General features: G+C 42.4%; 8 protein-coding genes across 15 annotated transcripts in view; 4 read left to right on the top strand and 4 right to left on the bottom strand.

Annotated features, from left to right (window-relative positions):
- The window catches only part of flnba (filamin B a), a 56,920-nt gene extending 46,165 nt beyond the window's left edge, over positions 1-10,755 (bottom strand). For both annotated transcript variants that reach the window (XM_080792885.1, XM_080792886.1), the window contains exon 1: positions 10,229-10,755. In XM_080792885.1, the coding sequence (XP_080649011.1) occupies positions 10,229-10,520 (292 nt within the window). In that variant the 5' untranslated portion in view covers positions 10,521-10,755. The remainder of the gene's footprint in view (positions 1-10,228) is intronic.
- A 4,238-nt stretch (positions 10,756-14,993) lies between these two features.
- Positions 14,994-53,161, bottom strand: slmapa (sarcolemma associated protein a). 3 transcript variants are annotated; one of them, XM_080792233.1, is made up of 26 exons: positions 53,042-53,161; positions 51,406-52,802; positions 44,192-44,339; positions 43,935-44,007; positions 38,309-38,345; positions 37,535-37,597; positions 37,055-37,150; positions 36,763-36,834; positions 34,700-34,840; positions 34,392-34,529; positions 33,922-34,090; positions 33,227-33,277; positions 31,311-31,373; positions 29,231-29,290; positions 28,891-28,971; positions 27,594-27,674; positions 27,237-27,296; positions 26,895-27,020; positions 26,589-26,663; positions 26,385-26,485; positions 25,691-25,895; positions 24,529-24,646; positions 22,924-23,095; positions 22,368-22,499; positions 20,138-20,225; positions 14,994-16,999 (listed from the first exon to the last, which is right to left on the bottom strand). In XM_080792233.1, exons 2-25 carry the CDS (start codon positions 51,601-51,603, stop codon positions 20,142-20,144), a joined length of 2,544 nt encoding a protein of 847 aa, XP_080648359.1. In that variant the 5' UTR covers positions 51,604-52,802; positions 53,042-53,161; the 3' UTR covers positions 14,994-16,999; positions 20,138-20,141. The 3 variants fall into 3 exon arrangements, with proteins under 3 accessions (XP_080648359.1, XP_080648358.1, XP_080648360.1); XM_080792232.1 differs by lacking the exon at positions 20,138-20,225; XM_080792234.1 differs by lacking the exons at positions 20,138-20,225; positions 43,935-44,007; positions 44,192-44,339; positions 51,406-52,802; positions 53,042-53,161 and adding an exon at positions 40,898-41,012.
- A 4,953-nt stretch (positions 53,162-58,114) lies between these two features.
- Positions 58,115-72,236, top strand: dennd6a (DENN/MADD domain containing 6A). The gene is made up of 19 exons (XM_080780569.1): positions 58,115-58,540; positions 59,145-59,183; positions 59,488-59,530; positions 62,143-62,255; positions 62,844-62,924; positions 63,065-63,170; positions 63,429-63,508; positions 63,688-63,747; positions 63,942-63,997; positions 64,456-64,578; positions 64,975-65,070; positions 65,234-65,328; positions 65,519-65,584; positions 65,718-65,782; positions 65,991-66,080; positions 67,241-67,404; positions 67,539-67,641; positions 68,289-68,363; positions 68,519-72,236. The coding sequence occupies exons 1-19, from the start codon at positions 58,295-58,297 to the stop codon at positions 68,648-68,650; spliced, it is 1,833 nt and encodes a 610-aa protein (XP_080636695.1). The 5' UTR covers positions 58,115-58,294; the 3' UTR covers positions 68,651-72,236.
- A 1,931-nt stretch (positions 72,237-74,167) lies between these two features.
- LOC308326796 (uncharacterized protein) lies at positions 74,168-78,548 on the top strand. Of its 2 annotated transcripts, none has more exons than XM_080779827.1 (5): positions 74,168-74,367; positions 74,563-74,889; positions 75,157-75,458; positions 75,650-75,780; positions 77,972-78,548. In XM_080779827.1, exons 1-5 carry the CDS (start codon positions 74,289-74,291, stop codon positions 78,249-78,251), a joined length of 1,119 nt encoding a protein of 372 aa, XP_080635953.1. In that variant the 5' UTR covers positions 74,168-74,288; the 3' UTR covers positions 78,252-78,548. The 2 variants fall into 2 exon arrangements, with proteins under 2 accessions (XP_080635953.1, XP_080635952.1); XM_080779826.1 differs by having other exon boundaries at positions 74,168-74,371; positions 74,567-74,889.
- A 9,891-nt stretch (positions 78,549-88,439) lies between these two features.
- Positions 88,440-89,867, top strand: LOC308326604 (E3 ubiquitin-protein ligase TRIM35-like; the record flags this gene model as incomplete). The annotated part of the gene is made up of 1 exon (XM_080779552.1): positions 88,440-89,867. One exon carries the CDS (start codon positions 88,440-88,442, stop codon positions 89,865-89,867), a length of 1,428 nt encoding a protein of 475 aa, XP_080635678.1.
- Positions 89,868-91,090: 1,223 nt separating this feature from the next.
- Positions 91,091-95,652, bottom strand: pde12 (phosphodiesterase 12). 3 transcript variants are annotated; one of them, XM_080782183.1, is made up of 9 exons: positions 95,359-95,652; positions 94,209-94,685; positions 93,364-93,782; positions 93,056-93,161; positions 92,793-92,934; positions 92,606-92,684; positions 92,045-92,167; positions 91,588-91,793; positions 91,091-91,495 (listed from the first exon to the last, which is right to left on the bottom strand). In XM_080782183.1, exons 2-9 carry the CDS (start codon positions 94,682-94,684, stop codon positions 91,376-91,378), a joined length of 1,671 nt encoding a protein of 556 aa, XP_080638309.1. In that variant the 5' UTR covers position 94,685; positions 95,359-95,652; the 3' UTR covers positions 91,091-91,375. The 3 variants fall into 3 exon arrangements, with proteins under 3 accessions (XP_080638309.1, XP_080638307.1, XP_080638308.1); XM_080782181.1 differs by having other exon boundaries at positions 94,209-95,652; XM_080782182.1 differs by having other exon boundaries at positions 92,817-92,934; positions 94,209-95,652.
- Positions 95,653-96,812: 1,160 nt separating this feature from the next.
- Positions 96,813-105,958, top strand: rps23 (ribosomal protein S23). Of its 2 annotated transcripts, XM_080782382.1 has the most exons (5): positions 96,813-96,876; positions 98,016-98,175; positions 98,599-98,719; positions 99,064-99,215; positions 105,946-105,958. In XM_080782382.1, exons 1-4 carry the CDS (start codon positions 96,873-96,875, stop codon positions 99,208-99,210), a joined length of 432 nt encoding a protein of 143 aa, XP_080638508.1. In that variant the 5' UTR covers positions 96,813-96,872; the 3' UTR covers positions 99,211-99,215; positions 105,946-105,958. The 2 variants fall into 2 exon arrangements, with proteins under 2 accessions (XP_080638508.1, XP_080638507.1); XM_080782381.1 differs by lacking the exon at positions 105,946-105,958 and having other exon boundaries at positions 99,064-99,248.
- Positions 105,959-113,452: 7,494 nt separating this feature from the next.
- LOC308328447 (inositol hexakisphosphate kinase 2-like) lies at positions 113,453-120,215 on the bottom strand. The gene is made up of 5 exons (XM_080782262.1): positions 119,546-120,215; positions 117,388-117,619; positions 116,505-116,686; positions 115,871-116,046; positions 113,453-115,339 (listed from the first exon to the last, which is right to left on the bottom strand). The coding sequence occupies exons 1-5, from the start codon at positions 119,796-119,798 to the stop codon at positions 114,746-114,748; spliced, it is 1,437 nt and encodes a 478-aa protein (XP_080638388.1). The 5' UTR covers positions 119,799-120,215; the 3' UTR covers positions 113,453-114,745.
- Between the last annotated feature and the right edge of the window lie 15,231 nt (positions 120,216-135,446).

Raw genomic sequence — 135,446 nt, 5'->3', positions numbered from 1 at the left:
CACACCCACACACACACACACCCCAATATCATCATTGTGCTGAGCTCATTGTGCTCCCCACACCCTGGGTCACACTGTATCACACAGCAGCATTATTCAATTCAATTCCATCAGAAATGGCTTGGATTATAAGTAACGTATTTATTACCATAAGTAACGTATTTATTACCATTAATAATTATTAGTACTCATAATAACAACCAAATTGGTCGTTAAGCCAATGAATAATTATACATTTTTTTAAACAATTTGTTACACTACTTTTTTGTTAATGTAAAAAGTGTTTCTGTATTCTGTGGAATATATGCATACAACACACTAAACCTATACCCCCCCCCCCCAAAAAAAAACACACAAACGCAAGCACAGATACACATTCAAATTCACATCTGTTATGACGTTAACCACTGAGACATGAAAGTGTGTGTGTGTGTGTGTGTGTGTGTGTGTGTGTGTGTGAGAGAGAGAGAGAGAGAGAGAGAGAGAGAGAGAGAGAGAGAGAGTGCGCACACACACACACTCACACACACACACATGGCCTTACATGACCTCACCCTTCTGATTCCCAGGCAATGATGTCATCACACAGCCAACCATGAAGAGAGGACCACTGCAGTGATGTGTGTGTGTGTACACGCGTGTGTGTGTGTGTGTGTGTGTGTACGTGCACGCACCGTATGTGTGGGAGTTGGAGAAGAGAAGAGAAGAATTTGGGCTGTAGGGGGTAAACCACCATCATTATCAATCACACACACTTGTGTGTTAAATTACATATTTGTGAGGTGATGTGAGTCCATGATGACAGGAAAGATGCTGTGTGTGTGTGTGTGTGTGTGTGTGTGTGTGTGTGTGTGTGTGTGTGTGTGTGTGTGTGTGTGGCTTGCAGATGGGGAGGTGAAGAGAGTGAACAGATGAAAGGACAGCCTAGAAAACAGACAGACAGCCTAGATAAAGACACAGTCAGTTTAGGAGACAGACGGACAGACGGACAGACCAGGAGAAAGACAGAAATTACAAGGCAGGCTAGGAGACTAATTGGTGATGAATTCAACCAATGTATGTATAGCCAAGATTTCGCTGGAATATGAAAGATTGGAATCGGACTAATACAGTGATAATGCGATTTTGTAGTTGTAGTGATTTTTTATTAATGCATTTTTATGCAAAGTGAGATTTCTGAGGAAAATAAATGTGAAAATCAAGTTGGGTGGAACTGGGTATGGCCTTTTTGGGGAGTTACATCATGATCCAAGGAATCGAGGGGAACGGTTCAAGAGTTATATGCCATAAAGCGTTCCGTTATGAGACCGATTTGAATTATTTTGAGGAATATTCATGTCTGCTCCATAGATGATGTGATGTCACAGCTCCAGCACGAGATTACGCATTACGTTAAAGACATAAAAACATGGAATAAAAAAGTTAAAAACATCCGTTACATTTGTCCCTTCCAGGCTTCCACTCTAAAACATTTCCATGACAACAGGGGCAACTGAGACAGATGACATAAAAATGACCTTGGCTTAAACCAACAAAAACACTAGAGATACACTGTGTGTGCGCGTGTCTCTCAAGTTACATCAAACAAACAGAACCTCTGTAACTACTCCTCCACACACACACACACACACACACACACACACACACTTTCCCAATAGACAGAGGAGAAAGCAGAGAAAAAAAGAGAAGACAAAAGGAGAGAGAGAGAGAGAGAGAGAGAGAAGAGTGCGCGTGCACACGCTTGTGCATGCAAAAACTGTTTCAGTCAGTAGAAAAATGGTTAACGTTTAATTGGCTGACACAAGGTGTCCAGACAGGAGAGGAAATCAATTGGTCCTGACAGACAGACAGAGACAGACAGACAGACGTAACCTCCGACTCAGCACAGGAAGAAGCACATTCCACTTGTCGCCCTGGCAACCTGAGTAAACAGTTGGTCTGGAAGTGAGTTAGCCAATCAAACTTCCAACATTCATTATTTAAGAAAGACACACTTCAATTATTGAAGTGTTCAAGTGTTATTTTAACCTTTGTATTTATTTATTTGTTTGTTTGTTTATTTATTTATACTATAATTGATTTTTATTCTGTCGTTTTATCTTGGTTTATTTTTGTATTTAAGGGACAATGGATGAAAATTCTATCCATTATTACATTTGGGAGAATTCCACTCCCACATATTGGTGACCAACATGGAGTGCACACCTTTGCTGACATACACAGGAGGACATGCCTCTGTTTCGTCGCCATGATACGTCTTGAGCTCTGCGTCTTCAACCCAGCGTTGTGGGGTCTGTGACTACTGGTCAATCACAGCGCGGCTTTAAATTCCAACACCCAGCTTTTGCAGTTCCCTCACTCAGTGTTGAAAGTGAAAGTGTACAGCCCTTTTCTATATCGCCTCGAATAAGGGAAAGGTAGCCAGCAGCGGACACACAACATTCAAAGGGAAAACAACAACAACAATGATCACTGTGATCACAGCATGGAAAAGTGTATTAGCCAGTGGCCAAAGACACTTCGCTGTCTGCCTTTGTTCCTAACGTAACGCTTTGTGTACTCTTGCTGCGCCTGCACTGACACACGATAGTCACTGCGACACTAGCCTCGACACAGGTCAAAAATAGGCTGGTTGGTTCACCGACCTATATATATATTTACACAGTACACTACTGTACTATACTATACTATGTACAATGCTGTACTGTTACAATATACTGACCATCTCAAATAAACAAATGCAATGAAAAAAAACCTAAAAACACTAGCCTACTGGTGTATACTGGTAGAATAGTGTGACTGTGAGTTTGTACAAAATTGAAAGAGCAGGTGTTTATCTACCCACTGACCAATAGAATGACTGCAGACTAGAGACAGTCGCATGGCAACCATGTGACGTGTGTCACATGGTCACGGACACACACACACACACACACACACACACACACACACACACACACACATGAGCTACGTCAAAAGTTATTTAACAGATGTAAAAATATAGATCTGATGTGGTTAAGTGATGCAGAGCGACTGAGATGGATTTTCGAACAAAATATATTTGCATTAGCAGAATATATAGAGAAAGCTTGGGACATACGGACAAAGAAAACTTATATGTGATGTATTTTATTTTATTTTATGATAATGTTTATTTCTGTTTTTGTTTTGATCAATTGTGTAACTTCTGTGTGGGAAGTGAACGTGAAATTGTTTATTTATGTTGTTGGTGTCTTATAATCCCGTAAGGGATGGGTCTTAAATGACAAGACACGAAAATAAAATTCATTCATTCATTCACACACACACTTCCATATTTAGCTGACTTTCTTTGCAAGTTTGTGAATTTTAAGGGTACAATATATTTCCCTAAATTAGAGTAAGATCCCCAAAGTTAAAATTGCTAAATAAAAGATTCCTGTCAGCTACTGGTATCTAAATAGTAAAACCAAACCCTGTATTTTTCCACTTCCATTTCAATTATTCTGATTACACCATTAGCATTATTCATTATCAGATTAAGTTTCATAACAAGACAGGACAAAAACACACAAACAGGGAGATGAGCAAAGCATTAGAATAAATCCAGCAGAGAACCCAGCCCAGTCAGTGAGCAAGCAGACATGTGCATAGTACACACACAAACCATAATACCATATAAACAAACCAGGCAAACACTTGTGTGTGTGTGTGTGTGTGTGTGTGTGTGTGTGTGTGTGTGTGTGTGTGTGTGTGTGTGTGTGTGCGTGTGTGTGTGCGCGCACACACACACACACACACACACACACACACACACACAAATCCTAGGTGTGTTCATTCAGTCAAACTCACACCCATCCAGCAGGTTTCACAATGTGACAATACTACAATCACACTCAACAGTTACAACATCCTTAGCCGTCGCAATTCCAATTCCGCTACACCTTCCATTTTCAAAACAACTATTTTTTAAACAAATTTGTAATATTCTTGAAACGTACAAATCTTGTATCTTGGGTCCCTGCCTCCTGGCACCAACTATTTTGAGTGTCCGTGGCCAAATACATTGGAGGACCGTCCTGGACATGGAAAGGTTTGAGAACCACTGCTCTATGCTACGGGGCATGACTCAGTGGACGGACCCGCCCACCCATCCGCCAACCCCAGAAATGTGCAGACGCATAAATGGGTCAGTCAGCAGTGCACCATGAGACCAGTGCCTGGCTGCAGTGGCTGCATGGGGGCTCAGCCAGTGCACACAGACAGACAGACTCATCGTTGCTGTGGGGCAGAAACCTAGCATGTCCAAAACCACACAAACCCCCCCAAAAAAGGAAAAAGGATCATGTGTTTAGTTCAGTTTAGTCAGAATCTATTGTTAATACATTTCATTGGTTAAATATCTTGCAATGCTGTCACGTCTCAGCTAGAAGGTCCTGGGTTTGATTCCCGCCGGGGACGCTGTGGGCATGTTCTCTCCTCCACGTCATCAGTGCCCATCCTCTACGCTAGGTGGAGTTGGCGAAAGGACCTTAAGTTCTGTGAGGAGTTTGCATGTTCTTCTCCCCGTGTCCCCCCGGTACCCTCACAAAAACATGCAGTAATACTGGTCTCTATACTCCCCTCTGTTCGGCCTGCTCTCTCCTCATGCATTGAAGGAAGCATGAGCCCAGTTCGGGGTTCTCCCCAGGTGGGCAGAGGGACAGTAGCACCCAGGATTACAGCTTAGGGCAATTGGCACCGGGTGAAAAATGGGTTGCAAAATCGTGGGATAATAATTTAGAAAAAATAAAAAAGTCACTATGACTAAGCCATAAGCATACAGTATAAGGAGTTACTCATACTCATGTTACTATGACTAAGTCATAAGCATAGGGTATAAGGAAGGAGTTACTCATACTCATACTCACACTCATGTTACTATGACTAAGCCATAAGCATAGAGAATAAGGAGTTCCCAATGCAGCTATGCTATATTGACTGTTGTTGTCTAACCTCAATTTGTCGATGTCATGGCATCAGGTACGAATAAATCAGTCAGCTCCATTTGTGGGCAAAAAGGTATATGGCCATATGGGCATATACCGATTACATCAGCTATCTGCAATTACGGCTATTTTTGAAATTCTTTGGACATTTGAGTTTTTCTTTTTATTTACACGTGTTCGGGATTGTGGTGAAAACCGGGACAATTTCTTAATAAATGTTGAAAATGGGACATTTTAGTGTTTTGGAGATATTTGTCGGGACTCAGGACAAATCGGGATGTCTGATCACCGTAGGTTTGATGTGCTGTGATTTGTGCCGTTCGTGGTAGTTTGGTGTGTTGTCATTTAGTGGGTGCTGTGGTTTGGTGCGTTGTTGTGGTTTTGCATGTTATTTGGTTGGTTCATGAAGTATGGTATTGTGTGGAGGAGGAGGTAGTGCATGTTGTTTGGCTGGACTGTTGAAGTATGGTATGTTGCTGTGTGGTGGAGGAGGAGGTAGTGCATGTTGTTTGGCTGGACTGTTGAGGTATGGTATGTTGTTGTGTGCTGGAGGTAGTGCAGAACGTTGGCAGGGTTCAGCAGCGCTCCTCCTTTGTGTAACAGACAAAGAGCAGGGGCCCGGGCAAAGGAGCCTGCATGACAGTTAACAATTAATCAACGCAACAACTTCTTAATAGCCTATATATAATATATATATTAAAGAGATGTGTTAATAACTTACATGCTGTTAAAAGCACACACATACGTCACACGCCTGCTATATGCTCTTTCGTCAGTTTCTTGCTTCTCTGCTCCTCCCTCTCTCGTTCTCCATCATGCAGTTGTGATATGTGACAAATCAACACTATCTGGACAGAAACACAACCTCTCCTCTGTTCTCTCTCTCACCCTGTTCTCGCCTCTGAATGACAGACTGGCTGACTAGCTGGCAGACTGATTACTGGCAGACGGCCTGCTGGGCTCACTGACTGGCAAACTGATTGTTGACCAACCATGTACTGTATTATCTAGTCAACTAGTTTAATGAATGTTAAACTCATTCAACAATATTGAATGTGAACATAATCTCTTCCTAGTCCACTGAGTATTTCTGTGTGTGTGTGTGTGTGTGTGTGTGTGTGTGTGTGTGTGTGTGTGTGTGTGTGTGTGTGTGTGCGTGCATGCGTGCGTGCGTGCGCACACCTATGTAATTTCCTGTTTGCTGTGGAAAACCAAATGTACAGAGTCCTGACATCACTGAGTGTTCCACTCCCAGCCACACCCACTCTCAGCCCCGCCCACATCAAACTGCCCACAAAATCTATTCATAGGGGTGCGCTCGCGCACACGTGGGTGGACACACACACACACACACACACACACACACCTCAGAACAGAACTAGGAAACACTCTTATTAAGATATGAGTTTGAACATAGTGTTTAAAGACACAGAATGAGACAAAGAAAATAACTCATCAATGTTTGTAATCCCCCATCTCTCTCCCCATTTCCTGTCAGCCCTTAATAAAAAATATAAAATAAAGGCGAAAGCCAACAAAAAATGTATTTGCCCGGATGGACCTTTCAGAGCGTCCGGCACAGTCCGGGCCAGTAGATGTCGCCATGCACTGGCCCGGTTAGGCCAGTGGAAATAATGCCCTGAAAATGAAATAATGATAAATAAAGTCTAATCAATCCCCTGTAGTACTGTTTTGTAATGATTTCTGTGAAATCGTCTTCTACATCGACTTCATTTCTGTGAAGTCTACAGTATGTAGAAGACTTCATGGGACTGACTGGCCCCATGAAGTGAACAGTGTTGTCGTAACTGTCGTATTTCAATAGGGACTTTAAGCAACGACTGTTTTCAGGACGGCTCCGCTAGGCAGAAGTACGGGAGCTGTGACACCGTCGCCGTAGCTGTCAAAAGCGTTAAGCAAGCAGCCGTCGGCGTTTAATATGACATATGGTAGTGTTATTTCTTCGTTCAGAGCATGCCAACACATTACACAGCATAAGAGAGGCGATGGAGCAATCGGTGTAAATGTAGGACAGCTATCATTTCAATAAACATGGTTATGACATGGCGTTGTACACTACGTGTAAGTGTAGCTTCTCCCATAGTAGAAAGGGCTGCGACGGAGAGCAGGTTTATGTATCGAGCACTGATCCATTTCCGGTTGCCGTAGCAGACTGCCGTAGCCGTCGTTGCTTAAAGTCGCTAATGGCTTAATGTCTACCCATGCACTTCCTTTCAGTCTGGTGCAATTCCAGACTCCTAAGGATTGATTGCCAGACATCCCCAACCATCACCCTAAACCTTGACGTGTAACCATCTCTAACCTAAACCTAAATATAATCTTTTGATTGGTGGGAAGTGGGAACAGTACACAGGCTGGGAATAAGTGCTGCATGTGAGGCTCAACTCGTCCCTAAGCCCTATTCAGAAACGGTCAAAGGTCTGATAATGTTTTTTGAAACATTTCAGATTTAACACATAATGACATTAAAAGGCCAAATGGCATGCAGGTTGAAAGTAGTTAACAGAGAAGGCTGATCTCCTCAGACCACTTGAGGGTCTAGCAGTCAAACTACCTGCTAAAATCAAACATTAGTGGGTGAGTGGGTGCCATTTGAAAAGCTCAATAACATAAAATTCAAAATAAAGTGTGATAAAGCTGTTCTGCACAATCACAGCTTTTCCATGTGAACTACTGGACATGTATTCATGTAAATATTGACAAGTATTACTCCGTTTAGACAGGACGGAGCACACACACGCACACACGCACCCACACCTGCAGTGGTCTTCTCATCATTTTCCAGAACATCAACTTCCTATCTCTCCTCTTTGATCCAAAACAACAGGAAGGAAGGATGGGTTCAGACCTAGCCCCTCCCACTGAACCTGTCAGTTCACACTTCCTGCGTAGTCAACAGGAATGATGGGATCATGAGTCGTGTGTGTGTGTGACTGTGTGTGTGTGTGTGTGTGTGTGTGTGTGTGTGTGTGTGTGTGTGTGTGTGTGTGTGTGTGTGTGTGTCCACTCATTCTGGATAGGAGGTAAAGGGTCACAATGCATTGGGACGAACAAAGGTTCAATCCCCACAAGAACCAATCAGAATGATCTCCTCTCCTCATTCACCAAACCTTTCTCACATTTTCTACTAGTGTGTTGTTGTTCCTAAGAAAAGAACAATATCTGATTCATGAAACGTGTGCGACAGCAGCCCTGATTTGTGTGTCAAATGATGAATGTCAGTCAGTCAGTCAGTCGAGTTTGAGAATTGGATTCTTAACCCATTTAGAACGTTGTTAAACCTTTAAGCCCAAGCCACACCAAAGGGTTGGGTCGGGACAAAGGTTTTCTGAGGTGAACCACACCAATGCAACTCCTTGCAACTCAATGAGCTATGTTATATAGCAACATCATTTTCTTTTCTTTTTTTAATAGAATTGTTTTCGTTTTTCAGAAAAGTCGCAATGAGTCCTTCAGCAAGGTATGCTAAATGCAATGCAAAGTCTCTAAGGATAATCGTGTAATGACACTGCTAAATCATCTAGCACAAAATCAATACAGCCAGTCAGCCACATTTAACTACAATTACAAGTATCTAAAAATGTTGACCGTCTGTCACTCACTTCATCTGCTTTGTCTGCTTTTTGAGCCCAGCAGAGTCCCAGAAAACTGCAGATATGCTGCCTTGCCTATACAACTCTGTTCTAATTGTATTATCTTCATTTCATTTGAACAAATTCTACTTGTCTTTATGTGTACTCAAATGTCCTTTTATAATGTTTATAAGTCTTACTTAATGCTCTGTGTACAACGCTTAAATGTTTTGTGTAAAGCACTCTGAATTGCCTCATATTTTAGATGTGCTATAGCCTATACAAATAAACTAGCCTTTCCTTAATAACAACCTGTAATAAATCAAACATCTTGAATGAAAAATTATAATTTAATTAAAAACAATCCATACCATTGGCAGGAAGACAAGATTCCTGACTTTGATGCACACACACACACACACACACACACACAGGCACACAAACACACACCTGCGGTTGCCCACCAGCCAAAGTTGAAACATCTGAGAGGTGATGTCACTCTATGCATGCCTATTACTTACCACAGCTACATTTTATATCGATGTGCTTTGTGCGTGTGCTAGTGTGTGTGTGTGTGCGTGTGCTAGTGTGTGTGTGTGCGTGCGGCCACAGCCAGGCGTACTTCGGTGCATGCACAAGGGGAGGGGAGATGCAGGCTGACATGTCTGAGGTGTGTGTTTTATCATAGAGCTGTCTTTAAGTAAAGTTGATTACGTGCAGGCTATATTCATAGGCACATGCACGCACAGTCACACACACACACACACACACACACACACACACACACACACACACACACTTTAGAAGATAACCAATAGGATATGAAAAACATAGCTGCATAGCTATATACGTCCCAGGCAAGTTGTATGTATGGGTTTATCTCTACACACCAGATAGTTAAACGTTAACTTCAGGAAGTCTAAAGAAACCAGGGACAGAAACGGTGCTATACCTGCTCACTGCTGGCAAGGCGGGGGGGGGCATTCTAATCCAATGTATAGGCTAGCCCTAACAATTCATTCATACCAGTACATTGTGAACAATTCTGAGTTCACCATAGTTCGTCATTGGGTTTAAGTAGGCTAATCAACACACTGCCATGGTGTCTGTGTAGTGTGTACTATATAAAGTATGCATACACCGGAACGAAGACACATTTAAAAGCTTTAAAGACGTATAAAGTTCTCTTGTTAATGTTCAACAAAGCATGTTTCAGTTCAGGTGCCTAGGGGTGACCTGGGTGAGGTGACTGGAGCCATTGTTCACTTTCTCTCACATTCTTCTAAGTTCTAACTATAATTAAAGCCCAAAAGCCCAAATCTCAATCCTACTACCTCATTTCAAATGAGCTTTATTGGCATGAGAAAACACACATTTACATTGCCAAAGCAAGTGTCAAAATATAATAAAAACATGAAACATGAAAAGGGGGAATGTATGGGCTAGAAAGTATATACAGTTGGAGGGGGTACCTCAAACACCCCCGAAGGCAGGCAGTCAGTTTAACAATAATTTAACTCATGAGCTCTCAAGAAAGAGATAAAGATATACAAGGTGCTGGTGAAGGGTCCATTTGGTTACCAACCATCATCATTTACCCCCCCCCCCCCCCCCACACACACACACACACACACACACACACACACACACACACACACAAGCACTCACCTATGGACACCAGTTTGATATTCTCCCGGTCCAGGAACTCCAGGGCCACGGACACGTTCTCCAGCCGCATCTGCCTGAAGGTGGGTCGGGCATGGTACTTTCTGTACATGCTCTTCTGGCTCAGCACCTCCAGCAGGGCTATGAGCCGCAGCCCGTCGCTCAGGTCACACTGCAGGTCCGCGATCCGCTTGTTGACGCACTTGAGGTGTTCGTTGCCCCAGCGGGTGAATGTGTTCTGCTGGATCTTCTTCCAGGGCGCGTCATCGGCCAGGTCTTTCTCGGTAGCAGGCATGGTGTGTGACTGACTGTGTGTGTGTGTTTGTAGGTTTTAATAAGTTGAATGGTCAAACTGGCAGGGAAGCCAACGTGAAGGTACGGGAGTGAGAGAGAGTGTGTGTGTGAGCGCGTCGCGGTCTAAGTTGTGAATGCACTCTACTCCCGTTTGGACACTTGGAGAAGGGGAGGAGAAGTTTTGCGCGCCTGCGCGGTAGTCCGTTTTCTTTCACGATTCTTTCTCATTTATGCAAGTCTCTATTTTCCCTCTCTCTCTCTCTCTCCCCCTCCCTATCTCTCTCTCTCCCACCTCCCTCTCTCTCTCTCTCTCTCTCTCTCTCTCTCTCTCCCTCTCTCTCCCCCTCCCTCCCTCTCTCTCTCCCAGTCTCCCCCACCTTCCTCCCTCCCCCCTCTCTCAATCTCCCCCTCTCTCTCTCGCCCCCTCCCTCCCTCCCTCTCTCTCTCTCTCTCCCCCCTCCCTCTCTCTCCCCCCCACCTTCCTCCCCCCCCCCTCTCTCAATCTCTCTCTCTCTCCCTCCCTCCCTCCCTCTCTCTCTCTCTCCCCCCTCCCTCCCTCCCTCTCTCTCTCCCCCCTCCCTCCCCCCCTCTGTCTCTCTCTGTGTCTCTCTCTCTCTCTCTCTCTCTCTCTCTCTCTCTCTCTCTCTCTCTCTCTCTCTCTCTCTCTCTCTCCATCCTCTCAGCTCTTCGTCTGTGCTTCCTTCCACCTCTGCTCTTCCGGTCAGTTCGTTCGAGCCGATCGGTACTGTGTGTGTGTGTGTGTGTGTGTGTGTGTGTGTGTGTGTGTGTGTGTGTGTGACAGTGACTATATGTGCGCGCCCGTGCGTGAGTGGGGACTGGGGACCGTAGTTATGATATCGGTGGACAGGGGACACCTACTTTTTGGTGGTCTAATTTAAATTATGACGTCACCTACAACCCTCCCCCCCTAACTGTGTACATGGTTATGTTCACCAGTACACACACACACACACACCAGAGGCGCAACACTGACCGAACGCTAGGGGGGGATATAGAGCGGCGCCGCGAAGCGGCGCCGCCGAAAAATCCGTCCCCCCCGTCCCCCCCATAGAGTTATTATACAATAGAGAAGACACCCAGAGGAAATCCTGAAGCGCAATGGACATAGTGGCCGAAGAAGGTATTGCAGTTTGGTAAGGTTTTGCCCTCAAACACATGAACGCGCACTAGGCTCCGTCCACTCTGCCGGTCGCTCGCGCGTTCATGTGTTTGAGGGCAAAAATCCAGAATGCACAGGGCTCCTAAACCGGAAGGAGGAGTGGATTCGCCTCATGCGCTTCTGAGCAACTCAATGCAAGTGGACGGGAGGAGAACTTGGGTGTCTTCTCTATTGTATATATACTCTAAGGTCCCCCCCACTACCCTAGGGGAGGGGGGGATGGGGGGGTCGAACCACCAAAACGTGGGGTTATGGTTAGGGTCGGACTACAGAGAGGTTGTTCCAGTGACTCAATCATTGAGTCACTGGAAGCTAAACTATCTGCAATTTCCCCGAAAAATAATTAGCCTATATCTATACAAGCTCCATTAGCAGGCAGCAGCATGTTTTGTCTAAATTGTCTTTGTGACCAACAAATGTAGCTACATTTGCAAACAGTGCTGTTGACCATGTTGTTACATGGTCCATATAACATACCACCAGACCACCAACAGACAATGCCAATATGCTATATTAACATTAGAACGTTTTAAAGACAGATTAATTATTGACGACAATGCAACCTGTGGTTCCAACGTCACTGAAAACTTTCATAATGGCAATTAAATTTACTCACGAGTGCTGATGTGAAATGGAGGATGTAAGAACACACTTTTGTTGTATTAGAGCAGGGTAAATATGAAGTTTTGCGCCAAGGTCTTGTTTATATTCCTCTTTACATAGGCTGTAGGCCTATGTTATTGTCGCAATTTGGTCCGTCTGAGATCTGAGTGAGGGGGCCTTCCTGAGTGAGGGGGTTTCTGACGGCGTCGCTTACTCGCTTCCCCTCTGTCAGAGGTGGAAGCTACGCGCAGCCGTCGGGAACCCCCCCAAACCGACTGTCCCCCCCTCCAGAAAAGAGGTCTTTCTGCTACAGAAACTGTCAGACGAAGACCAAAAACACTAGCGGGGTTCCTATGTTGCGTTATATTTTTCGAAAGAAGCAACAGCTGTACCTATAGTCTCGTACCAGGCCCAAACTCATCTGGGGGGGACCAATGTGACGCTGGCAGGGGACGCGTCCCCCGCGTCCCCTAGGCTATTGCGCCCCTGACACACACACACACACACACACACACACACACACACACACACACACACACACACACACACACACAGAGACAGACAGACAGACAGACAGATAGATCACATGTGTTTTCAGGATACATAGACAAGTAGAGACAAAAGGGCAGTGATATAACTGAATTGAAATCCAACTGAGAGTAGGATGTGTTACCCTGCTTGGACCGTGCTCCGTGTCACTGCATGTGTACAGGACCATTGTACAGACTGTAACCCTCCCTCCCTGGGAGTGATACAAAAAGAGACAGACAGACAAAGTGACGAAAGAAACACTCATCTGTCAGAGTGCCAGCTCTGCATGTTTAGACGAGACCTGCATCTCATAACAATGACATCATAAAGAGTGCTGACTGATTTGACACACCGAGGCCAACAGCAGCAGCCTAAAATGTTAATAAATAATCAAAATAATAAACAAGCCACACAGCAGGAGATAAACAAAAGTTTCACTCTCTCTGTGTGTGTGTGTGTGTGTGTGTGTGTGTGTGTGTGTGTGACTGTGTGTGTGTGTGCGCGCGTGTGCGTGCGTGTGTGTGTGTGTGTGTGTGTGTGTGTGTGTGTGTGTGTGTGTGTGTGTGCGCGCGCGTGTGTGTGTGTGTGTGTGTGCGTGTGCGTGTGTGTGGCTTGTGCACATAATGGTGGTCCATGGGGATATTTAAATGATGTCGACCGTTGCTTCTGTTGTTGGAGGTGGGATGTGAACACGTGTTGTGTTGTGTGAACAGAAGGTCAAATATGTACACAGCAACATGAAGATGTAAACACAGCTCTAACTCTGACCTACAGTATATCTAATGATCTAATCTCCTTTTGAACTCGTGTCATTGTGTGTGCGTGGGGTGGTAATCATTTACGTATAGTCTACACGCCTGTTATAAACCCATTCTGTGAGTGTGTGTGGTTACGTCATATTCGTGTCCAGACAGTGTATACTGTTAAGTAGAGGTCTGTGTTTAGAGCTATTTCACAAATTCTCTATGATCTTCTGATGTTTGGATCTTGAGTGAGTGAGTTTGTATGTGTGTGTGTGATGTGATGTCATGCACATACAGTATACCTGAGTAGAGGTCTGTATTTTAAATTTACTGTCAACAAGTTGTTCTGTCATCAGGCTGTAGCCTTTATTATTATTATTATTATGATGTTACATGACACACACTCACACTTACACACTTCAACTCTCTGAACCTGCCTCGGGGCTAGGTGTATCTGTCTGTGTCTGTCTTATTGGGAGGTGATGAGTAGAACTTCCTGACCATGATGCGTGTGGTGTGTGTGTGTGTGTGTGTGTGTGTGTCAACTATGGATGTTCTTCCAAAAGACGTCCTCGCCCATATTAACCATGGTGATTCAGAGACAGCTCAGTGGGCTGTGGTCCAAACCCCACCCTCTTTCCTTCCCCAGGGTGTCATGACACTTATCCTTCCCTCATCGCTCTCATCTCTTCTTCTCGTCTTTCATTGAGAGGGAGAGAGAGAGAGAGAGAGAGAGAGAGAGACATATTCAACGTATTCATTATGTCCCTCTCAGCCTCTTGGAGGAAACCCTCAACCCTATTTATAGGCATGGGCAGATAAATGTTTCATTAGTTTAAGTGCCTTTCATAGAGGCTGTAGCTAAAGACGTATCCTTATTATCTAACCAACAATACAAGTTATGTTTGGAGTTATTGGTGATTGATCAAGTTATTAGATATGTAATAACATTATTAAGTGTTACATGGCTACCCAGGACTAATGGTTGATGTAATGTTATGCTTGCTGTACCCACTATAGGCCTACATAAAGTTGATGAGAAATGTTCCGTCTTTTGATTAATCTCTGTCCTGGGCGTTGGGCGTAATTATTTAATAGAACGGAGACCTCCGCCTAGGGCGATAAGAGTGTTCATTTTTGTTTCCATTTGTTCACTGCCTCCAAAGAATATCTTCTACCCGAGTTCTTTGCTTTCCCTTTAGACAACAGTTACTAAATGTCCAAACATACTGTAATGTCCCCAACCCATTTACACCCATGTTTGCTTATCGACAGATAAGCAAACAAACAAAGATCGGCTACTGCCATCAGTTAATGTATTTTTTTATGCCGATACCGATATGTGGTACATCGGTGCATAGTTTGTGTGACAATATGTATAAACGTGCAACATAACAAATCCCATTGAGACAAACAGAAGACATGAGTTGTGTTGGTGGGTCAGCTTGCTACAACTTTAATCCAAAACATCTGCATATTCAATACATCATCTTCATAACCTCTATATCTCTCATATCTCAATAACCTTTAACAAAATAAGTCTAGTAAGCACACCATCTGATAACTTTAATCCGTTTTTTTTTATTTTACAATTCTCTCTTTCTCTGTCTGTAGTGTATTTCACTGGAACATCAGGAATAATTTGATCTTTTTTTTTGTGTTAAACACAGAGACAAGACGGATACATTGACAAAGAGGAGGGTGGTGCGAGTGTGTGCGCCTGGTCCGATTCTGACCGACACGCCTCGTCTCACCGGCAGTCTCTCAGACACACACACTCGTAGGACACACACACACACAGAAGTTCACCGACTCGATTCACGGCCAAATAACTTAAGTTTCCAGCAAGGACGCGTCAACGCGTACACGAGTGGCTCTTCCAACAAACCAGGTGTGTGTGTCTGTGTAAACACACACGTGTGTGTGTGAGAGATTGTATATTTTGTCTACACACATACACAAACTGGTGTTAGTTAAAACAGAGGCACTTAAAACCCCTTTTGTGCCCCAAAAAAAAAAGAAAAGGAAAATTATACATGAAATCAAACATTTTTAATTTGGCTTTAATTTCCCCCCCTCCCCAAACACCTTTGAATGAGGATTGCCATGGCAACCATTTAACATGGCAAATTGACAACAGACCCATCTTTAAAACTGGAACAGAAGAGCCCAGGCTTTTGTTTCCCAAAACCACATCTTTAGATGGCAGGTTGTTGACCTAATGGTTGAGAGTCCTGTTCCTGTGCCTGTAAGGTCACAGGTTCACCCACTGACACAGTTAAATGTACATGAAATGTTCTGTCAAAGTGCCCTTGAGCAAGATATGGAAGCAACAATGCCCTTTTCCACCGCTGTCTGTTTGGACTAGACTTCAGTTTGTCTTTGCTCTGTTCGTTTACCTTTGGCCAAAGACGGTGTTCTGAAACAAAACCCATTTTCTTTTTAGATTATGGTTATTATTGAGAAATGGAACAGAACAAAGCTAAGTTTCTCATTATGTTTATATACCAAATGTATTACATTATGGGACATGGTTAAACTTGCTCTAAGTTTGTTTTGGGAAACAAACAATAGAAATTTAGCAAAAAGATCTACTATAAACTTACAGGAATTTGTGAATAACAAAAGTAGTAGGACGCCCATTATAACAAAATCAGTACACGAAATACAATTTATCCCAAAACTAAGTTTAGAGTTAACAAAATCCTGAATAGTGTGGGCCCATGATAGTAATGATTGCTGGAAACACAGAACACAACAGGGATGGTTTTCCAAAACCACATGTACACCTCTTCCAAGTTCCATTCATTGTCAATGATATGTTAATAAGATATGATAAGTCCAAAGATGAGTTTGGGAAACAGATCCCAGAACAGTGTGGTACCCAGCAGAGACAGAACAGAAAACGTCTGGGGAAACTTGGGATCTCCAACCAACACAAAACCGATATAAAACAACAAATCAAGCCCATAGTGCCCCCTGTTGGTACATAATAACAACTGATTCTATAGTAGAAATTATAACTTTTATATCACCCCTCATCTCTCTCTAGAATTATATACAATTACACTTTGTACAATAAAGCAGTGTTGCTCTCCTCACAGCGCAATGTGTGTTTAAGTGCGTGTGTGTGTGTGTGTGTGTGTGTGTGTGTGTGTGCGCGCGTGTGTGTGTGTTGCAGCCAACATGCTGGCAGGATACACTGTCCACTTAGAAACTCACATGGTGTGTGTGTGTGTGTGTGTGTGTGTGTGTGTGTGTGTGTGTGTGTGTGTGTGTGTGTGTGTCTGTATGTGTGAGCGGACGCACACCCATGCGTGAATGTGTTTAAGTGGAGCTGCTCTTGGAGAGGTTCGGGTAGAGGACCGCTGCAGTCACAGCAACCATCACAGCCACCACCGGCATCCAGGGGCTCCAGGCGCTCTGTCAGACAGACGGGAAAAACACACACACACAAACACAGAACACAAAAGAGACGACACCAATTAAAGAGTACGTCCTATTTTCATCTCAAGAGTGACATCTGATAGAGAAGAAAGAGAGAGAAAAATAAACGACCAGTAACAACAAAATTAAAAAGAATAGACGGGATGCAGTCAAGTTGAAGCAATGGATGGACAAGAACAAAAAGGTGAATGACATGAAATGAAGAGTCATCCTGCCAGGGGGAGATAAGAGCTGGATTATGCACAAAAGTATTGAAATCAAGTTAAATTGAAACATTATACAGAGAAGAAGAAATGGGAAGGACAGATTTAAAATAAATCTGTAGTTCAGTCGAACACAACAGAGGTGAATGGAGTTATAGCGGAAGCAGCAGGTTTCTGTGGAGATAGTGAGGACAGCAGGACCAGTACAGAAGATAAAGGGATGGATGCCGTCAGGCATTTTAGAGGGAAACATTTTTCAGTCACACAAACTATGAAATGTTTCACTATAAAAGATTTTTCAGAAACATGGCAGACAAACTTCCGTGTCTCACCATTGTCACCAATGGGTATGGGCACTGATGACGCGGAGGAGAGAACACGCCCCCAGCGCCCACAGCCAGAATGGAACCCAGGACCTTCTAGCTGTGAGGCGACAGTGCTACCGACTGCGTCACCGTGCCCTCATTAGCAATTTCTTAAGTGCAAGTACGTCGTTATGTGAAAAATGTGAAAAGGGTCTTTTCCTTTCAATTCAGCTTGTAGCCGGCGAGCTACCTTAACCCATTCTGGGCGGGAACCCCTTTTGGCGTTTTAACTAAGCATTATGTTATACTTTAGCTATTGAAAAATAGCAGATCTACAAGCTCATAGCGCTCACCGAGTGGCGCGCTTAGTGGAACACCAACATTAATGAGCTGTAAAAACAAAACTAGACTACTACTTCAGCCGAATCTTGGACAGGGCTAGTAGACTTGTGATCTATAATCTGTTCTCTTCTTTTGGCAGGAATAGGAAACAAGAAAGTCATTCTGAATTACAGTGTATTCCTATGGACTGGACTTCACTGCAGCTCCTACCTTTACGCTGCCTCAATTGTAGGTGAAATACCCAGCGTATGTGCCGTGTGTCTATATTACTACATAGAACTAGGAAACTTTGCGGTGGATAGTTACAGGCTGAGAGTAACAGTTTACTGCCCTCAAACTAGAGGCCCTAAAGTCACTGGGAGAGCACATTTCAGTCGGTCAGTTAGACATTATATCATAATGTCAGCTCGCCCCCAGGGTCCAGTAATGTTTAAAAGTCGACTCCAAACTCAAACAGCAGTAATGACTCAAATAGGCCATAACTAGAAAAGGAAAATAAACCCATCATTTATATAATAGCAACAACAGTTTTGTTAGAACAGGAGAAACATTGAAGAAATGACTCTATTTGGACTACCAAGCTAAAAGTACAGCCAGATGATCAGAGTCCCACCTACCGACATGTCTGATGACATTTACATTTAATGTTGTGGCTAAAACTGGACGGAAAAGATTCTGATATTTACTTAGAACCAATTCTAGAACCACTAGTCAGTTACTGTGGCAAGATGGGTGATGGTTCTGAATGACCGTGTAGGTTCGTTAACAGCCATCCTCTCTGCAGCGTTAGCCCGTACGTATTTAATTTAGATGTCACTAGAGGTTTCGGTAGGCAGAGATCATCTAGTGCAGGGGTTCTCAAACTGTGGTGCGTGCACCCCTTGACGGCGCACCAACGCCCTTTAGGGGGTGCGTGACCTGAAAAGGCTAATGGCGGTTCTATGGTGTTATTTAGCACAAAACACTGTTGTAACGAGACGTATAGAGCAGCTGCGGGAGTATACAGCAGCTGCATGTCTCTCAGTGCAGTGAAATTCCGTGATTATTTGCCATAATCATATTAAAAAATGTATCAATTGCGACCAAATACAACGAGACTTAGTGTTGGGGGGGTGATCTAGAGTAATGTGAGACTACTACGGCCTATTCATAGTCTGGATTTTCGGTGGTGAGCTGACCACCACGACCACCGCGAAATAACGTTGAGCGGTGGTGAGTAAAAACAGAGAGAAGGGCTGGAGCGGTGGCGGTGGTGTGCTCTTCACCGCGGCTTGTGACGTCATGTTGTAGTTCGGTGGTCACCTAACCACCGAAAATCCAGACTATGTATGAGCCTTTAGTTAACAGTAATGATGTAATGTTAATTATGATCCCATATCTGCTCCCAGGGTGTGAGTTATATATCAAGGCATCCACAGAGTATCCCTTCAAAGGAAGGTATGGGTGACCATCCTTTTAAGTTCAAGACCAGTGTGTATAAAAAAACAGCAATGACTGGCAGGCAGGCAGGCAGACATACAGGCAGACATGCTTTAGTAGTACTATTTTCACCAGAAGATGAGACAATCAGAGCGAGCATGACAATCAGAGCGAGCATGATGAAGGTGATAATGATGATGATAATGACGAAGTGAACAACATTGTCTCAGCCAATCAGAAGTAACTGCAAGTTGTGTGTTCTTTTAACCCATTTAGGCCCGACGTCAAAATAAAAAAACGTTCGCTCTGAAAGAATATATACCTATTCAAAGATTTGTGCCGCATTTCTACGATCTTTCAAAAATAGCAGACCTACAAGTTATGAGCTTGTAGATCTGTTATTTTTCAATAGCTAAAGTATAACAGAATGCTTGAAACACCAAATGGGGTTCCCGCCCAAAATGGGTTAAATTACCTCGTAGGTTCTTCAAAATGAGATTAAAACAAGGAAAAACGAATATAAAACAGAATTTTAGAACTCTAGTTCTAGACACTGGACACTAGTGGTTACCATGGTAGATCAAGAACACTGGCCCCATATTACGTCAGTGGATCTAGAATGACGATGGTCCCACATATTCACAGTGTTTGATCACCATCTTTAATCGCTGTCTACAATGTTGTCATTCTCTCATCCCACAGACAGACGGACAGATAAGACAGATGGAGACTCAGAGACCAACAGAGAAGGAGAGAAAGACATACTGTGTGGAGAGACCGACAGTCAGTCAGACGACAGACAGACAGAGATAAAGGTGAAGTTGTTCTTTCGGTTGTATAGCTACCTTTCTACCACAACTGACTGTAACAGCAGTACAGCAGAGCCAGGACAAGGCCTATGAATATGGCTTGAACAGGCTGCAGAATGGGTGGCTACAGGGAGGAGAGAGGGGGGAGGGAGGAGGGAAAACAAGATCATCAGCCTACGCAAAATAATCAATGGAAAAACTAAACATGGAGCATGGAGCAGCTACAGCCAGGAAGAGGGCGGGAGAGAGAGAGAGAGAGAAGAGAGAGATTATATTTGTTCTAGATCAATGAAAACATATTTCTTCTAGATCATTATTGTTGTATATAATTACAACATTAATTATAAAATGTATTATCATTACATTATTAAATTGACACTGGGTAAAAAAAATGGGTTTCAAAATCGTGGGATAAAAAAAAGTAATACAAAATTGTTGTATATCAATTCAACTTCAATTCAATCATTTCAATGACATGTAGATCTATTAAAAACTATAATTTCTATAAATGTATTAAACTTATATTGGTTGCAGTACAACTATTAAACCTGTAATTGTTTAAAGTGGTCAGGGGGTTATCAGATCGTTATGGATTTCACATCAGCTGTCATACTAGTGTTTTGATTTTAACACTATACGATTGATCGCCGACAAGGGATCACATACTTCAAGATATTTCACCAGGATGCGATCCAGACCCGATACAATTCACAAAGGAATTATATCCCCTCATACCGGCAACCTATAAAAAATAAAATAAACCCTGGCTGCAACAGAGAATACTCAGTGTCGAGACTGTGCAAATATCTTGCAGTGTGTAGTAGCCCCAAGTGATACTAGGAAAGAGACAGAAAAATACTAACATGGAAATGTTATTTTTCTTTTCTGGTCATGTAACGTTGGATATTTTAAAAGGTATTGTGTAGAACCTGGTTACTATAACTACAGTACACAGCACGTCCACTGTAGGCTAGTAGCTGGAGTAAAGACTGAAGCCCGACACACACCTAACACCTAACGCACACCGGCTCCGTCCGCCGCGCGGAGCCGCGCCGCCCGGCGCGCCGATAGAACACAGTTCTATTTTCCAGGCGGCGCCGCGCAGCAACGCGCCGCGCCGCAGACGGTCGCAGCCGGTGTGTGGTGGGCTTCAGTGAGAAAAGAGAGGAGAGTACAGGATTTTAAAGATGGTGCCGTGATTTTTGTACTTTTTCTGTTTTGTATGGGTATATGAAGTTTATATTACTCGAATAGACCCCCTGTTGTGGTTAGAATATTGAAATATGTCTTCCCTGTGTATTTTGGGTTTCTCAAAGCCCAGGTCAAAAGGCCCTATCGAAATGACAGTGATATAGTTACATCACAATCATCCCCTCTCCTAACCCCTCCCCAACAACAGCTGTGGGTGCATATTCAGTTCAGGTGGATCACCACCCATCAGGCAAACCAGGCATACTTAATGAACTGGTGTGTGGCCACATAAAAACATAATTTTAACATTTTCTGTACACCTTTTTGAACAAAATCTTTCTCCTAGTATAATCATAGTACATGTACATGATGATTCATGTTTTAGGGTGGGGAAAAACCCACGGCAAGAGAAAAGTTAAAGGGAAATAAGAGAAAGGGAGAAGAATAGATGAGAGGATAAGGAAAAAGGCTGATGTTTGGCATTATCACTGTACTGTACATTATCACTGTACTGTACATTATCACTGTACTGTACATTATCACTGTACTGTACATTATCACTGTACTGTCTTGATCAGAAATATCTTACTGGTCAGCTTGTACATCATTATCACTGTACTGTCTTGATCATAAATATCTTACTGGTCAGCTTGTACATCAGCTAGGATGAAAAGTCAGTGGACAATGACAGCATATACAGACCCAGGACTTCATCATGACAAAGTTCATAGTTTTCATTAAGCCGTCTTTTGACTGGCCTTAGAGAAACCAGCTGTGTGTGGAGGTGTAAGAGAGAGAGAGAGCGAGAGGGTATAAGAAAGAAAGGGAATAATGTATATTACGCAAAATTAGGAGATATAAATGATAAATAATGTACAAACAATATAGAACCATTTTGTTCAGAAAGAAACCTTCAAGCTCTCTTCTCCCATCCTCTAAACTAAACTCCCTCCATCTGTAGTCATCTGTCACTCAAACCCTGATGGATGTATCCAGAGGAGAGAAACGGCAGAGTACACACACTTTAAGTTTAGCATCTTACATCAGAGAGAGCGTGTGTGTGTGTGTGTCTTACATTAGTCTTGTCCTGTAGTATCTTCAGGCTGTGTTGACATTGTTGTAGTTCATGGTGAATGTTGTGTTTCTCCTGTTCCGTTTTCTCATAGCGTTGACGCAGGTCTGACAGCTGCACCTGTGTCTCCTCATACTGACACACAAACATGCAAAGATATGTGTTGGACTTTTGTCATTTCAAGTGTGTGTGTGTGTGTGTGTGTGTGTGTGTGTGTGTGTGTGAGAGAGTGTGTTTGACTACAGCCTGCAAGGCTGTAGCAGCTAGCAAGGTACTGCTCAGTATCAGCCATTATTAGGAAGCCGCTCAATTTGGAGGCGGCGTTGGCCTTTCCTTTACCCATGATTTATGTCTGCTGAGTCTGACAAGTATGTCAACTATACTGTATGTAACAATGTTTTGCCTTCTATGCACTTTGTAACTGGCTGTTCTATTTCTAACTGCATTGGCAGTGTTTATGCCCTCTGTACAAGCTATTCCTGTACTTCCAAGTTCTGATTATGCGGACATAAACAAACATTTCAAGTGTGTGTGTGTGTGTGTGTGTGTGTGTGTGTACCTCTTTCTGCAGGCTGTGCGTTCGTTGCGTAGCCTGGTCTAGTTGTGTCCGCAGGTTGGTGGCATCCCGCTCGTGTTTGTTCTCCAGAGAACCCAGTCTGTCCTGCAGAACCCCCTCCCTCCTCTCCAGAACCTCCAGGCTGCTGCTCAGAACCTGACTCTGTTCCCTGGTACTGTGAACAATAACACAACAACACTGGTAAGAACTATAACGCTCAGAACCAGACTCTGTTCCCTGGTACTGGAATAATAACACAACAACACTGGTAAAGTAAAGTACAGACTTAAGAGATTACATACAAAGCACTCAACTACTATCTCATCAAACGCCATGTCCCCACCCGCTCCCTCAGGTAAAGCACTGCCAACCAACTGGAACCCCACAAGTCCAAGTTCGCTTAACTTCACTCCCAGCTCACATCAGAGCTGACCCCACCTTTGCAACATTCAAAGGCACACTCAAAATCTGTTCGATTACCTTTCCTGTAGTCTCTAGTTTTTAACTGCGCTCCCGATGTGGTGATCAACAGCCACAGGGACTGGTGGTTTGATGTCACATGTCTTCAGGAGGGTTTTAATGTGGTCCTTGTACCTCTTTTTTGGTGGCCATAGAGTATCTGTCGGGGTAGACAGTGGGCTGGCATACAGATCACATGCCCGACCCATCCGAGGTGTTTTTGGCCAAGGAGCGCTGTGATGCTGGGCATGTTTGTCTGGTCATAGATTTCAGTATAGGGCACCCTGTCTGCCCAGGTGAGAGCCAGGATCCTTTGGAGGCAGAAGATGTGGAAGGCCTCTAGACTGTTTATGTGCCTCTGAATTTTACTGTGTAAAATACAGTGTTTTACAAATACACCTCTGTGTTAATGCACCAACGTGTACATGACTGTAAATTGAAAATGTCCATTATTGTGTGTCTGACTGGGTTATCTAAAGACCTCTTCCTGGTCTTTATGGGCACCAACATTTGTACTCAAACAGAAAGGGAAGGAAGGTGATGAATGGAGGCTTTAAGACCAAATCCACAAATATAATCTGAGAACTAGTTGAAAGAATTACACCCTCAAACACACAAACACACCTACAACAACAATCCTTTCATCAGCTTCTCTGTCCATCAGCTCTTCTGTCCACCCACTGCTCAGTCTCCTTTTATCATTCAATTGGTGTCAGTCTCCGACCCCGTCAGCTCTTTACCTACATCTGTCCGCCCAGCTGTCCACCTCTCTTTTATCTCTCTCACCCTGTCAGCTCTTCACCTTTCTGCCTCTCTCAGAGTGGTCCGTCCACACATGGTATTATTTATAGAGACGGAGCAGAAAAGTCTAGAGGGATGCAGTGTAGGCGTCTCGGTGTAACTTCAATACAATACCTTGAAATACCTCATTTAGCATTATATATATAGCTGGCCTCATCCATCCCCACCCCAACGCTGAAACAGGGTTATGATTTAAAACCTTTTCCTACCCTTTTCAAAGGGAGAGAGCGTTTGTTCACTAGCGGGCTGCTAGCTGCTGGTTGTGTGTGTGTGTGTGTGTGTGTGTGTGTGTGTGTGTGTGTGTGTGTGTGTGTGTGTGTGTGTGTGTGTGTGTAGTGTGTACTGTACCTGTCTAGCTCGTTCTCCAGGGTTTGGAGTCTGTCCAGCAGTGTTCTCCTCTCTCCTCTCAGACCTTCACAGTCATGCTGCACAGACACACACTGCTTCTGTAGAGACTCACACTCCACTGCACACAGAGAAAAGAAATGAGGACAGTCATTTCATCTTTTTTAATTGTCATTAATCTGATTATTCATTTTCGGTAATGCACTCATACCTTCAAGGGTGACAGAGAGACAGAAGTGCTAAAATGTAATGTAAAATGATCTAAACTCTGAAGTGAGAGGGAGGTACTTATTCATTAATTTATATATATCTGCTTGGGGGATCAGAATATCCTGTTTGAAATAAATGCCGTTATATAAATCTTTACACTTTTTAGCCATGCCAATGTGATTTCCACATGTGAAGTATTTGTACTTAAACATTTTGTTCCGCAACATAATCTCTACATACATTTATTTATTTATTTTGAGTATTAAATACAATCACCAGAAGTGAAAATCTAACATCATGCTATGAACAAACTACACAATGGCCGTAACATATTGAATGCCACCACCATGTGTTCGGCATCATGACGTGTAATGTCACGACAATGTCTGTGGTTTCGTTTAGCCACTTAATTAGCAACTGCTTTTTAAGACCCATAAAAGCTTTCAAATACACGGGTAGGGCATTTACCAACATGTTATGTTGTAAAAAGCCCATGTAAACCACAGACCTTAGTTGAGGCATTTAACCAAAAACCCAATAAAACAAATCCCTTGACTTTGAGAGAGAGAGAGAGAACCAGGAAGTTCAAAAGGCCAACTTGTTTCTTGGTTTTAAGACTACAAACGCGGGCACATTTGAGATTCTATTCTACATGGTGTGAGTAAATATAGTGACCTTAATTTATATACCTGTACTGTGCATTTCTATAAATATTATTAACCCATTTAGGCCTGACCTCGAAATTAAAAAAATGTCTTCTAAATCCTCCAATTTTCTGAAATAGATATTTTCACGATTTTCAAAAAATAGCAGACCTACAAGCTCGTAGCGCACCACTCGGTGGCGCGCTATGAGCTTGTAGATCTGCTATTTTGTGTAATACTATAATGGGTTAATACCACACACAGTCACACACAGTGTCACACACACACACACACACACACACTTTTCTTACCCTGTAGCTGGCTGGCTTTTTGATGGTGTTGCGTGTGTTGTGTGAGTGTGTGTTGCAGTGCGTTGATCTCCTGTTCATATTTATCTGCAGTGCCGTGCCAGCGCTCCAGCTCTGAACGAACGGTTGCCAGGTCTGAGTGCAAGGCCGACATCTCCCTCTCTCTTTCTGCTGTGGCGGCCTCCATGGCATGGCGCAGAACCAGAACCTACATTATTAACACAGTGACATCATCAACGTTAAAGCGGTGACAGTTATTGAATATAAATGATCCACTGTTTTTTCTAATCTTATATCCCTGTCTTAATCTCTATAGAGCGTCGCAGTCCCACCCCCTTTCATGACGACGCCAGGCCCAGGAAATGATTCCCAAAGCATTTTTCCCATAGACATTTCAAAAGGTATTTATTTAAAGACGGTTACGCCGCGGACAAAGCCAACTGGAGTCGTGACAACTCATGACAAACCCTTCAAGGACCCCTGAGAATTCATGCTACTATATCAATTATGAGCAGCAACATTTGTTCCCATGTCTTTGCAAAGAGTTTGCTTTGTTCGCATTGCGCCCGTTCAAGCAACTTCTCGTCTTTGCATTGACTTTGTATGTAATCGCGCCGCTCTAACTATACAGGTATGAACACATCTTTACAGTTTTGGACATACAGTTACACTATGTGTGTGTCTACTGTAAGTGTACCTCTTCCTGTGCAGAGTACAGCTCTTCTCTGGTGTAACTGATGGAGCTCTCTCTCTGCTCCCTGAGAGCCTCCATATCGGCCTGCAGCTTACCTAGCTGGGCTGGAATGAACAAACACACACATATATGAAAATACATACTCAGTTCAATTTGTTACAAAGTGTGTGTGTGTGTGTGTGTGTGTGTGTGCGTGCGTCTACTAACTTTGTAGATAGTTGATCTGTTTAGCTGACTCTTCAGTCTGTTGTCTGTTAGTTCTCCTCTCTTCCTCCAGCAGAGCTGCAAACAAACAGGGAAAACAATCGACACAAATTTAACATTTAATTTATCCTGGAAATCCACAAACACACTCTTTAATTTAGTTATTCAACATTTTTCGAAAGGGAAGCAAATATGAGACCTTACCTGGACAAAAAAGAAAGAAAACGACGCCGAAAGTAAAAAAGCTTAGACCGTTCCGTTTTCTTCCTTAACCCCCCCTCCCATAACCCTTACTAGTAGTACCCTTACCTTGTAGCTCCAGACATTTCTGCTTGCCGGTGTTGGCTAATTCCTGTGCTTCTAGTAGTTCTCTGTGGAGATGGTTGATGACCTGCTCTGTGTCTCCAAGCTCCAGACCGGCCCGACACAACTCATCTATACAGGAACAGGAAGAGAGTCAACAACTCATCTATCGAGGCCGAGGAAGGAATTATGGTGTGTGTGTGTGTGTGTGTGTGTGTGTGTGTGTGTGTGTGTGTGTGTGTTCCACCACACTGGCACGCAAGGTGCAGCAGAATCGAGGAGTAGAAAAGGGCAGTAAAACACAGTAGAGAACAAAATAAATGTGTAGTAAAGAGTTGCCATTGTTACCTTTGAGTAAAGTGACTCTGTTCTGAGGCTCCATGAGCTCCTGATCATCCATGTTGCCATCTGGAACACAAACACTTGACTACATTAGCTACAGTATGGCATCCAATTTGTTGACATGTCAAGACTTAAACTCCATCTATACCAGACTAAGTATAAAACAGAGAACTGGTTAACCTGTGTCTTAATACTGCAAGATTAAACAAAATGAGTGCCATTATAATTATAAGGTAATAGTGAATATAATAGTAACAATAACAGTACAGCTTTTACAAGTATATTGAAATTAAGTGTGTGTGTGTGTGTGTGTGTGTGTGTGTGTGTGTGTGTGTGTGTGTGTGTGTGTAACTGGTTTCCTACCCGAGGTGTCGTCACTGCTGCGGTCTTTACTAGGACTCAGAGTGTCTGACATGTCCGACTCTTTAGACTCCATCAGATTCTCTATAAAGATATTATACACACACAGACAGTGTCATGCACACACACACAAAACAGGAATGTTCACAAGCTCACACACAGGAGAGGGAGATACCATTATCAGTGAACGGAGGGGAATTTGGTATAGGACAATGGTATCGTCACCCGTTTATGGTCCCTTGACACAGCGTGCACAAAAGGCTACCCTAACAAAGGCAGACAGCAGCATCAGCTACTTTCTGTATGGTTTAAAGTTAAAGTGTAATATCTCTGGAAGAGTTTTAAATACAGACTTGAGTTGTCAGAAGGATTATTAATGTGTGGTTCTGTAAGGTAGGCTTGTTTTGAATGGAGCCATTAGCAATGAACTTGGCAATAGTACCATGACTTTCAACTTTGTAACAGTTCCCCATGTATGCATGCATTGTGTGGTGTGTATGGAAGCACGTGGACTGTGTGTGCATGAGTGTGTGTAATTTGAAGAGGGCATTGTTACTTTTAAAGCTGAAGCCAAATTAAAGGTTCTTCCTAACAGACTCAACTTCTCTGGTTTCCAAAACGTTTTAAGCCTGATTGCGCAGCCAATATAATTTAATAGCTAATCTACAAGCTATTGGCACATTGCAACGCATTGTGAGCTTGTAGATCTGCTATTTTCAGCACATGCTTGTCACTCTTGTGTAACAAGCATAAATTAAAGATAACTTCTCATCATGAAAATTAACATGCTCCTGAGTGAGTCTATATATCAAATATTCTGAAAAGCTATGTTTACAAGGGCTTGCCTTTACATATAGTAGAATCATGTCATGATAGAATTTTGGATGTGATCTGAAAATTGGGGGACCAAGAAAATGTATCCGTGATCATCATTACTCGGACCCGGGTCGGTTCCAGTTCCATTATCTCTGAACTCCGTTTGGTTAATTTTGTAGTCTACACGCCCAGAGTTAAATGGTTAATTTTGTAGTCTACACTCCCAGAGTTAAATGCACACTGAGGATCTTGTAGTCTACACTCCCAGAGTTAAATGCACACTGAGGATCTTGTAGTCTACACTCCCAGAGTTAAATGCACACTGACGATCTCGCTGTGCATAAAGTCTGTAACGGGTCTCAAGTTATCAGACTGACAACCACCTGCAGCACTGACCCCTGACCCCTGACCTTTGGGACTCGTGAAGAGCTCTAGTCTGGATCCACAGTTTGTGATGTATGTGAATAAAAGTGGTAAAGTGTACCTCTGAGTCTGTCAGGACTGGCCAAGCTGTTGTCTTCTTCTTCTTCTGTCTGGTTGTTCTGAAGGTGAGCATCAATAACTTCTACACACACCACACACACAGAGCACACAACACACACACCAATTTGATAATAATAAACATAGGTCACATCTCTTTTCAGTACAGATTCCAATAACATTTTCAGTCCGTAAGCACACACACCCAACCTAGCACACTAAATGGGACACCCAACCTACCACACTAAATGACACACCCCCCCCCCCCCCAAAAAAAGGGGTACAATACATTAAAATATACAATGGACAAGTTCTAAGGCTGTCCAGATCAGATCAGCTCTTACCGTCAAAGTTGGTCAGTTTGTGGATTGAAGCTCCTACAGCTGCTTTTAGTTGTTTGACCGCTGGAAGGAAAGATTTCACATTAATACAGGTATATAAAAAGAATCAGCCGTGACCCATTTGACCTGGGTATACTATACATTTGTCTGACTGCAGATTCAACACAGCCAGAGGAACAGGAGTGAAGCTAGAGCATGAATGATGACTAGTTATTTTATCCAACTTGACATTACATCCAAACAAAGAATAAAAGACAAGCCAATGAAAGAGATGACTAGAGAAATGTATGTGGAGTTACTAGGTGTACGAGAAGAGAAAATACACAAAGCAAGTGAAAGACAAACAGAGGACAGCCTCGTTGAGCTGGAGCCAGGATCCAGCAATCTGAACACTTTAAAAAAAAATAAAGCAGCACGCGGAATGCTAACTCTCGACCAATGTAGCAGTTTTTCCCTTTAATATTGTACTTTTATCAGTTTCTTTATTTTTTGCTGCACCAACACATGGGATAGACAAATATAACAGAGACAAAAACATGCAAGAAAAGGGAAGCAGGGTCGGTTGAGTTATTTTTCGTCTGAGACAGAACTCAGCCAAAGACCCACTCTACCACTACTACGCCATTTTACTGGCAAATGTACAATCCCTGGACAATTATACGAAGTATGGAAGCATATCTAATTCCACCAGGAAACCAGGGACAACTGCATAATTGTGTTTCGACTGAGAGACATTGGGCCAGACAGCTGATTCTGCCTGCTATTCTACTGGCAAACTGGCAAAGTCTCGCGATAATTAGGCAAAGTATGTGCCCATATCTAATTCCATCAGGAAATCAGGGACAACTGCGTAATTTACATCATGCAGACATGGATGCCTGAGGGATCCCAGATTCATTGATCGGGCTAAAGCGTTTCTCCGCGTCACGCGCAGACAGATCGATTTTCGCACAGCATTCATGTGTGTAATACTGCTTACAACTCTGTGACTATGGCAGATACTTCATAAACATTGGGTCCACACACTTAATGGCCGATTAGTTGTTGGCAATAAAATGATGGAAATGCATTGGACATTTTTAGGCAATAGACGATACACTGGTGATGAGAAATTGTGAATACAGGATGGAGGTAGTCTTGCGTAGCCAGACGATACGAGATCTCAGCATACCAAAACGCCTGGGTACGTCTAAATTCAGTGTAACAAACGTTGTGCTTCGATAACCAATTCGGATACCGTACGTCCGTACCTAGTCTTACAGTTTCTAGTCTTGTATCAAGCCAGTAGAACCAATAGAGAGGCTATTGGACCATCATGAACATCAAGCTACAACTGTGCAGAAAGCCAGGATATGGGATCGCCAATATAAAACCGCTGCCAGGCAGACAGGCTGTTGGTTCCAGCCTCTATATTGAATTTAGATGTCTCCAGACATTTTGGTAGGTGGAGATCACAGATCATCTGTGAGAGTAGGATGGAGGAACAGAGATGACCCGCCACCATGAATAGACAATGTGAGAGTAGGATGGAGGAACAGAGATGATGACCCGCCACCATGAATAGACAATGTGAGAGTAAAATGGAGGAACAGAGATGATGACCCGCCACCATGAATAGACAATGTGAGAGTAGGATGGAGGAACAGAGATGATGACCCGCCACCATGAATAGACAATGTGAGAGTAGGATGGAGGAACAGAGATGATGACCCGCCACCATGAATAGACAATGTGAGAGTAAAATGGAGGAACAGAGATGATGACCCGCCACCATGAATAGACAATGTGAGAGTAGGATGGAGGAACAGAGATGATGACCCGCCACCATGAATAGACAATGTGAGAGTAGGATGGAGGAACAGAGATGATGACCCGCCACCATGAATAGACAATGTGAGAGTAAAATGGAGGAACAGAGATGATGACCCGCCACCATGAATAGACAATGTGAGAGTAGGATGGAGGAACAGAGATGATGACCCGCCACCATGAATAGACAATGTGAGAGTAGGATGGAGGAACAGAGATGATGACCCGCCACCATGAATAGAAATAAAAAGGTCCTTATTGTGTTTGTACTCACGTTGACAGTCTATAAGTTGTTGTATTCTAGTAGAATCTCCACCACTGTTTACATGACAGTTATCTAACAGAAACACAACTAGATATTACAGACAGATCCATTTGTCAACAAACACACAGCGGTCAAGAGACAGAGCACAGCTTTCACACCCAACAAATCAATGCCATCATGAACATCAGGCAACAACTGTATGAAAGGACAGGACATCGGAACCTAAAATAACATGCAGACAGGCAGGCAGACAGGCAAGCATGCACGTCAGGCAGACAAGCATGCACGTCAGGCAGACAGACAGAAAGAACAGTCATGGCAGCAATGAATGTTTGACAGTCCTCTTTGTGTCCTCCAGGTTTAGTACAATTACGGATTCAATGGTATTATTAATAATAAATACATACAAATTAATCCAATTTTAGCACATGTCCATCAACACTGGATAGACAAGCTGCCATCAGCTTTGTTGCTATTATTATGACAAGTCTGACACAAAAAGAGGTAGACCAACATTCCAGTTGTTAAATTACTGTCATCTGCCATCATTATCATCATTATGAAATGACCACCAGCAGCCCAGTGATCTCATCTAGTCTGATAGTTAGATCTAATCCGAGCGATGATCATAAAAAAAGTCTCACATCCCACATAATAACCAAACAACCATTATATCTGATATCTCCAGATTATGATCAAACCATCATCCATTCAGAATCAGATTAGGTCCCAATAACCATCATCATCATAAGTATTAAATTCTCACTTTAGAGAAATTAAGGAATACGCCCACAAGATTTTCATGTGATTGATTTCATCCCAATTCCTGAACAAACTACCATCCTCACACCATTAGCAGACCACCACCACCTCAACAGACAAAGACCCTTAAAGTGTCCCAGATGATATCACTCTTAAAACTATCTACCATCATCATCATCATCATCATCATCTTCATCACCAGGCCCTTCATCTGTGTCTGAATCTTCCTCCTCTTCCTCCTGGTGTTTGTTCTGGTTCTCTTTGTCCTCTACAGACGGCATAACTACAGACACACACATACACACACAGCTGGCTTGTGACGCTCTCATCCAGAGAGACTTACAGAAGAATCATAATTATGTTCAGATACAGACAGAAATCACATTTATTCACATTATATTCAATTTGTTTGTTAAATTTAGCAATTAGACTGATTGAGAGACAGAGGGAAGTGAGAGTGATTCAAACCCACAAGACAGAGATCCATGTGGTCACCACACCAGTTGTATTCTTCTGAATACATTTGTTAATACTAATTTATATGCTAGTATCTTAATCATCTACAAGCACAGAGGAGAATACCAAGAGATAGATTTGCAACCACACAACCTAGGACCAATTAAGCTCAATTTCAAAACCAAGTCATAGAGTGATCAATCTGTTTGTCTGCTATTAGAGTAATATATTTACTTGATTACCACCTCCACTGCAAAATACAGTAACATTAACATTAAGGACTAAGGAGACAAACTAAACAACACTTCAGATATCCATTGACTACAGTTAGACCCAACTATTATTTTTAGACCTAACTCTAAACAATCACTATAGAAGATGGTAGAAGATGATAATTATTTATCATGATTGTTATTATTTATCAATGACCTTAACACCAGAGGACATGTTAGGACTGTAGTTTAAAGACAAGAAAAAGACATACGATGGAGATACAAAGAACAATCACACTTTCCACAAAACTGTAAGGACGGACGGTCAGAAAATATAATTAACCAAAGTTTAAAAGGGGGAAGAAAAAACAAACAACCTCAGAGCCAGCAATACGAAGTAGTCATGCAGGAAGTGATCGTGCAAAGTTAGTGTATTAAAAGGAGAAGTGTCACCCAGATAGATGGTTATGACATTAGGTCACAGTGTCAACTCACCCAGACTGTTGTTTTCTTTGATACTTTTCTCTTGAATTTGTTCCAACCGAACTGGAAACAACAGCAGTTTCATAAGAGAACGCCAGTAGCGTAAGGAGGTTTATATACTGACCAAACATACTAGAAACAAATCTCTACCGAGCAGGACATCTAAAAAATATCTGGTTAAACGATGTCCAAAACGATGAGAGCACTGAGCACCGATGCCCTGTGAAAGGCTGAGATACATGCGGGAGGCACTTGTTTTGGTTCACTCATCATCCTGCTGATGTGCAAATGCGTGATTTCTTTAAATCACTTAACACGGCAGTGCAGGTGCACAGACAACGGGGCCTTGAAGCGTGCCGAGCAGCCAGTGCCATCCGAGCCGGCAGGCTGTGATGGACGGTTATGCGAACCAAAAGGAGCTCAACTTGCTTGGGAATCACTCGCATGCATCAGTGTGATTCAATGTGATTCAACCCATTTACAATTATTTCACCTGGTTGTACGTTTCCCTCCATTACTGTATAACTTCACCCGTGTTTGGTTTAGTTAAGAGTTATTCAACCCTGCTTTATGACACAATGTCCTCCCAGCATTTTCAAACGAGTTACCTTTTAGCCGGTTGTGAGGAGGATGCACAAATATGCGAAAATAATCACCCGTCTGTGTTCAGTGTTCATTTGTGTATGTGTCAAGAGTGTGTGCGTTACCCTGTAAAGCTGTCAGTCTCTCATTAGTGAAGTCGTTGTCAGCCTGCAGGGCTTCGATACGCGCCTGCAGAGCTTGTTCCTTGTCCTCCATCTCTCCTATCCTCTGTTCCAACTCCTTCTTCTCCATCTCTCCCCTCTGAGACAACTCCTCCTGCTGGCCCTCTGCTACCTGAAGACAGACAGAAGGCAGAGAGACAGAGAGACAAAGTCAGAAAAAAATATGTATACTGTTCCCTAGACACTATAGTCAACATCCTCAAAGGGATGTCACCCCAGTCCGTAGGACGGTAGGAATACGTAGTGGCAAATATCACCCACCCAAAGAAAACGCATTTTTCCTGCACTCCACCTTGGATTACCTAGAATGCAATTTACGGGTCTTTTTTATCCTTTAAACCAATTTGTATCATTTGAATATTGGTTTTAAAATGTTGTTTAAAGTTTCCACATAGTTTCTCTGTGTACAGTACCTTGATTTTGTCGGTGAGTTCTTTGATCTGATTGATGGCAGCATTGTATTTATTGGCCAGTTCTCGGAGCTCTTCCTGAGAACGCTCCGACATCTCTTTAAGGTGAGTACATTCATCTTCTGTATTACTGAGAGACCGCTGCAGACAGAGAGAGACGGAGACAGAGATGCAGAGCGACAGGAGAAGTTTGATGTGGGAACTCTTCCCCATCTGTGGCTATTATAGTACATTTTCATGGCCTCCTCAAAATAGAACGATAGGATTCAAGTTTATGTAAATAGTAGCAGTACAAAACATTATAGTAGTACCTCTACTTCAGAGAGTTTCCGGACCACCTCTATTTTCTCCTGTAGAACTCTTCTGAGTGACTCCTTTGCAGTTGTTTCATAGTTATGTTTGTCTTCCTGTAGAGCCAGCAACTCCTTACGAATACCCTCCTCTGTCTGGGACTGAGAGATGAGGAAAACTTTAACAATTTTTATATATTGCATGCACATGTCTCTGTCTCCTGGACAAATCTTATGATTACCAATCGTAAGAAACACAAAATTAGCAACACACGTCTTCTGTCATCCTTAACGCACAAACACAACAATGGCCATCTTTAACGAGCACAAATGTAATGGAGAATACAGTGGAGAGTGCACTTGGCAGCATCATTTGAACAGTTATACAGTACTGTATATGGATTACACAGGCACTTGTAAATCTGCCACAAATCGTCATGTCACTCCTCCATTGCAGCACATTCTACCTGACTGTAGAAAGTAACAGTACAGTAAAGAATCTAAAACCGAAGAACCTAAACCACCCCCTAAGGTCTTCCACTGCTGGCCTGCTCGCTTTGCCTAAAAAAATGGCAACAAAAAAATACGGGGAAGCAGCTTTTTGCTTGTACGGGCCGACGGCATGGAACAAGCTCCCACTGTACCTTCGTCAGGCAGCCTCTGTAGACATTTTTAAAGCACAGCTCAAGACCCACTTCTACAACATTGCTTTTAATTGTTTTTTTATTTTTTGTTATTCATGTCCTCACTGTATTGCATTACTGCTTGTTTTTTTAATGTCGTTGCCTTGCTTTTCTTTCTCCATTGCTCTGTAGAGCACTTTGAGCTGCATTTCATGTGATGAAAGGTGCTATACAAATAAGGTTTTATTATTATTATGCACACATTCTCACATCTTAACATTTTGGCGATTTCCCTGTGAGTTTTATGAATACAGCACATGCATGAAATATCAGTCAATGATATTGCACCGCTTACTTAGGAGTAGGACTGTTGCCTTAAGAAGTTTCAATTACTTAAATTTAAAACAGACCTCTGCTTATCTGCCGTTTATCAATTCAGCTGCACAACATGTTCTCCTCTGTTTTAGGTCAATAGAATCACAGTTGTAGCTGTACCAGAGCAAGTTAGAATTCAACTGAAGTTGAAATTTAGGTTCCTGGTGCGTTCACTCCATTGAGCAAAACTTGGAGTACAAGAATTTGGGACTGTCTGCAGTATTGCTGTATTGCATGCATGAGACAATAAACCACTTGAGTTAACATAAAATGTCCAGTAAATTAGTTAATGAAAGATTTATTGTTCTTGGCTGCCAGGCTGCCAACAGGTCATTGCATAGCCTCTAAAGGGTACATTTGTAAAAGAAAAAAAGAAAAAAAGAGTCGTATTCTGTGTCTGCGAAAATTGCATATGATGTCATACTCTTTGAATAAAATTTACTTTTTAAAAAAAAAAGGTAAATTTACTCAATATTGGCACATACTCCATGGCTCCATGACTATTAACAAGTGTGATAATTTCCCATCGTTACGGCTTTTACACTGCATATGCTTATGAAAAACGTTATTTATAAAGCACTTATACATAATAATAATAATTTCGAATGTAAAATAATTTATTTTTTTTTAGATTTATTTTGCGGCTTACGCCTTTTATTGTTTTTTTTTTAAGGGACAGACAGTAGGCTGACAGGAAACGGGAGAGAGATGGGGGGATGACATGCAGTAAAGGCCGTGTCGGGCTCGGGAGTCGAACCCGCGGCACACTGCGACTGGATTACCAGTCGGGTTACGCCACCGCCTGGGCCAATAAAATGAATTTTGATCAAAAATGTTTTAAAAAGGCATGTATTGAAATTGCAAGAGTAAGCTCCTCAGTCTTACAGCAATTAACTCCAGCAGGTTCTTGCTTGAGAATCACAGGCTGCCCACAAGCTTGTAACTGTTAATAACTCAAAATTGTAATTAAAGTGCCTTTAAAGTAAATCAGTAAAATCTGTCCTAAAAACAGACAGGAAACCTGTATAGGGAAGTGAAGATATGAGTAAGCATGTATGTAAGCCGTTGACGGAGCATGACTGTCACCTTAGAGTAAGCCTGTAGTTGACTACCCATCACCTCCATTCTGGACAGCAGCCGGTCCTCATCAATCAGAGCCTGACAGACACAGACAGAGGGGTCAGAGTTCATCTGGGGAGGCTATGTGTTAGCTGTATGATACTATGTACTTGTAACCTAGTTGCTATACATGCATTTAGCATGCAGGGTTTAGTAAATAATAGGTACTACCTCTTAGCTCTGCTGCAGCTGAGCTACTAAAGACTCAAGAGCATACAAGGGGGTTTCAAATGTAATAGTATGGTAGTGTGTGTAATACCTGCCAGCTGCTTTCTGAAGCCTCCTGTGTTGTAGCTAAGAGGCGCTGTAGCGTCGCCAACTTCTGCTCCAACATCTGCTCTCTGTGTAAGGCCTCCTAGAGAGAGAGAGAAAAGGTGGACCAAGATGAGAAACGTTTGACACACATTGGGCCTCATTCACAAAGCTGTTTGTAAATGATCTACTATATTTTGGTGTATTGTGACGTAAAAAAAAAGTAAGTAAGTAAAGCCTTTGTGCAATGAAAAGGCGTATAAAGCCTTCATTTGTGCAGATCACAGGTGTATCATATGATGATCATGTGATTTCTTTATTACACTGCACAGTAGGTAGGCACTCAACAATGCACTATAAATGCAGTGTGCTGACACTAGACAGTGTGAACAGTCACCCACTGCCAGTGTTTGTCTCTGTATGATAGAACAGCAGTAGTAAATATAGTGTAGTTGCAGTGAATGACCAGTAGGTGTCAGTGTGTTACCTGTAGATACTGGGAGAGCTGGAATAGTTCCTGAGAATACATACTGGGAGTATTGGCAGCAACCTGGAAGGAAGGAAGGAAGGAAGGACACACACGCTAAATACATATTCATAAACAATTTGGAACTGTATAGTATGATAATAAAGATGTGTGTGTGCGTGTGTGCGCACGCTCTTTAGAACAGTTAACTACATCACAGAAATGGTTCAACTCTAATCACACAACCACACACACCCTCTCCTGGTCTACATTCCTCATAGTAGGTCTATCTGAGACACAAGACACATGACTGATCCGAGTCTGGCTCTCAGAGTCTCATTTCATCCGAGAACAAACTCAACAGTGAGATAGTTATTAAACAATTCAGACCGACTGAGACTGACAGACAACTAGAAAAAGTGTGGTCTCCACCAGGTCAGGTAGGTTATTGTGGCTTCCTGGTGGAGCTATAATAATTGGCCAATGTGAAAGGCATAGAAAGGTAGACAACTCCTTCGGCTCTGGGGCAAAGGAGGCACAGAAGGGGACGTTCGGTAGGCCAATCAAAGGCAATGTAAACGTTTGTTTTCTCATGCCAATAAAGCTTTTTATTCGTCCCTAGTAGGAATGTTTACGTAAATTTACATAAATTGCACACTGGGTTCATGATTTGTACTACAGAGATGTTAGTCAGATAAAAGCAACCCAGTCAGTGTTGTGCACCCAGGTGTATGTGTACGAGTGTCGCAAGAAATTACATATATACACACACACACACACACTGTACTGTCTTACCTTGTCTACAGGTAGTGGTAAAGGAGCCTGGATTACACTGAGAGAGACATGCAGAGACAGACAGACAGACAGACAGGGACAGGATCAGTTACCAACGATGACCATTTTTACAGTCAACACAACAAATAAAAGTGGAGTCAGATACAGTACTGTATATACTGCATACTACAGGCAGTCATCAGCTTTTCCAGCAACAATGGGATTATTGCACGGACAACATGTTTCTTAGCGACGCATCAAATCAGTGTTCTAGACTAACACACAACTTCCCTACGGCTGTCCCTGCCCCTCTACCTCGCTCTGGCTGATCGAGCTCTGGTCTCACACACACACACACACACACACACACACACACACACACACACACCACATCAACTGTTGACGAACAGTGATTCGTGCTGCCGATATTGGGCTCGGGCATGTCAACTATAAGTTACATGAAATAGAGTTTAAATGTAAATTCCGTCAATTAAAACTGACGAAAAATGTTTGTCGACTACCTCTTTTCACTTACGAAAACTAAACGAAAACTGAATGAAAACTAAGCTCTGATGACTAAAACTAAAAGATTAAATATATTAACAATTTCATCAACAAATACAAACTAGACTAAAATGTTAGGGGGGGGATTAGTGTGCAGGTGTCACGCTCCGAAACTAGCCCGATCTATAAGCTCACAATATGTTGCAGCACGATGCGTTGTGAGCTTGTAGATCGTCTATTTTAGGCACAGCCACACAGCTAAGTATAAATCGGGCATTACGACTAAATCAATAACAGGTGAGATGAATAATGAATAGTCTGTCCATAATAATTATCCTAATGTATAAATTATGGATATTAAAGGGTTAAGGACAGATGGGCCTTTTCGGGGAGGGGTCACAATAAATGATGGACTTGGATGGTTCTTCGTCTCAACTGCTGTAGATTTAATCAACTGTAGATTTAGTAGACTAAAATCATATGATATTTAGTCGACTAAAATCATATGATAGTATTTAGTCGACTAAAAGTAGACTAAAACATTTGACATTACTAAAAAAATCAAAATAAATCTAAATGTGCTGTCAAAACACAGATAGAGTGCCATAATTAAACGGCTACAGGGTGTCTTTACTGAAAACAAGTGGAGCTTCTGGCATAAGGGAGGTGCTACTGTGGAATGGCCTTGGGATCACCAAAAAGATCAGTAGTGTTAATGCAATCCTGCAATCTGCCCATTACATCATGAGATACCTTGTGGGCAAAGCTGACATTTTATAGTCTTTGGGGAAAGTCTGCTGGAGTGTTTTCAACCCTCTTTTACATCAAGGCCCATTCTTTATTCTGCATTTGAGCCATGGACCACCATTTCATGAGATTTAGCCTCTCAGACCCAAAACGTAGAATATTTTGTTGTCGTTGGATAAGATTTTGTCCACAATAAGAGACAACAGGCAAACATTGATCGGGGTGCGCACGCTTTTCCGACACACCGAAGATCCGAAGCGGGGGGACATAGATAGATAGATACTTTATTTGTCCTTTCGGAAATTTGTTTTGTGCACAGCAGTCATCAGGATATACATAAAACATGCAAACAAACAGATCACACAGTACATAGACAATAAAGAAACAGTGTCTATGTACTGTGTGATCTGTTTGTTTGCAAACGATGGGATGGGATGCGATGCTATGGGAAAAAGCGATGGTCCGACATGCGCTGCTCCCGTGCTTGCGGTTAGGGTTAGGTTAGGATTGAGGTTTCGGATCAATAGTATGTCGGAACTAAAGCCTACATTCTCAAATTGTGTAGACTTCTTGTAAATTAAGTAATGCAGTTTTTTTTTTAACAATTTAATTCTTGAGCATAAAATGATTCACCATTTTATGCTCTCAAGAGTTAAAGGTCTATAAGGGCTCATTTGGTTGCCAACTCTCCAGCATTTAGCCGGGGACCACCTGGAACCCCTTCAAGGACCACTGGTGGTCCCCGGAACACTGGTTGAAAACCACTGAGCTAGAGGAAAGCTCAAACTAATATTTGGTCATAAAATTATTTTATATCTGATTAAACAACAACTAAACCTCCCCTTGAAGTTTGATCCCAGTAAATAAACACATAAAAACATGGTGCTAAATTGCGTAATTGTGTCATTAAAACATGAACAGTTATGATCCTTAGGAAATAAAGGGTTAATGCAATGTTTTGCTGCTGGCATTAGAATTAAGATAATTCTGTTAATCTGTAACTAGAAATAGAAACAGCGAGAGAGCTAATCAAACTACCATGAGTAGAAGTTTAGGGAGTGAATGAAACAAACTTGGACATATGTATTTCTATATGAAGCACAGCAACTTTCCCGGAAGAGAATAAGTTGCATAGAAATAAAAACCAATGAATACTGCCATAGAATACATACATAAATATATATTTGTATTGTTTTGTATATCTAAAAACACAACACAAAGCATATACATGGACAGAGCAAGATTGCATTCCTAAACACAAATAAATATGAGCACACACCCACAGTCCCACAACCAAACACAGAAGGTCATTTAGCAGACTATACAAATGCTACACGATTTACAACACTGATAATTTACCTGTCAGCTGCCACTGCAGTGTCTCTATCACAGGTTTGAGTCGAGACCTTCTCTATATAACTCAACTCCCTAGGACAAACACCCTTTTATTCGGGTCCTTCTTTTCCTCCTCTCTTTACAACAGCTGATTTTTCTCTTCTTCACTTCCGCAGACTATCTAAAACGCCACCGCTCCCTCCCTACCTCCTGGCATACTTAATGATAAGGAACAAGCCCCTCCTTCCTCATTTCTCTGACCCTCCTCTGCCTGGAAGACATAGATGTTTGTTGGATTAGTAGCCTGGAGAGGAGCGATTGGGTGGAGTTTGTTTTTACATCGTAACTGCCTTTAGCAGGCCAAAAGGTAATATGCCTCGCCCATTTGGGACAAACGGGGTTTGAAAACACATAACTGCATGACCGTGTGACTCTGCAATGGTGAAATAGTTTGTGTGTGTGTGTCAGGTGATAACAGATATGGAGAATACCAGCCTGTTGTAAACAGACACACTATTAAAACTGAAACCACGTGTGACTGTGTGACACACACACACACACACACACACACACACACACACACACACACACACACGAAGATAAACTCTATGCTGTGTTATCACAATGTTTGTGAAGTTAGGTACCAGTCTTAGGAAAGTCTATATCAGGGGTTCCCAAACTTTTCAATGTCAAGGGGGCAATTACTACCAATATTATTCTATTGCGAAACACAGCCTTATTCTGTGAAAAGACATTGTTTTGAAATGTAACTTCCTGAAGTGCGTATAGTTCTTTATTTTTCCCAGCGTTTACTTTTGCACCATAGGTAGCAATCATTAAGCGGTTGTTGCTTTGTAATATGTGACGGCTACTTCCAAAATTAAACAAAATTAAAGCATAATAATAGCAATATTTTAACCGGTTACAAATGTCTTAATTGTTACCGGTTAAAAAGCTAACCATTAATTAACATCCCTCCCTACTAATCATGGATGAAAACCTGGAATGAAGACAGCATGACAGCAGATGGTGCATTAACACAAGTCAATGGATGGATGCACACACACACACCAACATGTATGGTCATCTAGAGCAGCTGACCATAAGCACATAAAGATGGGAAACCACCGGTACAGTAACGACTCCATACTGGGTCAACTGATGGTCCGATATTGACCATATGACTGTCCACAAACTGCAATGCCTATGCGTTTCCCTCCTACACACACCTATTATCACTCATACACACATAACAGGCACTTCCCCCCCAGTCAAACAGCCTGGGTGACCTCAATATAATATATAGACACAATTGGCCAAATATGTTTGGATTTATTTTACTATGGAATATACAATTTTGCATGCCGTAAAACTTTGTCGTATTAAATGTCTGTTTTCAGTTCTTTTACCGTAATTTCCACATTCATGTATTTTAAATATTCAACTGTAGTATCCTTTGTCAGTCCTGGGTTACACACACACACACACACACACACACACACACACACACACACACCTATTCACTGTCCTCCAGTCAAATTACAGACTGGGTGACTTCCGACATCAAGTACACGAACACTAATCACATCACTATACAACAAAAGCGTGCCATGTCTGTATGTGCCTGGGTTTACGAGTGTGGGTGCTTGCAATCATTCTGCCAGCATGCAGAGCTATACTGTAGTAGTCTGATGACTGAATTACTCCCACGGGATCAATAAAGGTGTGTGTGTGAGTGTGTCTTGTCTTGTCTGACTGAAGAGAAGCTTTAGTCAGTACACACACACACACACACACACACACACACACACACACACACACACACAAATCATAAAACTGAACTCTGTTAAGAGTGAGCCACTGAGAATGTTGTATTCTCAATAATACTAAACAATTAGAATCTATATCACTCAAAAGCATAAAAAAAAAAGATTAATCAAATCTTGCTGTCTTAGTGTCTCCCCAATCAGAGAAATTAGAGATTGGGTTCTTTTAGGTAATGAAAACTGTCTTGCACACTTGGATGAAATCTTAGTGACAGGTGCATGTACATATCGTACAATTAAAAATAATGAAATAAAAAGAACGCACGCGGACCATCGTCACTTGCTCAATAAAGAAAGATATTTAATCTTGCAATGCAACGTTTCAGTCAAGGACCTTCAGAATGGATCATTGTGAAACACTAAAGATGATGGTACCGTGTCAGCTTCTGCTGCACATATAATAAAAAGATGATGGTACCGACAGCATAAGATGATATCTAACTGACAAATTAATGCACCAGGCTGTATATCTTGAATAAAATCCATCAATCATCATGGAGAATAATACTATGGTATTTTATCACGTCACCCCAAAATGAGACTGTCAGACACCGCTAGCTCATTCAGAACATAAGACCACAATGATCCTTTTTCTGTTATCCTTTTAGCATTTTTGTATAACTGTACCTCTGTACCTGAAATCTGTAACAAACAGTTAAAGTATTCAATCAATCAACACGGCTACTAGAACAAGGAAAGCTTAACACGTGACACAAATGGAACCGTGTCCTTTGGATATATTGATTTAGGGGCAGCGGTGGCCGAACGGTTTGCGGAGCAGTCTTGATATCGGAAGGTCGCTAGTTCGTATCCCCGGACCGGCACGTTAAAATTACCACCGTTGAAGTGCCCTTGAGCAAGGCATTGAACCCCTACCATGAAATATATATATAAATATAATATGAGCAGGGCCTGGCTGTAAACAAGTTATTGAGCTTAGTCCAGTTACCCTGGGTAAACATGGTAACTTTGCTTACTTTGGATATATGAAATGTAAATGATATGTCAGAACTTCAAGACAGGAGTCTTGACTTGTTAGTCACAAACGTACTTAACAAGATGGTGCCCGAGGGAATTGCCTTGTTAAAATGCTACTTTTGAGTTCTCACCAATACAACAGTTTCACGACATGTAGCACTAGCCAATATCAATGATTCATCTTTTTAGCATGAGGCAATTGGAATACCGGTAATTAACAAATTAGAATTGGCCCAATATGAGATTACAGTACTTACTCAGCTCGTCTGCGTGCCTCTATTCCATCTGGTAGAAAGAGTTTGATAGTCGACACGATACAGCCATGAGTCACTGGATGGAATAGAACATTATTATGATTATCATTATTACTGTCAGCAATCTAAAGCTACAGGTGAATTATAATTCTCATTACCATTTGTATCTCAGTTTATCGCCTCTTGTAACATGTTTGTGTGTGTTGTATATCAGTCATGTCAGAGATAGCATGTTTAACTTTGTTACGTATGTGTCTGACCTTTGCGTGTGTTCTCCGTGACATCAACTCCAAACTGGATGATGTCGCCAGAGAGAACCTCGCACGGCGGGCTCTCCTCCGAACCGCGACTCAAGCGCTGGCTGTTTATAAACGTTCCATTACTGCTCTTTGTGTCCTGCAGGTAGAACTACAGAACAGACACACAACACAGACAGACAGAACACATCAGAATGAGCACAGAACATAGCAGAACCCAGACTTTATAGAATATATAACCTAGACGATTTCAAATCAAGACTCACAACAAGATGAAACTATTTCAGTAGTCTTAATTGCAGAGGTGGTGTAAACTTACTAGATCACCACAGATCATAATTAGCAGAAGTGGTCACCAAGTCTCCGTGCTGAATCAAACCATATTGAATGGAAACTACATTGTTGTACTCGTTGCATTTTGTCTTGTTGTGAATCTTAGATCTGAACACTGCACGTTTTAGAATGTTTACAATAATTAAAATTGATTCTTTTGTAAGGTGTCTCATCTCAATGTAATAAAACAATGAATACAACACAATCTCTCCCCTCATCCCTCTCATATCATCTCAGTCTTCTCAGTTCTCTCATAATCTCTCCCATTCATCCCATCTCTCCTCACCTCATTTCTGCCCTCATCACACCCCTGCCCAGTCCCCATCTCTCTCCAATCATGTCTCATATCATCTCCCCTGATCTTTCTTATATCATCTCCCATTCTCCCCTGATCTTTCTGATATCATCTCTCCTCCCCTCATCTTTTCATATCGTCTCTTTCCTCTCATTCCGATTTGATTCAATCCAGTGATAACTGATAACTCACAAAGCAAATCTGATAGGCTGAATGTAAAATAAACACACACAAGCAAGGATATAGTCACCCGGATCAGCACACAGAGTTAAAACACATACACACACACAGTTGACAGTTCCCTCCTGTCCCCATGGTAACTCAGAAGCAGGGACCTAACTATAGAGCCTTTCACATAGCAACGTGCGGTCACGCACGCACACGAATGTGTGCACAACTGTATACGAACATGCCTACAAGCGATCCAAAAATAATAATAACAGACACAGTAAACATTTCAAAAACAGGCCTGAAAATCCACCTTTCAGTAGGAGAGGAAATATTCACTTCACCTTAGACAGGTCAGGTGCGACTGTAATCTTTTTCCCACACACGTACATAGTGTTTTATATTTTGAGATATTGAATAGTGTTATTTTTCCACGTCATTTTTATGAATTGATTACACAGGACCCGAATGGAAATTGGAAACAAGACCGCAAGGACTTTTTTGTGCTATCCTTTTAGACCAAGTGTTTGACTATACTCTGTTGCCGTTTACACTTTGTCTATTAATAAAGTATTCAAAAAATCAATACATGGCAATGATTATGGCTTTCAGACACTGTAGCTATGTATGAATTATGTATGCGTGCATGGTATGTAAGTGCGTGTGTACTGTCACTATTTAAGACTCAGGATCAGGGAGGGACTGAATTAACATTTAAAACCTCCTGTGATGCACTGGGGTAACAGTCATGTGGCAGTCAATCAAGTCAACCAACTTAAACATAGACTAGGGGTTGACAATGAACAGCGTTTTCTAATGGCTGTCTGGCTCCAGTGAGTGAATTTCCAAATGTACATACAATACATTTCTAACTACAGTATGTTGTTGAGGTGATTTAGGCTCCGGGCCAACTATAGTGGCATACCGTCACCGCCGTTTCCTGTTCCAGTTATTTCCCCACATCTTTCCAGTTCCAATTTGCTAATAAGCTATTCATAACGAAGCTATGGGAAAATGAATTGTAAAATTGATACAATATGTCACCGTCTGAATTGTACCATGGACAAATCAGGCTTAATAGTATGTATGTGTCCATGTGTCATAACCATAGTATGGCTGATGGAATTTTATAGTATTCAAAGACGGAATGATAGTGTGTGTTTAAGTCACAGCAGTGTAATACAGTCAGAGAACGTCCGCTGCCTGGAGACATCCCTAGGGGTGACCAACAGCTGTACAGCGATCATCCGTGCAGATATTATGCAGGCTTGCCGATCACCACGACATCTGCTAAGCTTTCCTAATTCTTACAAAAGAGAAATATTCTAAAGATCAGTGAATCGGCCCGCCTGGACGGCTGGTGTAGACGTCCGGGGCAACTAGGCTGCTAATCCAACCCGACAGCGCGTCACAGCCAGGTTCCAATCCAGACCCAACCTTTGAAAAGTCCCATCCATCTCCCCATCAGTCAGTATACTGTGCTACTGTATAAATAAAAGCCTTTAAAAAAAAAAAAAGCTCAAAGAAATATGTACCATAGATACCAATGAATATCACAACATTCATTGGGTATCGTGATATTAACAATATTGTTACATCATTAATACAAGCACAGACACTGAGGCTCTGCATGTGTACAGGAAAATCTGTCTCCATTTTTGGTGTGTGCTGCACGATGCTGCACGACGTGCATGGGTGTGCGCGCGTGTGTAAATGACAGACATTCTTTCTTCATTTCCTCAGCCAGTATAAACTTTACAAACTGTCTAATCACCTTGCAACAGTCTTTCTTACTCTTCCCCTCTGTCTCTCCCCAATTCAATTCAGCATACTTTATACAGTAGGTGAGACAAAGGCGACATTTGTAATGAAAAATCAGAGATAAACAAATGATCGTGATCATTAAAAAACATACGATGATGAAAACAAATAGACATCTAAAATAGGTTAAGTGTCAAGACATTATTTGTTTATGTTTAGAGATGAAACTAACAGGTCAGGGCAAACCGGTAGTAGCGGGAATCACCCTCACACAACATTTTCAATGAAGGTACAGTGAAGCTTTACTCCTCAGACACATTGTGGCAAAAGCTTCACTGGGTTTGGGTAAAGCTATTACCGCAGTGAGGGCAAAGCTTCCAAAACATTATTGTCTATGAACATTTCTCAATGCCTCCAGCAACAAATGAAAAAGGCTTAGCTGTGGATGATAGAGGAAATACATGAGCATGGAAACAATGAGCTTAAATATTAAATACCTTTTTGGAGAGACATTTTAATTTAAAAAAAGTGTTCATTCATATCTGCATCACTCATAAAAGTATTTGTCTACAATTAAGTATTATTTGTTCCATTGAACCTTTTTTCTCCCACTCTACCCGTCTCTCTTCTCAAAGAATACTACAAAAGGATGGAGCACAAAAAAAGAAGAATCACCCTGCTTTACACCTGTCCTGAACAACTGATGTGACAAAAAAAGCTTCCTAATCAGTTTGTATTACTATTTGAAGGTTTAATATGTCATGAGTGTGGCAACAGAGTATTTGGTTTGGAACAGACCCATCTTGTCTCTTTCTGTCATAGTGACATTGTCCTGCATCAGATCATGTGTCCCTATCCAAATCAGGTTCTCCAATAGCCTCTTCAGTTATTTTGTTTTTAACAGTCATAATAGTAGTTAATAGTTAGCAGACATAATAGTAGTTCATAGTGACATATTGACTTGCAGCTTTCTATGCAATTTTATCAAATATACTTTTTGTGAGAATTATTGTGGAAATAAGGAATATCTATCCGTTTGTGTGGCATAATGACTTAATTTGGAGAAGAATGAAAAGAAAAGCGACACGTGAATTTGCAATGGGTTCCAATTAGGATAGTGCTGATGATTTTTAGGTTCAAACCGGACCGAACCATTAACTGATTTTGACCACTTTTCTGTTGGGTCGGCTCAGGGTAATTCCCTTCTCCGATAGTTGTTTTAACATATTTTTTGTGATTTTGTTTGATGTGTAAAACTATAGCATCCTATTCCACATCCTGCGGTACAACAGTACAGCGTTGTACCACCAACTACACACACACACACACACACACACACACACACCCTCAAGTCACCTACAGAACCATGATCCACGGCGCAGTCCTACATTATGTTGATTCCCAACAAAGCCTGGGGCAACAATGTTAATCACATGCGTCATGAAGAAGATATATATAGAAGTTATTACTAATGCAAAAGAAGTTGGATTTAATGTCATCTAAGTAAATATGATGTCGTTAGCAAGGGTTGCTTTTGTAGGCCATTTATAACTCGCCAGCATGTCTCATAATGACATTTACTGGTTCGATCAGTCCACATAAAATCAAACTGGTTAAAGCTTTTGTTCTAGGGTATTCAATTTATGCTGAAAATAAGAACATCTTGTTGAGCAAAAGGTGTTCTTATTTTATGTTGTGTGGGTGTTGTCATTGTTTGTCAGTGTTTTAATTAAAACTATAAAACACTGGAGCCGAGTGTGGACTTCTTTTTCTTCACTGTATTCAACCTTTTGTCCAGCACCAGCGAGGGACTGGATGTGGGAAACCCACTTGTTTCTAAACTGAGCAAAAGGTCTTATCATAAACCTTTGTTTGCTACAGAGCTCATTTGCTTAATCTGATTACATTTTTGCATTGGGTTTTGGATATATTAAGCCTAATATAGCCTAAACCCAATGCAATGCAAACATTCAATCAGAAAGGTGCAGTCCAGTGGTAACCCAGTGGTAACCCATGGCAGTCGGCAGAGGTAACTTCCAGATGGCCAAGCCAACAAGAAGAGAAGACGTCATCTAGCCCATTCCTAGGAGTGATTTCTGATGCTTGATAAATAATGGACCCTGAACTTGTCTAAGACACACCTTAATCAAACACTGCGTCACCAACACATTCCACGTACCACAGTACACACACTAAATTATACCCCCATCAAAAGGCAAACTAAATCCCACACACAGCCTAAATCGCTTGCACTTTGAATCACACAACTCAAATCACTATAGCGCTGCCCACTAAATCACATAGGCTGCACTGTAGAATTATCAATCAACAGTCCCTAGACACACATTATGCTCAACACTAGTGTTCTGCCTCCACCTGTAGCCTGACTCACTATAGGTAGAGCACGTGTGTGTGTGTGTGTGTGTGTGTGTGTGTGTGTGCACACACAATTTTCAATTAATTGTTCAGCTTCACAACGATCAGATTAAGGTTGGCCAAAATGGTAAATGGTGCATTTATATAGCACCTTTATCCAGGGTGCTATATTACACACACACACACAGAGCAATTAGGGGTTCAGTGTCTTGCTCAAGGACACCAACACTAACTCAAGGGAGGCCAGGTTCGAACATCCAGCCACTCTACCCCTGAGCCGCCACCGCCCCTACAAACATGCATTAATGTTGGTGATCAGATTAAGGTTGGGGAACATGCGTTAAGGTTGGCGAACATGCGCTGTTCCGTGCTTGCGGTTATGTTTATGTTTGGGTTTGAGGTAGGTAGGACAGTGAAGAAATTCATTAACAACAACACTGTGTGTACTATGTAGACACATTCACAAAAGTCACATACACACAGACAAGAACAGAGACATAGATCAGAGTCAGACTGCAATCACCATCACTACACACACACATGCATGCACAGGAAAGCATACAGGCTTAGACTTGCAGCTACTCTGCTACTGTAGCATGTACCTCATGATAACACTGTAACACACAGATATGCACATACTGTGTGTGACACAAGTGTGTCTTGCCTAACATTGGTTTTGAGACATTCTGTTACAACTACTAAGTTCCTTCACAATGTTTAAACCTGCAAAATGCTAACACACACACACACACACACACACACAGGATTAACCACCACCTGTGATTCAGCCACTTAGATGATTCTAACGGTATCTTCTAGTGTTGGTCACACGGTGCTGTCCAGTACAACCAGTCTTCTACTGTAGCTCAATGGGAGCACTCCAGTACAAACAGTCTTCTACTGTAGCTCAATGGGAGCACTCCAGTACAAACAGTCTTCTACTGTAGCTCAATGGGAGCACTCCAGTACAAACAGTCTTCTATTGTTGGTTCATGATGAGAGCGATCAAGTATAAACACTAACAGTCTTCTACTGTTGGTCAATGGGAACTGTCCAAACGAGTACAAAACGGTCTTCTACTGGTGGTTTCTGGAAGACTGCCTGCTATACAGCCAGTACCACCACAGTCTCCTATAGTTGTTGCTTACTGGGAGCTGTCCAGTACAACCATTATAGTCTTGAGTGTGTTTTGAGTGAGAGTGAGTGTGTGGGTGGGTGTGTTTGTTCACCTGTACTGGACAGGAAAGGATGATACTTCAATACATGACCAAGAAACTTCACACACACACACACACACACACACACACACACACACACACACACACACACACACACACACACACACACACCCAACCATACACCCCCCCCCACACACACACACACACACACGCAACCATACACCCCCCCACACACACACACAAATCCAACCATACACCCCCCTCCCCACACACACACAAATCCAACCATACACCCCCCCCACACACACACACACACACACACCCAACCACCCCCCCCCCACACACACACACACACACACAAATCCAACCATACACACCCCCCTCCACCCACCCACACACAAACCCAACCATATCCCCCCCACACACACAAATCCAACCATACACCCCCCCCCACACACACACACACATAACCAAGCAAGCACACACCAATTACCCAATGCAGATACAAAAACAATCACATTAGGTCAAAAAATACTGTACTTGCATGACACACATACAGAAGGTATTTCAGAGAGAGAGAGAGTGAGTGTGTATCACGTGTGCATGCGTGAGAAGAAGGCAATCCCTCTGGTCCCTCCTGTTTGACCTGTTCCACACATACACTCAAAAGTCAAAACACACGAAGATGCATTCACTGGCAACGTACATGTGTCTTGGGGAATGGACAGGGGTATGATGACGATATAAATTAATGTCTGTAGGAGGCTGCTTCAGATGATAGAGCTGAGGGGTACCGTTAAAGGGAGGATGTAGCACCCCACACCCCCCCCCCAACACACACACGTCTGCCAGTGAGTGCCAGTGTTACTATTTGTCGTCCCTTCTGTTTATGCCCAACTTTGCCTGTTCGTTCGTGTCCTGTCTGTGTCTGTGCATCCTGGCACTCTTCTGCAATCTAAGAAGGTATTTCCTACACAGTGAAACTCGTTAAATAAGTTTGAGTCTCACTTTTAGATCAGTCACACTGCATCACATCCAACCCCTGCAACAGACAAAAACAAAACATCACAAAAACTCCCAGTTTGTATATATTCTACATTCCTCACCTTGCCAGTCTTGTGGTCAAACCAGACGAGGGCATGGTTCCGTGACAAAACCTTGCAGTCGAAGGTGGCGTTGTTTTGTGCCGGGCGGCACCGGGCCACAGAGCGGCCGATCTTGACCGGTTCATCCAGGTAGACATGTCTTTCCTGGAATGGGTGTGAGTTAGGCCGACACGCGAAGACGGCCAGGGCAGAAGGCATGGATGATGGCTTCAGAGTCGCGCTACTCCAACCAGAGACGAAGGGCAGGCTTTCCGGATCCAGTGTGGCGGGCTTCGGTTTCCAATAGTCCAAACAAAAATCTACAAAACTCCACAGTAACCGACCTGTATGTGTCGGCTAGTTCTGGAATATTTTATTCCCAGGAATTTATTTAGGCACTAACTACTGTACATCTTAATTCTCCAACTGTGCAGAGCCTGCATTTGCAGTGCTTATCACCTTGGACTCAACAATACTTCTAAACACAATCTAACATGTATAACGAACACATAAAGACATTCTGCTGACTGGCTGTCTATCTGAGCTACATAACGCCATGTTATATGACAGCCGGCTATGTACAGATCAAGATGCCATGTGTCAAGACAGCCATGACTGAGGAGAAGGGCGCTGACAGCCTCCCACGTCCATCAAAACCAGTCCAATGTTGGGAACTCCAGTCAACTCAAGTCATTCGGTTCAGTCAGTGCAATACAGCCCTTTTAGCCCATGAGGATAGCAACTAGGACGAATTGATCTGCCTCAATCACATTGATAAGATTATGTAGAATAATATTTTTGTGATCATCAACCCAGGTCACCAAAGAAGGCAGCAGGAGCAGTCTGCCAAACTATAACTGGTTTGTATTGGCTTTCAGTGAGCTAATAGTAGCCACACACCCTCAATATTTATAACCCACTAGCCGATGGCTAATCTGTCCCCTGTTAATCTACTTGCCATCTCACAACATAATACATTGTCAGTGACCTTGTTGGCTTTGATAAAAGGCAAACCTCAGCCTGCTAACCACCACTCCCTTTACAAAACACACCTACAACCTAACAACCTGGATAACGTTAGCTAGCAAGCTAGGGTCGTTAAACCACTAAATCAACCACGAAGCCGCTGCCTGAGCCATTGAGGACTTTGGGTGTCAGCTATTCACGGTTAAATAACTACCAGGTGGCTTGCTATTAAACACGACTTGGCCTGGCTGAATATGTGGGGATTAACGGACCCTCTTCTGCCAAGCTAACTGGCTACTGTGACGTCGGGTCGTCGGCTAGGCTAATGCTAGGCTAATGAGTGCTGACAAAACTTGTCAACCTGCAGACCCTCACAGATTACTTATTGACCATTCTCATCCAGTTGGCGCAAAAATAATGCAGGTTGAATGTGATCCATCTCTCCTGAAACCCTACGCGGAAAGTGAGAAAATGAGAGAACAGTAGTTAGTGTGTGTGTAGCTGTGTGAGCTAAAAGGACCCGGCTAACTGACAGAAACAGTCGCGGAAAATGAGTAGAGTTTCTCGGCTTGCGGCTTCAACACGCAGCCGCCTGCCTGGTACAAATTATGTCACGATTAAAAGCCTCATATTGACGTCGTGTTGTTGGTGGTGATCTTTAAGTCTTGGTTGTAAAAGATACGCGTTTTACCCGGGTTAGTTTTGGAGTTATACTCAAGTTGTCGCCTTTCCACTGTGTGGTGGTGCTGTTGCTGGAAGGAATTTGGAAGAAGTTATCCTCCTCCGCAAGTCTGGTCCGCCATACTGGAACACACACAGACAGACAGCTGTTACACGCACACTGTTGACCTATCGAATTCCGCGACTCGCGACTTCAGCTTAATTCGAATTCCATTTACAAATAAAGTACAAAATGTCAATAGCATAATGAAGGGAACATGTTAACACTTAACAGGGATTTGAGCATACAGAGAAGAGAATAAAGAAACGAAAAGCAGCATAATTGTGAACTAAATAAATTGTGAAATAACTCAAATAAGACATGGTCATTGAAATGAATAAAGGCTTAGTTAGGATAAGTGACAGTCCTATACAAAAAAATCTAAATCTATCGATTTAACATAAGCGTTACACATTAGCAGTTGTGTAAATGTAGGATTGCAGAGATTGTGGAAGTAGTGGCAGGCGGCAGCCAACACCAATTCCGGACTCCTGGGAGGGCAGCGATGCCCTCTGTGCCCCTTCCTCTCCTCCTATAGCTTTGCCTTGGGTTGGCTCCCCACAGTGTCAGTGAGCTTGCTTGGTGCCTGTCAAAGTGCCCATGCTGCTATGCACTGTCCGGCTGTAGCTGGCTGTGACCCACGGCAGAGCCATAGAGTAAGACAGAGTTACGACAACTCCGTTCACCTCATGGGGCCAGGCTCTTCTACATGGACTTCTATTGGTTTGTCCCTATTTGAAGGCTTCAAATAGGGACAACCGTAAGTTTACGGAATGCATGGAGTCTATGGGCTCGCGCGAGTACATGAACCACGTGACCGGACTGTTTTCTGCCCCCTCAATGTCGTAACTCTGTCTGCATGTACTCTATGCTATGCATAGAGCCCCCCAAGCCCCCTATCGAGGTTCACATTTCTGCTGTGGTCCGCCCATGTGACAAGTAGCCTACCATTCATACCATTCTTACACCATCTAGGATGGTCCTTGTCCTGCTGTGCTGTGAGTGTCCATGTCTTAGCTCATACAGCAGCACTGATTCTACTGTAGCCAAACAGCTATACCTCTTGAGGTTGAGGATACCTCTTGTCAGGTGCCCTCCGGACCTTCGTGATTTCACAGGGTAAATTAAGAAACCTGCTCATTAATCTTGATGCTTTTAGAATCAGAATGAGAAGTCTTTATTGCCATGACATGTAAACATGTTAGAATTTGGTTTGGTGGGACAGCAGAGTACAGTTACAACATTAGGACAGGTGCGAAACAAACAGGACAAGACGGTGCAAAAACAACAGCACAAGTCAGACCCTTGCACTCTAGTGTCGGGCCTTAACAGTCTTTAAAGATTGTGGCCTGGGTGTGCAGGGTCAGCCATGATCTTCCTGGCCCTCCTGAAAGCCCTACTTCTAACCAGAGCCTCAAGGGGGGGGGGGGGGGGGGGGGGGGGGGCAGCCAATCATCACTCTTAATAGTCATTGTGTTCTTGTCTTCTGCCCCTCACTGTATAGTCGACTCTACAGATACAGGCTTTACATTGGTGTAAACAATTGGTGTCTTATTGTGTTATTGGGCTTGATTCACGATGAAAGCGTTCACTGTTGGTTCCACTCCCTGACACCTTCCAGTATCCTCCTCAGAGCCACTATCTTCCCGACTGCTGTGCACTTGGGGCACACAACCCCAACACCAACAGCATAGTATTAGCCTATTTGGAAATGGGGGGGGGGGTAAGGGTAATGTCATGGCCCTGCATACTGTATTGTCAACATGGCCGTTTTGAGAAAATAAGCGCAGTGGGGCTGCATGCTAAGTTAAGTTTATAAGGTGGGTTGCTAGGAGTTCTAGTTATTATGGCTTTGATGTAGAAGTGGGCATAGAAACTACATCCATACTACGTCCATTCACCAAACGCGACATCAGAGAACCCATTGAAACTGGGTTCCCTATTGTGCATTTGGTTATAGGCTATTAGCTCACAACTGCTTTGTGCACGTACACGTACTTCAATTGAATATTGGTTGAAGCACTTCCCAGACCAGGCTGCGAAAGAGGAAATTCATTGCCAACGTCCCTCTAGTCTACAATGTTTTCCAGGTGCTATTTTTTAGTACAGTATAATGTGTGTTTGGTTTTATATCTGCAATTGGGTAATTGGTGTGTGTTTGGTTAATACAATTTTATTAAATTAAATGTATTTAGAAAATGTTTTACAAACATGTTAAACATAAACAACACCTATATTATGTAGGCAGGACCATGCCACGTCACTATGACTCAGACATAACCATAAATAAAGTTGAAACGGCCTATATGTCAATACAACTCCATAAACATTAAAACGAACTATAAGTGTCGACCATCTATTCTACAGTATATGGAATATGGTCTCGTCAGGAGGATATATGACAATCCATACCATATACACCATACACCTTCATATACCAGGTCAAGAAGGGACACTGGAATAGTTATATCATATTTTATTCAAATCCTATTCATATCATGGACATACAAAATATTTAGTTGGGGTCCCTGCTTCACCCAATGAAGAGGTCCTTGGCCTGAAAAACCCCTGCTGTAGATGAATGCTGAGGAAAATAGAACAGAAAAATCACACCTGTGTGAAGTGAGGGGTTGTTATCATCGTACATCATCCATTCATTGTCAATGGGAATTTAAGTAGGACAGAAATAGCCAATTTGCTCGTCCACATATGACATAAATTCTCCATGTATTGTCAATGGGAATCAATGGGTTTGTGTAAGACGAAAATCTCTATAGCCCAGAATATAGAATATATTGGAAGTGAGCTGCGATGAAGAAGTGAGCAAATTATAGCTGAATATAGGCCCACAAAAACCTGACCTAACTAGGAAACTGTTCCTTTTGCCACAAGTCACCCCGTCACAGTGACCTGCATGTAACCTCAAATAGCAGGCAGTGTTCTTATCTCTCAGATAAGCTGCCATTATCTCACATATAGTGCAACATTAAAACAGTGACCTCGTGAAGTCACAGAATTCAATAGGTTTCCAATTTCGGCATAACACTGGACTGGAACACTGCCTCTGCGTTCAGCTGCCTCTTCACCCACACCACATGCCATAATAATAGCAACCAACCGGAATTGTTCAAATAATGATAATAATTATTAATAATGATAAATAATAGTATAATTCAGAATATGATCTCTATTCAGTTAATTGCCTACACACAAAGATCTTTTTCAGGTGTTGTCAACACATGCACTGGCCTTTTTTATTGTATAAAGTTTGCCTTGTACAAATAAATCAATGCCTAATGAGACTGGTAGGGTATAACACTTTATCATAATGGGCAAATGAATACATGTTACAATGATTAACTCATACATGAATTAACCATTACTTGCTTGCTGTTAATTAATGATACAGTCACTACGACTTAATAAAAGTTAATAGTTAAGAGACACGGTGAGCTTGTTGTAGGCTACAATTTACTTTTTATTGTGGCCCAGCCAACCCTAATGGGGGTGGACTGCATATGGCTCACGGGACCCACAGTGAGCCAGTGTGGCAGTGTGGCACGAGGCTCACTGGTCTTAGGGGGACCCCCAGGTGGTCATGGTTAGTTAATTAGTTAATCATTACTTAGGCCTCAATTAATGATTGTCATTCATTAATACATAATTAATTAACATTGAGTTCTTATAAGCCTTAATTTACGTTTTGACCATTAATTGCGACCATAGGTCGCATTTACTATGAAAACCTGCATTTCCGTGTGTCACGTTACACATCCATATTATGTGGTCACGCCTTGTGACATCATGCCTCATGACATCACACCTCCATATATGGTCATGCCTCGTGACATCACGCCTCCATCTCCATATATGGAGCTGACCTGTTCAAACATTCCATTTGCTGATCCCTATTCCCTCCCCACCCATCCTTCCTCATCGATGTCTTTTGACTGATACCTGTCCATTTAAACTCCAGACGAACCCGCCCCAAAGTTATTAGTGCAGCCACGCCCGGCAGCCGGCGAAAACTAGAGTTCTCAACAGGCCCAACTTAAGGCCCGGCCCTACCTGGGCCCTCATCAAACCTTGTACACTCAAGACACTGCCCCCGCTGCCACCCTTAGATCTCCATATATGGAGCTGACCTGTTCTGACATTCCATATGTTGATCTGACCTCATCAAACCCTGTACACGCTCCATATATATGGCCAGTACAGAATTCATTCCATGTTGATCTGACCCCCCATGCCAAAGCGCCAGCTCTCGCCCAGCAGTCTGCTATGTGTCAGCCAGGCGGATATGTTGATCTGACCCCCCATTCCAAAGTGCCAGGCGCCAGCGCTCGCCCAGCAGTCTGATGTCACCCAGGCGGAAATCACAATGAATGCAGTCATCATAAAAGTATGGTTTCCTTTAGCTCTGGTCCGTCCATAGCTATAATGCCTTTTTCTAATGCAAAGGCGTTAGAGCTATCAGCTATGGACCAGAGCTAGGTTTCCATTCATTGTGATTTCCGCCTGGGTGACATCAGACTGCTGGGCGAGCGCTGACGCCTGGCACTTTGGAATGGGGGGTCAGATCAACATATCCGCCTGGGTGACACAGCAAGTGGGTTGTGATCCAGAAATATTTGGTAACCACTGATCTAAATCAAATAATAGTTGTGGACTGATAGACCATTGTGAATTCTGAACAGAAAGTTAAGCAGTAGTTAATAGCAGAAAACTAAACTCTCTTTTCTGCACAAGCTTTTGTCCCAATGTTATTTGTGAATTGTGATGCTATATGCAATTCAAATATATTGCCACATTTTCATTCAAACTAATTTGATGGTGGAAATACTTTCCAACACACACGCACGCAAGCACACACACACACACACACACACACACACACACACACACACACACACACACACACACACACACACACACACACACACGCACACACACACACACACACGCACACACGAGAATCATTACGTCATTACGCCATCATCACGCCTCGTACCGTCACTGCGTATTGCGTAAGGACGTTCTCACTGGCTGCTGTGCTAGCGCAGCTAACCTAAACCTGCTAACCCCAAACAGCGTCTCCACAGCACAGTCCACATAATCTACCTACATTGTTCAAAACACTGGCGTCGAACTACCAATACAACGCCGCGCATTCGGACAGAACGGCTGAAAGTTCTAGTCAAAGGCTGTTTTAGTGGGGTCGCCATGGCTCTGCAGGGCCCAGAGGAACTTGTTGAACAAGTAGAGGAGCCAGAGGACCTAACAGACGAGCAGGACGACGCGGGGAGCAGCAGCATCTCCCCGGCCGAGGAGATAACGTTACCGGGCGGGCCCGGTGGAGGAGACGACGAGCCCGAGGAGCCCGTCTTCTTGCCCTGGGACCGCTTCTCTGCATGGGTACACTGTATCTGTGTGGTCGGCTTCGACCTGGAGCTGGGCCAGGCTGTGGAGGTAACTGTTCCAACCACATAAACTCTGATGCAGCGCTTTTAAATGACACACAAAGCCAGTGTGAACTTACATCTGGGAGAGGTAGAAATAGACCAATGTTACAATACTGAATAACTGGTCTAGTAGTTGTGCACTAGTTTAGAGATATTGTATTGGAGTAGAACAACAGTTTTTCTACTCACAGCTGCTGCTTTCTGTGCTGGTGTGTGTTTTTGTTTTTCATCCACAGCTGGTGCTTGCTACAAAGTACAAACCTGTGGCTGTGACCACCACCGCCTGCTACATTCACTAAGTGAATAGGCAAAAATAGTTATCATTGAAAATGTGTTTTTGTTCACGTTTAATCAAGATGCTTAGTTATCGCAACGTCAAATACAGGTCGAAGCAAAACCGAGGGAATTCTAAACTGATGTTGACGTGTCTCACCACTACTATGGGTGTCATAACACTTTTCTTTGTCTTGTGTTTTGGATGGTCTGGGGTCATTTCAAGTCCTAGTTCCCTATCGATCTGTTGTCATTCCAGAAACTAGCTCAGCTGTAGTTATATTGTAGGCTTGCAGAGTTCCAGTGATAAACATATAGCCTACTGTTGTGTTTTATAGGTTATCTATCCACATCATTCGAAACTGTCAGAGAAAGAGGTGAGTTGACCGACTGGATTCACTGGAACAATGCTACTTTGGTGGCTTATCTGTGTGCAATGCATGTTTGCTTTGCTTCTGACTATGCATTCAATGCTACAAAATAATATATCCAATCCACTTTATTTATAAAGCACTAAAAAAAGCATTTAAAACTGGTTTTGAACCAAAGTCCTGCACTGAGTTATGACGCTGTAATACAATTTGGATAATAGTGCTCAGACAGCTAGGTTATGTTGCATTGTATCTAGATGTGTTGTGTGTTTGTTAAGAATATTGTAACAACTTGTTACTTTCTTTCCAGAAAACGAGTATCTGCTATCTGTCCTTTCCTGACTCTAATTCAGGTGAGTGTCTTATTTAACCTTCACTTTTATATGTGTTACTACTACACCATTGAAGCTCTTTTATTTCTTCATTATTGCATTACAAAGGTCACAAGTTGTAGGGAAGTGTCGATAGACGACCAGGCTTGGCTTTAGACCGAGGTTGGCTAGCAGCAGGCTTGTTGTTGAAAAATACATCAAGCCATAGGCTATTTTTAGCACCATAGTAGCCGTCTGTTGGTGTCGGCTCTCATGTGCATTCAGCAACTTTATTTTCACACCTTCCAACCGACTGATCTCCCGACTTTACTGGACTGCCAGTCTGTACTACTAGTAATCTGTAGTAGTCGTGAACGATGGTAGCCCTTTAGGAGAGTCAGGAGAGAAACTATAGGAAAATTGATAGGGCGATTATTAGTGTAGTAGAAGATGGAGACAGACGCAATGCTGAGAGGGAGACCATGTAGGCCAGGGCAGGGGTGTCCAAACTTGTTTTCAAAGGGGGCCATATTAAAACACCCAACCAACTACATCTCCTTACATAATGTACCTTCGGACTATAACAAAGTCACATACATATGCATTGCAATATACATCGCTTTTAAACAATTCTATTTAACTATCACATCATCAATATTTAATATCGATGGTCTTTTGTCAGGTGTGTTCTGTGAACTAAAAGTGTAACTCAAACTTCTTTTACCAAATGTAACCAGACAAGCAAGGTAAAAAAAAAAAGAAATACAAGGAACACTGACAAAATATACTCTGGGAAATTCCCAGGTTAAAAAACTTGAATGTAAAAATGTCCCATACTGTTGGGTGGGCGATGCAGTATTAACACTGAGAGGCATACAGTGTAGGAGACTCGGACAGTACGAATGCTGACATCACAGGAAAGACACTGTAGGAAACTTAAGCTGAAAGGGAGACAGTGTAGGTCAGGAGCCAGTGTAGGAGACGGATATTAGGAAATCTGATATTGATATTGATTAGCAAAGCAAAGCAAAAGCAAAGTTACTATATTTACCCAGGGTAACTGGACTATGCTCAAGAACTTGTTTACAGCCAGGCCATGCTCATAGAACATTTCATGGTAGGGATTCAATGCCTTGCTCAAGGGCACTTCAGCGGTGGTAATTCAAGGTTCAAAGTAACTAATTAAATCTGCATTGTGAGTACCTCTTCTCATGATGCTCTGGATCCCTTACTAGGGCTGTAAATGAATACTCCATATTTGAATATTAAAAAGAAAAGAATAATCAACTGTAAAAATTAAGATTTTAACAAATATAATCTCCCTTGTGAGTTGTCCTGAGACCATGGGCACAACAGCTGGTCTCGTGAGATCACACAGAGCCATCCGGTGAGAGTCCATGCAAGCTACAGCTTCTTCAAGTTACACTCCTTCATGTAGTTGAACATGCAAACTTGTATCCCGTCACAACACCCAGTGACCAAAGTGAAAGGGATTCAAGTGACTAGAAAGATTAAATATACTTTGTTCTGAGACTCTGGACATACCTTAATAAGAGTGCATATGTATGTTACACAAACTCTCTCTTTCTCTCTATTAGCTGATATGTCACACCCTGTCTGTTTACATCAGTGATACAAGTCAGTTTTGTGAGTGTGAGAATGAGAATGCTGTGAGGTGTTTCTTTATATTCTTATCTTGCTTTCTTCTTGCACACACACACACACACACACACACACACACACACACACACACACACACCTCACTGACACACAAACACAAAAGTCATAAGTACAGCTAGATAGCATACAACGTCTCATAAATATGCACACACTCGCAGACGCATACTGCTACGGTATCACTTTCACCACAACAGGGGGGGGGGGGGGGGGTGTGTGTATAAAGATTAATAGTTTATAGTTAAGGGATGCAATGACGACCTCTGCATCCACGGGATGTACTACTGTACTGTTTTTTTTATTCTAGTTTATTTTGCTAGCTGTAGTTATAATAATCATTTCTTCTTCTATTTTCTACATGAATATAACCAGATTATAACCATATAAAATGAAATGGGAGTTAAATGCTGCAATTTGTAAAAATGGCAAAAAATGACTCATAAAATGTCCCTGGGACTCATCTAAATGACCATTCCTGCATCCCGGGACTCATTCATTACATTGAAAAGCTATTTACATCACTGTGTGTGTATGAGAGACAGAGCATTTGTGTGAATTGTTGTGGAAATGTCCAGGTCACATTGAGGTGAGGGCTGATTGATGAGTGATGACTCAGCCGCTGTTGCCTGTTTCCTCGGCTTCCTCTTCCTGTTTGGACATAGCATTATGTTGAAGGGAACCCTTGATCCAGCCCTCTTGACCTTGTTTACTTACACACACACACACACACACACACACACACACACACACACACACACACACACACACACACACACACACACACACACACAATTGTTAGTATTACATAAGTGTTCATGTGGTAAATAAACTCGCATTACTCTGTTTGTTGTTCACTGTTTTTATGTATCCTATCCATGTTTCCGTGGTGATGGTGTGTTCACTGTGTTTCCGAGGTGATGGTGTGTTCCAGGTTGTATTATGTATCCTTATGTTTCCGTGGTGATGGTGTGTTCCAGGTTGCCTGGGAGACACGCAGTTCTGCTTCCGTTTCCGCCAGGGTTCCAACAGGAAGTCGTCTCTGGGCTGCTTCCTAGAAACAACCGATAGAGACGCACCCGTCTGTCTGAAGGTCAGCACACGGACGCACACAACACACAATGCACACAATGTTACCGCCGCCCATTCACACACCCAGGGGAGGCGGGCACATAGGTTGGTGAACCAATATGGAGCCGGCGTCCGTTTCCAGTGCTAGTTTGATCCACCCCTCTGGCCTCTTTGCCAAGAAAAGCTTGGGTACTTTCAGGCACTACTCCGACAGTAGCATCCATTCAAGGCAACCAACCTGCACATTGGGAGAAATTAAAGTGAAACACCACCCTTTTTGCAAAAATAAATAAATGTTAATGACGTTTAGAAGATTTAGAACATTTTCCTGGGGGTCTTTATGTGTGTAATATGTGGTTTTAGATTTGAGCAGTGAGCCCAGTGTCTCTGATGTCATGGACACTGGGCTCACTTACTTCCTGGACTATATGTTGTCTCAGTAAGACAGCCCTCCCCCTGGCTACAAGTGGTTGCTGTATGGGTTGTGAGAAATGAATGATTTCTGACAAGCTAGCAGGTATATTTACACTGAAAATAGAGAACATAAATGAGCCGGAGTCCTACCCAAGCCTTATTTAAGATAAATTAATCGATTGTGTGTTCGTTCCAGAGAGACCAGGGCCATTACTATGGCTATGTGTATTTTCGTCAAGTGAGAGACAAGACTCTGAAAAGAGGATACTTCCAAAAGGTTTGTATGATGATGTAATACTTGTAATTTACAAACAGCCTTAAACGTTAAATATTATTATGAATAATAATGCTCTGTTGAACCACTGAACCTTATTAACTAGTGTGGTTCCATCTCTCTCCTCTCTCCATCTCTCTTAGTCTCTGGTGTTGATAAGTCGGTTGCCCTATGTGACGTTCTTCCACTGTCTGTTGAAGATCATGGCTCCAGAATACTTTGAGAAGCTCGAACCCTGTCTAGAGGCTGGTCAGTGTCAGTGTGTGTGTGTGTGTGTGTGTGTGTGTGTGTGTGTTTGTGTGTGCGCGCGCATGTGTGTGTGGAAGCCAGTCTGTCTGAATCTCTTATCTACTTCTGCCTTGGTTCTACCTTTCTACCTGTATGTCTGTCTTCCCTTCTGTCTCGTTTCCTGTCTGTCTGTCTAATACATGTAAATCTATTGGTATGTACTATGAATTGGGTGGTTTAGCTTGTTGCTGATTGGTTGTTGTGGCTTTTGATTGACAGCATGTAACGACATTGACCGTTGGCCAACGCCCCATCCTGGTCGTGTCCTAACCCTTCCCATAATGGGCATAGTCATCAAGGTAACAGTCACACTCGCGCCCTCGATCATGCACTCTCACACTTGATATTATCTGAGATACACCGCTGAACCACAAAGAGGGTTACTGTGTGTGCGTAGTAGTAGTAGTAGTAGTAGGGAGTAGTACTTATCGGTGCGTTACTGATGGTTGATGTCAGGTGTTGGCTTTTGTATTCGCAGATTCGAACCCCAACCTGTTACGACAAACCAGGAACTTCACAACTTGTCCAGTCTTCACAGGTGATTACAACACACGTGCATGCATTGCACACATATAAATGTCCATATATACATGTCCATATAAATAAATATTTGACACACACACAATTTACATTTAGCACACACACACACACACACACACACACACACACACACACACACACACACACACAGATATTGTTAAAGTTATTTATCAATGACCTCTCCTCTTCCAGACTGATAGCTTGGTGTCTATCGTCCTTCCTACCATCCATGAGGTTGACCTGTTCAGGTGAGATCTGTTAATTACAACTCTCCAATATGCTGTTTTAATAAATGCTGGCCAGGTTGGACCCTGATCTTTCTCACAAGAGGTGTTTGTTCACCTGACACAAGAGAGTGTTTTATAAAATACAGTTGTAGTAGTAGTAGTAGTAGTAATGACATCTGTAGTGTTGGATTGGATCCATTATAACTTTAGTTGTTTGCTACCCTCTGCAGTCTGACAGTGGTACTGCAATCAGTGCTTCTGTTTACAGCCTGTTGAGGTTGTGACTGCCATGACAACCAAAACTATCTTTGGATTCTAGCACAGTAAAACAACACCAGATGTATAACAATTGTGGATAATGATGTCTTCATTCTAAAATTCCATTCTGTAGTGTCTTATCATTACTGGAAATTCATTCATTTTCATAAAGGTTACCAAGAGACATACATCACATGCTGTCATGTTCCGTTTGTGTGCAGATGTTTTTGTCCAGTCTTCTTCCATATCCAGATGTTGTGGGAGCTCGTGTTGCTAGGGGAAGCACTTGTCGTCATGGCGCCATCACCGGCAGAGTCCTCAGATACTGTGCTGGCATTGGTCAGGTGAGCAGGAGGGGGTGTGGTCAGAACCAGACACAGTTAATCCAGGTTGCACCAGAGATATAAGAAAAAAGAGATGATGTGCTCAGCTCACTCAGAGCAACTTGAGGAAAGGGACAAACCTTCATCAGCAATTGTGAACAAGCAACACAATTCCAGTGCAGGGACAAAGATGGAGATAGTCCAGGTTGGACCAGAGACATATAGACATATATAGCCTAGCTTCAGATGTGACTGTCTGTAATTCTATCCACCAAGCAATACTGTGTGTGTGTGTGTGTGTGTGTGTGTGTGTGTGTGTGTGTGTGTGTGTGTGTGTGTGTGTGTGTGTGTGTGTGTGTGTGTGTGTGTGTGTGTGTCTGTGTGTCTGTGTCTGTGTGTGTGTGTGTGTGTGCACAGCTGTATCTCTCCTCTGAAGTACTGCAGTGATTTCAGACCGTACTTCACCATCCATGATAGTGAGTTTAAAGAATATACAACCAGAACGCAGGCACCGTAAGTAACCCACATACACGCCTTACTTAATCAGATTATAAATTCCATTAGAAATTATGTTTTTGAACAATAAATATACGTGTATATTTCTTCATTTCCTCTCTTGCTCCCTCATTCTCTCCTTTTCTCCTTTGTTCATTCGCTCTCTCTTTCTGTCTGTCAGTCCATCTGTTATTCTAGGAGTGACCAATCCGTTCTTTGCTAAAACCCTCCAGCATTGGCCACACATCATGCGCAATGGAGACATGGCACAAATGGGTAGATTTTTGTTATTATCAGTAATAGTACAGTAGTTGTATTATGTATATAAGTAGTAATAATAATGGTAGTAATACAATAATATTTGTAATATTGTAGAAGTTGTCATTCGTTACTAGTTGGAGTTAAATCTATGTTCTGTCTTCTATCGGTCTGTCTCCCTGTCTATCTGCATCTACCTGTCTGTCAGGAGAGATGACGAAGCAGATGAAAGTCAAGAAACTTAAAAACTTGAAGACTCTCGACTCTAAACCAGGTATCACTCTCAACTGATGGTTTTCTATCTGTCTCTTTCCTTCCTGGTTGCTCTAATAATATATGTCTTTGGCCAGTACCAAATACTGACCCCACAGTTTTCTGTGTGTGTGTGTGTGTGTGTGTGACTCTAGGTGTGTACACTGCGTACAAGCCCTTCCTGAACAAAGATGAGGAAATTATCAAACAGCTTCAGAAGGTACAATTTAACTCTACACTCAAAATACTGGATGGATTTAGGACTAGGTACTGGCTTAACCCAACTTTTCTCACCCTTATTATGTTTCATTGGGCAAAAGTACCTGGTAAATGCTTTTGTATCACCTCTGTTGAGGTTGTATTTGATCATTGTAGTTAATAGTTTTATTTTTACTGTATTTATAAAGTATACATTTTTTATTTCTCAGGGTATGCAGCAGAAGAGGCCCTCAGCAGCCCAGAATGCAATTCTCAGACGTTACTTCCTGGAACTGACTCAAAGCTTCATCATCCCACTGGTAACAACCATTGAAAGATCTCACACAAAGTTTTAACCCCACTTCCCCAGACTTGACCAATAAACTGGCTTCAGATTCTGGGTGTACTGTCCCTGAAGCTGGTATTGGGTAAATGCCATGCTATAAATAAATAATTGGTGAACGATACAGAAGACAAACTGATACCCCTTTCACTCAAATTTACCAACTTTTTATTTTCCTAATCATGAGCTTTTGTGTCCAAAATGTTGATTTTGAACAGAATCATTCATCAGTAATGATCGAATGGGATCATTTTAGGATAACATTTTTAGGGTTCTGTCAAGAAACACTGATTGCAATCATTCCTTTTGTATACAATAAAGAAAAAGTTCAATTATTCATAATAAAATATTGACTATTAAAAATACCTTTCTCAAACAAGTAGGTTACAGGACGTTCTCCATCTCCCAATAGTTGGATGGGTAAATGCAGATAACAAATTCCAGGCATATGTAAATTTACTTTGCAAATATCTCACCAAAAAACATTTAACATCCTGCGGTGTCATTGTGCCATGATGCCATCTTGTGGTGGTAGAACAAAACACTGACCGTTCAACCTGGGCCAAATGAGCAACAGAGAGCGGTTGGACTGAATGGCCCAGAGTTGTATGAGTCAAACCTTTGGGACCATAAAGATTAAAAAATATGAATAATTGCGCATGACATTTCAGGTTTCAATTGGGGCTACCACATTTGTAACAAATAAGCACTGCTACATAGATATATCTACCTTACCAGGCAGTGTTGGCTCGCTATGTTAACCAGGATGATTACTATAAGTAAAGATGTCTATCATTAGTCATTGTTCTTGTCGCTCTCTGCTTGTTCTGACCATAGCCGCAAAGGTGCTGCTATGGTCGTTTTGTAGCTTAGTTGAAGCCAGCTCAACTTGGATTCTAGATTTTATACCAGCTACAAATGTCGTGCATTACTTGGTGTCTTTCTGTCACTGGTTTCGGTTGTAAATAATGGTAACTTTGTAGCGGGGTAGGATGGGTTAAATTAAATGGACAACTTGAGGCTTGATCCTTCCCTGTTAGATTCTCCCTGTGCCTGATAATGCCCCCCTTTCTTCATGGCAAGGCTTGGATTTTCCACTGACTTTGTGTGTGTGTGTGTGTGTGTGTGTGTGTTTAGGAGCGGTATGTAGCCAGTCTGATGCCCCTCCAGAAGAGTATCTGTCCATGGAAGAGTCCTCCTCAAATCAGATCCTTCAGACAGGATGACTTCATAAAGTCTCTGGAGAAAGCTGGACCGCAACTCACATCTAGACTGAAGGGAGACTGGATAGGACTGTACAGGTACACACAAACACTCTACATATGTTTGTGCACATCATACCAAGTAAAAAGATAAACGGTGCTATTTTTGAAGAACAAAAGTATTGTGATCTTATGTTTTGTGTGTGTGCGCGTGTACCTGTGTGCGTGCGCAGGCAGTTCCTGAAGTCTCCTAACTTTGATGGCTGGTTCAGAAACAGACGGAGAGAAATGACTCAAAAATTAGAGGCGTTGCATCTGGAGGCACTCTGTGAAGAGGTGAGGAGAGATGAATGAGACGATGGGGAAGGGATGAGTGGAAGATGGACAGATGAGGAAGAGACAAGACAAGTGACATAGATGATGGGAAGAGAGAGGGGTGAAGGAGAAATGAGAAAAGGGGAGTAAAGAGAGAATCTGATGGAGAGGTAGAGGGAGGGAGGAAGAGTGAGTGGGAGAAGATGGCTGGTGAGGGAGGGATAGAGGAAGAAATAGGAATGATGGAGAAGTGAGGGTTGCAGGAGGAATGGAGGGGAAGAGAGGGATGAGAAGAAGATGGCTCTGGTCCAGAGCAATCGGCAAGTTATTTCTAATGCTCTAACCAGGAACTATGTATTTGCCATATACTGTTAGTAAGTGTGAAGTTTAAAACTGTAGTAACAATTAAGAATATAATTTCTCTACTCACTGAAAGGAAGACAGTTTTATGATGCAATCCTGTTCTCAGCAGTGGGAAACCTCTCAGAACCCCACCCTATAAAACCAGCCAGATGGAGATTATTTTATTTCCTCAAGTGTGACGCATACAGACCAGATCTGTGTGCACATCAGTAAACCCTAATCCTAAGAAGACAGCCGGATTCATGTACAGAGTTTGAATAGTGTGTGTGTGTGTGTGTGTGTGTGTGTGTGTGTGTGTTGTGCAGGACTTACAGCAGAGGGTACAGATACATACAGAAGTAGAGACTGTGGACCTGGTGCTGAAACTCAAAGACAAACTGGTCAGTATGTGTGTCTGCATTATACGCAAAACAGAAACACCAGTAAAACACTGTCAGAAACCCAATGGAGAGTTGGAGACACAACAGAATATAAACAGATCGGGAACCCAATGGAATCAAATGTTAATATGAGTGTTACTGTGTTGTGTCTCCAGAGCCAGGCCGAGAGGGACCAGCTCCCGGTGCAACCAGGGACACTAGTGAAGCTGCAGGCTCACATCCAGGCTGTCATCCAGGCTTTACCTGAGGACCTGCAGGGCATTCTGCACAAACCGCCCACACCCTGACCCCTGAACCCCAGACCCCCTTAATGTAGACCAGCATTCCTTTGATGGTTCATGGGGTCTGAATTTACTGTGTGTCCAGTCCACGCATCATGAGATGAAATGTATTCTCAACAGGCGGCTCAATTTGGCTCCACGTTTTGGTGATGTGTCTCCAAACCGGATCCCGGGATAACCCACAGCGTCACGGTCAGGCTCTCTTCTCCAGTGTGATGTAGACTCGGCGACAGAATGCACTGTTAGGTGGTTGTCATGTGGATGGAGCCTATCGTCGGCTTATCATTAATAACTTTACACCAGGGCTACTGACAGTGGGACATCTGTCTTTGTCAATAATAATCAGGTGACAGATCTGTTGACACGGATATACCATGGCATTTTAATCATGGTTCAAACCAAGGTTTCAAAGGAAAATGGACTGTTTAATCACCTTTTGTATTTTGTCTTTACTGAGACAGACTGAACGAGAGCTGAGAGGGAAACGGTAAGTGAGATACAGTAATAAAGGTGTGTGTGTGAGAGAGAGAGAAGGTGTAGGAGATAAAGACTGGTATCTTACCCTAGACCAGCAGAGGTCCATGTGTCTCCATGGACTACCACATTTTAGTTCCACATTTTAGTTGTTAGCCACCCAAGTAGACCCCTTGGTGCTGACACTTCTTAAGTTTTTCTTATTTTTTTCAATTATTATTTATGTTTTTACGTTGAAATTGACAAGAAGAGGGCAGCTCCAGTCCAGCTCAACTCAACTCAGTGGACCTGGTTTAAATTATTAAGTTTGGTTTTCTTTAATAGGAAGTGCACTTTACCACACCTGCACCTGCACACTACGCGTAAATTGTACGCCGACAACCACCGGCAACATTATTTCAGCTAACTCACACATGAAACTCAAACCTTTTGTTGAATGTCTGGACCAAGAGGTGCTTAATCACCAGTTCTACCTAGTAACCTGGCAATATCACCTTTTCAATTAACGTTCATGACGTATTTTACTCTGTGAGAAGTTTGTAGCTATTCTATTGGCTGATATCCTGCAGCTGTTCTCAGGAGCCAAACAGATCCTGGCATGTAGGTCGGGTGATTACTTACTGTATCCCATCTCAACTGGCAATAACGGAACGGATACGGAAAATGTTGGAAATAATGTCTTGGAAATGTTCAGTTAACTTGTGATTTCCAATAGCTTGTCTTATTTTATTGTCCCAAGACTGACTGCTGATCTACTCTGAGTAGTGTTCAACTATGAATTGACTGCAGTGGCGATATAGTGTACTAATGTAGAATCAATGAATGATGAGGGACCTACACTACAGTGCACAGTAAACTCCTGTAGCCTACCGGTATGTTAATTTATCCTTTTGTAACTCGGAGAGTGTACACATTTAACCAAATGATATGCTGTCTGTACTGTTTTCTATATAACTCCACTTACACAAGATCACTGGTACTATTAAGGAAAAAAAAAGCTAACATACAAAATGTTAGGATTCTTATATAGAATCTTTTATTAACAATATTGATAGCTTCCACCGTTGTGTTTTCATCCATCCTAAAGGGATGAATGTATTTGACCACTGAAAACATCCTTCAAAATCTAAATCATTTATTTGATCATTTGTTTTACTGCAATCTATAAACACTGGCCTACCCCGGGAGTTAATGGTATTGGGCTTTGTTAGCATCGTATTTTATTTTTATTTGGCTTTTCTGATATATGGACTGGTAAAATAAGTTCCCATAATGACGCACTGGTTCTACGAACAGAATTCTTAGAGTAAAGTAGAACAGAATGGAGAGGAGGGGAGGGAGAGTGACTGCTTGATTATACAGAATTCAAATGAGCAGTGCCCTCCCATTAACCCATTCTGACCTGAGATCAGATTCATACGAGGTTTCCACTCGACACACACTGGTCTGATTAACCCATTCTGACCTGAGATCAGATTCTAAAAATGTCAGTCGTTCTTCGAATTTTTCAAAAATAGCAGACCTACAAGCTCGTAGCGCGCCACTCGGTGGCGCGCTATGAGCTTGTAGATCTGCTATTTTTCAATAGCTAAAGCATAACATGATGCCAACACCAAAATGGGTGCCCGGTCAGAATGGGTTAAAAAGATGCTAACGCAGTCCATAGATTATTTTTTTTGTTTTGCCTTCAAGGTAGTCTAACTTACAGCTAGTTAGATGTTTAGAATCAAACTGTGTAAATGTAAACCACCACTTTAACCCTGTCCACCCACCCGCTTCCAATGTTAACCTATAATCACCAGTATGTTCTTATCAAGACCATTCCATTCCGCCAGTATGGACATTTCCACATACTGCCTACCACGAGTACGCCCCTGGGAAATGTCCAAACTGGCTGCATTGAATGGTGTTGATAATGGCTGATGACCGCTGCTGGTCCACCTAATTTTGGGAATGTCACTTTAAAAACATTGTTTTATTAAATGTTTTGCTTTTTACAATTTGAACATTTTTAAATAGATAGTTGAATAGTGGTCAAGTGTGGTTTTGCTTAGAATAAATAGCTGCATATCCTTTGGTCATCCATGTCACACATTTGGTGACCACTGCTGCAGGTAGCACAGAAAGCAATGCATTATTATATTATGATGGGCTGGCTTCATAAGATGGCGGTGCCTTAAGCCTGATTTATACTCTGTTGTCCGGCGGTGTCACATACCGAAAATTGTAGATGTACTTTTTTTGCTGAGTGACATGGAGTATAAATGAAGCATTACAGAGAACACTACAAAAAAAAATCGCAACTCAACCAAAGACTGCAATGCCTTTTCCCTCTTCATGCATAGACTGTGGAGCAAGCATGTTTGTCAATATATGGATTGAGGACCACAAGCTTAAAGGGCGGTATGTGTCATCATCTGGAAAACCTCATGGAACCTTAAACAATGACCATACCCTTGTGCGCCTTTGTGTGATGACACTTGCCTTGAGACAAGAAAGCACAGCAGTTTAATGTCAAATGACAAAAATAATATTGAACTTTTAAAGTCACAGAGCTGGAGTGAAAAAAGAAAAGAAAAAAGAGAAATGTGAACAAACATTACCTCACAAAGACCCACTCAGCAAAACTAGTTTTGGACTCTTATATTACTAAGTACTGAGAGCAATACGTTAATAGTTAAAATACAAAAAAGTACAAGTGACAATTACATTGTAAATTAAATGAAACGTTTATAGCAAAGGTTTCTGGTGTTCTCACCATTTGTTTAATTTACTTCAGAGAAAACATTTTCTGATCATTTCATGGTTGAAACCATCACATTTCAGATTGTTCTGATCTGTCTCATTCATTTGAAAACATTTTGGGGTAAATTCTACCAGTTGTAAAACCTGTTACATTTTCTGGTTGTTGAGCAACCATCTTAAGTTGTATATTTGTAAAAATCCTCCTTATTGTAACAGGTTTGAATTTTATATGGAGGACTATTCTCATATTCCACTCTACTAATACTAATAATGATTTTGTACATAATATTGTGAAATGAAATTGTGGCCCAGATATAATGATGTACTATAATTATTTTACTATGTCAATGGGTGTCGAATTAAAGACAAGATATGTGGAAATGATGTCTTGATTTTACTTTTATTCTTTAAACCATACAGAGTCAACAGTGACTCATCATGGAGTGTGTCATGAGGCGTGACAGGTTTTGCAGGTTTTCATAGTAATCTCCGACCTATGGTCGCAATAACTTGGATACCTATATTATTACAGCTACTATTGTTACTACTGCTATACTACAAGCTGATTTGGAGAGGTGATATTTGTCTAGGCTGGTTAAAAAAGTGGATTTAAGTGTTGAATGCTGCTGTTCCAACAATTATCAGAGACGAGTTACTTACACGTTCGGCATATTGATTGATCTTTAGGCTAGTTGATTATTGTTTAGCGAGCAGAGCATCCAGTGAAGATAATGGGAGCCATCTTCTCACACATCTTCTCTCGTTGGGTGGGAAAGAAGATGATGAGGATTCTGATGGGTGAGTTTACCATACCTTTCCATACACTGACATTTGTTGATTCTGTGCAAAATGTCAATAAAAACAATCACTGCATATATGTCATATATAGCCATGCAGAGCACACATTTCCCTCTCTTCTTCTTTGTAAATTGTAAATTGTAAATTTGTATGTATACCATAATAACCATAGAGTGATAATAACAAACAATGAAATAACAATATCATTCACCTCATCACCACCACCACCACTATTACTAGGCTACTACTACTAATAAACAATACTTTGACATACTTGCTACTCTGGTTATACTTTGTAGCACATATTTTTGTTTTCACGTAGTCTTTTGCACTCTACTTTAGTACTTACTCTGCTGACTGACATTGCACTTTTAGATGCTCTGGTTAAAAGCACTTGCTAAATGCCTAATGTCTAATTTATGTTTTGTCGCAGTGTGTGTCACCAACACACATTTTATTTTCAGCTATTTCCAATGAGCAACTGCAACAACAGCCTACATTCAAGTTACACTGTATAGGCTACTACTACTAATAATAATAAATGCTGTTTATGTTTTTTAGTGGGTTTGGACGCAGCAGGAAAGACGACCATCCTGTACAAACTCAAACTGGGAGAGGTGGTCACCACCATCCCAACTATTGGTATGCACTATACAACATTAATTTGTCTGTCTTCACATGTCAAGTCAACCTCAACAAGCCCACCAGGATGGAGTATCTATCTATCTATCTTTCTATCTATCTATCTATCTATCTATCGATGTGCATGTGCACGAGCATGTGCGTGCGTGCGTGCGTGGGTGGAAGCACGGAAGAACGCCAATGTTGTGTGTGTGTGTGTGTGTGTGTGTGTGTGTGTGTGTGTGTGTGCGCGCGCGCGCATTTCATTTACTTTGTCCCATAGGTTTTAATGTGGAGACTGTAGAATATATAAACATCAGTTTTACTGTGTGGGACGTTGGAGGACAGAGTATCATCAGACCCTTATGGAGACACTACTGCTACAACACACAGGTTGGTAGTATGAATGCACAGGTACCACAATACACATGCAGTACTATCATCATGACTACTACTAGAACTGTTGTGACTGTACTATAGGTTTTATGTCCGCTTGGTTACTTTGTAGTTCATATAAACATTTTAACCATAATTTCACTCTTACCCTGCTGACTGATCTCTGGATAAACTACCTATTAACGTCTACTTTGTGCATCATCACATGACGCTCACCAAAAATAACAGATTTTCAAGAGGAAAAGGCAACACATTTTAATGTTGTGTGATTTTGGGTGAGCAGGGCATTTTATGGAAGCATATAAAGGCCTACAATGCATATTTCCTTGTACTGTACTACCACAATACTACTACCACTACTGTACTTTTAAAATACAAATCAATGACACGAGGCCAAAAGTCAAACAACCAGCATGATCGGGGGGAGGGGTGGAGTGTTAACAGGAAGTGATACCACTGCTGTGAACAGAAACGAAACCTACTGTGATATCTAGTGCAGCTTGTTTTGAAAGACGGCAGACAAGGAGCAGCCTGCACACAGACGGACAGAGAAGTAGGCAGATAAAAACATAATAGAGTGTTTCCTGAAGAGCTCTGCTGGACAGCACTAATGACCATGAGGCCGAACAGACCAGCTGTCCTCTACATTCTCAATATGATACTGATGGTGGAGTCTATGACTACATCTGGTAAGTATAGACAGCTCTGCGCGTGCACGCGTGCACACACACACACACACACACACACACACACACACTCTCACTCTCACACACACACACACACACACACACACACACACACACACACACACACACACACACACACACACACACACACCAGTACACGACACAACTATATTCAATCCTTTTCTTCAATCTATCCAGGTAGTGGTACAAACTTGCAAGGCCGGATGTTTACTCTGTCCAAGGGAGGAGGAGGAGGAGTCTCCCTCTACCCTCCCTCATTCAATCCATCATCCCCGTCTCCCTCACGGACTCCTTATACCACCTCCTACTGGCCATGGCCGACAGCAGCAACCACAGCAGCAACCTCAACACTCCCAGCCACAATGCTCCCACCCTCAACATCCCTAACCTCAACATTCCCACCCTCAACACCCCTAACCTCAACATTCCCACCCTCAACACCCCTAACTCAAACACTCCCAGCCACAACACTCCCACCCTCAACCACAGCGTCTCCTAGAGGAGGTGAGTTTGGTCAGATTAGTGTTCTGTTCTTGTGAATTAGAACAGCCTGTTTAATTTCCTGCTATTTCAGCTTCAGTCATTTAGCGGAAGCTCTTACTGATCTGGTGATCTAAAAGTAATCTAATGGACCAGTAGAGATCACACTAACTAATGTAAACTAATGGACCAGTAGATCACACTAATGTAATCTAATGGACCAGTAGAGATCACTTCACACTAACTAATGTAAACTAATGGACTAATGTGTGATTCTTCTGATGTGTGTAGGTGTGTCTGTGTGCGTGCGTTACATGGTTGAAGTCAACTATGGGTACCCGGATCCCATCTTCACCCTCAGTATGAACTCTAGTATGACCCTGTCAACCGACAGTTTTGGGACCCACCTGCTGACTCTCAGAACTTTAGACAGTTCAGTTTATTCTGAACTGAGCTTCAAAGCTAATAGGCAGCTCTGGCCATACACCAGTGACCTCTGGACCAGCGTGTGTGTCGCTGTGGATAGCAGAAAGGGCGTGGCCCAGGTGTTTAGAGGAGGGGCTATGAGCATCAGGAAGCAACTGCCAACGCAGGTGAGGAGAGGACAAGAGAAGGAGAGACGGAATTACTCTTATACAATATTCAAATAAGCCTTTCTCTCTCCTCTGACTGCCAGGTGGATGAGTGGTATCACTCACTATCACATGTACAGAGTTTGAATATTGTGTGTGTGTGTGTGTGTGTGTGTGTGTGTGTGTGTGTGTGTGTGTGTGTGTGTGTTTAGTACTATGAGTGGACAGGTGCTCCTGTAATTGATCTCAGTAACATTGACGGTCAGCTGACTGATGTCCAGGTGTGGAGTTCCTGTCTGACCACTGATGATGTCTACTCATACATGACCTATGCTTCTAGAGGGTATGGCCCTCATTTATCAACCGTGCGTACGCCAAAATATGGGTGCACGCCGAAATTGCCGACATTTTTGACATTTACCATTTCCGCCAAAGCTTGAAATTGAACGTGACAACGTTGAAAATCCACGGTTGGTCCTCAGCTGGCGTACGCATTTTTTTCTGTCTTCGAGCTGCGGAGCAGCATTGTCTGAACTGCTGACACGCTGTCACAGGCATCTAAACATATGTTTTCTCTCCTAAAATGTTAATATAAAACGGTATGTGTATGTAAAAAAAAAAGGGAGAGATTTCCAACTTTACAAGTAATTAAAATCGCGCAATTAAAAACAATATAACATGTTTACAATGTATTAGTTTGTGCTTAATCAAACAGTGATTTACTGGCCTTGTTATGCAAGCAACTTTTTGGAGCGCATGCGGTGATGCGGCTTATGATTGTGCTTATTTTATTAAAAAAAGGCATAAATGGACTGCACGCCTTTATTTCCAAGTGACAATGACAAGCATACAGCTGCCTATTTGTAGTAAGTAGCCTACTAGCAGGCTATAGGCGTAAGGGACTTAATCATTCACCATTTAAATAAGTGCTTAGACAGGTTTTGACAGTTTTGACAGTTCAGATAAAAGCGAGATCATTTTCGGGGCTCGGGAGGACGGGACCGCGCGGCGTGCGTCGCCAACACATACCAGCACACATGCAAGCGGCAAGCCTTCATCCATATGTTTATGATTCGTTCATCAATGATCAAATCAGAAATCACTACATAAACGTTGATTATGACTGCCTTGACGACATGATAGCCTCTCTCATGCTGCATGTATGTCCATGCGGCATACATGCGGATTTGGGCTGTCTGTGCTGGAATATTTCCATGACGTTGGAAAGTAGCCTATAGTGCAATGCAGCTGCGGAGAGTCCCAACATGCATGGGTAGCCTATATACTGTAATCTACAGCAGGCCAACAGCACTTGTCTTTCTGGAGTTACGGTATATGCAATCTCCTCCTCGTTTAATAAACCTGACGTGTCACTGGAATGTCAAATGTGCCGTGCCAGCCCAGCGCAAGTGCATGGGAACCGCATCGGCGATAGGTATAGGCTAACCCAGCCAGTCAGCCCACCACCACCAGTAGGCTACCATATATTTTGGCTGCACATTAATATAATTGAGTTGACAGTCCTGCAGCCACTGCAGCGACTGCGAGGCAATCTAATTAGACTGTCGAACGTGCATGCAGTTGGTCACGGACGGACCACAGTGATAGAGAGAGACAGACAGACAGGACAGGAGGAGCACCTGCAAAACAGCAGCGTGTCACCGTTCGTGTGTGTGCCTATTTGTTATTTAATTATGGTTCAGGTTCAGGTTTTCGTTCACTAATATATCTTGTTGTATATTAAATTAAAAATACTTTAATAATTTAATATACAACTAACAACACACAGTGAAAGTTGCTTGCAAATTGCGATATGTGCGTGCGTGCGTGCGTGGCGTGCGGGGGTGAGGACCGTGAGGCGGGCAGCAATAAGGGAAGCGAGAGGAGAAACAGACAGGGTAGGCCTACAACTTTATTTAATTCATGCAGGTGTTCGTTTTTTATTTATTTAACAACACACCAGTTAGTTGGGCAGCTTGCAAGTTGCGTGTGCGTGCTGTGCGTCTGTGCGTGTGTATGAGAGAGTGAGGCGCAGCAAGGCACGGGAGAAACCTATTTTTTCATGTTGCCATGGTTTCAGTAAACGTATTGCCGTTTTCAGGTCGCAAAAACGAGGGCGAGGCTTGATTTCATAGGGCGTGCCAGATAGATTTCAGCCGTCACATTTATTAACGTGAGAACGAAATTAAGGAAGGATCAGCTGTTTGCGATCACTTTATAAATGCCGTGGCGACGTGGGTGTACTACGAAACCTGCACTCGAATCTGTGGCAGATTTTACACTCGATTGATAAATGAGGGCCTATGTGCCTGTGTGTGTGTGTGTGTGTGTGTGTGTGTGTGTGTGTGTGTGTGTGTGTGTGTGTGTGTGTGTGTGTGGTTGTGCATTCAGTACATACAACACCCTAAAGCTCTAGTCAAATGCCTCATTGTGTGTGTGTGTGTGTGTGTGTGTGTGTGTGTGTGTGTGTGTGTGTGTGTGTGTGTGTGTGTGTGTGTGTGTGTGTGCGTGTGCGTGTGTGTGTGTGCATCCAGGCCGTACCGTGGTTCTGTCCTCACCTGGTTCGACATCAGCTACTCTCTCAGAGGGAACGCACTATTGGACGAGGCTTTATATGCTATGGAGGGACCAATCAGCCAGAGGGCAGTCCAACCAATCAGAGGACAGGCCAGAGAGCCTGCACGACTGATTGAGAAGAGAAGGAAAAGGCTTTTCAGAAAGCGAGGACGGAAAGACAGGAAGAGAGAATGGGACGTTAGTAGAATGAGGGATGAGGGGTATCTGATAAGGTCCTCTCTTGTCTTTGTTCAATGAAATGTTACTATAGAGTATAGACTATAGACTAAGCTCACTTTGACACTCGATTTGCCACTCACTTTATGCATGTGCATACCCTCTATTTCAAATCAAATAGATTAGATTACAATATAAAATTCATTCATTTCTTGATATGTTCCGTTGATGAGTCTGTAAACTGTCTGTCTGTTACTGTAAATTAACATAATTATCACACTGCTCTGATCTGTACAATAAAACACATGAGTATTCTGTTTTAAAGTCATGTCTTTTGACTTTGAAATTGAATTAAAATTAACAAATTCAATGAGCTGATTGAATGAGAAGCAAGGAGAAAAATACCTGTGACATTGTTATTGTTACAGTCCTCAATGAGTGATGACACACACTCACACACATGGCACGGGTGGAGCGTCAACATTGGCTTTGGCCATATTGACCCCGATCCTGTAATAATTATTCTGGGTTTGTCAGACTCCATGCCTATGTTGAAGAGAGCACAGAAACAACTCTTCTCATATGGTCTGATTACTGCGGAATAAAACTCATTTTGACACACTGGAAGAAGGAGGAGGCTCCTGCATTTAAGCACTGGTTAAATGAAATGACTAGTACACTTCATCTTGAGAGAATAAGGTATTTCCTGAGAAACAGGGAGAGACAGTTTGATAAGGTTTGGCTGCTCCTTGTCCATTACCTGAGTAGAAACAATGAATAGACAGGATACCATTGATATGGTTGACTGTACGCCATTTTCTTTTCAGATGTTTTCCATGAGCTTTTGATTTGCTGGTTTAAGTTACAGGAGTTTTTTTACTCTATGGTGTGTTATATGAAATGTAAGCTTACCATAATCACGGAAACATTATCATGTCATATTCAAGGTTTTTTCTTTTTTAACTAACTCCAGTCACTTTTCAGTCCGAGGCTACTGTGTGTCCAGCTGACCTTCGATCAAGTAAAGTAAATCAAGTAAAGGTAATTATATTGTGTTTCTGCAGATTCTGAACAGTAATAAACAAACATTGGTATTGGTATCGGCCAATAATTTCCATATCTGTGGATCTCTACAATACAGCTGTGCCAATAAAAATAAGTATAAATGTCATAAAATCACCCGTAAATAAATGTATGACTAAATATAGACTACAGAATATATGAATGGCTATACATTATGTACATGCAGACTATCAACAGTGAATATGAAAATATATACCGGTATTGTAACTCCCTCCGAGCACAGACAGACACATGTGGTTTCCTCATACTGATTTATTCGAAGAAGGGGATCTCCAAACACACCGTGAAAACTATAAACAATAAAGTAAAACGAGCACGTTACAATTAACATAAAATGGCATGTAGATGCAGAACATTTCACAGTAAAATACAGACAAAACAAACAACAAATACCTCGTTGGCTGCGTGCGTAACAAGGAAGGGAATCACTTGGGTCTTTAGGTCATTTTAACCTTTGCTTAATAACAGTTAAGACAGTCTCTTGTGAACTTTCTTATAGTCTTTGTGTGACCAGTGCGCACTGGAGCTGCTGCACTTTGCTGCTTGCTGCTTGTTCCGTGTAACCAAAAATGACATGCGCAGACCAACGAGACACAAACAGAACAGGACTTTGACCCTTCAAAATAAAAGCATTACAACAACTTGACACAAAATACATGAAATAATGTTTTAACATGACTAACTTAATTATGAACTTATGTCTTGGAGAAATATACAAATTATATTACTCAGTGGCAACAGTTACACTCCCACCAAATCTCACAAACCTTCAAGTGGGATTTCTTCTTAACTTCAAAATAAAGTAAACCATTACAGTTATTAAACCTTTCCCATGAAATTTCAGGCAAAACATTAAACCCTTTCCTCTGCTTCAAGCAGAGTGACAACCTTCTGTACAGGTCTCTCAAGAAACCCTGTTTTAGTTGTGGGCTTTCCCTTTTTGTCAAATGTGGTGTCGCTAATCATCAGTTTTAGTTTTCTCACCCTACCATCTGACCCTGGGTAGACATCGGTGATTCTGGCCAGCTTCCATTTGTTGCGTGGTGCCAGATCGTCTTGCAGAAGGACAATGTCGTTGACCTTCGAGTTCCTTCTGTCCTTGTGCCACTTTTGTCTTGACTGTAGGTTCAAAAGATATTCCTTTCTCCAACGAGTCCAAAACTCATTGGCCAAATACTGGACTCTGCGCCACCTCTTCTTGAGATAAAGATCTTCTTTAACAAATTGTCCAGGTGGTGGCAGTAGTAGTGTGGACTTCATTGTAAGGATATGGTTTGGAGTTAAAGGTTCAGGTCCAGATGGGTCATTCAAGTGTTCAACGGTAAGTGGTCTGCTGTTAATGATGGCCATGACCTCATATAGGAATGTCCTTAGTGAGGTTGTGTCGAGCCTTTGTGCCGACTGGTCGAGAACAGCAGTAAGAACACTTCTTATGGTTCTTATTTGCCTCTCCCAAATGCCGCCCATGTGACTAGCCGCTGGGGGGTTCATAAGAAACTCACATCCGAGAGCCTTCACTCTTTCTTGGTCCATTTCTCTCATGAGTTCTGCAAACTCTCTCCTTGCACCAACAAAATTGGTGCCTTGGTCACTTCTTAGTTGACGAATATTTCCTCTTATGGCAATGAACGCTCTCAAAGCGTTGATAAATGCGTCAGTTGTCATATCATCAACAACTTCAATGTGTATGGCCCTTGAGCATAGACAGGTAAGTATGAGTCCATATCTTTTGATGTCCTTCCTTCCTTCTTTAACATAGATCGGACCGAAGCAGTCTATGCCTGTGTAAGTGAAGGGTGGAGTTGCCTCTGTTCTATCTTCAGGTAAGTCACCCATTCTCTGTTCCTCAGTACTTCTTCTGTACTTTCGACACTTGACACATTTGAATATGTGCGACGAGACGGCGCTACTGCATCCCAGGATCCACCATCCATTGGCTCGCAGTTCGTTCATCGTCATTCCACGTCCTTGATGATGCACCTTTTCGTGGAAGTGCTTAATGAGTAAAGCTGTAATGTGGCTGCTCTTTGGGAGTATGGCTGGATGCTTCACGTGTGGGTGTAACGCGGCCTGACTCAAGCGTCCTCCCACTCTTAGAATGCCTTCTTCATCCAAAAATGGATTTAGCTTGCACAGTTTACTGTCCGTAGTCTTGGTAACTGCTTTCTTAAGTTCCAAGCTCCTTATCTCATCTGAGAATGCTTCTGCTTGAACTAGCTTGATGATGGCAAGTTCTGCTTCTTTCCTTTCTTCCAGACTTGTACTTTCACTGGTTTGTTGTTTCACCCCTTTGTGTTCTTTGACATGTCGTTTCAATCTGGCAATAGCTCTTACTCCTCTTGACCAATCAGAGAACTTCTCTAGGCGATCCAGCAATGATCTAGCTTCTTCTGCCTTGGTGGTACACACAAAAGCCTTACGGAGTTCAGGATCATCTTCCTTGATTTCTCCCACCTTGCACTCTCTTATGGGTAGCTGTCTTTTCCAGAGAAACTTTGGTCCTATGAACCAGTTTGAGGTCTTAAGTTGCTCTGCAGTCAAACCTCGGGAGGCGTGATCTGCCGGATTGTCTTCAGAGGCTACATGAGCCCACTGTTCAGGCTTTGTACTTGACTTGATTCTCTGTATACGGTTGGCTACAAACACTTGGAACCTTCTGGCATCATTGTTTATGTAGCCTAGAACGACTGTGGAATCTGTCCAAAAGAACTCTTGCAGATCTTGGATTTCTAGCTCGTTTCGGAGCATGTCACTGGTTCGAACTGCTACAACAGCCGCTGAGAGTTCCAGTCTTGGTATAGTAGTGACTTTGGTTGGCGTAACTCTTGACTTTCCCATTACCAGACAGCAATGGACTTCATCTGACTTGTTGACGGCTCGCAGGTAAGTACATACACCGTATCCAGAGACACTCGCGTCAGCAAAATGGTGCAGCTCATACCTTTTGACGTCGCCGAAACTTGAAGGTAAGTAGGATCTTTCAATTTGCATTTCAGCTAAATTGGGTAGGTCTCTAATCCAGGACTCCCACTGAGGTCTGAGATTTTCTGGAAGTTCCTCATCCCAGCCGACCTTCTCTCTGCACATTTGTTGGAGTATTTGTTTCCCCAGAAGGATGAAGGGTGACAGGAACCCCAAGGGATCATACATGGACGCTACAGTAGAGAGCACGCCCCTTCTTGTTAGTGGATTGGGTTTCACTTTAACTCTGAATTTGAAGGTGTCAGAAGTTATACACCACTCCACTCCTAGAGCTCTTTCAATGTGAGGTAAACTCAAGGCCATGTCTTGATCTTTGATTGCAGCACGTTCTCCTTCCGGAATTGTTGCCATCACTTTCTCACTGTTGGAGACAAACTTATGAAGTCTTAACTTTCCAGTGGAGCAAAGTTCTCTTGCTTCCTTGACAAGCTGGCTTGCTTCTTCTTCAGTTTGAACACTGGTTAGACCATCGTCTACATAGAAATTTCTTTGAATGAAGCGTATGGCATCTTCACTGAACTGACCTTGCCCTTGTGCTGCCAAATGTTTCAGGCCGAAATTGGCACAGCCAGGAGACGAGGCCGCTCCAAACAAGTGAACCTTCATCCTGTAGGTTGATGGTGCGGTTTCCATATTGCCATTCTCCCACCACAGAAATCTTAAATAATCTTGATCTTCCTTTCTCACGTGAAACTGGTGGAACATTCTTTCAACGTCGCACATGACTGCGACAGAACTCTTGCGGAAGCGGCATAGGACACCCACCATGGTGTTAGTTAAATCAGGGCCGGTGAGCAGATGGTCGTTGAGGGATGTGTCATGAAACTTTGCGGAACAGTCAAATACTACACGTATTTTCTCTGGTTTATGTGGATGGTAAACTCCATGATGAGGAATGTACCAAACGGACTGACTGTCCAATTCTTCATCCGGCACCTTCTCTGCGTCACCGCGCTTAATTATGTCATCCATAAAGTTGACATAGTCTCTGTAGTACTTTTGGTCTTTCTTTAGTCTCCTTTCAAGAGAAGTTAGGCGGTGCACTGCACATATCTTGTTGTTGGGCAAGTGTGGTCGTTCTTCTTTGAACGGTAATGGCATTTCGTAGTGGCCATTGTCCTTTTGTGTGATGTTCTCTCTCATTTTAGAAAGGAACTTGATGTCATCTTGAGACACTGGATCATCTTCTACGGCTCTTTCGGAGAAGTCTGATTCAAGAACCTTTATGATGTCAGAGGGAGTGATTTCCTTTACTTTGGTTCTACACACATAGTGTACTTCAGTTTTGAGATTGCCAGAAGTCTCCATACCAGGTGTCACTTGTCTCACCACTATGCGATGGCTTATTCCGAAAGCATCGCCGTAGTCTACACAGGGATTCCGGTGTCCAACAATACTCCATCCAAGGTCTGTGCGCTGTGCGTAAGGCTGGTTTTCTTTACCAGACACCACTTCCCTTGGAAGTAAGGCTTGTGAGCAGTTGTATCCAATGAGTAAACCTACTTCACAGTCTTGCAGATGTGGTATCTCATGTTGGAGATGCTCTAGATGGGTCCATGACTTTGCGGTCTCATCTGTAGGTATGTGAGTTCTGTTGGCAGGAATAAAATCACGTGTATAGACTGGTGGTAAGGGGATCTTCTCTCCTGAGTAAAAGCCTCTTACTTGCAGGTTGTTTACTCTTTGGGAGCTTATTACTGTAGTTCTTGCAGTCATAGTAGAGAGCTTGAGCTTGACTTGTTCTTTACTTGCTTCCAGAGCTTCTGCTACTTCACTAAGCACAAAGGTTGTGTCGCTTTGAGAATCCAACAGTGCATATACAAGCACTTCTTGTGTTGGTTGAGTTGTGGATGAAAGCCAGACTGGAATTATTGCAGACGTTTGTGCGTTGGCTTCTTGGAGTATTACTCTAAGTGAAGTAGCGTCTGTAGTTGTTTCTCTGTGTTGAGATGATTGAGGTCTTCCATTGTGAGTTTCTTGACTTGTACTTGGTTTAGCTTGTGGTGGTCTTTGTTCTCTGGTTCGCTCTTCATGCAGGCAAGTAGGATGCTTCCTTTGGCATGTGTCACAAACACTCCTACTGTCACAGCTTTTTGATTGGTGCCCAGACCTGAGACAACCAAAGCAAAGTCGTTCGGTTTGGACAAACTTGATTCTTTCTGACATTTCTTTCTCCATGAATTTTCTGCATCGGTGTAACTCATGTCCCATCTTCTCGCAGAAACTGCATTTTATGACAGTCTTTTCATTGGAGCTTGTAGTCAGTGTCTCTTCATTGGAGCTTGTATTCAGTGACTTTGCTGCAAAACTTTGTTGTCTTTGGGACTTTGGGTTGTCAGATTCACCTTGTTTCAATGACTGCAGTGAGGTGACAGGGTTGCAGGCAATTCTTGCTTCTCTTGTCAGAAATCTGACAAAGTGGCTGAACGAGGGAAATTGATTTTTATCTTCTTCCATTTCCATAACCTTCCGATTCCATGCGGCCATTAGCCAATCTGGTAATTTGGAAAGGATCTTCCTGTTCTCATTACAGTCATTCAGGATCTGCAATGTCTTGTTGTTGATCATGGCAGCCTCACAACTGCGGAGAAAATCTGTGAATTCTCTGAGCTCAAAGCTGTCCTTCGACCCAATCTTAGGCCATGCTTGGAGCTGGTCTCTGTACGCCTTGGCAATTGTGAATGGGTTTCCGTATCTTTCCTCCAGAATCTCCCATGCTGCAACATAGGCAGATTCGTTTCCGAGCAGGAAGTAGCCATCAAGAGCCTTCTTTGCTTGACCACCAATGTATCTTCGTAGGTAGTATATCTTCTCCTTTTCTTGTATGTTCTTCTGGTCTATCAGTATTTCAAAAGATAGTTTCCAGTCGATGTACTTCAATGGATCCCCACTGAATACTGGAGGTTCAGGAATTGGTATTCTGTTGGCACTTAAAGCGCCTGCCAGCATCTTAACGAGCTCTGCTGTACCGTCATGAGAGGCTTGTGACATGGGAGACGTATGACTGGACCGATGACTTGTGAGAGCAGGTACTTGTTTATCTGCTACTCTCTTATTTTCCAGTAATATGTCTTTCCGTTCTTCTTTGATGCTCTCTTGATCATACACCAGCATTCTTGCTTGTGCTGCATTAAGATTTTTCACCGTTTCCAATTTCTTTATTTTTCTCCGCTTTTCATCCAGAGTCATTTGTAGAGCTATATGCTCTTCTTCTAGTTGAGCCTTCATTTGAGCTTCCACTTCCTCTCGCTTTCTGGCAAACTTTCTAGCTTCTGCCTCCAAGTGGTCTAATTCCGATTGTTCTTTTTCTTGTTCTTCTATCACTTTTAGAACAGCTTGGTTTGCAGCAGCTTCAGCGGCAGCTTCTTGTCTTACAGAAGACCTAATAGAATGGTCTGAGCCACCTTTCCCGATAGAAGCGTAGGAGCGTGATGTACAACTTGAGTCAAAGATAGAGGCTTCTGGCCATTCTGGCTCCTCTGCTGGAATATTTCCATCCAGTCAACTTGCAGCTCTGGAGACAATGAACTTAGAGATTTGCACACACTGATCAACCTTTCGTCGCGTGTCCTGCTCTGGTGCCGAGACTTGACGTAGGTTTTCATAAGCACCTGTGGCATGTGCGGTTAAACCCTTGAGTTCACGAATGATGTCGTTAATCACTGTCTCATCCAAAGGCTCCGTTTGTGATAACGTCTCCTTAGACAATTTAGCCTGTGATCTCCATTTGTTATAACAGTAGTTGAAGCTTTGTTGCAAAACTTTAATTTTGTCCGCTTGCATTTCTTTACCCTTTTCTGTTAGGTTTCTTGTTCTTTCACTTCGTCTCGGCATCTGCAGTTCCTCCTCCTCTTCAGCACCACTCACTTCCTTTTCTTCAGGTGGTGCTTCATGGTGTCTTTCCTCTTCAGGTCGGGGATGGGAATCCTTTCTCTCCCTAATACTGTCCCTTTCCTGTTCTGTAGGTGCACCTGGATCTGACATTTTAATCACTTCTTAAATAATAACCTACTTGTAAATAAGACCCTTTTTAAATTGTCCAAAATAATTGTCAACAAATATTGACAGTAAATTAAATCTCTGTCAACCCTTTTTAGACAAACTTGCAAAAATCACTTAAATGTAGTAAATATCCTAAATGTAAATACCTTAAAACTTAAACAAATAAAATCTTAAATTCAACTTTCTTAATCCAACCTTTGAATATTACCTTTTCTGAATGTTCACTATATACACTTTAAATCACTTCAAAACTAAAATATCAAAGGCAGTTGAAATACTTCAATATCAAATCAAATGGCAAATACCTTGAATTATTTTTGTAAATAACTTGGTATAATATCAGAAAATGAAATGACAATATAGTGTCCTTTTTTAAATTTGCACTTCAAGTGTGTCTTGTATAATGACAAGATTAAATTAAATTAAATGAGCAGATTAGTCCAAACTTTTACCACACACTCCTAAGTATCTTCAAACGTTTACAGAAGCCCTCTTTCTTCTTAGAGTACTGCTGATTTAACGTCCATTTTCTTCATGGCTTTATTGCCTTGAAAACGTTCAGATTACCTTTTCTTCCGTGTGTGAATTGTGTGTGAGAAGGACTGAGGGGGGAAGAGGCGCGGGGGGGGGGGGGGGGGGGCGGGGGTTGCGCTGAACGGGCTCATCTGTCGGTGCTTGCTGACGATCACTCCGTGCAGCTGGCCTGGTCCTTTGATGTTGCAGACTGGGGTGTCTCGCCTTAACGTGCGTTGTCCACTGCGTCGATGAACAGTGCGAGTTTTCACTGTAACTCCCTCCGAGCACAGACAGACACATGTGGTTTCCTCATACTGATTTATTCGAAGAAGGGGATCTCCAAACACACCGTGAAAACTATAAACAATAAAGTAAAACGAGCACGTTACAATTAACATAAAATGGCATGTAGATGCAGAACATTTCACAGTAAAATACAGACAAAACAAACAACAAATACCTCGTTGGCTGCGTGCGTAACAAGGAAGGGAATCACTTGGGTCTTTAGGTCATTTTAACCTTTGCTTAATAACAGTTAAGACAGTCTCTTGTGAACTTTCTTATAGTCTTTGTGTGACCAGTGCGCACTGGAGCTGCTGCACTTTGCTGCTTGCTGCTTGTTCCGTGTAACCAAAAATGACATGCGCAGACCAACGAGACACAAACAGAACAGGACTTTGACCCTTCAAAATAAAAGCATTACAACAACTTGACACAAAATACATGAAATAATGTTTTAACATGACTAACTTAATTATGAACTTATGTCTTGGAGAAATATACAAATTATATTACTCAGTGGCAACAGTTACAGGTATGTACAGTGTCAACCAGCTTTCAACAGTGACTATCTGTAACGTACCTGTAGGGCGACAGTGGCTCAGGCTTTTGGGAATCGAAAGGTTCCCGGGTTCGATCCCCGGCACTCCTTGGGTTAGTGTTGTAGTGCCCTTGAGCAAGACACTTAACTCCTAATTGCTAACAGTGAGCAAGTTAGTGCCTTGCTCCTCATATTGTGTGAATGTGTGTAATGCACACTATAGTGTTTATAGGCCTATCCACATTCATACCATCTGGATCTGAATGTCATCTCTCTTCACACTTCCTGTCTCCCCAAATAATCTAACTTAGAATGTGTGTTTTTAATGGTATTTTGGTTTTGGTTGGTGTTTTTCATGTTCTACTTTAGTTAGAGGGACAAGCGAAGACTGTTCAAACAGAGTGTGAAGTTTTAGTCATCACTACAACTTACAACTCACTACAACGATTTAGTGTGTGTTGAATATAACACAAGTTTTATTAAACCACAAGGTGTGAGGTAGACTATGACCCCTGTAGAGAAACCCAAGTGTGATAAAATGCAATAAAACGCTACAAAGGACAAGGTCCATACAATAATCAACGCAACAGGCGTTGTCCTTTTAGTAGACCGTACCATGTGATGTTTGTCTAAATCCGCCCCATACCTGACTCATGTGAGACAGACAGGAAACAAAGAGGTTAATCTTTTCTATACCTCACTTACCCCACACACTGACACAAAGCAAGAGAATCACCTTCAGACCAAACACAAAACCTTCACCAAGGAAGGACAAACTTACTTTACAGCTACAGGAGGAATCCTCTGCTGTTGACTCTGTCTGCCGAATCTACAAGAATCAGGATTCAAAGTGAGCGTCTCTCAAAATGGCTTCCCTGTTCTCGTTTTCAGAAGAGGAGTTTTCCTGTCCTGTGTGTTGTGATGTCTTCAAACAGCCTGTTGTCCTTACATGCAGCCACAGCTTCTGCAACGCCTGTCTGCAGGAATGGTGGAAAGAGAAGACAATAAAGGAATGTCCTGTTTGTAGGAAAATATCACTAATGGAACCTTCCATAAACCTGGCTCTGAAGAACCTGTGTGAGACCTTCCTACAGGATATAAGCCAGAGAGCTTTAGAAAGTGAGAGAGCTCCAAAAGGATCTGAGGATATTTGTGATCTGCACGCTGAGAAGCTCAAACTGTTCTGTGTGGAAGATCAACAGCCAGTCTGTGTCGTGTGTCAAGTTTCGAAAAATCACACCAACCACAGATTCAGACCCATCAATGAAGCTGCGCTGGACCACAAGGAGGACGTTCAGAAATCACTGAAGCTCTTAAGGGAGAAACTGGTGGTCTTCAATACAGTTAAAACAAACTGCGAACAAACAGGAGAACACATTAAGGTCCAGGCACAGCACACAGAGCAACAGATACATACGCTGTTTAAGAAGATTCGTCACTTTCTTCAAGAGGAAGAGGAGACCAGGGTCGATGCACTGAGGAAGGAAGAGAAGAAGAAAAGTCAGATGATAAAGGATAAAATGTATCAACTGAACAAAGATATAGGAACCCTTTCACATACAATCAAAGCCTTAGATGAGGAGCTGAGAGCCGAACACATCTCGTTCCTTTACAACTACAAGGCCACAGTGAAAAGAGTCCAACTCACTCCACAGGACTCAACGCTGGTCTCAGGAGCACTGATAGACGTGGCCAAACACCTGGGCAATCTGACCTTCGGCGTCTGGGAAAGAATGAAAGATATGGTCTCCTACACTCCTGTGATTCTAGACCCCAACACCACCCATCCGGTATACATCCTGTCTGACGATCTGACCACTTTAAAACGTGGAGAGTCGAGACAGCAGCTTCCTGACAATCCAGAGAGATTTGACCACTACGGAAATGTCTTGGGTTCCGAGGGCTTCGACTCAGGGACTCACAGGTGGGACGTTGAGGTTGGAGACAACACAGAGTGGGAACTGGGGGTGTTAGCGGAGTCGTACCTGAGGAAGGGACATGGAGGCGGTCCATACTGGAGAATAGAGTTCTATGAAGGCGTATACTCAGCAGAATCTTTACTCGGACCAACCACCGATCTCTCTGTGAAGGATATGCCCCGGAGGATCAGAGTCGAGCTGGACTGGAGCAGAGGACAGCTGTCATTCTGTGATTCTGATACTGACACACACATACACACCTTCACACATACTTTCACTGACAAACTGTTTCCGTACATTAACACCACTGATAATTCCCAACTGAAGATATTACCAGCGAAGGTCTCTGTAATGATGAACGATGAAGATGATTGAATGGTTGATAAGATTGATCGATTATTGCATGTTATTCTGTAGATTCCAGGACAGGCTTCCTCAGGAGACTTTGCTCAGATCTGAATCAATTTGATTTGGCATTTAGTAACCCATTGTGACCACATGCCCTATAATTTATGTAATTTGGCAGAAATGGGTTTATTTGGGATAACCAGTGTCATATCTAATGTCTGTGTATACATGCCACTGTTCTGTGCTCAATGTGAAACTACGGTGTCAAATGAATGACATAATGAGAGGTATCCCTGCTGGAAAACCAAGTGCTCTACAAAGGAGAAAGTCTGTAGAAGAATCCATGCATGGATGTTGTCATTTTAGTGGATTGTTTGTCCTGTTTGTCTTCATTAATCCTGGAATCCCTATATATAAGAAAGATATAAAAGCATGCAACATATGATAATATAAATGTGATTAATCTAATACCCTGCAAACAATTTGAATTTAGCCTGTTTGCATTTATTTTTGGTAGCCTATTATTTTATTGTCCTGACTCCTGTAGCTTAGCCACCTGGTGTCAAGTTTGCATTAAAAAAAAGAATAAAGTGTGTCAATCAATGATTGAATTATGCAGTTAATCAAATAAACTCCCCGTCTAAATAGTATACTACTTATGCCACCAAGGCTTTAGGAGCAGCGGTGGCCGAACGGTTTGCAAAACGGTCTTGATATCGGAAGGTCGCTAGTTCGTATCCCCAGACCGGCACGTTAACATTACCACCGTTGAAGTGCCCTTGAGCAAGGCATTGAACCCCTACCATGAAATGTTCTATGAGCAGGGCCTGGCTGTAAACAAGTTCTTGAGCTTAGTCCAGTTACCCTGGGTAAATATAGTAACTTTGTTTTGCACCAACTACATGGTGGCATATGTTGTTTTTAAAATTTAACTACATACATTAGCATTTCTTTCTTCGGTTTAATCATAATCTATTCTCTCATGATGTAACTATGTCACTATTGGGTCTCTCTGGCTTGTTCGTGCTGTGTGGAGAAAGTTAAAGCTACACTTTGTAACGTTCCTGTTCTACTCTGGTTTTGAACTGAGCCAATAGAGCCTGCCTGCTTTCTAAGTGGATAAATTGTGTCAAACCAGACACAGGATCTAAAGGTCTCAACAGAAGAGCAGGGAGACCAAATATAACCATGCCCAGTTGTATAAGCTATAGTGTACTATCATACAGATGGGACAAAATAAGAAAATGTACAGCTTTAAAGAAGTTTTATTGAAGACTCATTTTGTCAGATGTATTGATGAAGAAATGTTATGTAAAATAATAATTTAATAATAAAAACAGTCACACTGATTTTATGCATCGTTCACATCAACTGTGGTCAGACCTGTAATTGATTGGCGCTCCCTTTTATCCATCGTACAGTACACACTAAGCTAGCAATGGCAGAGAATGACTTGGCGTGCCGTGTGATGCGCATAAAAATGAATCCAGTCGAGTCAGTCAAAGTATGCATGTCATCTTGAGTGGAAGAAGGGTTTAGGTTCTCCAGCGTAGGTCACAGACCAGTGCGATGTGATCTGAGGGGTGGGACACACTGGGTAGGGCCTGGTAGGTTGTTACCTCCTCGTGACTGGGCAGAGGGATCACCTGGTCCACCTGCAACACAAAACAAACCAACCATCAGCATACTGTATATTAATTTACTCTATATAACAAGGTCATTGATAATGTCATACTGTACGACGTACTTCCATGTTGTCCGGCTCAGTGAAGATATAGTCCAGACACCCGTGAAATCCTCCAACGTAGTTGGTGTAGGCTGGTTCTCCACACACACTGATGAGAGGACGGAACGGAGAGGACAATGTCTGGGGACAGGCCTCCTCTGGACCTCCAGAGCTCCAGTCTGCGTGACTGTCTGCTATCACACCCTGGGTCAACAGACTGAACAGGCCTGGATGGGGACAGACAGATAAAACATGGATGAATGAAATAAAGGACGGACAGACAGACAGACAGACAGACTCACAGGGAGGGAGGGAGTGGAGCAGGATAGGGGAGAGAACCAGATAAACATTGACATTCAAATGGACAGAGACAAAGAGATTGATACAGACATTGTGGATAGACAGATATAAACTGGAGGCTAGTTTCAAGGTGGGTGTTGAGTAAAAACAGGGACACTTGAGCTAGAGGTGGGGTTACCTGAGTCAGGAGTGGAGTTGAAATCTCCGGAGAAGATTAGTGCAGCACCAGGTGCAACCTCACTGATCACATGATGTAAGTGTTTCAGAGCAACACTAATCTGGACCAACCGAACATTCCCTCCTAGAGTGCAAGAGAAAGAAAGAACAGGGGAGATATTTCCTTACTTAACCCATTCAGGACGGGAAACCCTTTTGGTGTTTTAAGCATTATGTTATACTTTAGCCATTGAAAAATTGCAGAACTACAAGCTCATAGCATGGCACAGAGTGCCGTGCTACGAGCTTGTAGATCTGCTATTTTTGAAAAATCGTGAAAATGTATTCACGATTTGAAAACGGTATTCAAAATCTTTGAATACCGTATATATTCATTCACACTTCAAAGCGAACGGTTTTAACTCAAATCTTTTTACATATAGTTCATGGGGTCCCTGACATGAAAAAGAACGTATGTAAAACGACACATGCTTTCCCGGAACCCGATCGATTCCTCTCTCCTCACCCGAAGATGGGTGGGGCTAAGGCATAAGAAAACAGGGTGAGATATGGGGGGTATTACCTTTAGGGTGCCAGTATAGATGAGTGTTGGCCACACAGATCTTTCTAGAAGGTTCCTTCAGGACCTCAAATACACTCACCTGAACAGGAGAAAACATTATATTGGTTACTCTTGACAGACAGACAGACAGACAGACAGACAGACAGATAGACAGACAGACAGACAGACAGACAGACAGACAGAGTACCTGCAGAGCAGTGGATCGTAAGACCTTGTCTTTGAGGACAGGGTTGGTAGATATCTTCTCTAACATGTCAGAGTACAGAGGATCAGATGTCAGCGATTCACTCAGTATAATGTCATGACGACTCAACAACCTCAGCTTTGACCTAAACATAGAAAGATAGTAGCGGAACAAAACTGAGAAGACTCATATATATACACTAGTAGAGTAGAGAGAATGTGTGCTGATTGGAGAGTAAAGAGTAATGAAATGAGTGGTGTTCTAACCTGCGGTAGAATGTGGACAGGCCTTCATGTTGTTTTGCTTTGATCTTGAAAACCCCGTCCAAACCAAACGCATCAAGAACTGGACACAGACTGTCACTGAACACCCCTGATTAACACATACAATACAATATATCACTGAACAGTACACCCTCATATTCAATATATCACTGAAGTGAACAGTACACCCTAATATTCAATACATCACTGAACACCCCTACTGACCGATCCAACCATTGTGTGACTTAGCCCCCTTTAATAACCAGTACACAAGTATAAACAACAGGTGGCGCGTCCAGATTCCAGCCTACCTTTGTCTACTTCCTGGAGACAGATGACATCAGCGTTGTATCCTACCAGTTCTTTCTTGATGAGGTTCTGTCTGTAGTCGGCCTCCAGGGCGTACGGAGCGCAGTAGGGATACAACACCGTCTTAGACAGCTCTGTCTGGGCATAGACGTCCGCCAGGATGTTGTATGACACTACCCTCAGCACGCGCTCCTCCGGCCCTTTGAGAGTGTACATGTGACGGTTGTCGAACGTGCAAGCCCCTGGACCAGCCTCCACGGGCGCCACGGAGACCAGCTCCTTGTCTGGCCCTCGCCGGTCACCATCTTTAGGGGTGCAGCAGAGCCTCAGCCTCAAGCCAATGTCCAGGTTGGAGGGGACGTACACACGCTCAAGTCCCGCCTCTCTCCAGGTGTCGCCACTGTCTCCTGCTGTGTCAGCACTAGGATCAGAAAAGCAGTCAGTATAACAACAAGAAGGAGACAAGGAGGTTGCCTAGGATCACAACAACAGGGAGGATACAAGATTGTATTGTATTGTTGTATGTGGGAAGTGTTTAAATCAGTGTTTTCTGTTGACCCCCAAATTGACATTGTTTGCCTGTGTACTAGTAACAGTTTGTGTGTGCCGCGTGACAAGCACGCAAACATCTAGCCCGGGGACATATTAGCTGGCTTTTGGTCATCAGGCAGAGGCGCTGAGTCTGAACCATATTGTGCAAATATAGGCCCTGCCTTTATAAATGAATAAGTATGTGTGAAGATGTTTGGAGCTCAATATGTGATTCAGTGATTGTGTCACATGTGCAGCTGCCACAATATTCTTTCCTATGTAAAACAACAAATCTACAGTATATCTCCCGTCTCACCTGGTGTCGGGGCGGGTCTCCATGTACCAGGTAAACTCACATTGCTCCAGGTGGCCGAACTCCACCTCCAGTTTGGGACAGACGGGGAACCCAGCCAGCAGAGAGGCCGGGAGCTCTGCCGTGGTGAAGGCTGGAGGGTTTCTCTGTACAGCATATTTGACCTCTCCGACCTGTAGCACCGAACCGTCCTGCCACGCTTCGGAATTCAATGTGCCCTCTGGCACCAACTCACCGTTATAAAACAGTCCGACAGCCGAAGGTCTGGCTTCTTCCGTGGGCTGCTGATGTTCTTTGCTTTTCTTAGATTTTTTTGCCTTTCCCTGGCCTTTTTTGGCCAGATTGTGGCCTATTCTCGCCAGGAGTTTACCCAGTTCCTCTGTTGTGTCTCTCAGCATGTGTTTATTGCTGCCATCCAGGGTGAATGAGACTGTGAGTTTAGACTCCCCAGGGACACATCTGACCACAGCTTGCTCCATCCTATTATGGAGGCGACGACAGAGTGGGATCAGATTGGAATGAGTTCTCGGTGGGACTGACACCAGCTGGGCCAGGCGTAATAACAGTCTTCTTGGCGATGTGGACAAGTAATTTAACATAAGTCGACTGGGAATTGAGATGGGCTGTTGCACTGCTTAAATACACAGCTGACAGCTCAACTAGATGAAAGAGAAATAAATACACAACAGAATCACGAAACCTGTATATAAAATACTATTCAAACTAGAGCTGGTTGTCTGAGTTAGGACCTGCCAGTGGTGTCCGGTGAGAACTTAACCGGGATGCCGACATCTCTGACACATATCTGGGTTGTAAGCCCAAATACCGCTGAGAATATTTGGGCTGTAAAGGCCAAATATTGTGTCTCGTACAGAAGGCGAGGAGTCTCTCGCGAGGAGTACAGTAAGTAATGCTTGCTAGCTATAAGCTAAATCTCTTCTGATTCTTCTTTATAGGGTTCCATTGGATGCTTGTCATGATTGTATTGAGTTTGTGCTTGAATTGGACTGTAATTCTGCAAACTGTTAATAAATATTTCAATCAATCAATCAAAAATTGATGACGATGTCAGTCAACTGGATGCGTGTCGGTGTCACAATGAAGATGCCAGGCGTGTATATACCGGTATCCATATATGAGGTTTCTACATTACCCTGATCTCAGTGCTGGATGTCGCTGTGCTCTAGGTGAAAGCTTTATATGTTAGGATTAGGATCATCATTCAAGAATCATCTGTGGTTACTAGCCATTTGATCTACAAACACCACCGGTAGACAATGTTTAGCCGCCCCCTGGGGTAGTGGGTGTGTTATAACTGTCTACGTAAAATTATTCGTCATTTATATAAACTACCAGATTATGTTAAACGTTAAAATGGTTTCCATCCACTGCTACAATGCTGTCACAAGTTCACAACTTCATCCATGTGTGTTTTGTCCATAGAGTTGGTGGTTTTGTCTTCCTGTGTTTCTTCTTCCGGTGTGTTGTTGCATGGCAGCATATGGTTATTATTTCACCTTTATGTGGGCTCTTTCTCATACAAAACATTCTTATTAATAACATAAACTCAGCAAGAGTTATTTCGCCTTGTTGTAAAAGCTATTTGCCTATTTGGAACTATTTCACGATTTACTGGAGAGTATCTGACTAACAGAACCAAACACGGCAAATAATTACCCAACGTAGCCTTTGATACGCTCAGAGCGCCATCTCGTGGCTGGTTTGAGTAACATCGCTTTAATGGCAAGTATTTCATATTCATACAGCTTTATGACCAAAATTTCAAATTATCCCTTTAAAGAAAACATGGTATTTCCATAAATTGGTGGTGTGACCAACACAGCCAAATAATTAACACCAGTCCACATCACAAATATTAAAACTCCTACAAATCTAGGACATTTATTCTATTCATCACAAATTCACAACCATAGAGTTATATATAGTTATATACACTGGTATATAAGATCACAACTGCTCACATTTCTGGATATTTAATCACAAGTTTAAATATCTCACTTTACAAGTGCACCTATTCAAAATGAGTGAAGCTTGCATAATATTTGTGTTTAACTTTGCTTAGTTTGTTTGATGCAAAATCTACATTCTACATTCTACATAATCTACAAACTAAAAACAATAAAGTAACACTCATACCTAACCTGTTTTATAAAAATAACACCCGTGTGAAGTGAGGGGCGCTCTTATCATTGTACATCATCCAATAAATGAATATACTTCCTCATGAATTAATTTGTCAACTTCTTTTAACCATGATACAATGTTAAAAGAAAATATTCAATTTATGTAATGTTAATATAATTATATATAGGCCTAATTGTTTAGAAAAAGTCGATTTGCTCGTCCACATAATGACATAAATTATCCTTTCATTGTCAATGACATTTAATGTTTGTGTCGCCACAAAAAGCCGATTTGTTCAGACACATATGACGTAAATTCTCCTTCCATTATCAATGGCAAATGTGACACGTGTTGTGACGAAAATATGTATAGCTAAGGTATATATAAGCTAAGGTTTAGCTAAGGTTTATCAAAAATAAAACAGGCAGTTCTACAGACACTCCTTTTCAGGTCCTCAGACTTTACATTGCCGTGGTGCATTCTGGGTCCTTCCTTTCCATCCCAGGCTCGAAATCAGCAAACATGGGTAGGAAAGTTATTCTGTACATAATGCTGCTAAATTGTCCAATTTAGGTGCTATTTCGCATCGACGGGATGTCTGGGTGTTTTATACACCGTTATTCTCGTCTGAAGGGTGGACAAAATCACATTTAACATGAAATATGAGTAGATTGTGAAGGCAGCGGTCTCAGCAACGTGGAGCGGCCATAAGAGACGCACCGTGATAGCACAATTAGCCTAGCATGGCGTTCAATCTTTCTTTTCCGTTGTATTTCACGGTGTGCTCAGACATTTGTGGTGTAATAAAGAGTAAAAGATAATAGTGCCACAGTTGGTGACGACAAGCACCTTTTGTTTTTAGTTTTTGGTTGGCTGCTGTGTTGTCTGTTAAGATTTAAGGCGACAGGCTAGCTTGTCTAGCGCTGCAGCCCAGCTGCACTGACCCTTGCGTACTCCAATAATCAAATATTGAAACGTAAAAGGGGTTTATTTTTGGTACTACACACTGACTTGAAGATTTTTGGAATGTTACTTTACACTACGTGTAAGTGTAAGGCTGACGTTAACCTGGAAACTGCTGAGGTTCTCATTAACATGGTGTTGGTGATATGGTTAGGAGAAGTTGAATTGCTGAAAGAATAAGCCATTCATTTTATTGTGGAGCAAAAAGTAAACGTAAGACCCATTTTATTAATTACTTTTAATAAAAATGGCTTTCTACAAACGATGCCTTGGTGGCATATGTATTAAAGTTTTAACCCATTTAGACCTGAGGCCGACTCTAAAAACCTATGTTTCTATGTCAGTGATTCTCAACCTTTCCATGTCAAGGACCCTCGGAATTATCTGTATTTGGCTGCGGACCCCATCTAAAAGTGTTCTTCCAAGCACCCCCCAGAAGCAAAGATTTGAGTTGAAAACGTTCATTGTGAAAGAATATATTTATGATTTTTCAAAAATAGCAGATCTACAACGTAGCGTGACACTATATTTCCTTATGGATCACAGACTGCCCTACATCACGAGACTTCTCGTTGCTGGTCCACAAAAAAAAGGAACTCTGGAGAAGCCACAATCTAAATGTATTCAATTTAAAACCAAGAATTGTTGAGGGGCATGCTATTAGTTACTGACATTAATGTTAATTATGGTCCATTTCTCCAGGAAAGTGTCGCGGTTTACGTACTGCCAGGAAGCTGCGTAACCATCGCCGTGAGCAGAAGTGGCATGACAAGCAGTACAAGAAGGCCCATCTGGGCACTGCCCTCAAGGCCAACCCTTTCGGAGGAGCCTCCCATGCCAAGGGCATCGTCCTGGAGAAAGTGTGAGTACAACCTGAAAACACAGCAGTTAAGCATTGAGAAAAGAAAATCTGTTGTCTTTATTATTGTTTCAGACTACAATTTTTTTTATGATCACCAATGAATTGGGGCATCTGCAAGGGTGTGGCAAAGAACTTACTTGCATCCTGGGTTCACACGAAACCTAGCTGTTCATTTATACAATTGTCTCTGGATATCACGGTCATATAAATGTAAGCTGAAAAGTGAAAAGGTTAATAAACTTCAATGGTCATTATGGCCAAGTTTATCTGAGTGGACAATGACCACAGACCATAATGGTTGCAGAATGAGTGTTTATCATTGCAGGCAAAAAATATCAACACATGAATGCAAATGTTGTACATATGGCTTCTATGTCCCTCTGAACAGATTTGTTAATGCTTCAATGACTGTTCTGTCTGTAGGGGTGTTGAGGCTAAGCAGCCTAACTCTGCCATCAGGAAGTGTGTGAGAGTTCAGCTCATCAAGAACGGCAAGAAGATCACAGCTTTTGTGCCCAATGACGGCTGTCTGAACTTCATTGAGGTAAAACTTCAGCAGCCTCTACATAGGACACACTCAACAACACAACAGCCTAAAAAATGTTATATTTCTGTGGCATGAGTAATACAGTATTTATCTGTGAAATCATAAAAAAATGCTACATAAGAACTAAAGCATTAAAGATGAACTTCTCACAAGAGCCAAGATAGAACGATAGTTCTATTGTGAGGACATGATAATCAATGTGTTTTTCCGTTTTGTATCAGACAAATATTGGTCAGTTTTACATGTGGTGTTGGTTAATCTAGTCAACTCTTGGGTGACAGGTAAATACCTGCTGAGAACATTGAATCTCTCTTTAATCCCTTTCTCCTTAATGTGTGCAGGAGAACGATGAGGTCCTGGTGGCAGGCTTTGGTCGTAAGGGCCATGCTGTTGGTGACATCCCTGGAGTCCGCTTCAAGGTGGTCAAAGTGGCCAATGTGTCACTGCTCGCTCTTTACAAGGGCAAGAAGGAGAGACCAAGGTCATAGACATTATTAAATAAAAGTCACGCCCTTTTCCAACTCCATCTTGTCTCTTTGTGCTTGTGTGTAGGCATTATTAAACATGCAAATAACCCAGAGGCAAGGAAGCAACCAAGGTGCTCAGTAGGTGTGCAGGTATAAAAATAGTAAAAAGGTGCTCCTGGGATCATTCGGGATAACGCATCGATATAGAACAAAGCGGAGATCCGGGCACACTTGATGTTAAAAGGAGGAAAACTTTATTGAACCACCAACCAACTTTATTGCAAATAACCCATTTGATGTCCAGAGGGATATTCGGTTGTCACATCAGCGCTGCTGAATGAAACGGAACGAGTACAGAAGTAACAATGGACAGTTTGTTTTGTTAGTAATTATTTGCTTGGCGTATTCAGTAAGGTACCCCCCACCCTTCATTTTCAGTGAACTCATACAGGATAGACAAGTGAAATTAGTCATGGCACAGGAAGGAGCAGACCAAATTTGAACTTTAAAATGGGTACGTTCTGATGGGATGAAATTACCAACCCACCTGAATTTTATCTTAACAAAATAATTCTTAACTGCAATGATGATCAGCAAATGGAACTTCTTCAGACTTCTAACCCCAAAACAATGCATTAACACTGTCTTGGTGGTGCTAATGGCACTTCAAAACAGACTTGATATTGTGATAATGGTGTCCATTTCTGACTGAATAAGAATAAGGGCTTGTATTTCTGATTTCCAGACTTTCAGCTTTACTTTTGAGGGTTTAACGTTTTGTTAAAAGTTTGTTTTAAAAACGCCATTGACAATGAAGGGAAAAAATTAAGAATGTAATGTTTGTTTTGACACAGTTTGCGTTACATTACATCACCTAATCATAGCATAAGAGTGCCCCTCACTTCACATGGGTGTATTTCTTTTTGGGTGGGGGGGGAGTCTTATGAGTCTGTAATAGCCAATATGCAATTGTGATAGTCTTTTGTATCTGAATAAATCTCTGAATTCATTATAAAGGTATGATAAAGTCAGAATGGCGAGAACAAATCCAAGAATCCAGAGAATTTAGAAAGGGGAAATGTTTGATTCAGACTTTTAATATCCTTTGGTAGAAATGAGGTGATTCTGAACGACTAGTAAAATGTTAATGTAAGAGCATTCAATAAAGCCCTAGTTTGCAATATTCCCCTGATTTAACCAGGATGGGGTACTCTAGGTTTTTGCTTGAACAGCATTGCAGTATGCTTTTTCTATTCACACCATGGAGCCTTGAATTCATGGATATTTTTTTGATAATTCCTAAACCAATTTGATGACCTGCAGAGACTCAATGGAGGTGGTTTGAGTCAGCCAGTCATGAAATTATTGGCTTAGGCATGCTGAAGCGACAAAAAAAAACTAATATCCATGAATCCAAGGCTTCATGGGGTGAATAATCAATAGTCATTTTGGGGGTGAACTATAAACATTTAGTAAAACATTTTCTTCATAGTCAATGAATACAGATTTGTTGCCATTTCTCTCTAACATACATAAATAAAACTTGAGTAAGTAAAGATGACTTCTTGTTTGAGGTTGGTATGTTCAATTGTGTTGTGATGATGGTGAACTCTAACAACACTGTAGATGTAGGGCAGCGATTCAGGAGTCCCAAACGCCTGCCTGTTGTTCCCTTAGATTAGAATATATTCTAAGGTTGTTCCATCTCCAGTGGTAACGAGATGCTTCATGCTTCAGACTGCCAGATTTCAGAGGTTTAGTCCTTGTTTGCAGGATTTCATTGTATTTCCTTCTTCATTCCTAGTGTGCCTGTCTGCTTGTCCACCATCACTCCTCAACTCCCAATAATCAATCATCTGCAAATAAACATCAAACCTCAACCTCATCTCCCAAGTCCGTGTTGTAGAGAAGTTTGTCCACTAGGTGTCACTGTTGAATATGTTTATGATCTGCTCATAAATATTGAGTGATGTTAATTACTGTAGTACAGTGGTTCTCAAACATTTTTGGCTTCTGTACCCATTTCCCTAATTCTTGAATCCAATTACCCCCTTTAACTGACTACAATATGTTTTTAGAAAATATCAGAAGTACCTTTCTATCTGCTTTCTTTTCAATAACAGTTTTGACAGTTTTCTTTTATTTGTTCGGTTCTCACAAAGTTTGTCAATGTTTTATCATTAAACAATAATTCAGAAACTGATTAGTTAAACGTTTCTGTGCCACAAGGTTCAATTCTGGGTCCAGGCTCCATAGCTTTTAAATATATACTTTTGGCAGGCTACCTATACTGATACTGTGATACACAGTGTATCCTACCATTTTGATGTTGATACACAGTTTCACTTTCACCTGATTTCAGTCCTATGGAAAAATTTGATTTGATGTCCCAAAACGTTCTACAAATGAACAGAGACTGGGCAGGTACAGAGGCAACAAATTCATTTCTATTTGACTTCACTGTCTCCAATGAACAGATTGAGAAATAATCAGGGTTTTATTATAGGTTTTGACCTTACTTTTCAAAATCATGTCACTAATGTTACTACGGGTACTTAATCATTGAAAAGGTTATTGTTTTAGATTTGAAGTGTTTCTTTTAGTGTTGAAGTCACTTCTCCACTGTAATTGCTTAACACTACAGTCTGTGTATATTGACAGTATATTTGTTTTATAAAGAAAAGAAAGAAAAACAAACTAATATTGAACTAGGCTACTAAATATGACAGTACTCCCAATGATTATGTGAGTATAGAACTGTCCTGGACATTAATGTAGATTGTGTCTTTTCAGCAGCCAGTTCAACTATTGTATGGAGTAGAACACGTACTGAAAGACATTTGTTCCACATAAAATGCAATATGGATTCAAACGGTCACAGCTGCATTTGAAATGAACTTGTGCTCTGTCACCCAAATATGCGAGAGCCAGTGTCGTGCCAAAAACAGGCCTGCTGGGTTAAAAATCTGTATTCTCTCGGATACAGAACAGCTGATTTATTTTTATTTTTATTATTATTTTTATTTACCCAGGGAAGTAGCTGAGCAGGTGCTCATTTTCAGCAACGCCCTGCCCATAGAAACACACAGATAGACACGCACACGCACACACGCACACACATTAAAATCTGGGAGCTGACCAGTACAACCACAGTCTTATACTGTTGGCCACTAAGCAGCTCCAGGGGGAGCAGTTGGGGGTTCAGTGTCTTGCTCAAGGGCACTTCAGCAGTGTTGGGTGAGTGATGACAATCACTTCCCCACCCAGATTTTTCCAGCCAGTCCGGGGAATCAAACCGGCAACCTTTCGGCAACAAGGACCGCTGCCCCAAATTCATGTGCAGAATTTGATGAAACACTTGGATGCACAAATTCAGACTGATGAACCCTGACGAGGTCACCTGCATCACTACATGGTGCCTGGTTGATCAGGCCCTGACTTGCTTCATCCCGTTTCCATAGTGCCCATCAGTGCTACTCAGGCATGACTCTGCCACCTCCACTCACTGCTTTCTCCGCCCTCCATTTCATGAAAAGACTCTATCTACTGTCCATTGTCTCAGTGAAGCACAAAAAAGGCTGTATTGATGATAAGCAAAAGGCCTACAGTATATTGTATACTCATGGTATTGACATGTCAAGTCAAATGTATTTATATTTATTTGTTGATGAAAGTTCTGTACATCATAATAAAACAGCATAAAAAAGTGTAATAGAGAGTAAACAACATTAACAGACAATTAAAGCAACATTAGACACGTGGTGAGTGCTTAAAAAAACAAATTTACATTAGATTACATTACATCACATTCTGTAACCGATACTAGAAAATAAATCTGGATTTCTTCTATACAGCATACAGTACACATACAATATGCTTACCCCTTGACACCCACAGCCTGATGTGTGAGAAGCTGTTATGTGAAGCGGAACACATCGATGGGAGCTAACTTGCCACTATTCCTGATGATTCATCTCCCTTTCTTATTCCTATTTTTATATACAACTCAATAAAGACTGTGGGATGCTATACTGCAGTGTAGTGTGTTGGCAGAGTTGTATGAGTAAGAGTCAGTCAATGGGTCATTCTCATGGATTTTCAGATAGCAAAATGGCAGGAACACCTACTGTGAGTTTGGAAATATAACTGAATCAACAATAGGCTATTCACTGCTGCAATTAGTCATAAACCTGAATCTGATGATCCATAGATCCATAAGTATTTTTCACTGATATACAAACAGGCTGCAGATCGTGTAACAAAGTAGACTATGAATCCCATTGAGGTTACCAGATCTGTGTGTGTGTGTGTGTGTGTGTGTGTGTGTGTGTGTGTGTGTGTGTGTGTGTGTGTGTGTGTGTGTGTGTGTGTGTGTGCGCACACACATGCGTGTGTGTGTGTGTGTGTGTGTGTGTGTGTGTGTGTGTGTGTGTGTGTGTGTGTGTGTGTCATGCCATTCCTACCTATCAGTGGTTTTCAATATTACATTGTGTGAGCTGATTGAACTGAGTACCAACTGACAAGCATTCGTTTATACACACACGCACGCATGCACCCACACACGCACACACACTAGATTAAGTAACATCTCTTAGGTTAGACTTGCCAGTTTGAAGAGAAGGAGAAACCATGCCACAGACCTGGGTCTTAAGGTCACATGCCAGATTCTGAGCAACAAAATATTTTTCTGGCAACAAAGCTACAGTATAATAAAGTGTTTCTGAATGCCTCTTTCTTTTTCATTTCTTCTTCTTTTTTTAACTTTAAATCTGGATCCATGTAATCCATGTAACTAATCTAATACAGTACAGACAGATGAATATATTGCACTGTCCGGATAAGAGTAAACATGCGATCACAGGGGTTGGTAAAAGAACATTCCATGACCTTCATGAGCGGCTTTCTTTGAATTTTCCACTTAAATCCCATCCTTATTATGGGGAAGGCTTTTGCAGAAAACTTAGCAGATCGATAAACTCACAACGCATTGCAATGCTACACAATATGAGCTTATCAATCGGCGACTTTCTGGGAAAGCCTTCCCCACAATAACAGAAAACAGAAAATACACTAGTATAGAGCGATGAGGGACTCCAGGCAACCATATGGGGGTTAATAAGTGAGTAAGGTTAGCATGTGTGGTAGTTCATTATTGCCACTTAAAATTCAGCATCTAGGCTAAATGTTTTCAAAAGAGCAGCACAACCACCAACAACACTGGCACTGTTATGCAACATTCTAATTATATCATGGTTGGTATCCCCCTTCCTTTTTTCTTTGTACTGTATTGTTATTTGTTAGATATCATAATTCAAATTTCAAATCATAGTTCAAATCCTCATAAATTACAGCATTATGTCAACATTATCATAACCATTTGAACCCCAGCATCCCTATACTGGGGGAAATGTAAGCCAAAAAGAGCAGATCTACAAGGTCACAACGAGTTGTTTTGCGATGAGTTGTGTGCCTGTAATCGGCAATTTTTAGTGAAGAGATTTATGTAGATGAAAAAAAGCATTGCAACTCGATCAGGTCAGTTTCAGTAAGAGTAAGATTAGACTCTAGGCGGTTTTGTTGTTAGGATTATGGATGTGTCATCTTCCTCATTGCCATTGATTGGATAATGAGAACAACAACCAAAGATCATCGGACAGGAATCTAGTGGACCTTGTTTACACAGCTCGAGGACCTGGACTTTGCAGATGACCTTGCACTACTCTCTGAAAACCACACACACATGCAACAGAAGACTGACAGACTGCAGGCAAACAGCGAACAGCTTGGGCTCAAGATCAACACCGGTAAAACAAAGACTATGAAGATAAATCTGAGGGTACATGACCCCATCACACTTGGAGGAGTTGCCATAGAAGATCTGGAACACTTCTAGGGAGCAACATCAGCAGGGATGGAGGAGCAGACAGGGACATAGAGCAAAGAATCAGCAAAGCACAGCTGGCATTTAGGATCTTGCGACCGATCTGGATATCCAAACAGCTCTCTAATAATACCAAGCTACAGATCTTCAACACCAATGTGAAGACCGTCCTGCTCTATGGCTCTGAAACATGGAAGACTAACGAGGGCCTAATAAACAAGCTCCAGGTGTTTGTAACTAAATGCCTGCGTTACATCCTCAAGCTATGGTGGCCCATCAAAACCACAAATGAGGATCACAAAACAGGACAGTATAGATAGTACCATCAAACGCAGAAAGTGGAACTGGATAGGCCACACCCTTAGAAAGGACACAGATAACATCACAAGGCAGGCCCTGGACTACAATCCACAGGGGAAGAGGAAACAGGGTAGGCCAAGAAACACCTGGAGACATTCCACTCTCCAGGACCTAAAGGACATTGGAATGAGCTGGCAGGAAGCAAAAGCGCAGGCCCAGAAGAGAGTGAGATGGAGAGCTCTGGTGGACGCCCTATGCCCCTCGACGGGGTAAAGAGGATTAAGTCAAGTAAGTCATGGATGTACTGTTTGAACGATGTTTTGTTTTGTCTTTCTGTAACTGTGTGCTTTTTATTCTCAATTTTTATTGAACTTGTATTGTACGTCTTTGTCTTTTTTGTTGTTTTTCTTTGGGGTGATGATTCAATTCAACTGAACTTTGTATCTGTGGGTTTACTGGAGGAAGCTTTTTTTTGTATTCATTACTCTGATTCCTGATATGAATGCTTCTGTAAAAAACTAACAAAAAACTAAAAAGTACTAAAGAAAAAAAAGGGGGGAAAAATAACAAGCTCTCAATAAACAGAACACATTAAGCGCCCATTCTTTCACAATGCAATGATAGGATTCAGATCAGTGAAGGTTTATGCAAAGTGATATGACAGGAATAACAAAAAGTAATGATTAGAGAGGAGCTGCTCTTCTCCAAATTCACCTGGGTGAGTTTGTGGATGCTGACGATGAAAGTAATCAAACCTGATGGACGACAAAGAAATGTGATGAGGAAATTATCCTGGCAGTATTTCTCACTCTTTCTCAAACACACACACACACACACACACACACACACACACACACACACACACACACACACACACACACACACACACACACACACACACACACACACACACACACACACACACACACACACACTTTCCAGTGATAAAATGGCCACCAACGTAATCAAAAAAGTCAATCAAAGAACAAGATTCCTTTACAGGATCTCCTCACTCGTCAACAAAAACACCTTTGTGTTGAGGAGCCCTCGTACAAGGTTTCTTCGACTACGTGTGAGCCGGTGGAAATCTAGATGCGTTTTGGTTTATGTGATTTTCATGATTTGCTGTGTTTTATAATTTTGCATGTTGTAGAGTTGGATTATTGTCAAGTGATTTTACTTTATTGTTTTGCTTATTTGTGTTTGAGTGTTGCATGATTTTGTAAACTTTATTTTTTCCACTGACTGACACACCCTAGACTGAACTAATGACCTGCACCTGGGTTGGGTGTGGCCCACCAATCAGTAGCAGAGACAGTGTGTTTGGAGGACAGTTGTTGCAGTCTTGCAGAAGCAGAGAAGAGAGAGAACAAGTGGAGAGACGGACAAGGGGCAGCCACCACGGCTGGGAGCCAGGACGCAGCTGGGGGCCAGTGGTAGCCATGTCGTCGACCAGATCTAGAGAAGGGCTGTAAGCGCCACGACCCCCATGGGGGGCCAGTGGTAGCCATGTCCTCGACACTATAAGTTCCACGACCACCCCCAGTGTGCGCCCTTGCCGTGGAGGGGCTGCCCAGAGACGAGATATGGAAGGCATGCAGCAGATGGGCCGCAGCACTACCATGCCAGAATCAGAAGGGCTCAGGTTAACACCTGGGCTTGTCTGTAAGTACCCGATTTGTATAGTGTTGCCGACGTGTAGAGTAGACTGACCTGTACTTCCATCAATTAAGTGTGAAACGGATGAACTGTGCCCAGTGCTCTTGTGTTTCAGTTTGACTTTGACTGTCCCTGCTGCTCCTTGCTTTTGTTGCACATGGTATTTTGGTATTTTATTTTAAAGTTGTTTAGTTTAGTTGTTTAGGATTTGATAGGGATTTTAGGCTTGGGGCGTTTTTAAGTAGCATTGTATTTTTCTATGGCCATTTTAGGGTGCCCCCTGTATTAGCGCAATAAAGTTCCTTATCCTATTTATAACCCCCCAACATCCTGTTTCAGTATTCAGTCCTGTGTTGAATACTGTGTCGAACCTGTGTTGACCTTGGATGACGAGTGTCAGAGTTCCCGTTACTCTGTTGTTTTAATCAAAGGGTGGCGTAGTTAGCTACAATGTGTATTGCGTTCACAGTGAATATGCACCCGCACTTTAAAACAGTGCACTTCAGTTGAAGCAACAGATACAATGTTGTGGGGATGCAAATGTAGATCACTCACATTGGAAATGTCCCAAAATGGATGAGTTTTGATACATGAGCAGATACAAAAGATATTGGGATATGAGGTGCCTATGAAGTGTGATGTTTTGTATTTAGGAAACTTGATGGGGGGGGGGGGTAAGATTCGAGGAGAGGATAGGTATTTGGTAAACGCAATGTCGATGCCTCTTGTATTGTTTTATATTTTGTGGTGTTATATGTATTGTAAGTTTGTTCTTTCTGTCTTGTCTTGAAAACCAATAAAAATGTAAGTCATATAAAAAAAAACCCAGTGCACTTTATTTAATAGTTTGTTGTGACTGAGTCGGCCACACGTCACATATGCATGCACCTCTTGGTACCGCAGCACCTCAAAGCCCCTTAAAACAAGGCTCCAGACCTCCCAAAACAAACCGGTCAGGCTCCTACTTGGCCTCACCCCTGCCCACTTTGACAGGCTGGGATGGCTTAGGGTTGACGACAGAGTACAGCATCTTGCAATGGGTCTGGTCCACAAGATTCAATACACCACCAAGATACCCATGTACCTGTCTAAATACTTCCTTAATGTAAACGAAGTCCACACCCACAACACCAGAGGGAGTGCAACAAACCATGTGCAACCCAGATTCGACACAAACGAGGGACTAAATTATTTTCGCTCCTATGCCACCAAAATGTGGAACGCCCTATACCAACAGTCATTAAGACATGTGAATCCCTTGACTCCTTCAAAACCGCTCTCAAAGGGCACCTACGGACGGCTGCAATTCGAAACTGGCCCCCGTAAAATCTGAATCCCCCACCGCCCCAAGGAAACATACATTCTCCTTTCCATATTTCTCATTACCCCCCCTCTTTTTCAGCTCTTCTGTCACACCATCAGTCTAATTATGTAACTGCTGCGCATCGTGTTCTGAAGCAATGATGCTGGGTAAACATTAACACCTGTCAACAGTCCCAGCCACCGTTTCTCATTTATGCTGCTATATTTTTCAAACCTAAATAAAACTTTCCCAAATCATTGGTGTACCACGTACACCACTCCTCATGTTCAATCAAGAAGCATTTAGGGCTAGCTATTTCAATAAAAGGTGTTCTATGACAACCGTTTTTTGTTGTTAAATTAAACGTCACACATAGCCAAATTTCCACGTGCACTTTCACTGTCACACAATGTTCTCTTTCTACGTTAAAGGGCAGACAGGGAGAACAGCATGCATCTGACTACCTTGACACAGCACTGGTTTGTTTCAACAATCCCTCACTGTTTTCACAGTCTGAGTCCTCAGCATGTTTGTTCAATCTGTGAGAGACAATAGAGGAATTCTCTGATAGCAGTGCAAGGACAAGGACACAGCAGTGTGTGTGTGTGTGTGTGTGTGTGTGTGTGTGTGTGTGTGTGTGTGTACGCACACATGCATGTGCGTGTCTACGAGTGTGCTTGTGTGAGAGAGAGGAAGAGAATGAGAGAATATGTGCCTTTGAGTGCAAGAGGGAAAGAATGATTCCCTCCATCTGAGAGCATTTATTTAAGAGGAATGAAGCATCAGTTCTGTAGATTCTTAGGTCCCTATCATTTCACTGAAACAAAATAACAAAAGTATTGACAAGAGGTTGTTGCAATACACTGCGGCCAAACATGAACTTACAGAGAGACTAATATTTGGACTGGTATTATTAACCCACACAGAGGACAAAGCATAAGTTGTGCAGTGGTTTTCTCATATTTGTGTGTGACGTTTGAGAGATGTCCTATGAAAATAATGTAGCTTTCCCCCACAGAATCTCTGTCTGTCTGTCTGACGGTCTGTCTATCTATTTAGTCAGTGGTGAGGAAAGCCTATGGTATTTTCCAGCTATGGTATGGTTTGATTTGGGGCGGGCCTATAACCGTAACATTTTATCAAAAGATGTAGTCGATAAAACTGTTGCAATATAATTGGCTGATGAGGGTCTATATCACTCCAGAGAAACTAAATAAATTTAGTGCAGATATTCCAGATACTTGTATCAGATGTGGTAAAGACAAAGGTACACTTTTCCATTGTCTGTGGGCATGTCCAAGAGTGAAAGAATTCTGGGAAGAAGTGAGGAGGGAGATTCAGAAGATATTGTCGATAGATATTGAGCTTGACCCAAAACTGTTTCTATTAGGTCTTTGCCTACCTGGCCATAAGATTCAGAGTAGCGAACAAAGATTTCTGGATTTATGTTTACTACAAGCCAAAAGGGCTATAGCCTTATCGTGGAAAAAGATAGGCAAACCCAGTATTGCTCAGTGGTTTAAGGAGTTATCATTGTGTCTTCCTCTGGAAAGAATCACGTATACGTTGAAGAATAAACAGAAGATGTTTGATAAGATATGGGGAAAGTTGTACATTGTAAAAATCACACCTGTGTGAAGGGAGGGGTGCTTTACCATGCAGCCCTTAACATCTTCATAACATAACATCATATGCCGATTTGCTCAGTGACAGACAAAACAAACTCTGTTCAATGTTAATGGCATAATGTTTGAGTTAGTGACAAAACAAACTCGCAAAAATTAAACTCGCTATCCCCTTCATCGTCTGGATGGACTTATGGACTAATGGACTATGGACTTTTAATGACGTAAAAAACAGAGCCCCACCTGATGTCATTTGGCAGCCAACTCTCTGGACTTAATGTTTGTTTAGAGTAGGCTACTAGTTTATTAAAGAGGTGATGCGCCTCTCACTTCACACCTTACTACTCTGTCTGCGTCTCATAGGAGGGCTGTGGACATTTCAGCAACCCGCCAATCATTAGGCAAGATGTTTCTTTTCAAAAAGGATTAACAAATGTTATGTACATTTATATTAACATGAGAACAACGGCTTCCATTATAGCACTCTAACCTTCCAGGAATAGAAAGCCTGCAGTTTATTTTTATTTTACATTTTTCTTTTAAGCCTGCAGTTTCTATTAGCTTGGATTCCTCATCGATGTCACTGGCAGGCAGGTTTCTGAACTGTCAACAGCTCTCCTCTGAGACACAGACAGAGTAGACAAAAATGGTGCCACGCATTAGTGAGGACCAACTACAACTAGTAAGGACTAGTTAAGGATCAAAAAAGCGAGAAGAATACCTTTAACAGTGGGAGTATCATTAGTGTGATCGATCGCCTTAGCGATCCCACAATTATGAAGATGAGTTGAAAATGGGTCGTATTATGTTAAAGTCGCCTTTAACATAATGCAGATATTGTTCTAGGTGTGTTTTAATCTATACTTTAGTGTAGTTTTTTGTTTTTTTATATATTTTTTATCCCACAATTTTGTAACCCATTTTTCACCCCTGTGATGTGATCCTGGGCTCTACACACCCTCCGCCAACCTGGGGAGAGCAACGGACTTAACTCATGCTTCCTTCATGCCTGAGTGTCCAAGTTGCTCCTTTACACCTGACAGGGGGGAGTTTCCCTGGTTGGACGTAGCGCGTGGAAGGAACACGTTATTCTAACCAGTTCCTTTCCCCTCCATCAGGCGCCCCGGCTGGCCAGGGGGAGGCAGTTTAGAGACCAGGATTACTGCATGTTTTTGTGAGGGTACCTACTACCTACCCTATAGGGGACACAGGGAGAACATGCAAAATCCACACAGAAAGGCCCTTTCGCCAACCCCGCCTTTAGTATTGTTAATGCACCATTGCTGATCACCGAGTTGGTGATCAGATTTGTGCCATAAAAGCCTATCGTCATAGCTGAATTAATACTCCTACACATATAGTCTTTGAAGGACATGCTGATGCTGTCAGATGGAATTACATTGAACCCAGAATCTAGGACACTGCTTCATTCACAGCCTAACACTGCAGAACCGCAGATACTATCCCATTCTGAACGGGAACCCGTTTTGGTGTCAGCATCATGTTATGCTTCAGCTATTGAAAAATAGATCTACAAGCTCATAGCGCGCCACCGAGTGGCGCGCTACGAGCTTGTAGGTCTGCTATTTTTGAAAAATCGAAGAACGACTGACATTTTTAGAATCTGATCTCAGGTCAGAATGGGTTAATCAGACCCAGTGTGTGTCCAGTGGAAACCTCGCATGAATCTGATCTCAGGTCAGAATGGGCTATGCAGCTGTTGCCATAGCAACGTCAGCGACCATTATATAAGTGGCCTATACATGCAATGCCATGGGGGATAATATGGGCAACACGCACGCACGCACGCGCACGCGCACACACACACACACACACACACACACACACACACACACACACACACACACACACACACACACACACACACACACCACATGTCGCCTACCATCAACTTGTTGGTATAGTGACTGACAGCACCCCAGATGCAGCTCATCCTTTCTCTCTCTCTGTATCTGTCTGTCTGTGTCTCTCTCTCCCTCCCCTTCTCTTCATCCTCCTGCAGTCACACAGCAAAGGCAAATCAAATGCATTTTCTGTTCTATGACTGATGATGATGATGAGGGCTTCTCTTACGAGTCTGTTTTAAACACACACACACACACACACACACACACACACACACACACACACACACACACACACACACACACAAACACCTGATCCACCACGTGACTGTCTACACTAGTACTGACTGTGCATTGGATGAGGTCAGTCAGACTGTCAATCCTGGCTCAACAAACAAGCAGTCCGTGTCCTACATTGTCACAGAGCAATTTACAGTATCAAATATCTGACTGCAATTGACAATGAACTCTCGCAAATAATAATAAGATACAGGTAAATAACAGTACTGGGCATATCTTCGTATGTGTCGGGTGAGAAACTTTATTTTTTATAATAATTAAAAAAAGAATATATATATATATATATAGAGAGAGAGAGAGAGTGAAAATAGCATATGTAATTTGTAATTTGTTAATAGAAAATTAACTAACTAGTGACTATCATTTTCCATCTTTTGTAGTAGTATTCATCCCGAGTAATGTTTGAGGCAGTATGTTCTAATCTAGGCCCTATAGAATGGTTCCTCCACACACTACTGTATACTACTGTATGTGTGTCTATTGAAGAGCCATTCCCTGAGCAGACCAGCGGTCCTGCATGCATCTGACGCTGGTGACTCATGTTGTGCTGCCATGCACGCCACATCCGTGCATGCTCCAGGCTGACTGGGATTGCTTTCTGGCTGAGACTGGTTGGGAGCTGGGAAGGACTGGCTGAGACCATAGACTGGGATGATGACACACGACATGACGGAGTGCAAACTCACATCTCTAGCAATAACACGCTACTAGTCCGTCGTCCTCTCCTGCTGCTGTGTCGTCTGAGCTGGAGTGGGATAAACAAGGCTTTGGATATTTATAGACTAATCTCCCTGTCTTGGTGTCTGCAACGCAGCAGTACGACTCAACTAAACAATGCACACTACAGAAATAGAGATCTACATACTGTAAATGGGCATAAAGTGACACAGACAGACGGGTACAATGGGTGCATAACCCAAGGGGCGTCATTTCCAATCAGCCTAGTATAGCTATATATTATGTATAAACAAGACATCTTGAAAATGCTATAACAGTAACTTTATTTTAAAACAAAGACAAGCATATGAACTCCAGCCACCCTCTGTTATTTGAGAGTAAACATGAAACCTTATACCGGTAGATACATTTTTCATGCCATCAATGAATATCGAGGATGTTTTACTGTGCATCAGCTTGGCTTGCTCTCAGCAGGTGGTGGCTGTCTAGCCATATTAGGTTGCAGTCCTGTCATCCTCTTCCAAGCTATCATCTGCAGAGAAATCAATCAATGTTTCATCACGAGCTGGCTGGAACTTTGCCTACACCAGTGGTTCTCAACCTGTGTGCCAGGGCCTTGAGCATATTGCAAGTGGTCCCCCAAATCATTGGCTAAATAATAGAACATTAACATAAAAACATTATGGTATTAGTTCTTTAAAACCCTAAAAAGTGAGTTTTCATTGTGATACTGCAAAGTAGAAATTGATTGATCATAACATGCTCTGACAATGCACGGAGCACAACCATCTGACATGGGTGCATGTACACCAACTCTTGTGGGCCCTGATCCAGAAAAGGTTGAGAACCACTCTCCTTCTCCTCTCTCACACACACACCTGCGCATTTACATACAATATATATATTTTTTCAGTAGCCATGAGCCTGTGGTTTGTCACCATTTACAGCAGTTACAAATATTTTCTCTTGGAGATTAATGTTATCATTGTAAATGGGGAAAAAAAATGCAGTTTAGCTCAAACTCAATGTGTTTATTTATCCTCCAACAGAATGTGGACAACTAACACAGATAGCAACAAGAGAGGTATTTGAACATGTCAAATACATTTCAAAATTAAAATCATTGTAACATTAATAACATGGAATGTAGTATTCTCCATTCAGATTCTTTATTCAAATGTTTTAGTTTAGGAAACATCTCAAATAAATAAATATCTCTATAGCATTTCTCTGATACCTAATATATGAATATAGCCTCTTTAAAATGTGAAGGAACAGAGGGTAAAATGAACATAGCCTCTTTAAAATGTGAAGGAACAGAGGGTAAAATGAACATAGCCTCTTTAAAATGTGACAGAGGGTAAAATGAACAGGGAGAAGAAAGATGGAGGGTCAATATGAATGTAACTTTTCCTCACAATTAAGAGTCTATGTTTTTAAAATAAAACTTGCAGTTTTCTTCAATATCCCTGTTCCACTGTTAGTCTGCTAGTCTGCTGTGTGTGTGTGTGTATGAGAGAGAGCTTTCTTTGGAATAGGACACAGGGAAACCATGCTCAGTCTTGAACTTCTCCAGAGTTTATTTGGCGGTTTTGTTGTCGTTGATGAACAGGGTTAAAATGTTTCAAACGTCGGAGAGGGACAGTGTGAAAATCACAGTCAGTTAAAACAAGACGATCACAGGCTGCTTGTCTTTCACTCCCTTAAGAGAAAAAATGGAAGAAAAGAATACCACGAGAAGCACTGATGACAGACACCAGGAGACCTCAAAGAAAAGGTTTCTCTCCCTTACCTACACAAACCAAAACCTGATGTTTTCTTCCAGGGGATATGAAGAGAGAACAAGTGTATAAAACATATATAACTGTCCAAGTGCGGGTTTGTCAGTGTGCTCGCGCGCGCGTGTGTGTACACACACATGCTAGTCTTGTTCCAACTTCCAAGTCTAGTCTGTGCTATGGTCCTCCTCCATCTGGGAAATGATGGTGATCAAGTTCTGGAGGCCAAAGATGTATCCACTGTCCTGGCCCTCGTGAACCACACTGTCCTCCCCATAGTGGCGGCAGGTAGTGTGGGCAAAGTCGATCATCCTGACGTCCACTAAGGGGCAGGAGGAGGACGTGTTACTACTTCCGCTGGACGCAGTCGAGCAGTGTGGAAAAGCGAGTGCACTTTCATCCTCAACCTCATCTCCTCCTTCCTCTTCCCCCTCTTGCCTTACTACTTCCTCCTCCTCCTCCTCCTCCTCCTCCTCATCAGAGAGGCCATCCTCCGCACGTGGGCGTCTACGTGTCTGTCGGGGCTCACCACCATCGTAGATGATGAGCAGTGAGCTGGAGTAGAAGCGGTAGGACTCACAGGCCTCCAGTGCAGCCTGCATATCCCGCAGTCGGCTCAGCACCGGGGAGATGAGCTCACGGCGCAGGCGCTGCCCGTTGTGGAAGAACTGGAACAGGGCTTCTTTGAAGCCCGCCAGGGTCATCTTGCGGCCGTGGTACTTGTTCATGAACATCAGTTGCCCCGAGCTGGATTGATACACCTGGGGAGGGATGAACAGCCAAGTTAAATAAATGTTTGTAATCAGCCATCTCAGTACAGAACACTTGATGTTATAAAGCTCCTACAAGTGTCTGTAATTCAATTTCACCCCCCAATTTCTTTCAGCTGGAACCCCTGCACGTTAGCCCACGTATTGCACTTTTCCACATAATGACCCACACAGTATGGCATGACAAGCATGTTTTCTGACCCATAGTTGCATCTCCATTAAACATTATAACTGTTAATCAAGTCTGGAGGGTAGGGAGTGAAGCAGATGACATAGAATATTCACGCAACACAGCAGCTAACAAAAAAAATAATGGAGAAATTAGAAGCTGCTTCACTTCCTTGTTGGTTGGCAGTATTAGTAATTGTGAAAAATACAAAAAGTTGAAGAAAGAGAGGATTGACATGAGCTGTTTTTTCATTATGTTTTCCATCGATCAATGGTCCACATTATTGCACTGTAGAGCTATGCAATGCAATAAGTAACCATACTTATTAACCAGACAGTTGGCTTGGAGCCTACCTGCATGCCACAGAGACGGACTCCGATGGAAGCGGACGTGCTCTGCTGACATTTACGGATCTGCATGGCTTTCTTCTCTTCGGAGGCATCGTCTCCGTGCTGCCGCGTGCCCATCTTAAGGTCCAACACGCAGGGCATTTTGTGACGCCATGTGAGATTCTCTAGAAGGATGAATTCTGGGAAACGGAGTCAAGGAGGTTTTGAAGGGAAGAAGCGTTGAAGTCATTCCTTGTGGGTCTAATGAATGGAGACTCACCATTCAACGGTGGGATTCTTCTCAAAACAATATGCTTGACTCACATTAGTTGGTGATTGACTATATTCTCCATGCCATAGATATAAAGTACAGATGTGTCATAAGTGCCCGGCCTTATCTCCATGTTGACAGCCCCCTACATTGCTGGAGGATGCATCACAGAGGTCCTCACGAAGCCATTACTTTGTCTTCCATTTTTGGAACACAATGGAAATTAAATACATTTCTATAATCTTCATAATACAACACCACTATGAGTGCTTTAGAAATCAGATTCCACAAGGCAAAGACATGGATACCCAGGTGCCATTTGAATAACACCAGACCTCTCACAGTTAACTACGGCTGTGGTCAGTTCTCTAGTCAGTGAAAGGATACTGTACTGGTTGCGATGCTTGGCGTTGTCCTTCATCCTCTGCAGTTGCCGCTGGTGACACTTGAGGCTCCAGGGGTTGTGCTTGAGCTGTGGCACAGCGTTGCTGTGGCTCTGCTCCAGCGTGTAACACAGCAAGTCCGCCTGTTGCAACCACTCCATGTCCATGTCCTTCTGGAGCTTGTGACTGGTGGGAAATAATCACAGAGAGAAACTAGTCAGTACGACAGACCACATATAGCACAATTGTATGGCCATCTGTGATCAGTTTTTTTTGGCATATGTATACTGGAACCAGATTGCATTAAATCACTTATTTATATAAAGAAAAAGGAAAAACTATATCATAATGGGAAATCAGAGCCACTAGTTAGCCACCAATATGACTGTGTGTTTGGGTGACATGGATTAGATTGAGTACATAATTTGAGCAGAGATTTGTGTATGGGTGTGCACTGTCCATGCATATGCGTGGATTACATAACAATGCAGACCTAACCGTGGCATCACTGTCATGACTTCTGCCATTATGTTTAGTATCCCAGACCATTTAATGCAACAAGCAACATTTGTCTGTTTTCCAACACCTCCTACCACAACAAGTGCATATATGACAAATAATGTTATACTATGGCCAAAACAGGTCATCATGCATTTAATAATTTGATACTTAAACTTTATAGCACATCTACAATCTCGCAACGAGTTATGAGCCTGTATATTTTTTGACAGATTAATTTATACAGATTGCAATCAGGAAATCATGTAATAATTAAGACAGTAATCCCTGAAAGCTTGGCTGTCCCTGACCCAGTGTCTGTAAATGGATCTCCCACTACTACCACCATGTCCGTAAAATGGCACATTAATGCTCGCAAACGTTCTCACCTCTTGTCCTTGTCTTTGCGAGAGTGACGGCTTCGGACGTCTTTACTGTAGTTATCATCCATGAGCATGGGGGAAGCCATCTTTTTGCCGCGCTTCATTATTTTGCTCTTGGGCTCGCAGTCATCCCAGAGGTCATTGTTCTCCAGGTCACCGGCCAGGTCACTGCGGAGGGGGTATGCGATGAGGCACAGGGTCCCCTCCTCGTCCTCCTCGAAGCTCACCGACACAACGCCTGAGAGAGAGAGAGAGACGGAGAGAAGAAGAGGCATTTAAAGGATGTCCAGATCTGCTCTCACCATTCCCATCATCAGAGGACAATAAAAGCCTTAAGATCAAAGTGTCTCTTACCCCCTTTTTATTTTGGCTCTGCAGCACAGTTACTTACAGAACAGCTTGTGCCTGCAGGCAGCCACGTCTGTTAAGACACCTGACAGAAAACCAACAAGACCTGGAAAACACTAGCACAGAGATACTGACCTCTGAAAGAGAGGATGTGTGCATATCGACTTGTGTGTATAGTCACTTCTCTCTTTGTGTGAGAACCCCCTCTCCACCCACCCACACATTAAAGTATCTTCAGAAGCAAGCAGAGAAATAACGTACACGACACAAATGACTCAAGGCTACAAAATAATTCCCCAATGTTATTTATTAAATCCAAATGCCAGTTTATCACATATAGAGCATGATGATGAGGTATATAGAATATCACAGCACAACAACAAGCAGCACTTAAAATACAATCGGATTGGACAGATCCGATAAAGATACCCACCATATTCGCTTTGGCTGCAGAGTGCAGACATTAAAGTACATCATTTAACAAATGATATATTGCATTCCATTGCAGAAGCACTCTATAAAGCAAGCTGTGGATACCCAGTCTTTAACCTCACCATGTATCAGTAATGAATGGATGCAGAACATGTAAAGACAAAGTGCAGAGAAGGAGGATTGAGAAAATAAAAGGCAGATCATACGCAATTGTGTAAACAATGCTGACATATGAAACAAATTGTTCTTGGCAGAGAGAGAGAGAGAGAGCGCAAAATAAAACCACATCTTGCGATCATGCAAGCATTTCTGAACGATTTTGGAAGCATTGTAAAAGAACAGTCTTGGCAAACACTCCTAATGACTGTATTCACCTTTCCCTTTTCCACTGGGGACAAACGTGAAAATAATACCTCTTAGATAACACTTAAGGGGATAAACGGTGGTGGTGGCAGGCTTGCGGACAATAGGCTAATTGGAGAACATAGGCTAATTGGCAGTGATATGCCGTGTACACACAGGGTCTTTAGGTCAGGACAGTATTACCCCTCTGCATCTGCACGCACGTATCACCTGTACTGAATGTCACTCACTGCATGGAGGATTTAAGTCCTGTTGAGGAACAATGAAAAACATACTGAACTGCGTAGTGTACGTGAGGATGTTTCATGTGAAACACTTTTCCACTTTCCAGTGTTTATGATGAGTCCATGAACAAGGGTGTTGGTTATGTCTTTGACTGCACTGACATGTTACACCAGTCTATCAGCATTTAAAAAAATCTTGGTACCTTCAAAACAAAAACGTGTGTGTGTGTGTGTGTGTATTGGGTGGGGGGGGATGCACATCCAGGCACACCCAAAGAGAGGTATTTGAAGGCTAGCCAGTCCTTTTCTTGTGACCTCACAGCCTCTTTCATCTACGGATCTCTTTCCTCTGGCCATCGGATCCGAGCAGGTCAGGTCAGGATAGGATTCTGGCCTCATCTCATTTTCACCGTGCTGGTGGAACGCTGGGTTGTGATCTATGCACGGGACAGGGAAACACTAGCAGCACCCTCCTGCCTCCCTGTCTGCTTACCTGACGTCTCAGCCGCAGGGCAGGCTGCTGTGGTTCACCAACGGGACAACCTAGTAGTGCTATATCACTTGCTGCCCTCCTGTGGCCATTACTGTACATGAAGACACCTGAACAGAAGAATTAGGCCTACCCCTGCAGCAAACTCAGTGCCTTTTAAGTTTTAACCTTTAATATGGTGTACCTCGGTACTCGGTTCTTAATCTAGACAGAGCATTGGATTGGATGGAGAAACAATATAGCCTCATGGCCCTCATCAATGAATGCATCGTCACGGATGCCGTCTTGCCTTCCTGCATGTACTTACCTCTGTATTGAGGGGTGAACTTCCTCATGGGTGCGGGCAGGCTCTTGTAGAACTGGTGCTCGCGGGGGATGAGGGGCTTGCAGATGGTCTGCTCCCCGAAGCGCAGCACGCAGGAGTGACCGCCCACCTGGTGGACGAACGGCTCAAGCATCACGCCCTTCTCCACGTAGCGCTGCTGCTGCATCTGCTTCTGTTGTTTCTGCTGCTCTGCCTCCATGGCCTCCTGGGCCTGTGCCTCCACGGCCGGACTCATCCTCCTCTGGCTCTGACCGCGCTGCCGCGAGCATTAGCCTCCTTGCGCACGCACAAACTCACACACCGCAGTGGGGAGGGCCGCAGTCGCGCACGCACTCGCTCACTCACGCAGAAATTGCAGATAGAGGCAGAGGAGACGAGTCCTTGTGTGACTCACAATCTCGCAGGATGTCGTCCGTTAAATGTTGATCGACCTTGCTTCCCTGTACGGCGTGTTCTTTAACGTCGTGGATCTGATGTTTGTTGGTGCAGGGAGGATTTCTGCCCCGATCGAAAGACAAAATAAAATAAAGAGAAGGAATAGAGGAGAGTTACAAAAAGAAAGGAACGAAAAGCTCTCGCGTATGTCCGTTGCCGTTGTTGGGTTTTAAATTCTATGCTGCGGCTGCTGCTGCTGCAGTCTCTCCGTTGAAGGCAAACAACCGTCTGACAGCTCTGCCTCTGAACTGCCTAACCAATGGTAAAGCTTCCACCAGCCTGACACTGGGCCCGCCTCTAATCATCCCCGTTCCACCAATCAGGAGCAGCAGGAAAGTGTTGTTGGGTGGTAACCCTTCGAAGGCTCTGGAGAGTGGAGAGAGCAAACAAAGGAGGGGGGGAGGGAGAAACAGTGGAGTGGTGGTGGTGGGAGAAACAAAAAAGCAGCACAAAATAGCTAGTGAGAGAGCATAGCTGAACTCAGCTGTTTCCAACTCAACGAGGTCTACTCTCTCAGTGAGTGTGATGGTATGGTTTTATTAAACAGCCTGATTTACCGTTCAGAATTAATGATTTCCTCAGAGAAAGAGAGAGAGAGATGATATACTGTACATTACAAGTTAGAGAGAGAGGATACTGTCAGCATGTCTATGCCCACACTGAGAAACCTGTGCAGCACAGGTTTCTCAGTGTGGGCATAGACATGCTGACAGTATCCTCTCTCAGGAGAGGATAAATCATGTGCAGCACATAAATCATGTGCAGCACAGGCTGTGCTGTGCTGCACATGATTTGAAAACATGGTGTGAAATTTTAGAAGTTAACATTAGTTCATGACTTCAGCACTGGCAGCTTCTGTTTCATGCATGCATGTTTTCCTTGCAGATTGTACTTTACTTTACTGCATCATGACATCAAGACAGAGGGATTAAGGTAGCACAGTAAAAAAAAAAAGCAGCAGTAGCACATTTACATTGATTGGATAGTGACCAAAGAATTCAAAAATAAAAGCTGATCTCCACCTGTCTCCACTCCCCAGGCCACCCTAACAAAACACAGGCCACCCACACAGGAATACTTCTATTGACAATCTGCTGCTACTGTACTCAAACTGCCACCTATATTTGCAATGCATTGCATGCCTGATATACGTTTCTAAATGATGTCTCGCCTGCATGTGAGACTGTACACAGTATGTACAAAGGTCTATGTCTTCTGCGACTATTCTATTGCTGCACGGATGCACCTCGTGTAGCTACTATAGCTGCTGCTATTTGAACTGCCTCATTTCATTGCTATGTAATATTTATATATGTATGAAGCTAGTATGTTTGTATGTATGTACTGTATGTATCTTACTCTACTCATATCAGGAATATCTGACCTGTTTCCTTGTTCTTTCTATCTCTATCCTCGCTTTCCTGAAAACTATGATGCGATGCGAGAACGCTGACTAGCCAACAACAATTGAGGACTCCTGGATTGCTGCCCACCACTCCCTCCTGTCTAGTATCAGGTACTTGAGCTCTGCAGTGCTGTCACGCCATTGTGTCTACGTAGGTGGTGCGCCTCTTTCCCATCCTAGTGTGTCTTTTGGGTTGGCTCCCAAAATGTCACTTTGCTTGAAAAACATGCTAAACAACCGCTGTAAACGCTCGTGCACGTTTTAAACTTGGATTTTCTTCACCGTGGCTAAGTTTGAGGGGGCCCAGGGTGTGACCTCATCTCGGAGCTACAGAATGAGCGTAGTGCTGAGGGAACATACTGGGGCTCTACTTCTCTCTGACCTTGTCTGTGACGGGTCCACATTTCTGCTGGGGTCCACTCCACCCATGTGAGATCTAGACTAGTACCATTCATAGCATCTAGGGCCCTTTCCTACTGTACTATGTGACGGTCCATGTCTATAGGCTCTGTACAGCAATACTACAGTAACTCCAATGTTGCCACAATGTTGCCTCTTGAGGTCATCTCCCCGGAATTCCAGTCAAGTGCCTTGGCCCTTAATTAACCGGTCGAGGCAGTCCAGGCACCAAGATACTTGAAGTCTTTGACTATACCTCAAGCACTGTCCCTCTGGCAGTGGCAATGGTTCTGACCTCTGTGTTGAATGCCATTACTTTTGTTTACTTGACATCGAGCTTAAGGTCGATCTCTCCCGCACTCCATTTCTACTGCCAGTAGTAGTTCTCTTACCTTCTCCACTGTGTCTGAGACTATAGGGCACTGTCATCTTCATTATGATATGTTGATGAATTGAATACATAGGAAAGGACCACAATGGTCCCCAGGACTATTTTGTGTTATCCTTTTAGCCTTAGTATATGACTGCACCACGTGATGTTTTTACATTTTTTACTAATAAAGTATTATTGTGAATAGTGTCTCCACTGATCCGTGCCACTGATTGATATAGTCCGGCAGCCGACAGGCTTCTTTTGTTGTGGGAAATTTGGTATAGTCTTTTTTTATTGGCCTAAAATATTGTCTATATACATACATCCATACAATCCACTTGTCACTATTGGGCAAACATTTTATAGTTTTTTTTTGTGACCCTACCATTAACATCCTATGGCAGGCAAAAATGTCAAACTTTCCTTTTGCTTTAAGTAGCATGTGGTTTTCATGACTCTGAATCCATTCCAAGCATTAGTTTTGCACAAAAAACACTCCTTGGGCTAAAACGGCCATTCCAATCATGACAAATGTGATGAGGTCAGCACATTTTGGGCAAGTGGCTATGGGTGTTTTTAGCCCAAGGAGTGTATTTTGTGCAAAACTAATGCTTGGAAGTTGGAATGGATTCAGAATCATGAAAACGCCCTAGTTTGACATGTCACATGCTAATTAAAGCAAAAGGCGTGCGTGTGTGCGTGCGTGCGAGGTAGACACAACCAGAGTAGAAACTATAATCCCCACTTCCCTTCACCCCCTCCCTCCCCTTCTTGACACTGATTATCATGGCAGGAAAAACAACATCTGATTAAGCCCTGTCACTCACAGCTGCCTACCTTCATGTGGGCCTGCATCCTAAAACTGATATGGACTATTCACATGTATGGTCTGTTTAGCAGTGGGCTTGTATGCACATGTCAATGATGTCATCATTTGTCATGCATGTTTTTTTTCTTTGTCTTTGTCAGGCAGACCACTATTGTATTTCACATTTTTCATTTTCATTATGTGTCTATAGTGTGCAAAGAGTGTGTGTACAAAGAGTGTGTGAGTGTACTGCACAGTCAAAGGCTCAAATAGAAGGACAAGTCAAAGAGTACTAATCTCTGTAATCCTGTCTCTTGGAACACAGCAGGATAGAAAATAGGCCGTGGTCCCCATACGCGGTCTCTCTGACCACATGTCCTTATGCTCATTGATAATGCTCATTTCATTCAGCTGGGTCAGGTTCTGGTAAGTGCAAGGGAGGGGGGTTATACATAAATGCACACAACAACAACAACTGGTGCACTCATACCAACATCATACAGTATTGTTTTTCTGATTTGGAGTACTGTGCCTTTTAGATCACAGCAGATTCACCAGATTCTGACACAAGCATAGTTTTAGGCTACCTGCTCTGTGCAATAAATAGTAGCTGGTGATTTTATCCATTCAGAAAGCAGTTCTCCCAAAAGTAAAAGTATCAAATGTGCTACTAGGTGAAAAATACACAAAATATGGTTTTGTTAGGCTATTTATACAATAATAATGGTTTTCAACACCACGACCACTGGTTGTTACTTAGGTCAGTCTGATAACCCATCCATACTAACCCCATCCATCTCAGGAGAAAATCTCAATCCTCCACCACATTGGAAATTGCTAGTTGTATACTGTAATGAGTATTGACTGTATTTGGTGTAAATTACCAACACCACAGCAGTAGTCAAGAAGCCACAGGCATCTCTGCTTCCAGAGGATCTTTAGGTAAAACATCCTGCAGTCATAAAACAGTTCTTCTACCACTGCTCTATTGAGACTAGTGTGGCATACTGAATCTCTGCATGGTATGCACGTTTCTTCGCAATGGGCAGAAGAGCCATTCAGAGGGTAATCAATACCACCCTTCTGATTAATTGAAAATGGAGGACCCTTATGTAAACAAGTCTTAGTGCTTTTTCTGGTTTTATCCTCTTAGCAGATTTAGTATTGACCTGTACTTTCCTTGAACTGTACCCATTCTGCAAACTGTTAATACGTTACAATTTTCAATCAATGAAACTTAGAAGACCATTGGCTACTTATTGTTTTGGAGGACTCCATAGTACAGTCAACATACTGTAAAACCCATCCCACCCCGGACATCATCTGTTTGACCTGAAGCATCTGTTAAACTCAGAGGGCAGTTTAACAGATGCTTCAGGTCCTACAAATAACAGACAAACAAACTTAATAACAGCTTCCTCCCCAGAGCCATATGAAAACAGAACAATATATATATATATATATATATATATATATATATATATATATATATATATATATATTCCTGTGCTCGATTTGACTTAAACCCATGCACTGAATGGTATAATCTGAGAAGATGTTAAACTGGATGACTCTTGTATTTTCAGAAAAAGAAATAACAGTTTGACCTCTACCACCACGTTTCCCATATATGATACAGGAGTTGAGAGAGTTCATACACAGACCAGCTGGGGTAGTCAAACCACCTATAAACAGTGATTTATAACCTTTTAAAGTGCAGGAGGGAATTTAAGAGCACCCCCAGTGGAAAATTACAGTGAAGACTATAGAGCATCGCAGTCTCGCCCCCCTAACAGGGCCCAGGAAATGATTCTCCGTTCATAGTCATTTCAAAAAGTATTTATTTAAAGACCTTTTAAGCAAAGCCAACTCTTGTCGTGACAAATCATGACAACAAAACGATTTTGGGCCGAACAAATAATTAGAAAGAAGAAAAAAACGGCGGGTTACAACACTTTTTGTTGTCATGATTTGTCATGACTCAAGTTGGCTTTGTCCACGGTGTAACCGTCTTTAAATAAATACTTTTTGAAATGTTTATGGGAAAAATGCATTGGGAATCATTTCCTGGGCCTGGCGTCGTCTTGAAAGGGGGCAGGACTGCGACGCTCTATATAGAGAAAGACTGTAGTGTGTGTGTCTGTGTGTAACCATGTAACATGGCCAGAGGGCAAGGCGACGATATACACTGTAAGCAAAGCAAAGTTACTATATTTACCCAGGGTAACTGGACTAAGCTCAAGAACTTGTTTACAGCCAGGCCCTGCTCATAGAACATTTCATGGTAGGGGTTCAATGCCTTGCTCAAGGGCACTTCAGCGGTGGTAATTGTAACGTGTCGGTCCGGGTATACGAACTAGCGGCCTTCCGATATCAAGACAGCTCCGCAAACCGTTCGGCCACCGCTGCCGCTGAAGGCAGTGATGTTCAGGGACACTGACAGACATACCCAGGATTGCAGCATCAAGGCAGATCCAAGAGTGTACATCTTGATTGACAATCTTTTCAAACATCTTGGTTCATGTGGGTTCATATGTACACTACACACATGCACACACACTTGTAGATGTGTTCAACAGCAAGTTTGTGTCTCAACTGAACTCTCAACTAGGCATTGACTTCAATGATGCAGCAGACAATATTTTTGGTGGACAACAGCTCTCATTATAAATACATAATACAAGGTCAAGGAGGAGATGTTTAATGCTTGTGATCAACAAGCAAATTATATCACAGTTTTACAGTGAAAATGATTATCAGTCAATCTGCATGTGTCCGTGTCTAATTGATTGATTGAAAATTGTATCCACACATTCCACAGTTTGTAGAATGAATGGGTACAGTTCAAACGAAGGTACAGGTCAATACAAAAACTGCTACGAGGATAAAACCAGAAAAAGCGCAAGGACTTGTTTACATCAGGGTCCTCAATTTTCAATTCATCAGAAAGCAGATAATGTGTTCTAGGCGGAGGCCACTATAGAATCTGCATGATTTCTTCCTACATGCAATAAAACGTTTTGGGAGATTCAGGTTTTATGTATTTTTACCCTTTTTAGTCCCTCCTATATACAGCTTTTTTTTTTTTTTTTTTTTTTACACCTCATGTCACATTTGCCATTGACAATGAAAGGAGAATTTACGACGTAGCAGTCATGTTGGCTATATGCATCTCCGCCTATTCTCCAAAACCCACATGCAGCAAATCCATTTTTATGTCCTGATTATATTTTTTGCATTGTGGAACTCATAGGACCCTTGGTGTGGAATGTCTGAGGCTTTGTTTTTGTATTCTATTTAAATAGTTTTGAGGAAAAAATGCTATTTGTCCCCAAAGTGCCTGCAAAAGATTGTTACTATTTGAAAAAAGATTATACCCTCATGTATAACGATGAAATGTGACGTAGCTCTGTTTGTGTTCACACAATGCTGTACCCCCGCCAACTGTACACCGTGCCCATTTTCAACAGTTTATATTATATTTTGACACTTGCTTTGGTAAACGTATGTTGAATTGAATTGAGTGCCATGTTTGCATTTTGGTGCTCCCTGGTATGCAAGGATTGTGGGTGGTGGGTGTTGTACAGAAGGGTGAAGGCAGATGAGGTGGAGGGAGATGGCAGGTTGGGGGACGTGAGCTCTGTGCCCATGTGTGGCCTTAAGCACGGAGAGACTGCACAGTGAAATCCTGAGAGTTCATTTAACTCAGATAGTGTAAAAACAGACCATTATGATTCCACTTACACTCTTAAGAACACTTGAGCACTTTTACAGATGATACTGAGCTGGTGCTGAGGGAATTTCATCGGAATCGATTCAAGAGGCATAAAGCTATAGGGAGAGTTAAGAAAACAATAACACGTTTAAGTACTGCATGAGAATTAGTGTGAAGTGAACAGTCATTTCCAGTGGTCACGCAATGATTAATGATGACACAATGAGTAGGCACAAGTCTTGATTAACCTTGTCTGATTAATGCCAAGGTGAAGCACGCAGGTGCGTATTACGTGCATGTAGACTCACAACAACAGGTGACGTCACACAGGTCATGCACACAAATCCATGTTCCAACTAAGCCATCAATTGGCAGCGTAGCCTGACAGCACGTTTTAGGTTCGAGTCCCGATCCCGACTGCCTTTGCTGCATGTCATTCCCCACCTCATTTCCTGACAGCCTACTGTCAATAATAAAGGCATAAAGGCCCAAAAACGAAAAGAATAAATAATAAATAAAAAACTAAGCCTTTGCTTGTTTTAAGGGAAGGGGGGAGGGCATTCCACACCTGAATAGTAGTGCTGCGGAAGATGAATTTACCCATATTTGTTTTGTAAGTGGGTGGCACCAGATCATTAACCTGACTCCCCCAGATTGTGGCAATATTGAGTTCACAAGTTCCCTCCTCCTGCCTGGAAAAATATGATATCTCCAGAATAACTTTGAGTTGTAGTCCTGTTAGGTTGTGTTTACATTTGCGCTGTGGCAGCGCTTCACGTCACGTCATCAGTCTCGTGTCGATCCCGCCTCTAGCGGCCGCATACGGCCACATATCTTGTGGCTGTGGGTGTCGCTCACTTATTTTAAGTAATCAGTCAAGTAAGTGGGCACTGAGGGCATGGAGGGCATAGCTGCATGTACAATTTTGAATGTCAGACCCATTTTCAATTGTTTGACTCTGTCTTCTACCCGGAGCCAGCCAATGCTATCCAGATGCTCTGCATATAGGTGGATCATGATTGGTCCCAGGCCTAGAAGAAGTCGAATTAGTTTGTTTCGGGAGGTTTGGAGCTTATTCTTCTTTGCCATTGAGATGTCAGAGAACCAGGATGTAAAATCATAGTCAAAAATGGTCTACCGTCCATCATACTGGCCTGGTGCTGTGGAAACATGCTGGTTTCACCTGTGCTGTGATTAGCAGAGTCATATCCCAAACTAATCCACTTAGGTCACCCCCCTAAAAATACCACCGGATATTCAGGCTACCAAGTGGCTAATAATAATACTCTGCTCTGCTTCATCTCAACCCTGAGAGATAAACAGCCAAATAAACAAGGGGATTATTATAGAGTCAAAACATCTCACAGACTGCCAGGTGGTTAGATGCAATGTTAAGTGTTAACTGTTAGCTTAAAGGACCTGTAAACAGCAGTGAGAGTAAAATGAGCTGAACTTCCAGCCATGTTGTCGGGTTTGTTTTGCCAATAAATTCACCTGAAAGCAACTTGCTGACCCAGTTCTGAGGAATGCAGAGGAAACAAGAGGCTAGCACAACATGCTTATACATATGAAAAACTGTGTATATAAGTTTTTAACAGCATATGTGACCGCTCCTATCTGTTAAATACGGGCTAATCCATGTCATATCATGGAACAAATGATGTACAAAATAATCATACTGATAGCTGGGTAGCTTGCCAGTTTAATGCATGCTTCCATACTTCATATAATAATCATACTGATAGCTGGGTAGCTTGTCAGTTTAATGCATGCTTCGCAATACTCTTTGTGTGCATACAGTACGTCAAACTTTGTTTTGAATTTTTGAGATACAAAACAAAGATATTTCACAGCACAACTGAGTAGGGGCTTAGAGCTATGTCTGTAGTGGACATAGTCCAAGTTCGCCACACATCTGCTCTGCTTAATGGTAGTAAATTGTTTGGATTGTTTATTGTAATTCCTTCAATTGCTATAACCATGTGAGGAATTTTCATTTTGTTGTTCGTAGGATAGGCATTTATAAGCTTTCAGCTTCAGCCTATTCCTTTTGATCACCTTACTGTGAAGATGATCAAATAAACTAAACTAAACTAAAATTAATTGTAGTGTGTGTGCACGCCCTGGGTTTAGACTCCATCACAATTAAAATGTCTTTTCAGAATCAATGATGCAATGACATGATAAGTTCATCATAGTCTCATTATCAACTTTAGAAATATTTAAGACATGTTTTTTGTTTTTATGTTGTTTTTTTGTTGTATCTGTAAGATGAAAATATTAATATTTAAGACATAATAATATTCATGGGTTTCATGTAGTCCTACACTTGCCATGTTGAGGACCAACACAGGTGTTTCAATTTGTCCGAACAGTCTAATTGGAGAACTAATGAATTTGTTTGCAACACCGGCCTGTTTGGTCCTCAAAATGGCTACATTTGCATGAATAGGTGTGGACCATTTATGGTCATGTGGCTTGTGTGTTGCTTTGCTGCCAAAATAAATCTCTGGCTGGCTGCCCCAGCGAGCCTAGCCTACGCTTGAAAACAAATTACAGCTCCTCCCTAGTGGGCATCAACAGCTCTCAATCAGTCAGTCAGACTTGGAAGGAGTAGGCGTTTCCAGGAATGAAAGTGTGATGTCTCTGAATACAGAATCACACAAAAGGCCACACAAGTTTTGTGTACATTGCTGAAAACCAATCTTGGTGTTGGAGTAAGACCTTGGTGTTGTTGCCAAATAGCAGCTAAATGCCATGTGCTATTCCCCAGGATACTGGCTGGGCCTTAGTACAAGTTACACAGCGCTCAGTGTTAGGTGAGGTCAGATCATGGCTGGGTGGAGCTGGAACATGACTGTCATGAATAATCATTAGTCATGCAGCAACTTCAGTCTGTTTTGCGCAGCTGCTACATTTACAGAGAAAACGTGTAATGCATGTTACGATTTCAAATATGAAGCGCTCACCAAGGTGCCACGGATGTTAGAATTAGCCCTTCACTAAATCCCACCCCAAAAAGCGATTGTCCAATGCCAATCCAAATAGTTTAGCAACGGTTGCTATGCAGGTCAAGCTTTCTTCGCTGCTAACGTGTCTATTGGACAAGGATGGGTTGGGGAGGGACTTAGTGAATTAAGGGCTAATTGTGCTGGGTCGGCTATTAGCACCGTGCATTCCACGTTGTTCAATAAAAAGCATTTTTGTCCAATCATCGCAAAGTTTCTCCTTGTTTTCCCTTGTATTTCCTCTCTTTCCCTTTCAACTGTGCCTCGGCGCCGCCCTGTCGGTTGTCACGTGCATCGTTTTTTTTAGCCAGTGGCCAATGAAAGCAATGACCAAATGACGATTTGGTAATTTGGATTTCCGAGGGTTATGTTATTGTTTTGTTGGAGACAGGAGTGCACCTTCGTGAAAAACAGGCTGAAGTGAATGGTGCTCGTAAAGTATGAGCGTTGTGTGAACTGTGAACCATGGCTAGGCTGGGTGGATACATTCTGTCTGCCCTTGACAGCATGCTGCATGCTGTTGACAGACAAAGGCAACTGTGTCCTGGTGGGGCGGTAGAGCCCTGATGTCCTTTACGGCCCATTTCATTGGCAGAGGCACGCACCTTTGGCTCAGGTTACCTAATCTGACCAAGTGATACCTGACAGTGTATCAGTATCACTATCGCCATGACAAGATCCCTAATTGTGCTGTATCGGGGGCTGTGGTGGTGGCCCATCTTCTGTCGGGTGTTAAGATATATGGGTTTACACTATACTCATATGTCATACACTCAGCACCATCACCCACAGTCCACGTCCAGTGCAGTTTGTTTTGAATTTACATGATTTAATTCATTGCATTTTGCATGGGAACGTGCACATTTGCAATGTAAATGTTGGCCCAGTAGTCACTGGTAGACTACCAATGACATAAATGGCTAAATGCAGCATAAGTTATGTATCCCTGAAACCATTATATTTTCCCATAATGGCAGTTTAATTGCAAAAATCGCTCATCGGAGTAGTGTGCATCTAGTGGTAGATAAAATATTGGTCATCTGGCATCAACAGACCTCGGATGGTCCACTCAAAACAAAGTCGTCCAGTCTTTGAGTCAACTTCACAGCTAGTTGATGGTACTACTGAGGAATTCTGCCTGAAAGATTAAACAGGCATAGATCAGCATCACATGAAAACATACAGAAGGGGCAGGCTTGTATTGGGCTCTCGGTGACCTCACTGTAAAGGATAGTGAGCAAACAACTAGAAAGTGAGACCAAATCAATCAATAAGTGCAGGGGAACTGAAGGGAATTGACAAGGAGACGTCATGCTTCATGAAGCCTCCTCTTTCCTATCAACTTGACACCGGTTGTGGTCGCGTATGTTACTGAGATTGCCTTAGTGAAAACTGTGTCAAGTCCCCCCCCTCCCACCACCACAACACAAGCACGTGAAGCGACAGGATGGAGTGCTAGACTCTTAGTTCGTCAACAGCACCCACATACATCCATGGTCAACACATCCACCACACTAAAAATAAACATGCACATCTCGCTCACTCACCACCATATCACATTCTTAAGCGCCTGCACCCTGACGTAAACACAATGACATGCCAGCCCAACGCATGATAAACAACGCCTATTTTGCCTACTGGCATCATAGCTCATGTTACACTGACTAGAGGAGAGCACCCTTAGGGTTTAGGCCCGACCCTCCTCCTAGGTCTCCCATTACCTTGTGTGCAATCTATATTGATCATGTGCTATTATGATACCTATACTAGTTGTATTTCTAAAAAGCACAGAATGTGAGTTCCTTACAAACAATGTTACAATGTTATATATAATATCCCCTCCTCCTCTTCCACAATGTTTTCTGACCTTTGTTGATGGTGACTTGGAATGACAGGGAACTGCCTTCTGACAAAATTATCCCTACAGCAGTTTCACACTCAACCACCTTGTCCATCATCTGCACTCTCCACCATTCTGATGTCATTTTTGAGAGTCTGGTCAGGAGGACCTGTTGGCAGGTTAAGAAGCATGAGTCATGACTGGTGCTCTTAATTTCAGCTTCATATTATGGAAGGCAGTGCATCTTTGTGATTCTCCTCAGCAGTCAGCAGAGATAGTTGTTTGAAATTAGATGAACATAACCAATGGTTATGGACATGTCGTAGACATGCGCAGAGCAAGTTCAGTCAGGGAACCTCAGTGCAGTTGCTGCCGGCCGTTAATTGGGCCGCCTCAGCATCACGCTCTCATTCACATGATTCACTCAGCCAATCACACACTCATTCCATCTTCATACCGGCTACTTAAACCAGAGGTTTGCATTCCTCCTCTGCTTCCCTGCTTGCTTGCTGCTGCTGTATCAGCGCGCTGCTGTATACAAACCTGCTGCTCACCCACCTCCACCCCAGCTACCACCTGTCGTTTTGGATCTACTGTTTAGGTACGGGGGATTCGGAGTCCCTATGGCCGGTATGACTGATGCGCTTGATCTGAGTACCTAAAAAGCAGATCCAATACATCGCCAAACCATAATAAATATATATCTATATATATTACATCCATTCTTGAGTTGTCCTGGCTGAATTAAGATTCATGAAACAATTATATTATTGCATATATTATACTCATTGCTTAACCTTCTCATGTATGAATAATGTTAGGATAGAACAATACTTTAATGAAGCTGCTACTATAGCCTTCCCTACAACATGATTACAACGTAAACAACTTAAAGTGTTAATGAAAAATCCCTTCAGTTCTGAGGGAGATGATGTATGACTAGTGGACATCATCATACAACAATCAATGGACGGTTTACTTGTTTACAGCAAACCAGCGATGGACAAACTAACTTGCCCCCTGCAGCCAAATGGTGGTCAAAACAAAACAAAACAAAACACTCTTGGGTGTCGCTTGTAGACTTGCTTACTCAACCAGCCTGTGGCATGTAACCTGTAAACATATATTGGAAGTATTCTGTTTCCAAAACCAGTTTGGCTTTTAAATGGTTTATAACTTAATTCATTACACCTGTAATTGCTGATGCAAGAAAATGCAATTACATTTTCTGCCTAATACTGCTGTTCTCATCAACAGTGTTCCCATTCCCAAAATGCATTTACATTGGTGAAAATGTATACCCATTGTTATACTGTTATACCCACAAAAACACTTAAAATCTAAAACAAACATTGCACCTGTTACTAAACCTGGGAATAAGTTTAAAAAAAATCACACTCGTGTGAAGTGAGGGGCGCTATCATCATACATCATCACATTCCGGCCAATCACAATTGGCGTCTTACTTTACTTTATTTGTTTATTTGGACAGGACAATGCATATTAATGGACGTCACATGGACGTAAATACACTGGATAAGGCTTTTTCATCCGCAGTCCTCACAAGAAACACAAAACGGAAAACAGACAGGCAAGCAGTGGAACACATTTACATAACATTACATAGGGAACACAGCATCACTTTTCTGCCCTCACATTTTATCCTCAATATGTACTTTGCTCAGCCAATCAAATCATCGCTATATGGGGTGATCAGCCAATCAAATCATCGCTATGATTCACACAAACTGCTGGGCATACTGTAGGAGGGGCTAGCGCCCCCACAAAAAACATGACAACCTTGTGTAAATGCTGAAATTACTTGCATAAAGATTTTAGACGGAACATGACTAAATATGGCCTTATGGCAGTCGCCGCAGACCCTTTACATTTTAACGCATCCCTGTAGCAAGCGTGGGTGGTGAGAGAGAAGTGTAAAGCTTCACTGAAGGTGGACAAATAGGTCTCACTTCAAATGCACAGCATTCATGTTTACACAGGACTACAATGGAAACAAGCCCCCAGGGATCTTTGTGTTATCCTTTTAACAATCATTGTAATGATCGTACCTCAATACAGAGACATGTGATGTTAGCTGTTGATACAGACAGACAGTATCAATACCTTGTGTTTCTTTGCAGCATGAAACTGCAATGCTAGTGTGTGCATGTGATGGATCCTGACCTGCACATGCAAGTCAACGGATTAAAGGGGTCTCCATCATGATATCACAGGTCCCCTCCCTCCCTCCCACTGACCTGCATGAACAACCAGCACTAATGTTCCTTTTGGAAATCAGCATCTCCACGCCATAACTCTATGATCTTACGCCATAAATCCACCATTATCCACAACATAATGAGCTATTTTATCTCTGCCTCTACTTGACTCCTGCTTCCCATCTCTCTTTCCACAGTAGTGGTATTGTGTTTGGACAGTGGACACTGTTTGGACAGTGTTGACTATCATCAACCGTGTTGATGATAGAATGGTTGAGGAGGTAAAGAGGGTGTTGAGGTGACTAGGACTGGGTCGGCTCTATGGACCGATTCCGTAACGGGTCTCATGGTCGCAGCCTACGTATTTCCTGTAGGCGGAGACGACACATCTGCGGCCATAAAGTAGCAGCCATAAACTACACAGGTTCATCCTGATGTTTCTGGGCATATTTGTAATGTCAGTGTTAGTAAAAAAAAGCAGGTAAAAGAGTACCGTTTGAGGCAGACTAACATCAGTCACTTTTCCATTCACTGTAGTAGAAGCTTGGTGCGGGGAAACCGCAGATGTGTCGTCTCCGCCTACAGGAAATACGTAGGCTGCGACCATGAGACCCGTTACGGAATCTGTCCATAGCCTCCAGGGGTACAGGGTGATGGGTTTATTGATGGACCCTGAGTGGGTGCTGAGGGGAGACCTGGGCCACCCTCCAGTCGGTCGCCAGAACACCTGTGACCCACAGGGCATGCACTATACTAAAAGACAGCTGCACAATGCACAGTGGAAAATTACTGCAGCCTTATACCACTGCTTCCACTGACAGCCTGTTATGGCCCTTGTTGCTCTTTCTCTACTACTGCCGCCTGACACCAGCCTAGAGCAATAACTATTGGCGATTTAGTCTATATAGTCTATAGACTCTTTTTTGGGGCCAAAGAGGTGCAATGCTAGCGCAATGCCCCCAACATGATTTTCTTATTTTATGTATTTTTTTCCCCTGCCAAATGTAGTCGTTATGCCAATTGATCCCCACACACATTTCTATGTTAACTGGTTGCTGGAAAACCAAAGCTGCAACCATTCATGATTATTTTAGGTGTATTTCTTTTTTTATGCTGTGTTCCCTATGTAATGTTATGTAAATGTATTCCACTGTTTGCCTGTCTGTTTTCCGTTTTCCGTTTCTTGTGAGGACTGCGGATGAAAATTAGCAACTGTGCTATATCCGGTGTATATTCGTCCATGTGACGTCCATTAATATGCATTGTCCTGTCCAAATAAACATATAAAGTAAAATAAAGTAAAGTGCCGCCCAGCCCGAAGGAATGATATCATTCTCTGTCCGGCATCCCCCACCTGAACACGGGCCAATTGTGTTTGTGTACTGTCAATCTGAGAACCCATCGTCAAAAAGTTTAATAAAAACAGTCCGTCGCGAGAGACTAGTGTACTGTAGCCACTTGACAGGAGAGTTGCACACAACACATGCCAAATGTTTTACAGGTAGCCAATGATGAATATATTTTCACATATCACGGGTATGCGAGTGAGGGTTGAAAATCTCTCCAGCAGACCTATCTCATCTAGAATTTGTAGGAGTATTTCGGAGATTCCCGGCAAGTTACAGCTGATTTTAACAACTATACTTAGTTGACCGGAGTCCCTCAGGGCTATACAGTATAC

Source organism: Protomyctophum bolini (assembly GCF_963924005.1).
Source record: "Protomyctophum bolini genome assembly, chromosome: 2".
NCBI classification, from domain to species: domain Eukaryota; kingdom Metazoa; phylum Chordata; class Actinopteri; order Myctophiformes; family Myctophidae; genus Protomyctophum; species Protomyctophum bolini.
The sequence above is the reverse complement of the archived record's forward strand: the minus strand, read 5'-3'. Positions and strand labels throughout refer to the sequence as shown.

Bases quoted from the DNA above. Each gene is read 5' to 3' on its own strand.
- pde12 (XM_080782181.1), bottom strand. From the start codon at position 94,804: ATGTTAAATTACTTGTCCACATCGCCAAGAAGACTGTTATTACGCCTG. The intron at 93,162-93,363 runs GTAGGCTGGAAT...TGTGTTAATCAG, and splicing joins TCTCCAGGAAGTAGACAAAG to GGGTGTTCAGTGACAGTCTG. The intron at 91,794-92,044 runs GTAACCCCACCT...GTCCCCATCCAG, and splicing joins CAACTCCACTCCTGACTCAG to GCCTGTTCAGTCTGTTGACC.
- slmapa (XM_080792232.1), bottom strand. From the start codon at position 51,603: ATGCCTTCTGCCCTGGCCGTCTTCGCGTGTCGGCCTAACTCACACCCA. The intron at 36,835-37,054 runs GTATTACACACA...TGTGTCTGTCAG, and splicing joins CTTCAGAAAGCAGCTGGCAG to GCTCTGATTGATGAGGACCG. The intron at 28,972-29,230 runs GTAAGAGCTGAT...TGGTGTGTGTAG, and splicing joins CAAACTGACCAACTTTGACG to AAGTTATTGATGCTCACCTT.
- dennd6a (XM_080780569.1), top strand. From the start codon at position 58,295: ATGGCTCTGCAGGGCCCAGAGGAACTTGTTGAACAAGTAGAGGAGCCA. The intron at 62,256-62,843 runs GTCAGCACACGG...TGTTCGTTCCAG, and splicing joins ACGCACCCGTCTGTCTGAAG to AGAGACCAGGGCCATTACTA. The intron at 67,405-67,538 runs GTACACACAAAC...GTGCGTGCGCAG, and splicing joins GACTGGATAGGACTGTACAG to GCAGTTCCTGAAGTCTCCTA.
- rps23 (XM_080782382.1), top strand. The intron at 98,176-98,598 runs GTGAGTACAACC...TTCTGTCTGTAG, and splicing joins GGCATCGTCCTGGAGAAAGT to GGGTGTTGAGGCTAAGCAGC. The intron at 98,720-99,063 runs GTAAAACTTCAG...TAATGTGTGCAG, and splicing joins GCTGTCTGAACTTCATTGAG to GAGAACGATGAGGTCCTGGT.
- LOC308326796 (XM_080779827.1), top strand. From the start codon at position 74,289: ATGACCATGAGGCCGAACAGACCAGCTGTCCTCTACATTCTCAATATG. The intron at 74,368-74,562 runs GTAAGTATAGAC...CAATCTATCCAG, and splicing joins GGAGTCTATGACTACATCTG to GTAGTGGTACAAACTTGCAA. The intron at 74,890-75,156 runs GTGAGTTTGGTC...TGATGTGTGTAG, and splicing joins CACAGCGTCTCCTAGAGGAG to GTGTGTCTGTGTGCGTGCGT.
- LOC308328447 (XM_080782262.1), bottom strand. From the start codon at position 119,798: ATGAGTCCGGCCGTGGAGGCACAGGCCCAGGAGGCCATGGAGGCAGAG. The intron at 116,687-117,387 runs GTGAGAACGTTT...ATTTCCCACCAG, and splicing joins CGCAAAGACAAGGACAAGAG to TCACAAGCTCCAGAAGGACA. The intron at 116,047-116,504 runs GTATCCTTTCAC...TCCGTTTCCCAG, and splicing joins CAAGCATCGCAACCAGTACA to AATTCATCCTTCTAGAGAAT.